The sequence below is a fragment of the Dipteris shenzhenensis genome, chromosome 19 (assembly GCF_047967505.1).
Source record: "Dipteris shenzhenensis isolate YYH24624 ecotype China chromosome 19, Dip_SZ_1.0, whole genome shotgun sequence".
Classification (NCBI taxonomy): domain Eukaryota; kingdom Viridiplantae; phylum Streptophyta; class Polypodiopsida; order Gleicheniales; family Dipteridaceae; genus Dipteris; species Dipteris shenzhenensis.
The window spans coordinates 11,612,240-11,752,235 of NC_141614.1; the positions used below are offsets into that span (position 1 = coordinate 11,612,240).

Below are 139,996 nucleotides of genomic sequence, written 5' to 3' on the forward strand. Positions count from 1 at the left end.
TCTTTGGTGACAACCTTGTCACCCCATTTCACCATGATCATTCTTGTCACTGGGTCAATCCAGTCATAACCTTCTCACCCCATTTTACCATTAACACTCTTGTCACCCACTCCATCCCCTTTCACCCCGTTCACATTCTTCACTCTATTCACCCTGGTTATCACAATGACAACCTTGTCACCCCGTTTCACCATTAACACTCTTGTCACCCACTCTATCCCCTTTCACCCTGTTCACACTCTTCACTCTATTCACTTTGGTTCTCACAATGACAACCTTGTCACCCTGTCACCTCATTTTACCACCATGATCACTCTTGTCACTGGGTCATTCCTCTAACAATCTTGTCACTTGGTCATTCTTGTGCCACCTGTCACCCTGGGTATACCCGTGGTCACCCGTCATGTCTTAGAACAACTCTTGCTATTTTGGGTGACACTTGCTCAATTTGGCAAGCTCTTGCTATGTTTAGCCATCTCTTGCTAATTTGGGATCAATCTAGCTATTTTTATCTAGCCTGCTACCACGTTTAGATCCTCTGTTAATTTTAGCTCTCCCCCTCTATTTTAGCCACCCCTCATGCCTTTTGGGCTCCCTTGCATTAGTGTTGGCAGCCACGTTTCAATCAATGATCCCCCCCTCCTCACCTCCTCTCTTGTGTAATGACTATCCTCCAAAGCCTTCTTGCTAGCTGCCCACTCTGCATCCTTCTCCCCAAGACATTGTTGAAGCTCATCTTGCTGAGCTTTCCACTGAACCTCCCTTGCCTATAGAGTTGTTCCCCACTCTGCTTCTTTTGCTATAATGTTGTATCCCATTCTTTATGCATGTTTGTTACCTTCTTTTCATGTTCCAAGTGGAGGTGTTACTTCTGTGACAAGAGCTTGCAAACTTGACCCGTAGTATTGAAGAGGAAGGCACCCATCTGAACGAAGTTATCATCTATGATGCATTGAGCCATGTAAAGCAATCTTTTAGCCCATGCATACATGTCTTGATAGGTCATGCGGTCAGTCATGTCCATGATTTCATCATATTCCTCCAAACTTTCTTTCATTCCTTCCTCTTTTGGGTCCTCAAGAGCTGCCACTGAAGCAAGTGTGTCAATGTCTAGATAACAACTCAGCTTGGGACACTTTCTTGTTGCAAGTGAGCATCTCTTGCAAGGGAATTGTGAAAATTTGATCCACGTCCTCTTCCTCCATCCAAATAGGAGATCGCTTCAACTTTAGTGCATACAGAAGCCGTTTGTGATCCTGGCTATGTTCCTCTATTTGTGCCTCATGTGAAGAGATCTCCTAAGGAAGATGTGAAGAATACATCTAACATATCATTTTGTGGCAATGGAGGACAATCATCTTGAAATGGTAACTTAACCCCATCAAAAATAACTTCACCAGGTCGAGTATCAAGTGGGTCCTGTTCAATAGCATCCACTGTTTGATCAGGTGTCAGTCACCAAGATACTCGGGGTAGTGTCTTTGCATCATTAGTGGTTCCCAAAGTAATGTCTAAGTTCAGTAGCCTATCGCTCTGATGCCTCTCTACTAGCATGAGATCCCCAGGCAGAGGTCCCTGCTACCATAACTACTAGACTATGCGCATCCTATGCTATGGGGGCGATGCACATAGCTATCTAGCCTCCTAACACTGATGTGATGATTGGGTTCGGTGATGGTCATGACTGTGGGGGAGGTAAGTGGTGATGTCATGACATGGGTGAGACGTGCAAAGGGCAGAGTGACCTAAGGAACATCATCTAGGAAATCTAATTCTACTTTGAAGGAAATGGATGGAAAGGCAACTCCCTCATGAGAAATGGATGAAAAAGTTCTAGAGGCTAGCCCAAGAGGGGATGGCTTGGAAACATGTCCTATAGATGTAGGTGTAGTGAGAGTGGGAGTGGAGATGGGAGACAGAGAGGCGACAGAAAAGGATGCAATAGAGATTGAAGATGTTGGGGTTGAAGTAGCAGCTAGTGAGGCTGATCTCGAGTGGGGAACCACAAGAGCGAAAGGTGGATGGAGAGGAGAAGAAGAAGTATGCGAAGGTGGTGGGAGAAGACTAGGTGTTGCAACCCGCCACAATTGGTGCAAGAGGTAGGTGAGGTGGGGTCCACAAGTATAGGTCTGTGTGCCTCAGTGTGTGAGATTTTGTAGTCACCTGCAATATTGAATAAAATAGGGATAATAATTCATATTGAGTGATAGTAAAGAGAGCATTCAGAGTGAGACGGATAGCTTTTGTGATGTAGTAATGCCCTGGTGTCAAATAGAAGCGAGTAAAGTAGTGAGTGATCACTTCTTCTCTACTTCCACCTTCCAAAACCTTTTTTGCGATCATAGCCCCTTCAATTGGGTTTGCACTGGGAAAGGAATGAAAGAAGCTATGATGAATCATCAGAAGGAGGCTAAATAGGAGAGTTGGGAGCCCCATGTACTGTGAGACTAAAGTGGGTGTGAGAATTTGCCTGGAGCCCATGAACTCAAAAGTGTTGGTGATAGAGTCATAAGATTTTGATGAAGTTTATACATATTTCGACATTGATAGGAGGGAAGATGACCTTGTCAAACTCAGTTAGGCACAGGGTCTAGATCTCCTAGAGATGTTAGCATCGAAGATAGTTTGAGGTTTGGATCCACAAGAGGTTTAATCATAACCCGAATGTGGGAGAGAGGGGAGGTGGTTTTCAAAGGGATCTATATATCTATTGGCCCACTCAACCCCTCTGAATGTGGTCTCTATGCAGAGAGAGTGTAATCTGAGCCCCCATGGTCAAAAGAAGAGGCATTGGAGCTCTAAGAGTGGGGAAGAACCTCTCGATGTCTTGATTGTGGTGGCTCTCCATTCGAGATGATAGTGATCTCTGGGCTAGGATGGGGAGCTCCACCTTTTTTGTGAATCCCTGAGTTGCTAAATGCATCACTGATGAAATCGGCACTGATGATGAAATTGACACTACTGATGCCATTGGCACTGATGATACAGTGGCCACTAATGAAGTTGTCTGCACTACATAGGCTTCCTGGGACATCATGGCGGTATAGAAAGGGGTGAAGAGCTTATCTTTGGGCAACCATGGCTTATACTTGTGCTTGTTCTCGAGCATGAAGAAGGGGCAAGCTATCAAGTAGAAGCGAATGGCGAGGTGGTAGCCCTAGGAGGGAACTGATGACGATGTAGGAAGAGGGGAGCTAATGATGATGCAAGAAGGGGAGCCGATGACGAAGCAAGAAAGAAAACTTACGAGGTGATAGTGAGGGGAGGAGTTGATGGCAAAGACCTAATGGCAAGGTGGTGGCTAGGAGGGGATGTGATAGAGTAGCAAGAGGGGAGCTGAGGGGGAAGCAGTGAGACTTGATGGCGAACCAGTAAAGAGGAGAAGAAATATTGCGCAGAGGAAGGAGGTGAGGTGATGTCAAACAAGAAGGGCTGGCAAGTGATGGTAAGGTGGAGGTGAAGTAGAGGGGGAGCTAATGAGATGAAGTAGCGAGACATGATGGTGAGGTGGTGGCCTTGATGGAGAAGTAGTGAGACCTGATGGTGGCACAGTAAGGAGGAGAAGCAATATTGCGAATAGGATGATCATGAATAGGATGATGATCAAGAGAACGAGAAAAAGCCTAGTACAGGAGGGTGGAGAGTAGATCATAGGGTTGAGGGCAAGGTGGCGTAACGACATCAACTATGCGCTATGGCAAGCCTAGAGGTCTGATTGGTAGAAGAGGGCATATAGAGCTAAGGCAGATGTGTAATGAGAGGATGTGCAAGGTTGAGGCATAGCTATATGGCGAAATGGGCAGCAAAGGGCTGAGGCAGCAAGTAAGGAGGCTAAAGGAGATGCAAGTTGCAAAGGCTGCCTAGGGAAAGATGCGCAACCAGAAGAGGGTGCTGTTGGGAGATGTGCGATCCAAGGAGAGGGCAAGATGGTATGCTACAGGTGCGATCCAAGGAGAGGGGCGAGATGGGCTCAAGGAGAGGTGCGCTGCACAGGTGCAATCCAAGGTAGCCATGGATTCATTGGAGAGGGAGCTACTAAGAGACTTCGTTGATGGAGGGAGCTGCCAGAAGAAGATGATGTGATCAAAGAGAAGGAGGACTAGTTGCTACATATGATTTCATTAGAGGGGGATAGCCAAGAAGAGACACTAAAAGGGACCCAAATGTATTAAGGTAAGCTAAAAATAGCATGAGAGGGCTACAATATGCATCCCAATAGCACATTATGGTGGATGATTTGATCCCAAGTATCTATGCTGAATTTGGGCCAATTGTCAAATATAGCATTGATGGCCAGAGGTGAAAGCAAAAGCAGTGTGGGAAAGGGTCAATATTTGAGAGGATAAGGGAACAAATTTTAAATTTGAATGATTACCACGTGAGAGAGAAAAGGATGACTTGTTCTTGAAGGGGTCCCAGTGGTGGACAAGGATTATACTAGGTGATAAAGGAGTGACAGAGGTGGACAAGGGTGACATAGGGGTGAATAAGGGTGAACCTGGACCAAGGGGTGAATAAGGGTGAACCAAGGATGAACAAGGGGTGACATTGGTAAGAACATGTGTGACAGAGGAGTGAACATGAGTGACAGAGGAGTGAACATGGGTGACAGAGGGGTGAATATGGGTGATAGAGGGGTGACCAAAGGGTGACATAGGTGTGAACAAGGGTGACAGAGAGGTGAACATGGATGACAATGGATGAACATGGAGTGAACATGGGCTAAACATGGAGTGAACATGGGTGAACTAGAAGTGAACATGGGGTGAACATGGGGTGAACAGGGGGTGAACAGGGAGTGAACATGGGTGAACTTACGCAGAACATAGGGTGAACTAGGGGTGACACAGAGGTGAACAGGGGTGACATAGAGGTGAACAGGGGTGACCTAGAGGTGAACATGGGTGAACAGGGGTGAAAATAGGGGTGATCATAGGGGTGAAAATAGGGGTAAGCATAGGGGTGAACATGAGGTGAACATGAGGTGAACAAGGGTGACAGAGGAGTGAACATGGGTGAACAAGGAGTGAACATAGAGGTGAACATGAGGTGAACATAGGGTAAACTAGGGGTGACACAGAGGTGTACAGGGATGACCCAGAGGTGAATATGGGTGAAATGGAGGTGAACATAGGGGTGAGCATAAGAGTGAACATGAGGTGAACATGAGGTGAACAAGGGTGAACTAGGAGTGAACATAGGTGAACTAGGAGTGACATGGAGTGAACAGGGGGTGAACATATGGGTGAGCATAGGGGTGAACATGAGGTGAACAGGGGTGACAAAGGAGTGAACATGGGTGAACTAGGAGTGAACATAGAGGTGAACTAGGAGTGAACATAGAGGTGAACATGAGTGAACATAGGGTGAACTAGGGGTGACACAGAGGTGAACAGGAGTGACCCGAAGGGGTGACAAAGGAGTGAACATGGGTGAACTAGGAGTGAACATAGAGGTGAACTAGGAGTGAACATAGAGGTGAACATGGGTGAACATAGGGTGAACTAGGGGTGACACAGAGGTGAACAGGGGTGACCCAAAGGTGAACATGGTTCAACTGGGGGTGAACATAGGGTGAACTAGGGGTGACCTAGAGGTGAACATGGGTGAACTAGGGTGAACATAGGGTTGAGCATATGGGTGAACAAGGGGTGACAGAAAGGTGAGCATGGGTGACAGAGGGGTGAACATGGGTGAACAAGGGGTGACATCGAGGTGAACATGGGTGCACATAGGGTGAACATAGGGTGAACTAGGGGTGAACAAAGGGTGACAGAGAGGTGAACATGGGTGACAAAGGGGTGAACCGTGGGGTGAACATAGGGTGAACATAGGGTGACAAGTAGGTGAACAAGGGGTGACAGAGGGGTGAGCAAGGGGTGAACATAGAGGTGAACAAGTGGTGAACATAAGGTGAACATAGGGTGACAAGTAACTGAACAAGGGGTGAACATAAGGTGAACATTAGGTGACAAGTAGGTGAACGAGGAGTGACATAGAGGTGAACATTTATGACAGAGGGGGGTGAACATAAAGGTGAATATAGGGTGAACATAGGGTGAAAAGGAGGTGAACAAGGGGTGACAGAGAGGTGGTTAACAAGGGGTGAACATAGAGGTGATCATGGGTGAAAATGAGTGAACATAGGGGTGAACATAGGGTGAAATACAAGTGAACATGGTGAACATAGGGTGAACTAGGGGTGACACAGAGCTGAATAGGGGTGACTTAGAGCTAAACATGGGTGAACTGGGTGAACATAAGGGTGAGCATATGGGTGAACATGAGGTGAACATTAGGTGAACAGGGGTAACAGAGTAGTGAACATGGGTTCAACTAGGAGTGAACATAGGGTGAACATGCAACTAACATGGAGTTAACATGGGGGAACTAGGAGTGAACATGGGGTGAACATGGGATTAACATGGGTGAACTAGGAGTGAACATGGGGGGTGAACATGGAGTGAACATGGGTGAAGTAGGGGTGAACATGGGGTGAATAGGGGGTGACATAGGAGTGAACATGGGTGAACTTATGGTGAATATAGGGTGAACTAGGGGTGACACAAGGGTGACCTTGAGGTGAACTAGGGTGAACTGGGGTGAACATAGGGGTGAGCATAGGGTTAAACAAGGGTGACGGAGAGGTGAACATGGGTTACAAAGGGGTGAACATGGGTGAACAAGGGATGACATAGAGGTAAACATGGGTGAACATAGGGTGAACATAGGGTGAACTAGGGGTGAACAGGGGGTGACAAAGAGGTGAACATGGGTGATAGAGGGGTGACAGAGAGGTGAACATGGGTAACAGAGGGGTGAACAAGGGGTGAACATAGAAGTGAACATAGGGTGAACATAGGGTGACAAGGAGATGAACAAGGGGTGACAGAGAGGTGGTAAACAAGGAGTGAACATAGAGGTGACCATGGGTAAACATGAAGTGAACAAGGGTGATATAGGAGTGAACATGGGTAAACAAGGGGTGAACTATGGGTGAACATGTGTGAACATAGGGGTGGACAAGGGGTGACACATAGGTGAAGAGGGAGTAAGAAGAGAGGTGTTCTAGATCCCCATGTGGAATGAATGGAAGTGGTTACAACATCCACTTATCCACAACCCTTGCTATTTCCATCTAGCCAGAGAAGGAGAAAAAAGCCTTAGAATTTATTGATCTCCCACCAAAAGAGCACAAGTTGGCAAAGAGTACAACCTTGGCAGGGCTAGGAAAAGGGATACTTTTTGTTTTTGAATAAATAAAATTCCAAATAATAGGAATGGCAATCCTTATCCATAGAGAGGGACTCAATGAGAATGATACTTCTTTACTCGTGAGCCATTCTCGAGTGCTGGTAACTTCTTGCCCTCCAAGGTGGCCAAGTAAACCCCTCCACTAGGAATAATCCTTGTGATAAAGAAGGGCCATGTCCTACCAGTGACAAATTTGGGCTTATGCTTCAGGAACTAACTGGAATATAACAACACCAAGTTGTCAACTTGGAATTCCCTCTTTCTGAGATTTCTATCATGCCATGCTTTCTACCTCCTTTGCCATACTTCCTGAGCAAGGATTGCTTCATGACAAAGTTCATCCAAAGCTTTAAAGATCCCATATACTCTCGACTGTGCATACCTCCAAGCTATCATCCATCTTTGTCCCATGACCCTAGTAGTCTTCATGTGGAACGCATAGGGCATAACCACCTCTAAGATGTAAACTAGCTAGAATGGTGAATATCCTGTGCTAGCCTTGTATACTATTCTGTGAGCAAAAAGAGTGACTGGTAGTAGAATATCCCAATCCACCAAGGAATGAAGACATAACCAAGCCACAATATGAGACATGGTCCAATTGGAGATCTCGGCCAAACCATTGGCTCGAGGTTAGTATGAACTAGAGGTCTTGTGAACAATTTGCAGTTGGGTGATGAGGTCAATAATGACATCATTGAGAAAGTAGGTACCTCTATCACTCATCAATTCCACAGGACATCCAAACCTAGAGATGATTTGATGATACAAAAATGAGGCCACAACTTGAGTAGTGCAGGCCTTCATGGCCTTTGCCTCCACCCATTTAGTCCCATAGTCAGTAGCAAATCAGGGCATACTTGTTCCCTCTTCGAGTTGCAGGAGAGATGGGTCCAACAAAATCCAATCCCCATCTATAGACGGTGATATTGGACTAGATGGCCAAAGGAGGAGGTACTCCCATCCAATAGACTTGGGTCTACCTCTTTGACATGAGTCGCAAGAGCACACATGAGTATAGCAGTCTTGGAATAGCTTTGGCCACCACAACCTAGAACACATTGTCTTTCTAGCAGTGGCCTCGGGTGCAGCACATATGACCTCCCCCCATTCCTAAGTGAGCCTCTTGAAGGATGGCTTGTGTTTCATGAGGGAGCATGTACCGCCTTAAAATGTGGTCCTTCCTCGTTTTGTACAACTGACCTGCAATCAGTTTGAAAGGAGCAACCTGAACAATCTGCCTTCGCTTTTGTGCTGGGGTTAGCCCATTGGGGAACTCACCTGTAGACAACAACAAATGTATAATGTTTTCATACGATGGTGGAAAGCAGTCTATAGCATATAGGCAATCATCTTTTGGTATTGTGATGAGAGGCACATCTGGAATGTCATCATCAACTTCTGTGGCTGCTTCACTTGAAGAGATCCTTAACAAGTGATCTACAGGTTTATGCAAATCGTCTTGCCTTCACTAGGATGTCAAAGTCAAACTCTTGAAACAGAAGTATCTAGTTGCTTAGTCTCCTCCTAGGCGTGGGTTTGTTCAGCAAGTATTTGAGAGCTTGATGTGATCAGTAATGATGATAAACTCGCTGCCCAAAAGATAGTGTTGGTACTTTGTCGTGGCATAGACCATGCCCAAGCCTCACGTTCAATGTTACTATATTTTCTTTCTGCTCCATTGGGTTGCCTGCTTGTGAAGTACATAGGTAGGTCAAATCTATGCTCTTCATCTCATTGGGCCAATATCTCACCAATTGCCATCCCACTTGCATCTACATGCACATGGAAAAACAACATCCCATTGAGGTTGTCACAAGATGGTTCCTCTACTCCCACTGCTTGGTGCGTAGGAGTATTATCCAAAGAAAAATCCCCCACTACTTCCATCCAAGACCTCGGAAAGGATGGCTGGGTGTCTTCTTGAAATGGTTGAGATGTGGAGGTAGCACTTGGGCTCATTCTCTTTTTGCCTTTTTGTGCTTGCTTGAGAATTCCTCTATACGGTAGTCCATCCACCTTGTATGTAGTTTCAAGAACCTCCTGTGTCGTTGGAAGGTCAGCTCTTGACATGTATATGTCGAGTACAACAAGGTCTCTTACATCTTCTTCTCCCTATATGTTGTGGGCTTGCCTTGTAGGTCTGAAGCTCCAGACTCCAATGCTAATGTGGAGGGTTCCTTCAAGTTGTCCAATCTCTTGGCCCCTCCTAGGTTGGTCAAGATGCACAATGGATTTAATCACCCTTCCAAGAGTCATTTCCAACACCACCCGCCTTCGAGTGCCATCAGTCAGTAGGTGGTCATCCTCTTCTTCTACCAATCCATGAGTGTCTTCTCTAGTACCATCATTGTGCTCACCCAGTTCATCATCTATGGGGTCATTCTCTTCTTCCACAGATTCATGCGTGTCTTCTTCAATACCACCATTGTGGTCAACCAGTTCATCATCTTCCTGTATAGCATCCTCTTCCTCTATCATGACCCCATGGTCTTTTCCCTAGTATGAGGCATCCATGTCATGTGTCTCCATTGTTGCTTCATGGTCTTGTCTTCGAGTCACCCCGCTAACCTCTCCACCACCTTGTTTGGTACTTGTGGTCATCACCTACCACTGGTACATGTAGGGATTATTACAAAGACCAAAAGGCATTTGTTCATACATTAGGTCAACCGAACCAGGTGCAGATGCTTCCTAGATCACCTCTTGCACCCTCTGTGAAGTACCAAGATGGGCTTCAAGATCCTCTTCTGGGCATAACTCCACCATGTTGATTGCTAAGGATCATAGGGCCCCTATCCAATCCAAGATGACAGTGTTTTCCTCGTCTAGTCCAGCATGTTCCAACAAGTACTTCAAGCTCTCCCCCTTATCTTGTGCTGTTGTTGCATAGGTTTCATCTTGTAAGGATGAGTCCTCCACATAGGCCAACTCTTCTTTCCGTATGGGCCAATCCCCAAGTGCCCATCACTCCTTCACCCCTTCTTCTTCTTCAAAATCCTTTTCCCCAAGTTCGACAAGTTGGTGAGTGACGAGCCCTTCCAATAGCCATGTCTATTTCTAGGGATGTGGATCCCAAAGGCAACCGAACTTCATCATTTGACCAATCTTGAATGGCCCTTGCTAATCATAACCATGGTCTACCGAGAAGTAGAGGATAAGTCTCCTCACCCTCTGTCATATCAAAGGAATGTAACTTCTTCATTCTCCATGTGAACACCTTTGACAGCCCCCATAGGCTTCACCTTGTGTTGATCCACCATGCGCACTTGAAAATGAACATCAGTTGGTCAATTTCAAACCTAGTTGTTGAAGCATACCTCTCAGCATGATGTTCATTGCTGCCCACCATCCAAAAAAACATATTTCAACTCCACCCCGTTGATTTCCACCACGAGCTTGGGACTCTTTTCACACGTGAGGGCAGCATAGGCTGAGTAGTGGACTGGCATCAACCCGTCTTGAACCGGTACTATTTCTCGTGTTGGCCCACCTTGAACAGATCCCCTTTGTTGACTCCTAACATACGATTCAAGAATGCAATAGTCTGATGCTTGATTTGTGGAGACAATAGACACAGTTGTCGTAGGGTGATGTTAGGCTTGAATTCCATCAAATCTTTAATCAAAGAATAGGGCTATCTAGTAGCAGCCTTTTATGCCCTCATCAGTCGAGCTTCTACCCGAGGGTTGAAGCTCACGTGAGGGAGAGGAGGTACCTCTTAATTCCTAATCAATGTCTCCTGTGGTGACTTTTCCATCACCTGTTTTCCCTTTTCTTGGGCACCATTGGTCTTCACTCCCATCTCCTTCTCTTTGTTGAATGGGCTTCCTAGGAGGAAAGTATATGGGCCTAGTTGTGTCTCCTCATGCTTTTATTTTAAAGTCGTCACCTTCGTCGACAAACCTCACTGCTCTGGACTTACGAGAGGGAAACCCACCGCATCGACCACGTCAATAAGGGGATCCATATCCACCCCCTGACATAGGTGGCTGATACTGTGCATAGTAAGGCGAAGGATATAAGGAGGGAGACCCAATATGATTGGGAGTAGGAGCTTGGAGAAAAGGAGGATTAGGAAGTAGTGGAGGTGGAATGGTAGGAGGGGTAGGTGGTTTAGGTGCCTTCATAGGGGCTGAAACTATGGATAGTGGCCCCAAAGTGGTCGGTGCAACTCTACTGATTGTAGCCACCAAAGGTTCCCCAGTTTGATACTCCAGTAGAAGCTTCCTCAACACCTTAAGATACCTACACTCGAAGGCATCATGTCCATGAATTTCACAAAATGTGCAAAAGGAGGTTGGAGTGTGGGTACCTTACGCTTCAATGGACATTCCTAGTAGCCATGGCCAGAACCCTAGCAGTTCGTGCACCAGAGACTTCTTATCTGAGCCTCAAAGGGTGACTATCCATCCCCCCTTGTTCTATCTTTCAGACCCTCTTTGATTTCTTGTAACTCCTTGAGTTGTTGTCAAGCCTGTGAGCACTCTTCTCTCGGAAGTTGGGCGGCCTGAGTGTGTGTTGAGGTAAAACTTAACTGGGATCGTTTCATCTTCACCACTTCCCTCAAGAAGTCTTGTAGTGAGGCATGCTTAGGGAGTTTTTCAACCAGCCTTATAGCAATGGTGGAAGATAAAGCCTTCAAAAATCACCCCTACCCCCCATGCCCCCCCCCACCCCCCATGCACCAACATCTTTGCGGCCAGGACCCTCATCCTGGTGTACATCTCCAAGATACTTTTGCCAGGCTTCATGGTATCAGTAGCTAACTCTTAGACAATCATGTGTTTGAATTTTTACAACTTGAAAGTGCGTAAGACTTCCTTCCTTAGGTCTATCCACGTCTAGAAGTGGTCAGGGGGAAATTGACAGTACCATACATCCGTGGCATCCTCCAATGATGAGGGGAAGATGTGAAGGAACGCATGCTCATTCTCCTTACCTTTGGCTCTACATGCTCTGAGGAATGTCCTCACATGAGCTTCCACATCCTCATGGAGGTGGCCTTTGAACTTTTAAGTCTTCATGTGGACCTTGTTGAGTAGCTTGAGAAGTCTAGCTTTGTCTCAAGACTAAGAACAGCCATCCCCACCCAAAAGGCTGAAGCAGATGCAAGAGTTGGAGGGAGTCCCAATGGATCCGTAATGAGTGTGGGTGCTCCAGAGGCGGAGACCACACCAACAACACCTCCTATGGAGGACCACAATGGAGAAGTCACTACTGATGTAGCCATAAAGGAAGTGTACACAAATGATACTGCATACACGAAGGGCCTCGGCATTGCAGAGGGAAAGGATGAGAACATAGAAGATGTGGAGGTTAAAGAGGATGGGAGAGCATTTGGGAAAGAGAGGGACGGAGTTGAAGTCATGGATGAGTAGGCAATAGGGAAAGAAGGAGGTGGTGGAAAAGGCAACACAGGTGTGAATGGAAAGGGAGATGAGACCTTCATGGCAGGTAAAGGCATGGCCAGAGGAAAAGTACCCCCAAGTGGGGATAGATGTGGAAGAAAGATTTGCTAGGAACTTGGAGCTATGCATAACAAATGAGGTAGCAGCTTGTACAGTATCAGGAGCAGTGGTGGTTGATGAAGACATTGTTGTAAGAGGTGAAGGGTTGCCCTAACCTTGATGAATCCCTGAGGAGCCTTCGTCCTTCGTACTCTCTTCTTTCACATGTTCTCCGCTTTGCACTTCTTCTCCAAAGTCCGGATCTGACCACCAAGGTTCCTGTTGATCCAAGTTAATGAGAGTGTCAATGAAGTTACTTGCTCTGGCTCTATTGCTCCAATGGGCTCACTTTGTGATTACGTTGAGGACTTCGCAAACCATCGCTCATAATGCTTCTTGTACGGAGTTTGGTCTGTCGAAAGTCTTTTCTCCACTCTCCTCAAGTACCTCCTAGTTCTCTCACTAGCTCCTTCATATGTTTCAGAACTACTCAACATAAGACCTCTCTCTAGGACCCTAGAGCACCACTTCACTTGTGCTACTCAACACCAACAATGTCCCTCCGTGATCGCCATAAACTGTCTGAGGGAGGAGGGTCCCTAACACTTCCAAAAGTATTGCCGGAGGCCTAGGGCCACTGGTGCGAGAAGCAAGCAAGACGTGCCATGGGTTTCATAGATGGTGCGTGGGTGAGTGCTAGTCGATGGTATCAACGACGTGTGAGCCATACAAGTGTAGGAGTGATGTGAGCAAGAATAAAGCGAAACAAAATCACAAAAGCCAACCCTCAACATGAACACAACAAAACTCACATGACACAGGGTTCGTTATATCAAGTGAAGGGAGAGGAGGGGAGGAGAACACAATTGGAAGAGATCTTAGAGGTGCGAGCAAAGATAGGAAGAAGCATAGTTCATTAGAAGGAATGAATCATACGCTCATGAGAGTAACATCAGGCGAGCTCTTATCTCTAGCCCATCCCTCTCACTCATGCCCTTGGCCTCCGCTAAAATGCCCCTCTTTCCTAACATTTCCCCCCTCTTCACCTTCTCATCTTCTTCTCCCCTTCCCTAGAAATCCCCTTCCCTCCTTCCTATTGGTTGTCTTCTTGCATCCTTAGCCGTTCCGCCGTTTGTCAACTGCTTCGTCCTTAATGGCTTCTGCAACTCTCTGGCCTGTTTTGAATCAATGAATCAAGTGCTCCACAATACTCCTATCTATTCCATGTGCTCCTCCCACCACTAGTTACTGGCGAGGGTCAGTGCACCACCTATAACTCTTAATTGTTGGACTGCTTCCCATGTGCACCAACATGTGTACCACATGTGCACCTATGCACTCTCTTAAGTGCTACAATCCAGTGCGCTAGTACTTCACTCCGATCAACCTTGACCAAGGTCGATTGAGATTAAGGTTTAGTACTCCTCAATCATGTACTACTCCCCTCATATCCAAGTCATGTGCAGGTCATGTATAAGTCGTATACTACCAAGTCATGTCCAAGTCATGTACTGGTTGCTCCAGAGTGACCAAGATGTGAACACGGTGCAACTAGGTGTGACCAAGGTCTAACCACCTTGGCATACTGCTCATGTGACCATGATGTGACCCAACTATGACTCCCGATTGGAGTTCGTGACCAAGACCCAAAGTACAACAGAGGCCCTGGAGGGCTTTCCAACAGAGGCCCTGGAGGGCCTTCAACCCCTAACACTAAGCTGAAACCTCCTAGATTGTTAGCAACTAGTAGAAGAATGGGAGTCTCTTCTCATAGTTTTCAACATCACTCCACTCCCACTACTAGTATACTTTATGGCGACACCCCCATTAAGCCAAACCCTCCAAAATCCTAGAGGGAAGTCCTCCCAACGGGATCTAAATACCATCCAAAAGTTAAAAAACATTGCTCCACATGCTCGTGAGTTCTAATTGGCTCAAAAGAGGTGTGCACGATCCTCATCCATTGATCTCGACAATTTGTCCCCATAGTGCACATCAAAGACCAAGGCATCCCCATGTATAACTTTTCGAAAACGTATGACTTGAAGCAATATTCGTATTCTCGAAAAAGATGTATCCATCTAATGCAAATGTGTCATCTCTCATCAATAAGAACCCAATCCAAGAATAAATCTGCATCAACTTGCTCAATTTCCTTCCATTTCATTGAGGTGACTAGTCATTTGAAATCTACATTCATTGGGAAGGTCTTTGAAAGCCTTCCAAGATCCCACAAAGAAAGTGGAGCCTCTCCCCCATCTAGACTCCAAGATATAGCTAGAAACACCTAGAAGTTTTTGATGATCACCAATAATCAAATCATTCGACATGATAGGCTACATCTTAATCTCTTTCTATCATGAGAAAGGAATCCTCTAAAGAGACTTCCTGAAGCTACTCCATGCTTTCAAGATGGTAGTCATAAGGGGGAGAAAAGAATTGTTAGGTATGCAGTGTGTAAAGATCCACATAGTTCTGTCCATCCAATCACCATCTAAGGAGGGAGTACAAGCCAATGCATTGAATAAAGAAACTTTTCCAAGACTCTTGTCGTGGCTCAAGTCCCCTAACCGTGAACATGCAAAGCAAAGCCCTACACCCTAATTTGGATCAACGCCTCCTTTTTGCATTGGGAGAATCACAATTTCCCAAGCCACCCTTGCCCTTGGTGTTTGCTAAACCATCAAGCTTCATAATAATACCATGAATCAACCTTTTGAGTTGAGTGATGCAATACCTAGAGTGGCACCAAGTTGTGCCGAATAGTACCTAGAAGCAAGATTAAGTCTAACCAAACTCCAAAAATGAAGTTTCATCCTAACGCTCTCCAACACAAGAGCAAACTATTGCGAGGGAAACATGCCCAGACAAACCTCACAATTGAAATATCTAAGTGAAGTAGTACCTAAAGTGACACCAACAAGAACAAAAGAAGCCAAGTGTCCAACAATACCTAGAAGCAAGGTTAAGTCTAGCCAAACTCCAAAAGGGAAGTCTAGTCTTGATGCTCTCCAACACGAGCAAATCACTGCAAGCCAAAGATGCCCATACAAACCTCATAGCCAAAACGTCTAATGGAGATACCTCCTTTAAATCCATGTAACACCAAAACCAACCCCCCAATCTAGGATGTCCTCATTGATTCAAAAGCCATTGAATTTATTCTGATGGAGATACCTCCTTGGAATCCATATAACACCAAAACCAACACCCCAATCTGAGGTGTCCTCACTGATTCAAAGGCCATTGGATTTATTCAAATTAAAATGTGCACCTATTGTAATATAAAATAAATCAAAGGCTATCGTGAAGAATGTGAGAGTTTGTGGATTTGCATCCAAAAAAATAGGAGTGTCATTTGTAAATTCAATATCCAAGACATCCTCATCTTGGTTATCATCCCAAAAACATTTGCTTGCGATCTTAAAGACATGCTCATGGATTCAACCACCTATAAACGCTCCGATAAGCACTTGTGAGATGATTTGTATAAGAAGAAAACCCCTCTAATCTAAGCATCTCGCGTGTTTCAAAAAAACTCAATCGACTCGATCACAAGAAATCTAAGAGTAGAATGACCAAACCCTAGCTACTATGCATAGCCCACTCCAAAACCTCCTAGAAGAAAAATATTCCGTCACTTAGAAAACTAGTATACATATCATGAATAAGATCTAGGGTAGGGATTGTATCCACAAGTAATTGCCTTTGCCAAGATCTTTTACGCAAAAGTTTCTTGAAAATCATTGTTAATCCTAGAATTGATGAGACTTTTATCTCACTCATAGCATAGCTATGAGAAGCCACAATTTCATCCTTCTAAAGTGAGGTTTTCATGTATTTGATAAGTCATATATGTACGAAATCAAAGGCTGATCACTTTAAAAGAGAAGCTTCCATACAATGGGTCATGCGAAATCTTTGAATGCGAGATTGATCATGGAGTTAATTTCGAAAGTCTTGCTCTAATTTTAAGAGCAAAATCAAGGATTTAGGAAATAGATGAAATTCCTAACACCAAGTTCCATCATATCTTTTATGACGAGTGAACAAAAAGTTTGGATTGATTGTAATCAAATTAAAGTCCACCCCTACTTTGAGAGCCAAAAAATGAATTTCATGGAAGGTCCTAAAATAAGGATCAGGATTCTTTAGTCTTATATTATTTTATGTGAGAATCTTTGAGGCAAATTTTCATATTGTATAAAGTGAAGCCATTTTCTCAATAGCCAATACAAAAATTGTTTGTTCTTGATGGATATGCAAGTAGATTTTTGAGTCTTTATCATTGATTGTGCCTTTACTCATGGAAATCTGTTTTTGTAAAAGGAAGAGAGAAGATGCTCCAATGCAATCTTGTGAATATGTCTTTGGGATAACAATGTAGATCTAAATAAGGATTAGATGCTCATTGCGTTCATGCTTGTATCTTGACTATACCTTAATTGTGAATATCACCCTTTTCATATAGTTACTATTTTTCCTAAGCAACTATCTCATCTTATTGCCAAAGTTTTGTTATAATACAAAGATCATGTTTGTTAAGTTATTTCCTAAAAGGACGTTTTCATGCCCCTACACTTGGATGCGCCATAAGAGACTCCTACTCCCTTTGAAAACCCACAAAATGTGATAGAACATGTATTCTAATTAAGTCAACCTTGGTAAATGACATCCACATTTTATCTTGATGATATATTGGTATACAACTTTAAGATATTAAGATTCCTTTTCTCTTTCAAGAATCAAAGTTGAGATTGCATTAGATACGCATAGTTGAAGTGGACTTTATGCCTCATACTAAAGAAGATTTAAATACTTGATCCATATGATGCTAGGATGAGCATCCTAATCTAAGGCCATGGCAAGTCTAGTACAAGTAATTTTGAATTAGATTAAATAAATTCGAAGTTATATAGTGCTGATAGAGACAACAAGTTGAAATGGAATGCTTATTAAAGTTAACTTATTCTCTAGTGTAGGTTTTCTTTGAGTAGGGTAGAAGTATTTGCATGATACTTGCTGCCGGATAGATTAAGGATGCAAAAAATTTGGTTGAGACCCACTAGTGGTTATGTAATATCTTTTTTCCTATTGAAATCAATAAAGGTGTGTACATGTGGCCTAACGAGAGAGAGAGAGGGGGGGGGGGGGGGGGGAGGGGGGGGGGTGGTTCTAATTGATAAGATATGACTTGCTATACGAAGGGTTTAGGCAATTTCCTGTTGGGTTAGTCAACCATCGCCATGCAGGCTTTTAAATCTCTGAGTTACCCATAGCCAAGTATTCCAAATGGGCAGCCATCAATATACTCACAAACTCATGTGATTGGAGGAGACACCTACAGTCATTCTTCCAAAATGTTAAAGAGTGGGTTGGCATATAATCTTCTTGAATCTCACATTTTGTGATTGTGACCACACTGCCATTTAAAGTAGATGAACCTTTCTAGGTTTCTTCTAGTTTGTCCATCGCTCTACAATTTAAAAAACACAGAAAGAACGATTCAACCTGGCTAACCTGCATGCCATGACCAGCCAAGTGTGACCATCAGACATCAAAGCATTCAACATAGTAAGACATGACCAGCCCACGATGGCTTATCGTATTACATACACTAAAAGAAGCACAAGTTCTAACAAGCTCATCCAGCATATGCACTTGCTAGCATGCCTCCAGCACTGATTAGATAAAATAGTCCATCAACATTGTGCAAAACCTATCATGGATATAATAACAATATAAAAACATTATTTTTACCAAACTTACCCATGTTATTCACTGAAGAGATCTTTCTACTCTATGACACCATCATCTTGGAAGCCTCATCGATGATTATTCCCTGTACCACAGAATCCAAATTGTAACCACTCTTGTGTCTAAACATTGAAAAGTATTTATCCATAAACCTACACTTACAAACTGTCATTTTTCTCCTCCAACTTCAGGAAGCATGGCTACTGACCTCAGGAGGCTCAAACTTTGCACCCAATTCACTAAGCTTTGCATGTGCCTCTGCATAGTCTTGAAAGAAAGCTTCTTCATCCTCGGCATACTTCTCAGCAAACACCTGATGTAACAAACCAAATGTTAACCATGGGTTCTCTCTCTCTCTCTCTCTCTCTCTCTCTCTCTCTCTCTCTATCTCTCTCTCTCATTCTCTCATGGGACCCCAATCCAGATAGGAAATTCTGACAAAAGATAAGAATCCTTGCAGAAAAAGCAAGGATGACTCATCCATAACCATGTGCAACTTTGCAACGACAAAAGTTCGGCTATATCAGAACAGTATCTCAACAGTAAGCATGTGAACAAGGGAGGAGGGACAGATGGGCATGTATGCATGGACTATGAAAAGCAGAAATACAGTATACAGGGAAGAATGGCGGCAATACTAGGCCTTTGAGAACGTTTGCCTACTTGTATGTGACTACGAGACCAATAGAAAAAAGAGAACATGCACAATAAGTGCTCACAGGTAGTAAGGTCACATTCACTAAATGCAGCACATAGAATGGAAGCTGAATAGGAAGGACATCACAGTTCCTGCTATTCTGCTCTCCAATGCAGTTACACGCAGATTGGACTTGGACTCTGCAAGCTCCATGTTCTCACTTGATGGGCCACAAAGTCCTGGATGGAGTTCCTAGCCCCTGATATTTTGGTGTTCTTAATCTCCATGGACCCATGGCAGACTTCTCAATTTTCCAAGACAGCATGACTTCATAGCCACAAAATCATGATCACTTAGTGACCCCCGCTGTGACATCATCTTCATGGCCCTCAATATTGGCTGTCATTATTGCACCCGGTGTCAAACACCTTCATGGCCTCTAATGTCAATGGTTTGAATTGCCTCCAAACCCGCTTCTAGCATCTCCCTTGCTGTTATCATTCATCGGTTCAATGAATATGAAGGCAAAAGGGACGAATGGGTCATTTTATTGGACATCCAAACTTTGAGATGGTTGATCATAAAAGCCATAGCCGGTGATGTAACATATTGAGGCCATGCAAGCTATCACCCATTTCATACCATAGTCTGTGGCCATCAAAATGTATCTTCATCCTTTTTTGTGATAATGGTGAGTCCCACAGAGTCTAGCCCCCAACAAGGGTATGAGGTGCAAGAGCTTCCTTCTTGGTGGGTTCGAGAGGCCATGTTGACATTCATTACCCTTTAGCACAATAATCTTCAAACAGCCTGGGTCACAAAGATCTAGCTCTCATGACTTTACTGGCAGTTGCTTCAAGAGCTACATGTCCCCCTTACCCAACTATCATGTGCTTCATCAACAATGGCTGGGCTTTCATGTGGATGCACACACTTAAACATGAACCCCAATCAAAAGAGTCCTCATCGCTGATCTAAACGCCATTGGACTTGTGCCAATAATCTAGGCTCCTGCTGCAAGGCAAAAGGCTGTGCTGAAACCAGTAAGAGTATAAGGAAATGCATCATTTCATTTACAAGCCCTCTATACAGCAACTCCTTCATCCTATATAAGGGGGAGTCTAGCTCTAGGATGCTAGATTGGGCTTTAAGGAAAATACTTATGGCTTCTACCACAAAAAAGTATAAAAGAGGAGTGAGCAGGCATCCCTTTGGACTGAGATCTATAGAGAGGCTACTCCTCTCATCTAGCAACATACCCTCCAATAAACCCCCGCCTGCTTCAGCAATCTCAAAATCTAAGAGTAGAATAGCAATGTCCTGAACACTATGTCTGGCCGATTCCGAGGCCTCCCAGATCAAGAAGATATTATCAAAAATACTACATATATGCACAAAGCTAGTCTGTGAATCATGGATCAAATTAGGGCTGCAACCGATAGGTTGATTGCCTTCCCTAAAATTTTATAAGCTGTGCTCAAAAGTGTTATTGGCCTCCACTGTGTGCTCAAATTTCTGCACCGCCCTTTAGGGAATGAGACCCTCAACCCATCCAAACCAGAGCATTTACCCTTATGCGGGATGCAGTCCTAAATCCCGTGTCGGTGCATCAATTGAAATCCTTATATGCAAATTCACCAACAAGGGAACACTTTGCCAAAACCTCAACCTGGCGCTAACTCTCTTGGGTGACTCCGCCGTCAAGAAAAATAGTTACTTGATGTTGGCTAACAAAGTGTGTGTGTGTGTGTGTGTTTTGGCTCAGGAGAAGAGCAACAACGGGTCGAGATTTGACAAATGGGTTAACAGAAGAGGTTGCTATTTTAGACAGCTATTACAAAAATGAGGCCAATCATGATAGCCTACAATTTGGAGGCACTCCTCGTGGCTATCACAAGTGTGCACTAGAGACCACTTCTGATTTGAGCCTCAAAGGATGATGTCTCTTCATCCCTAGTTCTTCCTTAATTTCCTCCAATCCCCTCGTAGATGATGCCATTCTAAAGATTCCACCTTAATTGGGGCTTTGAAATGGAAATCCACTGTAGTTTAAAACTGAGCTATGCCCTCTTTACCGCTTCTACAAAAAGACTTGCAAAGTGGTGTGAATACATAGTTTATCAATAATTCTCATCACAATGGAAGAGTATGCCCTCGAAAACCACCACTTGTTACATGATTGAGTACGACAAACATCTTATGAGATAAGATCTTCATCCGGGCACATCAATTTGGGATGATCTCTTTGGGCTTCATCATAATTGTGGACAACTTTTGGACAATCGTACCCTCGAACTTCTCCAACTTGAATAGTATGGTAATCCATTGGGTCTGCCCATGTACAAAAGTGTCCAGTAAGAAATTGGCTATGCCACACAATGACAGGGAATACCACTAGGAGGGTGGCTAGTTGGTGTGATGAGACATGGAATGCCCGATTGATAGCTCTGCAGCAAACATCCGAGGAACAAGGGAAGATGTGCACAAAGTTTTGCTCAGTCTCCATCCCATTTGTTTTGCAAGCCACAAGAAACTCCTCACATCATGCAGCTAACCCTGGGACTTCTATGTCTTTGCATTAACTTTGTGAGTGGCTTACAAAGCCACACATGCTTTGTGGAAGTAAGAGTACCCATCATAAAAATAGTGCCTCTAAGCCACACCACTTGCAACCAAAGCAAGTATCTAGTTGGCGTATAAGTTGTGAAGCAGGAGTCCATACAGAACCATAGTGATGAAGCCTTAGTTGATGCAAAGCCAATTGAAAGGACTACAAAGTAAACATCATAGCGAATGCAAATGCTGATGGAGAGGATGGTGCAGAAGACACAGATGATGCATAAGCAATTGGAGGAGACCTCAATGGTAAAGAATTGACAACTTGTGCAAAAGTTGTTAGGAAGTATATTGCATGAAGGCTACACATAGACATGGCTAGTGCTAAAGCTGAATTCGACAAAAGATAGAAAATTCAAGCAACAAACATAGATAATGTTAATACCAGTAGGTGCAAATGCCATGTCTAATACTGAAGTTGTTACGAAACGAGAGAATGTGGCTGATGGTGAAGGCATTGCCGATACAAATGCAGGAGGAGGTTGTGATTGTGTTCTTGGCCTTTATCAACTTCAAAGCAGGCATCATCCACCTTGCCTTCCTCCTTCACTTGTTCTTTAATTTGCATCTCGTCCTCGGAATCACAGCTTTTGTTCAACCACCACTGCTCTTACTTAAACAAGTTGTCAACAGCTTCACTCAAGTTGGTAGCTCTAGCCATCTCCTCAAATTCATTTTTGTGCATGGCTTTGAAGTCTTCCCAAGCTTTCATCTAGCATATAGCTTCATGTATCTTGTTAGTTTGCTGGAAGCTTCCCTCTTAAACTGCACTTACAGGATGAGGGTGGAGCACAGAAGAAAAATTGCATCCAGAATAAAATCCTGCAGACTGTTGCTGTTGTGTGCATAATTGGAACAAAATAGAAAAACCTTGGGGCACTTATCCGTCAGTCCCCCTTTTAAGTTGCAAAAGAGATTTTGCCAACGATTACTGATGTAGGAAAACTTGTCAAAGCTCAATGGCTTGGTGAAGATGTCTGTCAAATTGCTCATTGGTGGAGCCATAAACCTGTGAGAGTGCAGCGGAAACTGAACAGAAAAGAGAGAACAAATCACACCACACAAACTGAACTGGAAAAGACAGAGAGAGACTCCAAGGGATCTCAGGGGGAAATCCCTCTGATCTGCTGGGCAATAAAAGGCAGTGGCCTATACATAGGCTCTCCACACCCCCAAGCGGCTGGTACAAACAGGCCAATGCCCTGCTCCGAATAGGCCAACCACCTGCCCTACACTGGTTGACCCTCTTGCCTCATAGAGGCCGACCAGGCCGCCTAGGTGGCCGACCAGAAAGCCAGTCCACCTCTTCCTTAAACAGGCTGCTAGGGGCCTGCTAACCTGACCAACAGGTCGGGTCTACTTCCCTACATGTTGGCCTACTCCAATGGGCTGCCAATGCGACAGCAAAAAGACCCTGAACAGTGCCACATTAGACCCGCACCCCTCCTGGAGGCACACGCAGCGAGCGTGACACCAAGGTGGCCTGCCAACATGCCCTGATCTGGCCGGCACAGGTCTGCACTGGACAGCACCTCTCTAGGCACATACACAAGGCCTCCAACCAACCATACGTGCCTTAGAGGTGGCCGGCCCCTGGCAGATACACATGCCCAGGTAGGCTCCCCAACCCTCCTCTTAAGCTAACCTCACAAGGGCGCCCTGCACACCCACAATAGAGGCCCTCACTCTCTACCCTAACCATGGTACATCAAGAGACGCTCAATTCTAACATCCCCTCTCCTCTCCTGGATGTAGCAAGGGGATCAAGCCTAACAACCCCCACCAATATGAAGTTTGCTAACTACAAGACGGACTCCATCATGACTTGCCACACAATATAATTGAGTCCATCCAATTGACAGTCCAAGGGGAAGGTGTGTAATACAGGAATTGTCACCTTGCTCTCCGGCATCTCAGCCAGGGTAGCCATGTCTAAGTGAAGAGACAGTCGAGCCGAGAAGATATGGTATATGGGAAAGAAGGTAGAGAAGGGGATTGACGGAGAAAGAGAGGAGAGGGCTGGAGAAGACAATGAAGAGGCTTGACACCTAAGGTGACTTCACCCTTTCTCTGTTCTGTCCCTCAAAAACGCCTTTCAAATCTGAAAACACCCTTCAAATACTATGCACCTTCCTTGACACAAAAACTGTCCACACCTCCGCATACTCCTCTTCTGACACTTCCAAACAGTAGCCCTAAAGTCCACAAAGTTTGCTGGCCCCAAGCTCCCTCCACGTCTCGCATCTCTGGCCAATCTTTGGCGCTCTAAAACCATGTGAGAGTGCAACAGAAACTGAACAGGAAAGAGAGAGCAAATCACACCACATAAATTGAACTGGAAAAGAACGAGAGAGCCTGCAAGGGATCTCAGGGAAAAGCCCTCTGGGCGACAAGAGAGGCCCCAGTCAACTGGTGCAGACAGGCCGACCCCCTGCTCCGAATATGCCGACTCCTGCCCTTCATGGACCAACCCTCCTGCCTCATAGAGGCTGACCAGCAGGCCGGTCCACCTCTGCTTATAGGCAAGCTGTTGGGGGCCTGGTAACCTAACCAGCAGGTCAGGTCTGCTGCCCCACATGCTGGCCTACAAAGGCACCTCCAATGGGCTTCCAACGCAGCAACAAACAGGCCTCAAAGAGACCCTGAATGGTGCCGCACCATATCCACAACCCTCCTGGAAGCACACGCAGTGAGTGCCACACCAATGTGGCCTGCCGTGCCCTGATCTGGCCTACACAGGTCTGGAATGGACAGCTCCTCTCCAGGCACACACACAAGGCCCTGGCTCAGCCTCCAAAAAGTCAGAAGTGCCTCAGAGGTGGCGGGACACATCACCTGCCCCTGGCAGATACACATGCCCACGTAGGCTCGCCAACCCTCCTGCTAACCTCACAAGGGCGGGCACACCCACAACATAGACCCTCACTCTCTTCCCTAACCATGGTACATCAGGAGATGCTCAATTCTAACAAACCACATTACACAAAAGAATTCTCTCACGTACAGTTTGAGAAGTAGCCCGAGAACAGAGAGAATGGAGACACACAGAGAGGTAGAATCCTCTCTCGTGATGTGACAACTCTCAGAAAAACCTTGCAATCTCAAGCTCCACCCACACACCAATAGAAACACTTCGAACAGAATATGAGAAAAGAAATCTCTGGCAATCACGAAATAACACCCTGGAAGAGAAAGATAGTTCAACAACAAGAGCTTCCAAGAATTCTCAGTGGAATCAACCGAGACCTTGCTACAGCAGGTGAACATATGGTAGTGGGAATTCCTTCTGGTATATCAAGTGGCAGCTGACTTCTGAGAAGAGAGCCGAATCAAGTTTAATGGTACATCTGCTGGCAACAATCTTAGACTCCTCAATTATAGATTCACAAAGTATCCTTCAACAAAATAACACACAATTTCTGCCGATCAAGTAAGATATGAGAGGTCCAATTTGTTGCAGCAATCCACAACAGTATCTCTCTCTCTCTCTCTCTCTCTCTCTCTCTCTCTCTCTCTCTCTCTCTCTCACACACACACAAGGAAGAAGGATATCTCTCTCAAGCTCTGATACCAAGTTAAACATTTAGGAAGAGAGCTAAAGAGAAATGCGGAATGAGAGGTGGAGACAAGATGTCACAAACACAATTGATTGATCACTAAAGAGATACAAGTCACAAAGATGTCTCACATACTCATGTACAAGACCTTACATAGGCAAATGAAAGAGTCCAATTGTCCTTTACTAAGCAGACCACCTTCAAGTGTCTCACGTGCAAGGTGGTACTTACAATTACCTCACATAGCACCCAAATGTGTTACAAGCCAAGCACATGACTAAAACCTTAGACACCCACTCCACTTAGGTATTCATAGCCCCAATGTGGTATTGGATGCTATGATCAACTATTCTCTCCATGAAGAATGTACAATCAACGTCTATAAAAGAATTTTGGAACCCAAGTTGATGTAAGTCGTCATCAATTCTAGCATTCCAATATGTGGGTGCTTGCTTCAAGCCATAAAGAGACTTTTATAGTCTGCATTTGAGGTGTTCTTATCTGGGAACAACAAAACCTTTTGGTAGATCTCCTCATCAAAACACCCTATCAAGGAGGCGTTTTTCACATCCATTTGATAGATGGGTAGATTAAAGTGTGCAACTTTGGCAATCAATGTTCTAACTATTGTCATCTTGGCAATGCATGCAAAAGTTTCATTATAATCAATTCCATTCCCTCGTGAGTATCCCTTGGCAACAAGTCAAGCTTTAAACATGTCAATCTGACCATCTGATTTGAGCTTAACTTTTTAGACCCACTTGCATCGATTTTGAGCTTATGATCGAGCAAGTCTTCAAGAGTTCAAATCTTGTTTTGTCCATGATAGCTTGATATCTTGTGTTCACTGATAAGACTCCTCTTTTATTACATAGCACACCATAGTCATTGTCTACAAGTTGACCCACTAATAACAAATTTTGAGTCACATGCAAAACATCTCTAATGACCTTATTTTGGCCTCAAAGACTCTAAATTAGCACTGAACCTATTGCTTCCACCTTGCATGGATGTCCATTTGCTATGAACACACATTCTTTTGAATCCAGAATCTTTTCCAAAGTTGAAAATCATTCTTTATGTGTCATGTGTGCTGTTGTATCTACAACCATTCTGGTGGTTCGCATTGATCAAGGTTATCCTTTCCTTGGATGGAAAGAAAGGCACAAGATTGACCTCATGTTGTGCGTAATTGCCTGACTATGTAGACCTATGTACAAGAGATTAGCCTCGTTGCTTTTTTATGACATTACGATCAGAAAAAAAAAAAGGCGAGAGCACTAGGTCCGTGAGACCTTTGGGATCCAATTGACAGAAGGAAGGCGGGGGGGACGCATTTATGGCATATACTCTAATACTGTAGAGATATACAATGACATGGTGGTGTAGGATGGACTAGGACTTAGTCTATTTTGTGTGTTATTACCTGGACTATACATACCAAGTACTTGTACTTCATTTGGTTGAACATTTCAGTTGGAGTTCTCTTGTGTTCACAATCCACCTCCATTCTTGTTCCTACATGTGGTATCAGAGCTAGTCCATACAACTCACTTCCTTCCTGCTCTCCCGCGTGCTCCCGTCACACTTCTGTCGCGGAGAAGGAAGTTCCATTGTTGGCTGACTACTCTTCAGCTCACCCACATCTTATGAGAGCTCCCTCAAGCTCATTCAGCTCACCTCAAAGTGGTGTGAGCCATTGTACCAGCTCATTTGCAAATGAGCCCTTGAGCTCATTTGCAAATTTAGGCTGCACAACAGTAGCTCCAACTCGCTACCAGAACCGGCTTGCATTTTCCTGCCATCTCCCATACAACAGTCGTACCAATCTCTACGACTGTACGGACGGTTTCCGTACAGTCCGTACGGTCGCAGCTCGCCATCAACTCCCGGCGGACCTGCAGACAGCAACAGGCCGCCATCTGCCCGTACCAGTCCGTACAATTGTACGGACTGTTTTTTGTACAATCCATACGGGCGCAGCTCGCCATCAGCATTGACTCTATCCATACCAATCCGTACAAGTGTACGGACCAGCCATACACTTCTATCTTACAATTCGCCTACTGAAGCTCCTGCTCTTGCCTTGGTCCTTGCCTCTGCTCATTTCCAGCCTCTTCCAACTTGTACTTGCAGCTACAGTTTGTACTTGCAGCCCGTGCATTTAGTTGGCTTGTACAGGTGTCCTCGGAATACTTTGACTACAGGTGCATTTGGAGAGTTTGAGTGTGTGTATTTGGGACAATTTTGGGGGTGCATATTCAGCTCAAATTATTGCTCATGTGGTGTGCATTTTGAAGCCAAGTGTTGGGTGAAGGTTTATGCACATTTTGGATTCCTATTGAGCAAGAAACTGCTATTGCATTGTGAGCCAGTGTTTGGCTAAGATTCAAGCAGAATTTGGGGCAGAAGTACATTGCAATTTGAGCCAGTGCTTGCCTGTGATTCAGGATGTTTTTGGGTCAGAAATCTATTGCTTAATTGCATTTTGTATCCCAGAAGGGATTGTGTTTTGGGCAGATACTTTTGGGGCAGATTCACTGCTATTTTAGAGCAGCCACTATCAGTGTATGCCATTGCAGTGATTCATAGCAGTTAGTTGCATTTTATTTGCACATTCTTGAGCTTGCAATCATGTCTCTCAATGAGAATTTCGGTAATATGACTCAAGCAAATAAGTTGGATGGACCCAACTATGTGTTGTGGTCATTTATTTTGGTTTGCAAAGGCTTATGGGACACCGTGAATGGTGATGAGACTAGACCTGGTGCACCTAGCACGAGTGTATCTTCCACTACCACTCAAGGTTCTACTGCCACTACCCAGGTTGCTGTCAAGTCGTGCAGGCATGCAAAGAATGCCTAGGACAAGCTGAAAAGTATGTAAAATGTCAAGAATGAAGCAAGAAGCATTGCTTTGAACAATAAGCTCAATGACCTGTCCATGCTGGAAGGTCAACTATTTCAGAGCACATTGCTAAGATTATTGATATTTGAGATGAGCTCATAGCTATTGATGAGTACATAGAAGACAAAAAATTGATCTCTATCACCCTCAACAACCCGGCTTCTTCATATGCCATATTTGTTACCTCCTTGACCGTTATGCTCAGGGCTGCTCCTCTCTCATTTGATGAGTTAGTTGGCTTGCTATTACAGGAAGAAACGAGGACTTCCAATGCTGCCCGTTCCTCTAGTCAGGGTGAACAAGCACTTGCCACCCATGGAAAGGGTAGATTTCAGCCTACAAGAGGTAATTTTCAGAACAAGACCAGCCATGCCCATCAGCCTAGGAAGGAGGGAAATGCAAACACAAATGCAGGGAATGCAAAATAAAGGTACAAAGGTAAAGAAAGGCAAATGCAATTATTGCAAGAAGGTCATTACATTGTAGAGTGCCAGAAACGGATTGCCCGTGAGAAAAAGAGGCAAGGCACAAGCAATAATTATGTTGCACCAGCTCAAAATGCAAATACTTCACCATCTCATGCAAATTTTGCAGCAAAGGGAAAGGATTTTGTATTTACTGCATTTCAGGACAGCCTTGGTGCCAAGGAGATGCATATGATACTTCTTATGCTTCATCTCGTGATTCTTCATTTGCTGCCATGGATACTTGGTATCTAGATAGTGGTGCATCTAAGCACATGACTCACAGGAAAGAGTGGTTTGAAGAAATCAAACCTATTCATGGCCAACAAGTTACTTGTGCTAATGATGCAACTCATGACATCATAGGAGTGGGAGATCCATTCTTCTGGATTCAGGAAAGAAAAAGTATATCCGTGATGTCTGGTAAGTTCCTGACTCGAGGAAAAATCTTGTTTCAGTTCCATCCATGGCTCATGATCAGCACATGCTCATGGAATTTTGTTACGCTCTAGCCGAGGTAGCATGACCTCGGAAGAATCAGTCGGCATTTCCCTTAAGGATCTACATTTGTAATATATTTGTTTGCGCTTCATGTAAATGATCGGGAGGGAATTAATGTCAAGGTCCTAGGTGAGGGCTGATAGCACCAGACTAGGTCGATCTAAGGCTAAGGGCCTAATGCAAGCGATGTGCCTAGGGGCAAAGGAAATTAAAGTATCCCAAGAAAGGGGTGAAAAGATGCATTAGGAAAGGCCCTATGATGATGACATGTGACATCTAGATCCATCTAGGGAGATGGGGCTTGTTGGAGTTAGTGAGAGAAGGAGAATGGACCTTCACGTGAATTTTTGGATTTTGATTTCTCTGAGAGCTCTCACGCTCTAGCGAGGATTTGGCTGGGAGGAAATTTTGTGGTGCTACTCCCGTGATTCTGCTGTAGTAGTAGGAAGCTTGTTTCATTTGGTATCAGAGCTCAAGCTAGGTAAGAGAGGGGATCTGTGTGATCTAACGGAACATGAAGCGTATGGTTGACTACGGGTTCGTGAGTTGTCAAGAAACTACGAACAGACCATTGTTTTGCTGAATTGAAGAGGAGTCCGAATCAGATACGAGCAAGCCAATGTGAGTCGAGCGGTGTGACGATCGACTCCCAAAAGACATCGCAAGACTCCATCTCCTATACTCAAGAAGTCACGTATGAAGGAGGTGTAGAGCGTGAGCAGGACTCGAATAATTCTGACCTAGGATAGATGCAATTGCCAGGCAATGCACAAATGAGGCAATGATGCGAAAAGTTTGCAATCTTTTAACGGTCGACCGAAAAGCGACGGCATTAGAACAAAAGCACAAAACATGATCCAAGCGACACCAGCAACATTGCAAAGCACTTGCGGGAAGCTTGCTACGATGCCTCGAAGCTGAAAATCGCTAGGGATGGTGAAGCGAGGAGCGTACAATGACCATTACAAATCTGCAAACTCCAGAGCAGCGTTATGACTGTATGGAGGCTCGATAGCGAATTAGCCCGTGGATTGACGAAACAGATAGCGAATTAGTCCCCTTGCATGTGCAACAATTAGAAGCCACGTGTTTTTTGGTTCGATCGACGGAAAAAAAAAGCAAAAGGATCGTTTGTGGTCACGTAACTAGCCCGTAGGCTGAGACAGATCCCAAAAAGAGAGTAACGCTTTGGCAGAAGAAGCAAAAGATCGTATCACTTGGTATCCAGGGAGTTACGTGGAGGCTGCAGGCTTCGGGACATCTGCGCTACGTGAAGACTCCAGGGGTTGTAGATTTTGCAAGTGTTGATATCCGGCGTCGTGATCTAGCACAGTATCAAATCGGGTGGCAGGAGCGAACAACCAAGAAGCTTTCTCTGGCATTCGTCAATTCTGTGTTTTTTTTCCCGACCTTAGTCTTTGTTGATGCTCCGCTTGCATGAAGAGGTTCTCGTGAATATTTAGTCTGCATGAAGGTTCGATGCCATAACAGGGTACATAGCAGACTTGGGATTTTTTTGACTTCTTCAAATTCCTGTGGGCAATCTGGGAGACTATGCCTGTGCATATGCCTTTGTGATAAAGTCAGTTTGTTTGCAGGAATTTCCCTAGTATAGGAAAAGGCGGTATTTGGGTTATGCCTGTGTCAAATGCCTAGTCAGTGTGCATGTGGGATTGCAGGTATTCCCTAGAATAGGGAATTGTGCCAGTACACTAAATTTTGTTAGTTTGTAAATACAGTGTTCTAGCGGTGTTTTTTTTTTTTTTTTAAGAGAGACAAAGAAAACCAAAACACCCATTGACCTGAATGGAAGCAGCAGAAGAAGCTTCCAGGATGGACTTTGTAGAGTCAGGAGTCCGGCCGACCCAGCAGGTGTCGCGCCCAGTAGCTCACACCTTATCTAGTAGGATTGCATTACTTGAGAATGCCTTGCAGCAATTATTAGCGCAACAGTTACAAGCAAATGCAGGGCAGTCTGAACTTAGAAGAGTGATACACAGTATGTTTGCCAGACCTTCTTGAGATGAGAAAGGAAAGGCTCCAATGGAACCGGAGTCTAGTATCCATACGGTCGAGCCTAGGAAGGCTAAAGTACCTAATATTGCCAATTATAGGCCGGAAAAGTATTCTGGTCGAATGAATGACCGTAGTTCTGATGTCATTGAGACCTGGTTATACAAATGGGACGAGGCGTTCACCATTTGTGAAATCAGAAATGATATCAAGAAAATCCGCGAGGCCACCCACATGTTTAGTGAGGCAGCGGATCGATGATGGATTAAACAACAGAAAGATGATATAGCATCCACTACCTGGGAGGGGTTTAAAAGAGAATTCAGAAAACACTTCTTACCTCCTGACGAAGCATCCCGAGCTTGGGATCAATATAGAAACCTTCGTCAAAGAAATTTGTCAGTGGCGGAATACACTGATAAGTTTCGAGAGAGCGTAATGAAGGTTGATGAACCCCTACCTCAATCAATCCAAGTGAAAGATTTCATATTTGGATTGAATGATCGGATTAAAATGGAAGTTTGGGCTAAGTATGCGAACACGTTGGATGATGCAATAGCCATAGCCCTGAACTATGAAGATGCCAAGGACATAAGGCCAAGTGAGTTTGCGCAGATTGGAACCCAGTATGGGTACCAGAAGAAATATGGGTTTAAGAAAAAGTGGATTAGTAAAGGGAGTGGTACTCAACCGAGTGGTCAAGCCAAGCACACGAAACCAGTTGAAACTCCTAAGTCAAGTACCACCATTGGAGTGAAGAGGAAAGTAACACCAATGGCAGCCCGGACTTGGTCAAAGTCTCCCTTAAACCCAGAGCAAAGAGAAAAAGCGAGGAGAGAAGGCTTGTGTTTTGGTTGCCTTCAGCCTCATCAGTGGAAGGATTGTCCACGTAATAAGGATCGTCGGATGGCTAAGATGGTAGTCTCAAAATGCGACGTGGAAATGGAGGGAAGTCCCAGAGTGGAACAGATGCAGATTCAGCTAGCAGGATCTTCTCAGAGGTCAGTACCTTGTTTGTTATGTGTGTCTGTTGCTAAGCTAGTAACGAGTGCAGCTCATAACATCCTATCTAAGTCCACAGCAACGGGATATACATCCTTTAATAATACGGAGTTAATTAAGATGAAAGGGCAAGTGGCCAATCATGATGTCATTGTGTTGTTTGACTCGGCGTCAACTCACAATGTAATTAACTCCAAGCTCGTGAAGAGGCTAAAGTTAAAGACTAGCCCATCTGACTATGCATATACAGTCAAAATGGCAGATGGAAGTTCAACTAAATTATGGGACCAAAGGGTTACCCAGTTGGAACTTCGTATTCAGGACTATGCTCAAAAGCTTGATTTTGAAATGACTAAGCTTGCTCGTGCAGATATAGCCCTAGGTATGGCATGGCATTCTAGGAAGAATCCAGCCATTGATTGGAAAAAGCAAGTATATCAATTCAAGATGAATGATGTGCTTTATGTATTACGAGGTGAGAAAGATGTACCTCAGGGACCGTTGGTTTCCGTGATGGAAATCCGAAAAGCTCAAGAGGAGTTTTTATTCCTTTATACAACATCACTAGAGCCGGTTGATGGCTCTTTGGCTAGCATTGATGTTGCGCAAAGTGGTGAGATGGCCAAGCTGGCTAATCTTATAGCAGAGGAGTTCTCTAACTGTTTTAGGGATGAACTACCTTATGGGTTACCTCCAGAGCGGAATGTTCAGCATAAGATTGAATTGATCTCGGGGGCAGAACCTATAAATAGACCTTCCTATAGAATGAGTTTTACTGAAGAGACGGAGGTGCGTAGACAACTGGAAGAATACCTCAAGTTGGGGAAGATTCAACCAAGTTTCTCACCTTTTGCTTCGCCAGTGATATTAAAGAAGAAAAAGGATGATACGTTTCGCCTCTGTATAGATTACAGAGCATTGAATAATATCACTGCTAAGCACAGGTATCCGATGGCTCGGATTGATGATTTGCTAAATGCATTACATGGAACCATGTAAACAGCCTGACTTAAGGGACCGCCAATAGGTGGGCAGAGCTCATGCAGGAGTTTAATTTGACAATTCGGTACCGAAGAGGAAAAGATAATAAGGTTGCTGATGCGTTGTCTCGCATTATGCACAACATGAGTTTTACGGTATTAGAGAGTGCTCTAATGACCGAGATTAGAGAAACTCAAAAGGTGGACGAGTTTGTCCAGAGCTTATGGCCTAAAGCTCATGTGTTTAGACCCGGGGAAGAAAAGGATGACCTTGCATCTAGAAAAGGCCAAACATATGCAAGATATACCATAAGGGATGGTATGATGAAAAGAAATGGCAAGGTAGTAGTACCTAGTCAGAATGATCTCAGGCAGAGAGTCATTCGACAGTGCCATGATAGCCCATGTGCGGGACATCCACGAGTGGAGAAGACATATGATCTCGTGAAACGAGATTTCTTTTGGCCAAAGATGAAAAAGCATATTCATGAATATGTGACACAGCGTTTTTCGTGTCAGGTAAGCAAGGCTGAGCGGGTGAAGCCACCCAGACTTTTACAGTCCTTGGAAATACCACTAGGTAAGTGGGAGAGCATTTCCATGGACTTTATTGAGGGTCTGCCTACGACACAAGGAGGGTATGATTCTATCCTTGTGGTGGTTGATCGTCTAACAAAGATGGCTCATTTCATTCCGACTAGAGAGTCTGTTAGTGCCCCGCAAGTGGCGGATTTGTTTATTAGACATATATTTCATCTGCATGGATTGCCTAGATCCATAGTGTCAGATAGAGATGTCAGATTTACCGGTCATTTTTGGACAACGGTATTTGAGACACTAAGGACTGAGTTGGGAATGAGTAGTGGGGATCATCCTGAAACGGATGGTCAGACGGAGAGAGTCAATCAAATTTTAGAGGATATGCTGACGGCATATGTGTCATTGAGGCAACATACGTGGGACAAGTGGTTGCCATTGTTAGAGTTTGCCTACAATGATAGAAAACATTCCTCTACGGAGTTTAGTCTGTTTGAATTAAATTATGATTATAGACCAGCAAATCCAACTACAGTTGGAGTACCTCAGAAAGTGCCTAATGCCGCAAACTTTGTGTTTCAGATGCGGGAGATGCTAGCACTTGCGAGAGCTAATATCCGCCAGGCTATGGATAGAGCCAAGGCGCATGCGGATGAAAACCAGTCTATAAGAGAATTTAAGGAAGGAGAAAAAGTTGTTCTCAGAGTTTCTTCGCACTCGAAGTCGTTAACTTCAGGAGAGTGTGCTAAGTTATCACCTCGATACTGTGGGCCGTGGTTAATTCTAAAGAGAATAGGCAAGGTAGCCTATAAATTAGAATTGCCCCAGGATCGCAAGGTACACCCGGTTTTTCATGTTTCTCGTTTAAAGAAATTTTTGCATACTGGTGACTCATTAATCGAAGGTGTGGTTTTGTTTCAGAAGAGGATAATGCAAGGCGCAAACCAACAAGAATCTTGGACCGAGGAGCAATGCAAGTGCGAAATCGGAAGATACCCACGGTGTTGGTTGCATGGCATGGTCAGCCTCTATTAGAAGCTACCTGGGAATCCGTATACCAGTTGCAGAGAGTGTTCCCAGACTTTATCATCGAGGACGCTGATGTCTGAAGAGGGAAGGAATGTTACGCTCTAGCCGAGGTAGCATGACCTCAGAAGAATCAGTCGGCATTTCCCTTAAGGATCTACATTTGTAATATATTTATTTGCGCTTCATGTAAATAATCGGGAGGGAATTAATGTTAAGGTCCTAGGTGAGGGCTAATAGCACCAGACTAGGTGGATCTAAGGCTAAGGGCCTAATGCAAGCGATGTGCCTAGGGGCAAAGGAAATTAAAGTATCCCAAGAGAGGGGTGAAAAGATGCATTAGGAAAGGCCCTATGATGATGACATGTGGCATCTAGATCCATCTAGGTAGATGGGGCTTGTTGGAGTTAGTGAGAGAAGGAGAATGGACCTTCACGTGAATTTTTGGATTTTGATTTCTCTGAGAGCTCTCACGCTCTAGCGAGGATTTGGCTGGGAGGAAATTCTGTGGTGCTACTCCCGTGATTCTGTTGTAGTAGTAGGAAGTTTGTTTCAAATTTCAAGATGATCAATGCACGATCAAGGATACAAAGAAAGGATATGAGATTGTGGCTACAAGCTCTTGTCAGACCAGCATGGGTCTTTACAAGCTTGATGCTCAACCCTATAATCAGAATGCTTTGGTTGTCTCGTATGCTACTCCTGGTGATTTTATGGCATGCCAAGTTTGGTCATGTGCATCACAAAGCTTTGGCATACCTACATAATCATTATATGGTTTAAGGTTTGCCAAAATTACAGCAGCCTGCTCAAGAGGCGTGTGAAGGGTGTGCACTTCGAAAGTTCATCGTCTACCTTTCAAAAAGGATGACCCAGAATCAATAAGAGCACACTGGGTTTTGCATATTGTGCATAATGATGTTTGTGGACCAATGAATGTAACTACCCATAGAGGGTATTGGTACTTTGTTACATTCATTGATGACCATTCTAGGTTCGCGTGGCTCTCTCTCATGAAACGCAAATCTGAAGTGTTCAATTTCAATTGATTCAAGTTCATGGTATTGGCTGAGAACCAAACCAATTCTAGAATTGGAACACTCAATTCCGATAATGGGGGAGAGTACACCTCAAATGCCTTCGAAGGGTAATTGAAAGAGAATGGGATAAGGCATCACAAAACAATGCCATACACGCCTCAACACAATCCGATTGCAAAGAGGAAGAATGGAGCTCTCATGGGGATGACACGGTGTATGCTAGAATTTAAGAAAATGTCAAAAGGCATTTTTGGGTGAGGCACTAGTTACAACCACATAAATTCAGAATCGATGCCGTACACAAGCTTTGGTTGACAAGACGCCTTTTGAGGCATTTTATGGCTACAAGCCCAAGGTGAATCATTTCAGGGTATTTGGGTCAATTGCATACGCTTTGGTACCGGCTCAGAATCGATCCAAGCTGGATGATAAGAGTACTAAATGCATCTTTGTGGGGTATAGCACTGAAAGTAGAGGATTCAAGCTTTATGATCCAGCCACGAGGTTTTATTTGCTGAGCATGATAGCAAGTAGCCCATCGGTGAGGATTTGCTTCCATATGATGATACACCTCTAGATATTGTTCAGTTTGACGATGATGCTGATTTCAGTCCCTCAGTTGATTTGGGTTCTCTAGTTGATATTCCTTCTACCTCTCAGACTCCAGCTACGTTGCCACATGTTGAGGGTGCTTCTCCCTCAACTGTTTCAAATTTGCAGCCAGCTCATGGAGAGGAACAGCGCAATATTTGGAAGCACTATCACCGTCGTGCAAAGGATGCAACTCTGGGTGCACTTCCTGTTGCTATTCCCAGTGGTACGGGTGAAAAATCTGTTCCAAGATGGGCTAGGTTGACTCTTGCAGATGCTAGAGATCAGCTCACTTTAGGGAGAACCAGGTCCAGCACCAAAAATGCTCGGAATCAAGTCAATTTGCCTTGATGACTAGAGTGATGGAAGCTGAAACTGAACCTCAGCGTTTTGAGAATGCACATGTACATCCAGCATGGCAAGAAGCCATGAATCAAAAATTAGATCCATTGAGAAGAATGTTGCATGGGATTTGGTTGATCCTCCCATAGACAAGAATGTGGTTGGCACCAAATGGATCTACAAGGTCAAGTAACATGCAAATGGTACTGTTGAAAAACAAAAGGCCCATCTTGTTGCCAAGGCGTATGCTCAGGAAGAAGGAATTTACTATGAGGAGACCTTTGCTCCAGAAGCCAAAATGACTACCATTCGTTGTGTCATTTCCTTAGCTGCAAATTACGGTTGGCTAGTCTTTTAGATGGATGTCAAGACTGCCTTTCTGAATGGGGATCTCAAAGAGGAGTCTATGTGCAGCAACCCCAAGGTTTTGTGGTGGAGGGACAAGAGCACAAGGTATGCAAGCTGGAAAAGGCATTATATGGGCTCAAGCAAGCACCTCGTGCATGGTATCACAAGATACATCAGCTTTTGTTGTCCCAGGGCTTTGTGAATACACATACAGAGCCCAATCTCTATGTTCTGCAAGAAAATGCAGATTTGGTCATTCTTGTGCTATATGTGGATGACATTATACTCACTGGCAGATGGTGACGTATTGCTGAGTGGTTTTTCAAACTCAGATTAGTCAAGGGACATTGATGACCGCAAGTCCACTTCAGGTTATTGCTTCTCATTGGGCTCCGCGTGCATATCATGGCTCAATAAGAAGCAAAACCGTGTCTCTCTTTCCTCCAGTGAAGCTGAATATAAAGCAGCAAACGCAACCACTATGGATGTATGTGTTTAAAAAAGCTACTGCATGATTTGCATCATGCTCAAGATGGTGAGGCATCTCTGATCTTTTGCGATAGGCAGAGTTGCATCGCCATTGGCAACAATCATGTCTTTCATGCTAGCATGAAACACATTGAGAATCACTATCATTATGTGTGGGATTGTATTCAGGATCGCTTCATTGATCTTACATGTTGTTCCACTAAGGACAATGTGGTGGATATCTTCACGAAAAGCCTGTAAGCACGTCTCTTCACACATCATCGACATGGCTTGGGGATCAAAGACATTCAAACAATGTCAAGGGGGGTTGTAAAATGACATTGTTTTTCCTTTGAACTCCCATAGGTTGCTATATCCACATGTGAATAAATTTGCGCAACCATGGTACTTTACGTACTTCTGAGATCATTCCAGAGTACTTCAGCCATATCATTGAGGGGGGATTTGTAGAGATATACAATGATATGGTGATGCAAGATAGACTAGGACTTAGTCTATTTGGTGTGTTAATACTTGGACTATATATACCAAGTACTTGTACTTCATTTGTTTGAACATTTCAGTTGGAGTTCACTTGTGTTCACTTCTTGTTCTCTTGTGTTCACAATCCATCTCCATTGTTCCTACAAACTCCTATTAAGACCTAGTAAATCTTCAAAAAACGAGATCTAGTAAATGCACTATGGCTGGAAACACTCAGCAAGCAACTGTGGCTTGGAAAACTGCAAACTATCCTCAGATATAGAGGGGACAAGAGCTAGACCATGAGCTATGATACCATGTTGAGAGAAGTGAGAGGATTGTGCGAGAGAGGAGGAGGAGACAACCACTACAAGTCTATATCTTTACACAGCATATAGGCAACCCTAACTACCCTAATCTCTAGTCCTCTTTTACACACAACTTATACCTAGGGACATTTTCCTTTATACCATGCTTCTGTACACTATATGCAATTGGCATCCTCAACAGTAACTTCTTTCTCTCGTCAGAAAACAATGGCATACTCACATCCCAAGTAATATTATAATTCAAGATCGAAGGATGAAGATGAAAACACTTTATCTTGTGTCTTGGCACCAAGAGACGAGCAATGCATTGGCAGGATATGAGCAAAGGCATAGTGAGAGGGCTGACGATGCTAGCTGGATGGGCAAATCCATCAGAACATTATAAAGCCCTTTATTAATATCTTATGAGAATGCTCAAAGATATATTCAAAAGCTCACATAGACTAAGAAGTCTGTAACTTCTTGCACAAACTAAGCTATGCATTCTGAAAACATGAACAAATGCACTTTGAACAGAGATTTACATGATTTAGATTTCGTTGAAAATAAAGTCACAATCTCCAAGCTACAAGAACTTAACTGCCAAAGGATACAGTTATCTTTGAAAATATAAATACACACAGAGATGCTATAACTTCTAGAAATCCATCATGTTACATTAATCAAATCCTCTTGAAGAGAGCTTTGCATGGAAACATATTCCATCACTATAGACACAAAGTTACGAGCATAATAGTGTGACAAGTAGCACTCGTACCACTATAAAGAGCCCTTACAAAGTTGGCTGAAAAAAACTCTATATAATGTTATTTGAAATCCACTAATATGGAAAAAAGTATACATCTAGATGAACGTTTGCCACGTTTGCAAGCCCATCCTAATAAAAGAAACAAAAAATGCAGCCTTGACCTGTGAGCCACCCTGAAAGCAGAGCAGGTCCACAAGAAATCACAAACAGAACCAAAATCGCTCCAATTTCTAATTGAAATATACAGAACATAGTGGAGGCAAACCATAAAAAGTACCTTGAAAGCAGGATCTTCAAAGAGCACAGCATCAGTGGGTAGAACCAATAGCTCGGCATCCCTTTTTTCCTTTATCTCCTGTTGCATATTGTTTTAGCTTCTTGTCCCATAAGGTGAAGAATAAATCAAACAAGAAATAAGTTTAAGTATAAATCAAACAAGAAATGAGTTTACGTCAAACCTTGAAGTACGAGTTATCAAACTTCAGCCATTGCACAGTCCATGACTGACCTCCTGGGTTACCTGGGCCATCTTTCTGAAATACACGCATTGAAAGTGAATGCATTCAATGGTGTGAACAAGCAGCTGTCAAGCTGCACATGTTGCTCAAAAAAGTATAATGCATTTATTATAGGAGAATTCAATGTGCATTGTAAACAAAATAAGCAAATGTTTGTCATTTTGTACTCAGATGAATGAAGAACCCACCATGTGTCAATTCCTTGAACTTTTCTAAAGCTTTCAAAATTTTAATACCATTTCTGAGCTTAGGCATTTGTACTTGACTGAGGGGCAAGCATCATTGAGCTACATCTGCTAAGAAAGCTTTCTGATGGTATATAAAATGTTAATGACATGGCAGCTGGCCCTGCCAACTCAGCATAGCAAATGCACATTGATTAGCTTTAATATATGTGCAATCTTGCCTCCTCACGGGCTATGTTCCAGTTCTAAAGTGGGTTCACCTTAGGTAAACAATCACCTCAGTCTGAATTGAGAACTGGACCCCAGGTGGGATAGAAAGTGAAATTTCCACTCATATTAACCAGACGTTGGCAAGGTCTGCAATCACGCATAGACTTGTGGGGTTTCAGGGTGCAGAGGATGCTGAGGTCTGAAATGCTCTCTCTGTCCTTTTAGGGGGGGTCTCTTTAACTCCACCTTCTGACCAGTCAGTAAATGGTTGCTTCTTCCTCGTCCTTACCTGTGTCTCATGTCTAGGATCTCTAAAATCCTGGAAAGTGGGAAGGGACCCAGCTTATGCTTCAGATCTGGACTTACTTTTGCACCAAAACATAACTCAGTGCATAGAGTACACACACACTTTTTTTTTTGTAACACTTAATATTACTGCCTCAAAATGAGGTGAAAACCCACCATGAAGTACAAAAATAAAAATTACAAAAGCAATGCCAGTCTAGAAGAGGCAGGATGTGAAGATAACAAGAACCCAATCGGGAAAAGGATGACGGCAACACAAAGACAATATACTCCGAAGTCTTCGATCGCATGGGAAGGGAGAAAAACCTGCCTCTAGCCTTCTGCGCAACCACCGCGTAAGATGGACAAGCGCTTCTGCCTCTTCTCTTGTGGGTTCCTGAGGTGGTGAGTCCATTTCTATGGATAATCGGAGAGGTCTTGAAGATGCTATGCAGCAAGCACTTTGTCATTGTCCGTCAGCTTTTGTCCGAAAAAAGGAGGTAAAGTAAGTTTTTGTCCATCAAGGGCAGTGAAGTTCTCGTCATTTTTCAGGCCTCTGAAGTGCCAGTTGAAAGGTGTCTCAGGGAGATCCAATGCTCCATACTGAGGACGTAGAGGTAATAGCTGAAAAGGCTCAGCTTCTCAGTAGGGACCTCCATCAACTGGATCGGCACCATGAGGAAAGACGGCCAATAAATCTATAGACTACTTTTTGCGGTGAAGGTACCTACCTGCTCATGATGAATTCCAACAGTTGTGCCTTATTATGGATGTTTCTAGTATGGTGGAAAAGAGTTTGCAGTTGTGGGGAGGAAGGTGTGAAGAGGTTGAGATGCCTGATGCCTATCAGAAAAAGAAAATCCTTGTGGAAAAGAGTTTGCAGTTGTGGGGAGGAAGGTGTGAAGAGGCTGAGATGCCTAATGCCTATCAGAAAAAGAAAATCCTCGAGGATAAACCTCAGGGTAAGAGGCCTTTGTCAGAAACATAGTGTAGTTCCATTATTATGATAGTCACCCACACCGTTGAAAACCATAAACTCAATCACATCATCAGCAGTCAACGCTGAGTGTAGACCATAGTATAAACATATGCTCTCAAACATACAAATCCACACACCCATCTGCCTCTCTTCTGACTCACTGTCCGGTCTGGATTACCCTCAAAGTGTTGCCTCTGCCTCTTCTTCAGCATCTTTCTACTCTTGCAGCTTTTTTAGGGAGGCCTCTACATGTTTCGAGACAAGACTTTTTGCAATCTACTCAAGATGTTCGCCTTTGTATTTTATGGGATATGATGCAACCCGTGCCCTCTACTCTGGATCTTGATTTGGGATTTGCTCATTCGATGCGCATCAGGCTGCATTTTGCCTCTTTTCCTACAGCATGTTATTGGTGCCAGCAACTACTAAGGCTTTACTAGATAAGCCTTCTTTTACTGCTCCAAAGCATTACTAGAGGAAGGTAGAAAAATCACAGGTTAATCTTTCTCTTGCTGAAGAAGTTCAAGATCCAACTCCCGTTGAGCATCATTGGCCTCCTCCTCTAGATATGGATATGCCCCTTGCAGAGGGGATCATACAAGATGCTGCACATGCTCTTTCTCAGATTGATCATCTAAGTGAAGATGAAATGCCGAGTCCTGCTTTATCAGATGCAGCTCTTTCGTCGGAGGATACAGATGTTAATCTAGCTCCTTTGCCTCTGATGCCTGTGCCAAAGTCTTCTTCTGTTCAAGATGCAAAAGTGCATTTTTTACTGGGATCTTTTCATCCCATGTTACAACAACTTTTTGATGCTGTGATTCAGAAATTTCGGGTACCAGCCTATACCAAGAAGAATCACAAGGACAAAAAACAGCTGGTTTTTATTGATGGTGTGGTTTCATCACTGCATCAGTTTTTTCATCCCATGTTACAACAAGTTTTTGATCCTGTGATTCAGAAATTTCGGGTACCAGCCTATATCAAGAAGAATCACAAGGACAAAAAACAGCTGGTTTTTATTGATGGTGTGGTTTCATCACTGCATCAGTTTTTACAAAGCAATAATTTGAAGCTGGAGGATTCTGTGTTTGATCCTCCTCCAACTTGATATGTAACTTTTTACTTGGCTGCCTCATGACTTTTGCTCTGATGCTTTACTTGTATTTTTCTTTTTTGTACTTATTGGTGGGTTTTTATCTCTTTTTGAGGTTTTCCACACAAAAATATAAGATTTCACTATTTAAGAAAAAGTGTGTCCATGTCACCCTCATTAAGGCTGAAAGAAAAACCGGCTTGTTCCAAAGAAACCCAGCTCACTGCCTAGGGGATCTCTAATACTCGGGCTAACAGTCAAGTTGGGGGACTATACAACCAGCGACTCCCTCATGGAGTGAAAATGTAAAAAACTCCTGCGAGCCAAGCCTTGCAGAAACGAGCACGCCTCTCGATAGTCGGTAGACTCAGTGATCCCCCCCATCTAGCTTGCAAAGACAACGCCTTCAAAGTGTGAACTATCTAGCATGACACATATGAGATATGAACAACTAGACACGAGTGCTCTGACTCTAGAATTAGTTGAAATACAAGGAGGATGGAGGAAAGTCTAGGATCTAACCCTAAATGCAGTCCAAACAACAAGCAGCAAAACAAAAGATAATCAGCAGCCGACTCAACTTCTTAGCAACTCCCGATATAGTTACCACTAGGGAACGGCGTTTTGTCTTCTTGGAACATGGGAACGCCGTTCCCAATTGGATGGCTGTGCGGGAATGCCTGGGAACTTTCCCAAAAATGAGAATGCTTGGGAAATGTTCCCAAACGTTTCGAGAATGCGTCCGGAATGCGTTCCAGGTTGGGTCTTTGGCGTTCCGGGTTTAGCGCTGCACGGGAGCACCGTTTTGGCGTTGACGGGGGACTTTAAGCCCTCTTCAACCACTCTCCACCCCCTTCCACTTAGCCACTCAACCTCTCAGGCCCCTCTCTCAAGCACTCAACCCACTCAGCCTTCTCTCTAAGCTCTCAGGCCTCAAGGATCAGCCCTTTCCACTCCCTTCTAAGCTCTCCTCACCCACTCATCCCCTTCCTCTCCTCTCAGCCATTGCGTGTACATAAGGGTAGGCACTTAGGTGTGCACAACTAGCTAGTTTGAGGGCTTTTAAATGTAGAGGGAGCTCTTCTGCAAGTAACCATGAATTTATGTAAATATTTCAAGTTATTAAAGTGTTTTGCAGGGACCCCAATGGGAGATGATGAGATGCAATGTGGGTGCCAGGCATCCAGAGCACATGGTATTCAATGTGCCACGGTGTTGATTGCGGATGACATATGTTTGTCATAGTAGTCCTATGCCAAGTGTTCATATTGTCATGAGTGGTGTTCCGTATTGTGGTGAAGTCATGTGAGCACTCACGTACTCCTTCGGGCTGATTTATGTGTGGTCATGTGTGGGCATGCATGCACTAAATGCCTTGCTTGAAGGTTATGTGCAAAAGGTGGTGCCTAAGGTTGGGATTTGGGATTTTGTCCTCCACGCCCTATGGGAAACCGTAACAGGTTTTGCATTCTTTGGGACACTGATACACCTACCCCTCCTTCTATTGCAGTGGAAGTTGAGGGAGTGCAATTGGGAAAAAAGTATTTTGAATTGAAATGGGGTGTGTTTGCAGGAGCTTGTTTTGCCTGCCACAAGTTTGGGCATCTAGCCTCTGAATGCCCTATGGTTCTACATCAACCCCCTCCTAATGCCTTGCCGCCCCAGACACAGGGAAAGAATGAGAATTTGCAAGCTAAGACAGCAAATAGAAATGGAGCAAAGAATGCCAAACCAATTAATCAGGTGCAATCACTTGCTGGAAAAGGAAAAGATAAAGAAAAAGAGAAGATAAAGAAATCTGCGGGAACTGATCGGGATGGTTTTTAACAGCCTAAGAAGGTGGTTGTATTGAAGCAACGCCTCTTTCAATCTCGTCAATGGCATGCTTCTTCTCCCTCACCAGGACAGGCTTCTACTTCAGCTCCTTTCCTTCAAAATTGGGTGGGGGTTTTGAAGAAGGGCATCCCCATATGTGATTCTGAAGAAGAGGAGAATGTTATTTCTTTTATGAATCATGAGGGAACGCAGCCCATGCAGGCAGAGGCTTTGCCTCTCTGACATCTTGTTCTATACTTATACTTTATTGTATATACCTCTTTCATGCATCAAACACTTAAGTGCTTTACATACAATGTACAGAGCCTCTGCAATGTCTCAAAGTGGAGGCTTTTATGGAATTATGTACATAAAATGCAGTCAGATATTGTTTGTTTGCAAGAGCGCAATCAACACTCTAAGGTTGGTCATCATGATTATTTTGGCGGTTATGACATATACTATGCTGGTACCACTACCTACTCAGGGGTATGCATAATGGTTAGACATGAGCTGGAGCCTCAGTTAGCCTTCAATGACAACAGTGGCAGATGGATGGTCATACAATGTAATGTCAATGGTGATATTCTTGAGTTTGCATCAGTCTATGCCTCCCAGGCCTCTGCCATGAGGGCTTCTTTATGCGATTCTTTAAGCAAATATCCATGGAGATCTAATGCATTCATTTGTCGAGATTTTAATAATTCCCCTCTGCCAAGAGATAACACCACTTCAAGATCTCATATGCTATCATTGGAAAGGCAGAAATGGGATAGCATGCTTCTTTCTATGCAGGCTGAAGATTTATGGCTGCTTCTCCAAGGGTCAATGCCTGGATATACTTTTCATCATAATGCACTTACTACATATTGGACAAGGCTTGACAGATGGTATTTGTTTTACCCACAACAATATGCAAATTTTAGCCCTCATCTCCTCGTAGATTTCTCATTGGGCTTGTCAAATCATGTCCCATTATGGATGAATCTGCACCTTGGTATGCCACTGGATGATTTGCCACCCCTTTCTAGTAGATTATTGCATGTCAATCAGGCTTATTTCCGACATCGCTATTTCCAGCAAATGATCAAACTTGCAATTCATCCCTTGCCTTTGCATGCCCAGGACATGGATTATACTTGGGACAGCTTTGTCTCTCGTATACAGAATGTCATTAGGGAGTATGGAAACTGGCATATGACTAAATGGAGGAATGAGGTTAAATGGGCAAAAAGGGCAACACAACAATTGACTGAGTTTTCACATTTAAGGCCTCTCTCTGAATCAGAAAATGATTCCCTTTCACATGCTCGAATTAAATTGACTGCTAATGATCAGACGAGATTGCACAAATGGCAGATTAGAGCAAGAATGAAGCCCCTCATGGATAAGGGCTGCTCATCAAAAGCCTTTTTCCAAGGCCTGCATGCTACTCGAAAGAAAAACTCATGTCTAAGGGTAAGGAAGCTAGATGGCTCTTGGACGCACTCTTTCTCTGATCTCCAAGATGAATGCCAAAATTATTTTCAGAAATTGTTCTCTGCTCCTGGTTCCCCATCAAATCAAATGACTGATGCGAGGACTGAATTCCTCCAATATGTTTATGAAATAGTGGAAATGGATGATGCTCTTACCTTGGAGAGACCTTTTACTGATACAGAACTTGATAATGCCTTGTTCCACCTCGGCAAATACAAGTCCCCTGGCTGGGATGGCCTTACGGTGGAATTTTATATTTCTTTTTGGGATGATTTGAAAGATGTCCTCTTGCAAATGATCAATGTTGCCTGGCAAGAAGCATGGCATAGTCAAACTTGTGCCCAAAGTACATCTGTGTGACCATATGTCAGATTGGAGGCCTATTACTTTGATGCCTGTAGTTTACAAACTCATTGCCAAAATGATTGTGTATAGGCTTCACGGGATACTGAATGCGAGCCTTCATCCTCATCAGTATGGCTTTGTGCCGCGAAGACAAATCCATGACAATATCTCCAATGCATTGACTGCAATTGAATATGCTAAGTACTCGCATCAAGATGTGCTCATATTGCAAGTAGATATTGCTAAGGCATTTGACATTGTTCAATGGAATTTTATCTCTCAAATCATGACAACGTTGGGCTTTGGTCCAAAGATAGCAAATGCAGTTTATTGGCTTTATTCTGGCTCTACTTCTCAATGCATTCTTGGGGGTCATCTATCTCGGTCATGGACATTGGGTAGATCAGTTAGACAGGGCTGCCCTCTTAGTGCTCTCTTCTATGCCATTGCGACCCATCCCCTCTTAATGTATCTTGATCATCTTACAACTACAAGACAGATGACTGGTCTTAAAATCCCTGGGGCTGCATCGTTTTTGGCACAAGAATATGCTGATGATTCCTTCTTTATGCCACAGAATTCTCCCCGGGAAGTTCACATGCTTATGACCACTCTATCATTGTATGGATTGGCAGCGGGATTGCATGTCAATTTTGACAAATCTAAATTGCTTGAAACAATGTGACTGGCATTCTATTCTTTGGCCAGGTCAACTGGTGCATTCCAAAGATGTAGTCAGACATTTGGGATATCCTATAGGATGGCATATCACCAGGAAGCAGCAGTTAAAATGGATATTCCAAAGACTTCAACATAAACTGCAATACTAGAAAATTTCTACTTGGCCACTTCATGTCAGGCTCAAAATAGTACAGTCCATTGTAATGTCCCATGTCCAGTTCTTTTTGCCTTTGCTGCATTGGTCCTCCAGAGATATTTCAGCCTTTATATCTCAAGCTATGAAGATGTTATGGAAGACAAAAACTGCTGTGAAAGCAATGAGACTGATGAAGATGGAAATGGTGTGCTCCCCTAGGATGCATGGTGGACTTAATATCCTCAATATAAGATATCATGTACTTGCAAGGAAGGCGACTATGCTCCATACTTTTTTCCGCCAACAACAGCCATGGACTTGTATGATAGCATCCATGTGTGTCAACATGAGGACTTCTGCTTATGGTCATTGGACTACAGATCATTGGGAGGTTGTCATTGGGAGATTCGTAGGGAAGATACCTGGCTGTCCTTTCTCTACCGCTCTGATACTTGACTGGAAACAAGTACTTTCTAAGGTCAAATGGGCTCCTGACAATTGCTCGGGGACAAACTCAATGAGGAAAGAAAGTATTCATTGGAGTGTCATCTTTGACATTCCACTCGCTTTACAGAAACCTGTTCGGGCATACAATCTCATGAAATTGGGAATTAGATATATACATGATGTGGTAGATAATCAGGGCTATGTCTTATCCTTTCCTCAAGCCACTGCTTCCTATGCATTGGGAATGCACCATAGGTTGATATGAAAGAAAATTGCTGATTTGTTACATCCTTTTCTACATGTTCCCCCTGTGGCTCACACAGACAGGCTTATGGATTGGCAATTGCAACCCTCTACATGCTCTCATCCTGTTCCTCTGCCTGCCCTGACCTCCATCAAAGCCTACAGGCTTCTTCAGCCTGCTCCATGGATTCAGCAATATGCTAATACTCTGTGGCATATCAAGAAGCCCCTCTCATGGTGGCGGAAGAATCTCTGAATATTATGGAAGTGTAAAATGCCTTTGAAACAAAGACTTTTTCTTTGGAGATGCATGACAGGCACATTGTCAGTGGGAGTCACACTTGCCAAACGTCGCATTGCACCATCCACATGTTTAAGATGTCACGCTCCTTTAGAGACTGTCCCTCATTTGCTTTGGCACTACCCGTGTTCTAGGAACCTCCTAGGGAGAATTTCAAATCATATTTGGCTCCATTTCCCGAGTCACAGATTTGGGAAATGAGGTCTTTGTCTCAATACTCACTATTTCTCTCTTGGGTGAGATATTGGGCTCTTTGGACAATTTGGAGTGAGCATAATTTGGCATACTTTTTTTTTTTCATGAAAAAGACTTCTATTGAGTAAGAACAAAAACCCGCGAGAGCAAGCTCAAAGCGGAATACATCATGAAATCATGAGGATAATAAAAAACCCCTCAGAGTGAGGTGGAAAGAAGCCAAGGCTGGAGGCTGAAAGTGCCATCTCAACCCTATAGTAGATTCAGAGAAGAAAGAAGAATCCTTCCATTCCCTGAAGAAAGAAGCCCTCCTAGCTGAGGCTGCACGGGAGTCCCCCTGCATACCCGTCCATACGGCCATCACAGTGTGTACGATGTCTGTCCAGATACTAGCCAATGTGTGCGAGGGATGAACCTGAGTACCCTCCATAGCCTCTGTGCATCTGGCTCTCCAGATATGCCAGGCTGCTATGCTCGCTATAATCTCCCAAGAAGTATCCACAGAGGCATGTACAGCTGTAAAAGGACGGTATGGAACCACATCCAATGAGCAGAACTCAACCCGATGACGTCGAACCGAAATGGCCCGAGAGGAGTCAAGTCCCTCATAGAAAACCTGAGGTCCTATAAGAGAAAGCCAAGCCACCGGGCCCCAAGTCATAAAAAGTGGGGAATGGGCAAAGTGACTGAAGATCCTGGCTATCCCCATCCAAATCAATCTTGCCTGTCTGCAGTCCCATAAGCAATGCTGAATAGACTCTGAAGCAGAAAGGCAACGAGGGCAAGTAGGGTCGGCTCCGAATCTGGACCTCCAAAGGTTCACTGCAATCCCTCCATGAATAGAAAGCCAAAAGAAGATAGTGATCTTTCTATTCCTGTGGGATTTCCAGAGCTTCCTCCAGAAGTACCTCTGCTGATCCGCAGTAATACCAAAAGTCTCCCAATGAGGAACTCTGGAGGGTCTCCAGCCTCTACTACTGAGCTGAAATCTCCTGGCATTACTGACCGTGTAACAAAAGAAGGGGATGGTCTTCTCTCGATGCCCCGCGTCAATCCACTCCCACTCTCCGCGGTCCCACTGTAAATACCTGATGGGAACTCCTCCATAGAGCCAGAGCCTCCAAGACCCGAAGGAGAGTAACTGGGGGTCAGGGTCTAAGAACCACTCTGAATCTGATCCCTGCATCAAAAGGCCTACAACCCTGATAGGCTGAAAAGCAGACTCAAGCAAGATGTCCTCTGTAGATCTGAGCAATCTGCCACCATCCTGGACACTGAAAACCAAAGCATCCTCCTGTGCATCTCGGAAGGCTAAGACCTGAAGTGGAACCCCGCCTCTCGAGAAAGTACCTGCCCAAGTGGAGGAAGTGAGAGGCATATCATCTGTGTCTATCCAAGCCTCTGGAAGGGCTGTCTCAATCTGCAAGATCCTCCCTGCACTCCCTCTGAGATGTCCTGTCAACCTTGATTTGGTTTCCTCTGGAAGCCTACGGAAAGCTTTCCAAGATCCCAAAGAAGAAGCAGGTCCCCTCTCCCACCTGGCCCACTGCATGTAGAGTGAGGCACCCAGTGGCCTGCCACGATCATCTAAAATACTGTCGTTCCACATGATGGGCTGCCTATCAATCTCTTCCCGGGAGGAAGGAGGAATCCTCCGAAGAGAGCTTCTGAAACTAGCCCAAGCTTTCAGAATGGCAACCATGAGAGGGGATGAAGGTAATCTGAGGTGTGCTGTGGTGAAGATCCATCTAACACTGCTCATCCAGTCTCCTCCTGAGAAAGGTGTGCACCTCTGTATGCTGCTGATAAGAAAGTCCTTCCACGATTCCTGTCCTGGCATAAGTCCTCACACCACTATCTTGCAAAGTAAAGCTCTGCACTGTAAATCTGGATCAATAATATTGAGACCCCCATCCTGTGTAGGAAGGATGAGGGTCTCCCAAGCCACTCTGGCTAAGGCATCTGCTGTGCCATCAAGCCCACTCCAGAGAAAGTTCCTGATCGGTCTTCTGAGCTGAATGATGCAGTCCCTAGAACGGCACCAACATGAACAAATAAACCAGGCAGTGGCCAGGAGGACCTGGTTGACCACCACAACTCTAGAGGCAAGATCCAGCTTGGCTGAGCTCCAAAAGAGAAGCTTCCTTCTGATGCTCTCCAACACGGGAGCAAACTGCTGCGTGGTAGAAATACCCAAGCCGACCTGGCAGCCCAAATACCTGATAGGCACACCCCTCTGAACCCAAGTGAACCCTATGTCAAGCCCCCAAACTGGAGTGTTCTCATCACTGATCCAAAAGCCATTGGATTTATGCCAATTTATCTGCGCCCCTGCCGCCAAGCAAAATAAATCCAATGCTGTCCTGAAAGAAGTCAGCGTCTGTGGAGAGGCATCCAAATAAATCGCTGTGTCATCAGCCAACTCACTGTCAAGCAGCTCCTCTTCTCTTCTGATGGGAAGTCTCAGCCCAAAGATGTCAGCTTGAGATCTAACATAGATGCTCATAGCTTCGGCCACGAATAAAAAAAGGAAAGGAGCAAGGGGGCATCCCTGACGGACTGATCTCGAAATCTGAAATCTCTCACCCCTTACCCCACCAATAAGTACCTGGCTATGGGCTGATCTGTACAAAGAGGAAACACCTCTGATCCAAACATCAGTGAATCCAAAGCGTAGAAGGGTGCCCTCCAAAAAACTCCAATCTACTCTGTCATAAGCTTTTTCAAAATCCAATAGTAGAATGGCAAGATTCTGGCCACTCTGCATGGCCCACTCTAAGGCTTCCCAGAAAGAAAAAATGTTATCAAAAATACTTCTGCCATGCACAAATCCCGTCTGAGTGTCGTGAATAAGATCAGGGAGAAGTGGCTGCAATCGGAGGCTGATAGCCTTGGCCAGAATCTTGTAACAAGTCCCCAGAAGTGTGATAGGCCTCCACTGGGACAATAAATTTCTGCTACCTCCTTTTGGGATAAGGTGGATGAGGCCCTCTATAAGCGACTCAGGCATCTCGCCAGAGTCCCAAATGGCTTGCATGGCTGAAGTAATATAGTCTCCAATCATATCCCAAAATGCAATGAAAAAAGACGGGGTGAGGCCATCTAAACCTGGGCACTTGCCCTTGTGAAGGGCTGAAAGTGCAATCCTGAACTCTGTGTTGGTGAAAGGTGCGTCAAGTAGAACATGCATATCCGGATTCACCAACACTGGGATACTCTGCCAAATAGCCTGTCTAGCATCCTCTATATCGTGTGTCTCAGGATCAGCAGTAAGGAGGGTGGCATAGAAATCTGAAGCTATGCGTAAGACGTCATCTGGCTCTGTCTGTAAAACCCCATGTGAGTCAATAAGCTGAGATACACTCTCTCTACTATGTCTAGGGCCAAGAGTAGAGAAAAAGTGTTTATTGGCTCTACCACCCATCTGAATCCAGAAGGACTCCCGTGCATGAAAGGCATACTCTGCTCTCTAATCAAGCAATAACTGCAGATGAGCCCTCGCTGCAGCAAGGCGCTCCTGAATCCAAGCATCTGAAGGCCGTTTCTGCTCTTCCCTCTGCAAAGCTGCTAACTGCTGGCGAACACCAATCTCACGTCTGAGAATATCTCGTCTCCTGGTAGAAGCAACTGAGCAGTAAAAGTCGCTAATACCAGAGAGGGCAGCGGCTATATGTGATGGATGTGGCTGCCCACCCTGGACATGAGCAAACCATATCCGTAGGGCTGCCTCCGTAAGGTCCTCCTCTGTGTAAAAGGCATCTGGAATCCTGATGCTGGCAGATCGGCCTCTCAAGTGAGGCTCTGAGATAGCCAGAACAACAGGGAAGTGGTCTGAAGTGGAAACCCCCGCAGCAATGCATACCGATCCACCTCTGTCTAGTGCCCAGTCATCTACATAAAATCTGTCAATGCGTGCATGAATAGGCATCTGTTGCCTCCTGTTCGACCAAGAGAACAGGAGGGACTGTGGCTGAATAAGAAAGGCATCATCACACCAAGTATCTCTGCCACAGAAATGGAAAAGGAAGGCATCCCAAGCTGCTCTCTCCAAAGAGTGAAGTCCGCCTTCTCTACCCCCTTTTTTGTCTGAAGGTAACTCGACCATGTTAAAGTCACCTCCAATCACCCAAGAATCCACAATGGGGGCCCAGGAGAGCAAAGTCTTCCACATAAGGACACGTTCCCCTCTAATGTTGGAGGCATATAGGTTGAGGAAGCCAACCTTACGCCCTCCAATCAAAAGAATAATCCACTGAGCTCTAGAGGGGATAATGACTCCGTGCCCAACAACTAAGGGAAGAACCGACTGCGAAACTGAAATAGAAGTGCCTCCCCTAGTGCCCAAGGCAGGCGACCAAAAAGTATGGCCAGAAAGCAACTTGCCTGACTTGGCACAATCTCTATAATCCAGCTTGTGCTCTTGAATAAATAATATATCAATGGAACCCCCAGTAACACCTGGATGAAGCTGATCCCGGATCAGCTGTCTACGGCGGCGATGTGGGACGCCACTTAGGCCCTGTATGTTCCAACTGATAATCCTCATCGACAGGAGGATGTAGAGTGGAACACCTTACCCGACCTAGTGGCGGAAACAAACCCCTCATTAGGGGAAGACCTCCTGCTCGAGGAGGGGGGGAAGAAACCCAGTGGTGAAAAATCAATAGGGGAAAGAATCCTGGCACCTGAAGAAGAAGCCCTGTCAATAGGAAACCCAACCACTGGCTCCCCAAAAGTAGCGGGCACAAACTCCTCCTCTGGGAAATCTAAACTCTCTGCAAAGGCTGAAAACAAGTTCCTGTGGAGCAATCCAGACACCAGAGTACGAAGGATCCCTTGTGAGGGAAGAGGATCAACAGTGTAAGCTATCCCCTTTCCCCTATCCAAGGGAGGGAGTGAGAAATGCTCTCTATCCTGTGTCTGCCCAGCCGCGGAGATCTCTCCGTCCTCAAGAGGAACATCTGGCACTGCTGGATCTAAGGAAGAAGCTGCAACTGGGGAGGAGGTCGAAGCTTCAGCGTCTAGGACTGTGCAAGGTGAGACAGGAGGGACAGCTCGAGGTGAAGCAGAGTCTACTAAGGTAACCTCGTGAACTGAAGGAGAGACCTGCACACGTACTGGAACCCACTGTAAAGCGTCGCGTGTGCCTGAGGGAGGTGGGGGTCGAGGAGCAGGTGAAGGACCTGTACCACCCCCTGTCGAGGCTGAGGAATAGGTACTGGACCTGTACCACCACCTGACTGAGCAGGACCGCCACGTGAAGAACGAGGAGCAGGAGCTGGACCTGTACCACCCCTCTGTCGAGGTCGAGGGGCAAGTGCCGGGTCTAATCCCCCCCCTTGTCCCCCCTGTCGATGCCCTGAGGCGGTAGCTGTACCAGAGGGCTTCTTAGGCCTTTTCTTCTTCCTGGGGCAATCCCTGGCAAAGTGTCCCGAGGTCCTACAAATCCTGCACTGGTCCTGCCTGCCTGAAATCTCCACTCTCTGGCGAAAAAAGGAACCATCCGGGCGCTGGATCATGACGTGGTCCATCTTGAGGTTAGGATCCTTGCAAAGGACCCTAACTCTAGGGACCCCATCAGCCTTGGTTGCCTCTGCTGCAGTCAATGGCAACCCAGGGAGGGGTGGGATCTCAGCAACTGCGCCAAAATGCTCCCCAATAACAGAAAGAAGTCGATGGTAAACCTGGGGAAGCCCGGGGAACCTGATGAAGAGCGAGAAGATTTTCTTATCTGCCTCTACTGGGTCGAAACCAACGTGAAAGGCTTCAAAGAAGATCTTCCTATGTCCCAGGTGTAAAAACTCGGCCTTGAGCACAGTGCTCGCAGCCTCTGGAGTGTCAAAAACAACCTGGAAAAAACCTCGTCCCAGAAGGTGAACATCTAACAATCGAGGAGTGAGGTCTGGGGGGAGAGCCGCAAGCATCCAGTCTCTGGCTTGGGATCTGGAGGGGTGAGAGAAATGTGGTAGAGCATTCAATCTCTACATCCTTCTTGAGCTGCTGCAACTCGTCTTTAGAGAAAGTGATAGTTTTCGCGGCCGGTGGAGGTGGAGTAGGATTGGTTGACGGGGTATCCATCGCCAATCAAGGTGAGGAGGCCGACTCTAACAAAATAAAGGCTCCTTCCGTTCCAAAAAAGCTGCGGGGGGCAGAGGGAGGGGAAAGGAGGCAAGGAGGAAGCAGGGGGGAAGGGGAGGGAAGGAGGAGAGGGGCTGGGGCTGAGAGGGGAGAGGGGCAAGCTGAGAGGGAGGGAGGGGGCGATGGAGGGGAGGGCTAAGAGGGAAAGGAGAGGAGAAGAAGGAGAGGGGAAGGAGAGAAGGGAAGGGCAGGAGAGGGGGGGGGGGGGGAGGGGGCGGAGAAGCAGGGAGGAGGCGGGGGGAGCAGGCTGAGAGGTAAGGAGAGGACTGAGAGGAAGAGAGGGGGCGGGAGAGCAGGCAGGGAGGGGGCAGGACAGCAGGGGGGAGGCGAAGGGCAAGCAAGGGAGGGGGCGGGACAGGGGGAAGGGGCGGAACAGCAGGGGGGAGGGGGCGGAGGCAGGGAGAGGGGGCGGAACAGCAGGGGGGAGGGGGCGGAGGCAGGGAGAGGGGGCGGAACAGCAGGGGGGAGGGGTCGGCAGATTCGTAAGTCATATGAATCTTTCCGAGCCTCATTGCAGCAATCCTTATATGATGCCTGCAGGCCATGAGGGTGATATAGATGCTTCTTGCATAGAGCTTTTCTTTTTATGTTTCTGATCTTTAGGATACTCTCCATTTTGGAGACTTCCCATCTTGTAAATTTATGAGCATATAAATACAGCACTAGATATTACTAAAAAAATATGTGTGTGTGAGAGAGAGAGAGGAGTGACCTTTTTTTTTTTCTTTTTTTTTTCTTTTTTTCAAACGATCTCTGCAGCAATCATTCTACGATTGTGTTCAGACTCATTTGATTGATCAGGATGTGTATACAGCAGCTTATACTGAGATCTTTAGTTGAGTAGTAGTTAGTTCGTTTTTGAAGTAACTATGAATGTAATTATTTTACAACAATAAAAGATTTCTTCTCACAAAAAAAAGTGTGTGTAGTGGTGAGAGAGAGAGGAGTGACCTCTGCTGTTCAGCCTCATCAAGGTTTCCGTACGGCCTACCCCTTCTGTCCATACACCTGTACAGTCCCCGTACAACGTTCGCACACTCTTCGTACGTCCGTACAAAATTAGGTTGCAAATTTCGTATAGGTTAGGTGGACGTACCTCCGTGCAATTCTGCTCGCAGTTCCGTACAGTCTCGTCTGCATCTCCGTACAGATTTCAGAAAGACCACGTCTACAGCTCCGTACACGTTTGTTGTTTATATACTTCTCCATACAGTCCTGTGTTTGTACGCTCTTTTTTTTCCTTCTTGTCTTGTCGTATTTCAATCATGGCTTCAGGTTTGGATGTTTGTACATATGCTCGAAAAGAAAGACCCGCAGATGCTAAACGCCACCTATCAGAGCCTGCATCACAAGATGATGAACTTACTATGAAAGCTCAGTACGTGTTTGACACCCTTAAGGATGACTTTCAGCAGTCACGACAGGAATGGGGCAAACCAGTTCCAGAGGTCACGTACAAATTGAAATTGCCATCCCTCGTGAATCCTCTCAGGAAGTTGTCTCAAACTGCGGTTATAATTTTCTTTCGAGGAAGAATCCCAACGGCCAATGATGTCGCGCAGTGGATTAAGTCCATCCTTGGAGGATGCTTTGTAGAGGGAGTGTATTTTGCTTCCAAAGGCTTTTATGAGGTGCATTTATCAGATGCTTCGCAGGCAGAGGCTTCTTGAGTTCTCTCCCTTGTTTTACGAGAAGCAGATGATACATGCTATGCCCTGGTCCCCAAACAAGGATTATCAAAGTCTTATACAACATCATTGTCCTGTATGGGTTGAGGTTGTTAACTTCCCAGACTATATGCGTGAAGAGTTGCCTGGCCTAGCTGCTTCTTTGGGACAAATCATTTGTCCTCCACGCCCCATTGGAAACCGTAACAGGTTCTACATTCTCTGGGACACTGATACACCTACCCCTCCTTCTATTGCAGTGGAAGTTGAGGGAGTACAATTGGGAAAAAAGTATTTTGAATTGAAGTGGGGCGTGTTTGCAAGAGCTTGTTTTGCCTGCCACAAGTTTGGGCATCTAGCCTCTGAATGCCCAATGGTTCTGCATCAGCCCCCTCCCAATGCCTTGCCACCCCAGACACGGGAAAAGAATGAGAATTTGCAAGCTAAGATAGCAAATAGAAATGGAGCAAAGAATGCCAAACCAATCAATCAGTTGCAGTCACTTGCTGGAAAAGGAAAAGAGAAGATGAAGGAACCTGCGGGGATTGATCAGGATGGTTTTCAACAACCTAAGAAGGTGGTTGTATTGAAGCAACGCCCCTTTCAATCTCGTCAATGGGATGCTTCTTCTCCCTCACCAGGACAGGCTTCTACTTCAGCTCCTGTCCTTCAAAATTGGGTGGGGGTATTCAAGAAGGGCATCCCCATATGTGATTCAGAAGAAGGGGAGAATGCTATGTCTTTCATGGATCGTGAAGGAATGCAGCCCATGCAGGCAGAGGCTTTGCCTCTCTGATGTCTTGTTTTATTCTGATACTATGCTGTATATACCTCTTTCATGCCTCAAACACTTAAGTGCTTTACATACAATGTACAGAGCCTCTGCAATGTCTCAAAGTGGAGGCTTTTATGGAATTATGTACATAAAATGTCATGCTCATCGAGAGAATGGTTGTGTACTTACAAATTTCCCCAGACATTCACGAAAGATGTTGTTCATCATCTACTGGAAAGTCACAGGATCAACGTGAGTCCAAAAGGGAGTACTCAAAACTCATAACGGCCATACACATCCCACAGAGATTTACTCTGGCATGACTGGTCGTATTCATGGAGGCGTCTTGTTCATGGCTGCGCATGGTGCCATGTGCTCTGCGTCGGAAATCATCACAGGTAGTTGCAGTAGATTAACTACATATAGCTGCAAGTCCATGTGGCACACCGCCACTGCACAATAAATGAAGCAATATTGGTGCAGTAAAGAGTCGGTGATGTGATGGCAGCTGGTGAAAATTTAGTCATGGTGAGAAATGGGGCCCTCCCATATGATAATGATCACTCCGTGAAAAATCCGAGGATGCACATGGGCTATTCCATTTCATTGTGAGCTGCCACGGATTTTGTTATCTGGCCCGCCAGTGCACATTGCGAAGCACCCCACAAGTAGTTCAGCAATTGGCTACACCCGATCACTCACTCCCAAGTACAACATACCATCTTGAGACAATCAGTCACTTTGAGAGGGTGAACAAATGGGTGAAGTAGTGCCTAACGCACATCTGTCATGACAATCAAAATCTTGGATGATTTACTTCTTCTTGCAAAAAAAAAAATCAAAATCTTGGATGGATGGCTTGTAGAGTTTTGTTACAATAGCACCGAGCATTTACTATAGGGATAAGCCCATTTGAGGCCATGTGTGGATGTCAAGTCAGAATGCCTTCCTCAATAGAAGATATGGCTATGAAAGAATGAACAAGCTCGGGATGATTTAGACGTTTTGGCAATGAGCCAAAAAGAACATGCAGGATGTCTGGGCTACACAATATGCATAGGAACATAGCAGGTACCTGGAATCTAGAGAAGATGAATTTGTGCACTTATGGCTCACAAGAACAGAGAGGCTTACATCAAAACTGAGCTGGCCCATAGGTACTCTACAAGATTATACATAAAGTTGAGGAAGTAGCATATCAGTTGGAGCTAGCATCCACTTGAAAACCCTTTACATCTTTCATGTTTTGTTACTGAAATCGCACGGGTGTCAAATGTGCAATAGAGCTGCCACCTAGGGGATGAGGAAGGCCATATCCTTTGTATCCCAGAGCAAGATCATGGGCTTCAAAATCAGGTCCTTCAGAAGAGGGTTTACATAGAGTTCCTCATTTGGAAGGGCCTACCAATAGATGAGACAGCCAAAGAGCATCGTGCAAGAGTAGCCCCCCATTGATAAGCAGCATTTGCTGCCTGAGACTCTCCTTGTGGAACGGCCAACATATGCGATTTCGAGTGCAAATTTATCTGGGAAGGAATGGCTGTAATGAAGGCAGAAAAAAGCCAAGCTAGTGGGCTTAGCATTACAGGTCATCTTAGCAAGAAAGGCTAAAAAGGATGGAGAAAAGGACTTTATATGCCACACCCCTGCTAAATACACTCATCATTGGATTCGAACTTATCCCTCCTAATCTCTCTCTCTCTCTCTCTCTCTCTGTGTGTTCGATCCCTGCGGATCGCTTCGGATAAGCCTGTTAAGGCTTCTTGGCATTGTTGCTACGAAGTAAAAAACTCCTCTCTCTCTCGTGTATAAGCCATCCTTCCCCACCAAGTTTTGTAAAACCCGCGTGGGTCTTGGTGGTTGAGGCTCTGGTTCATGTCGTGGTGTGTGTGTGTTCGATCCCTGCGGATCGCTTCGGATAAGCCTGTTAAGGCTTCTTGGCATTGTTGCTACGAAGTAAAAAACTCCTCTCTCTCTCTCTCTCTCTCTCTCTCTCTCTCTCTCAGGCATTTAATCTGCAATTAGGACTAGCTCACATAAGCTAGAAGTAGAGAGACGCAGATAGATGTGGCCCAGGATTCCAAGAGAGAGGAAGATTATGCAAAATCTGTCCTACATGGGAAATAAAGATGAGCAGCATGTGCTCTTGAAATGCAAGCATATGCACACATCAGCAAGAGACATGGATGGAGTAGCAATAATCCGAAGAGTCTATTGCATAAAAGAAATCTTGGACCATTGTGGCAAAGTTCTAGGAATAGCAGACAAAATAGCCCAGCAAAATACTCACAACGTAGAAAAGATTTGTGAGGATTGTCTATCGCTGGATGTAAGTGGACCACTATTAGTGGTTAGTTTAATAGTGGTCACCAGTCCCATAGATCTTCTAGGGTCTCAAGAGGACTTTAATACAATCATTTCATCTCTCTCTCTCTCTCTCTCTCTCTCTCTCTCTCTCCAGCTACTCTACCCTCTTCATGCCCCTACTAGCTCCACTATTTCTTAGACCATGCAAGGGCCGGTGCAGCAGGACAAGTTGCAGCTATCGCATAAGAAATATAATGACATCAGCAGGTGATCAAACATATCCATGCACAGGGCTGTGTGACAGACTGATCAAAATTTGGTTGGTTCGCCTTGATTTGGAGTTGAACCTCTCCTACACACATCAGGACACCCATAGAAGAAAGGGTATGAGCATCTTACTGACCAGCCATGAGCTGTCCTCAAGTGCAGCATTCTATGGATGCGTATGCTTCAGCTTGCATTATTCTGCAATGTACATCAAAGGCACTCATACTAAAGTTAATAGTGGCACTATGATGAATTCTTTCTGCGTTCTGCTTCTGTATTGCTTGCTGAGCAAGCTCGGATTCTAAGTAGGTGGTTAAACAGTCCCGGTTGCCCCTCTTGAAAATGCCTGTGAACTCTGATGATGAAGCATAATACACAGATCAAAGGCACTCATACTAAAGTTAATAGTGGCACTATGATGAATTCTCTCTGCGTTCTGCTTCTGCATTGCTTGCTGAGCAAGCTCGGATTCTAAGTAGGTGGTTAAACAGTCCCGGTTGCCCCTCTTGAAAATGCCTGTGAACTCTGATGATGAAGCATAATACACAGGTATAAAGAGAGACAATAGATTCACAGATTAATGATAGTGTTGATATGCTGTAGACTTCTTTATGTGCTCCATATGTGGGCCTTTCACCCACCGTGTACTTTGTTTCAGGCTTGCCCCAACCACTCCGGTCTGGTCTAGACCTTCCAAGGGTATGTGCACCTGATAAGGCCACAATCTCCTGCATTTAAAACAATTCAGATTAGCTCCTTTCAATGTCAACATACAGCTGGATGACCTGTAGAAAATATGAATGATGTTTCTTGCCTTATCAGTGAGTCCCATTCGGTAGAACACTTCGCGAAGGTGATCTGCTGGTGAAGGGGGGCCTGCCGCTGCAAAAATGATATTAATTGTCTCAGCGCACACCAAAAGTTTCATTCTTCAATGTTCTAGCCACCACCACTTGATCAACTTGTAGCCTTGTGTTACCCGGAAGTTTTCCCTCAGGTGGGCATCCATCTGGTCCTATTGTATCCAGCCTTCCATATTTCATGGATATTTTTGGACCTTTAGCCTCCTGAAATTCAAACAGGCTTCTGTAGAGCTCTTTCTCAAGCATTTGAAAATCAATCAACGGACAAGTAGCTTGCCGTTGTTCATATTTAAAACGAATCAAAGCATCCTCATCTCCCTGTACTTAAAATTGGTCATGAAAAATCTTCACAAGGTCTACCTCGATTGCTGTGGCACTTGCAAGTTGAAACAGATCAGCCCATGTGATACTCGGATACTTATCTTTTATAGGATTGAGCAAGTTTAGTGCATTTTGAAGACCTGCAACACAGAATGACAAATAGAGATGACTGGAAACCTAACCAAACACCTGAGGATTGCCAAAGCATTATGTTACTTAATAGCATAAGTCTACTCAAGATGTCGTAGTCAGCATCAGGCCTAGCGTGTTGATAGTAAGCAGAACCATACCTGCGTTAGCAGCATGTTTCAATTCAATGTCAAATCTCAAGCTGCCATTTGCACCACCCCTTGTGGGCCATTCTTTGATATTTTTATCATATGTGCCGGCATCGTGCCAACCAAGGCGGACCTGCAGAGTTTTCCCGGAGCTCAACAAACTCTGGCCTTCCCCTGATTCTTATAAAGAGCTGCGCCTAGTACTGCGATAAGATACTTACCAAGATTGGACTGCAGTAAGCCTTTTTAATTAGATCTTTGATATCTTCCCTGGCTTTCTTGAGCTGTTCCGGGACCGACGCAAAATTGGTGATCACGGTGCTCTCAATTTTATGGTCCTTAACAACTGAAAAGCTCCTTGTTCGCTCACTCAAAACCTGTACTCATAGTCTCCATTGAATGAGTTTTTCAATTCTCTTACGTGTTTCTATCAAATTAACCATTCGCTGGCGACACTTGCAGATATTAGGTCCTCATGTTTCAGACATATTCAATTTGCGGTGTCATACCAAATAAAATTACCAATCAGTTCGATACACAGATTGTGAGGCAGGCCTCGGCTGTATCGATGTCGCCGACAATGCAGCTCTAAAGGATAGAGCTGTGCAGAACTGTTTCGTAAGAAAGGATTGGCTCAAAGCAACTAGTGCAAGCACTGATGAGACTGACACGCTTTGAACAACGAAACTGTGCGCCAAATTTTGTCGAAACAAAACCGATGGAAGCGGGAATGCGACCTATAGGAATGGAAGTTGGGGTAGCATCGGCAAGTATGGGGAGAAACAAAACGAAGCAAAAAAGGTTGGAAGAGTTATAAAGATGTGCTGTGTTAGATCATCCAGCTGAGAAACAGGAGATAGATGAGAGCTTACCAGGCGCGGGAGGAAGGAAGAGGAGCGGATGAGCGACGTAAAGACGGAGGACATGATCGAGTGGAAAGATGGAAATGGGCAGAAGAGCTCGAAGCTGTGCAAATCGATAGATGGAAAGATGAAAAAATGGAGCTCGAAGAAGATGCAAGTCGATCGATCGATCGAAAGATAAAAATCGGCAGAGCAAATGCAAACTACTCAGCCTCATTTTCAAAACAAAAAAGTTTCAAACTCAAAGTCCACGTAAGCAATTGTACGGTCACCTTGTACGCACCCCTCTCCAAACCCAGCCGATTTTTCTCGACAAACCACAAAACTTGGGGTTTCACATTTTGAAGGTTTTTCTTCAGAATTTGGCCGATTTTTTTCCTACCATGTAACAAAATTGCCTAAAATTTTTTGTTCAAAATTGAAAAAATGTTCTTTACGGGTGAAAATGAAAAATGTTGCAAGTTCATTGTATACCATTTGCAAGTTTTCGGTGAAGAGTGTTCTTGACTTGTAATGCTCGGCCGTCGACAGTGTGACGATTCCCGACCGTCAAAGGCACGGCAAGTAGCCGAACAAGTGGCTCACATTTCGACAGTTTGCATATCGATCTACGAGCACACGAAGTTAGGATCTGCTTTTTCATCCAACAATAGACAATAGATGAGTATCGCCATGCGTGCACTGTTGGATCACCATGCAAATCTAAGGACCGGAGAAGCATGTCTTCAAAGAAATGTTGGAAAAAATCAAAAATATCAATAGACACGTGAAAGCAAGGAATGCCCATGTGTAATTATGGGCTTGGACATACCAAGTTGTGGCCCTTGGCTCTTATTAACTCCAAAATAGAGTTAGACTTGACCATGGTCCATGGCTCATGATTACATTTTGACCTGTAGTCGAGGAGATTCAAGCAGGTTTGGCCTGCCCCCTTAGTCCTTTTCTTGATTTTGAAGTTTCCCTCCTATCCTCCTTCCCTGCAATAGCTTCTGAAAATAGAAAGCTCAACCTCTTGAGTCTTGACTCTCGATCTCTTCCTTTCCTCCTGAGTCCTTGTTCCGATCCCTTCCTCATGAGTCCTCTTCCTCATTGAGCCTCTCTTCTGCTTTTTTTCCACTTCTCCCTCATCTCATTATGGCTTTGTGCACTCAGCTCTATGTGTGATGGGCATTGTGTTCTAACAAATCAACACTCTCTACAATGGTCTACATTCGACGCAATGAACAGGCATTGAACAAAGCTTTGGATGGCTGGGAACGCGAATTATGGCATGTGCGTGTTGGACTCTTTGCCTGACTATTGGATATCCACAAAGTCATGAACAAATCCACTTTTGTTGCCATTGAACTTGCTTGCTTAATCTGGCATCACAATTCACGATCCTATTGCAAATAAAATTGTAACATTTGACGATTCAGCGGTGGACCGTGATTGCTACTCCATGGTTTTTGGTTTGGCATTTCATATGTCGCTTCAGTGCATACTCATAAGATGAACTTTATATTGATTCATTTTCAATTCAGTATAATGCTCTACGATCTTTCTAGTTTCGAGAGCCATCATGTTGCAGTTTTACTAGCCCCAGCAGTGTCTATTTTGGAAGATAAGCCTACAAGTAAGATCCAATGACCTTTCGCCTCTTTTGCATCAAATTAGCTTGCTTGAACGATAATTGGTTCTACCATTTTTCCTGCTTTTGCTTTTACTGTCACCAATTTTTCAATGTTGCTATTGCTTTTATTGTCACGACTTTTTCAATGCTACTATTGCTTTTACTATCATGAATTTTCAACGCCTGGGTCTTTGTCATTATATACCTATTTTCTAAAAATAATTTCAACAGTTTTAGGCTTTAACCACAACAAAATGGCAACTATTGGGCATCCGAAGAAAAGCAAAAGACAGATGATACTTGATTAAATGCTTGGGTTACACACTTTATCTTCGAATGCCATCAATGATGCAAATGAGGCAAGCAATACTTGTGGAAAAATTGGAGCAGTGAATGCACATGAGAGTGCTGAAAATAAGAAGTACAATAGGGTTTTTTTGGAGAGTTGGAAAATAGTACATTTGTGGGTATTTGTGGTCATAAATAAGGAGAGTAATGAATGATTGAAATGTAGATGGTGCACTTATGCGCAAAAGGGAAATCCTCTTGCAAAAGAAGGATCTTCATCCATACAAAGAAATGCATTGATGCTCATGAGAACTCCAAAGAGCACAAAGAGGCAAAGGGAATGTGGAGAGAACACGAGAAAAGGTCAATTGTGCCTATGGAGAAGCATATAGCAACCATGACAGATGATGAAAAAGGATGGATTGTTACAATCATGCAGACTTTATGGTATATTATGAAGAGAAGTTTGCCCTTGGAAGAATTCCATCACCAATGCAACATCCAACGATTTCTAAGGACACCAAATATGCATGTAATCAGTGAGTATTCCTCTTACACAACTACAAATGCAAAAGAATTTGTGAAGGCAATTAAGTTGACATATTGGGATTGATTGAAAAGGCAATCAATAGCAGTCCCTTTTATTCCACTCAACTTGATGAAAGCACAGATATCACCATGCATCAATATATGATTGTTTACATAACTTTCATTGAGAAGGAAGGTAATGGGATGATTACCACAAAGTTTGTGGATCTTCCAACAGTTGAAAAGGCAACTGCGAAGGCTTTGATAATAATACTGCAAGAAATAGGTTTACCTTTGTCAAAAAAGATTGGCATTGCTACAGATGCACCAAATGGGATGGCAGGTTCTAATACGAGTTTGGTTACAATTTTAAAGAACCACATTCCACATCTAGTGAGCTTCCATTGTATTGCACATAGAGAGGCCCTTGCAGTTGGGGTTGCTTTTTAATGCCTTTAAAGAGTTTAAGCGCATCGATAAAATAGCAAGGTTGCTTTTTAATGCCTTTAAAGAGTTTAAGCTCATCAATAAAATAGCAAAGCAGTTGTATGAGTGGGCATCTAGGTTAGCCAAAAGGCATGTGATTCTTGCCAAAGTTGTGGAAGGGTTTGGTCTTGGTAGAAATGGAAAGCTAAGATTATTGAAAATGGATGATGTGATATGTCTATCAAAAGGGCAAGTCATTTGAGAACCATAAATATTATGCTAGCTTTGTTGACAATCATGAAGTCTGAAGATGCAGGTATTTATGATTCACTCACTAATTACAAAGTGCAATTTCTCTTGCACTTTTTTGTAGATGTGCTTGGAGAGCTTAATGTTCTCAATTGTAAATTGAAAGAAGAGCATCCAGACATCTCAATTATTGGAACTCTCAGGAGAGCTTAATGTTCTCAATTGTAAGAGCATCCATACATTTCAATTATTGGAAGTCACTTGGTATCCACGGTTGAAACTCTTCGGCTAGCTTTTCTTGGAAATAGCTTTGGAGTTGATACTAAGCATACGCAGGAGGCTTTTTTAAGGATGGCACATGGACAAATAGGTGTAGTGAGCTATCAAGATACAAGTGGCCTTGTCCACTCGCATTACTTACATTTGGGACCAATGTGTGAAGGAGATGTCCCAAATCCACATGAAACCATCGGGCAGTGCAATAGTGCAGATGGTTTCAATATGTCAAGGCTATATTATAAGTTTAGATCGAGCATTTGGAGATCGATTCAAAGCGGATTTGATCTCTTATGGCATAAAAATTCTTCAATCTGGAGACCGTAGGAAAGGATGGAGACGGCGGAGCTCTACCAAGGCCCTTCCAGCTGTCACATCTGCATCTTGAGTACAAAGCACTAGAGCTCCCTCATGCTCCTTTTGACTGGAACATTAGTGAACTTAACAAGGAAGAGAACTTTGCTTCCCTTGATGGACAAAAGATGACCTTGCCTGCTCTTGTCCGACAAAACTTAACGAAAAATGACAAAGTGTTGTCTCCATAGCACTTTCAAGACTTTTCTTTGTCTAGCCTCAGAAATGGACTCACCACCTCAGGAATTCGAGGGAGGAGAGGAGGAAGGAAGCCCACATCCCTTTTACGTGGCGGCTATGCAGAAGGCTCGAGGCGGGTTTTTCTCCCTTTCCTCAGTCACAATTGTATACTCCTATTCACTTTGCCTATTCACAAGAGGGAGGTTCCAACTCAAAACCTTCATACTCAAGAGCTACCCTAGCAGCAAAGCTTAGAGGGAGAGGATGAAAGTCAAGGTGAAAAAGGAAGTACAGGAAGTGCATGCAGTAGCCGAGATAAAGAAGGAGGGGCTACCTTTGGAGATCAAGAAGGAGATGGAACAATGCCAGAGAAGCTCCCACGTGCAACTCGATGAAGGAACCAAAACAAGAACCAGTTTCTCGTCGACCACACTCACCAAGGAAGAAGACCTGAGATGTCGACTAGAAGAGATAGAAAATTGATGTTGAAGGTCCAGCGAAAAATGGGAATCCACAGGCTGTTATTGTTGGAACAATGTCAACAGTAGCAGAAGAGAATGCAGGAGGAACACAAGGTTCTCCAAAAGAGAGCAACAGCCCTTTTGCAAGTAAACTTGTAACTATGGTTATTGATGATAACCTTCTTTCATACTTTATTGAGGCTAAGTACTCCTGCACTAATTAGTGCACCTGCCTGGAGCTAGACCTCCTTTAGCTATTATTGAGAGCTAGGTAAGAGCAAATTGGGTCAAGAAAGGTCTCATGGTTACCAATGTAAGTGTGGGGGTTAAAGGCCACTATACCTTAACCCCGATTATGTATAATACTCAAACACACACATATATATGGATGACATAGAAGATTAGGGTGTTCTACACCCACCAAAACTTGTGTGACAATCTCTTTTGGCTCTCCCTCTCCCTATCACCTTCTTTCACTATTCCACTTTTGTTGTTGAGATCTCTCAACTAGTAGCACGAGTGTTCTAGTTGAGCCTGGGTGTGAGCCTGGAGCCTGACTCTGCTGCTACAGCTCTGTGGGAGGAAGGAGAAGCTCTGTTGGGTGTCTTTACCTGCATCCCAATGTGCAGAGACCTTGCAAAAACCTTTGGAAAGTTCTATAAGTGGTTTTTTGCAAGCCAGCAAGTGGTTTTGAAGGCAAAAAGACATTCTATTTTAGACCTGAGAGGGTTTTGATAAAGATATCCTTCTCTAGAAGCTGAATCTCGCCTTGATATCTAAAGCAAAGTTATAGAGGACTTTTAGTACTTCATTTTTTGTTTTTACATCTCTGTCATCCAAGTTTTTAGTGAAAAGTTATAGCTTCTGCAAAAAGTGATGATATTCAATATCATGCGTGGATTTCGTGTGTTGGATCTCCATATCCAGGCCACCATTTACAATTCAAACACTCCCATTGGATTCAGAGCAGACCAAAACTTCTATCTATGAAGCTAATTCTGATTCCGTGAAGTTCTGAAGCTGTAGTGAAGCTTTGTCTACTCCAACGTCTTCATTCCATCATTTCCTATGTGAGTGGGAACTCAACATCCGGGCCTCCATCTGCAGAGCTATTGGATCCGGGATTGCCTAAAACATATGTCTACAAAGCTGCTTGCTATTCCGTGAAGAATCGAGGGAGTTGTGATCCTTTGTGTTTTTCCATCATCTCTTTGAAAGAAATTTCTCAAAGTTTCCAAGACCTTCTCATTGATTGCCATGTGGCATTTTGGCTAAGGTTAAGTTTCCTAAGGTTCATTTTTTACAAAGAAATGCAAGGGTTGACTGGCTCTTACTCCATCCTTGGATGAGATTTTGGAGTTGTGGCAGAAGAGAGATATTTCATCTCGTCTTGCTGACTTCGATTATGCAGTGACGCCCATGTTTGGAGACATCCCAGGTTCTATTTTCACTAGCGGTCATTGCTGTGGGGCTATGATTTCTTGGATATACGTTATGCAGATCACTCTAGTTGTAGTCTGAGTCATGTGTGCTCGGTTGTGGTTTGCATTGGGTTGTGGTGGATGCTTTACAGGCCATTTGGATGCATTGTGATCCTTGTTGTATGCGCTGATAAGCCCTTATTGCAATGGATGCACAAGTTGTGCTATGATCTCTTGGATGAGACATTATTGATGCTTATGCCCATGGACGGTGTTTATGCTTGAGGCATTTGACTCTTATTGACATTATATTTGCCATTGTTTTGTCATTGTGGGTTGACATTTTCTTTTGGGCTAGATTTGCTCATATGGATGCATAGTATATGCACATGAGTCAGATGCATTTTGATGCTTTGAGCCTTGAGTTTTGGTGACACTATCCTTCATTAAGGCAGACATCTAGTATTTGGTGTGATTTCTCTCTTGCAGGTACTAGCATTTGGGATTTTGTTTCATTTGCATCATAGCATCCTCTTTCATGTCTGAAAAGGAGTTTTTTAGCATTAAAAAGTTTGATGGGACAAACTTTTCTTCATGGAAAGAACAAATAAGGGATGTGCTTATTCAAAAGAAGCAGATTAAACCCTTGGCAAGGATTGAAGCTAAGCTTGCAGATATGTATGAGGATGATTGGAATGAGTTGGATGCATTAGCAAAGTCTACTATTAGACTTCATCTTGCGGAGTCAGTTTATTTCAAAGTAGTAAATGAGCAGACTACTAAAGATTTGTGAAAGGGGAAAGAAAGAGCTTGAAAAGCTTGATCTCGTGCATTCAGACGTATGTGGTCCCATGCCTACATGGTCATTAGTTGGGGATGAATACTATGTGATATTCATTGATGATGCAACTAGGAAAGTGTGGGCTTATGCTATAACTTGGAAAAGCAATGTGTTCCAGGTATTTCAAAAATGATTGGCTTTGGCTGAAAATCAGTTAGGTGGAACACTTAAATGCCTAAGGACTGATAATGGTGGAGAGTATATCTCTCATGACTTTCAGCATTTTTGTGATACACGTGGGATCAAGAGGGAGCTCATGTCCCCTCATACTCCAAAGCAGCTTCTCCTATCCAAGCCTCATTATCGACTGCTCTTTAGCCTCAGCATCAGCATACAACAGCCCGTATCATCCCGGACCTATGCCTCTCCATTGACGAGCAAACAGGTTGTACAGTCAACCATACAGTCATACGGACTATTGCACTGTACAAACAGGCATGCTGTCTGTACACTTTTGTAGTACTACCTGTACAGCTAGCCTTGAAATGTGCGCCATCTTTTGCAAATAGTCAGTTTGAGATATTATGCCTGCTCTCCTGCTCACGCACCTCCTACTCACGCTACCCATGCTGGTGCTCATGCACCTCCTACTGCCCACGCAGCTTTATTTGCTACTATTGCCCAAGCACTTCACTTAATGCCCATGCATTAAGTGAAGATATCTTTAGGGGGCATTCTTCCCAAAATCCACCCATATATAAGGAAGAATGTGCAGACACATGTGCAACAACTTTGCGGAGGACATCTCTTATACAAAGATATTTTTTTTTTCTACAGCTTGATGTATTTTGGGGTCCTCTGCCCTGGGTAGTCCCCCTAAAATGATATGTATTGAATACTTGGATTTCATCAGTCATCAATAATAAGACTTGGGACTTGGTTTCTTTGCCACATGGAAAGAAAGCATTGCCATGTAAATGGCTCCACAAGATGAAGGTCATAGGTGATCATGTGCCTAAGTATAAGGCCTGTTTGGTTGCTAAAGGGCTAAAGCAAGAGAAGGGTGTGGACTTTGATGACATATTCTCTCCAGTTGTGAAGATGACCACACTTAGATGTGTACTTGGACTTATGGCAACAGAGGATATGGAGCTTATGCAAATGGATGTCAAGACAACTTTCTTGCATGGGGATTTGTGTGAGGAAATTTACACGATACAGCTGAAAAAGAGTCTCTATGGCCTTAAGCAAGCGCCTAGATAATGGTATCACAAGTTTGATGCTTTTATTCGGTCCCAAGGTTTCAGAAAAAGTGAGATTGATCACTACCTCTACACTAAAAGGGCTAAGGATAATAGCCTGATACTTTTGGCACTTTATGTGGATGATATGTTATTGGCTAGCAAGAATACTTATGAGCTTGATGCATTGAAGGCCAAGTTGCATGAGGCCTTTGACATGAAGGATTTAGGCCCTGCAGGTCATATTCTTGGTATGCACATCATGCGTGACCGGAGTAGGAAACTCCTTTGGCTTTCACAAAAGGAGTATGTTACAAAAGTGTTACAATGTTTCAATATGGAGGGGGGGAAGGCAGTAAGTACTTCATTGCCTCCATATGTGAAACTGAGTCAAGCAGATAGTCCCAAATTAGATGAGGAGAGGGCCATGATGGCCAAGGTTCCTTATGCATCAACGGTTGGGAGTCTTATGTATGTTATGATAGCTACTAAACCGGACATTGCATTTGCAGTGGGAGTTGTTAGTTGGTATATGGCTAACCAAGAAAGAGGCATTGGGAGGTAGTTAAGTGCATCATGAGGTACATGAAGGATACCAAGGAGGTGTGTATCTGCTTTGGCAGAGGAGAGATGTGTGTATTTGGGTACATAGATTCAGACTATGTAGGACATGTAGATAGCAAGAGATCCACTTCTGGTTATGTGTTCACCTTTGTAGGTGGTGCAGTGTCGTGGATGTCTCACGCACAAAAGTGCATTGCTTTATCTACCACAAAGGCCGAGTATGTTGCAAAGCCATAGAGGGTTACAAGGAGGCTATATGGCTTGATCGGCTAGTGAGAGATTTTGGGATTCATATAGGTTTACCAACATTGCATAGTGATTCCATGAGTGCTTTTTAGCTAGCACAAAATCCAATCTTTCATGTGAAGGCCAAACACATTGAGGTTAGATACCATTTTATCAGGAAGGTACTGAAGGACAAGCACATAGAGCTTGTCAAGATTCATATAGATGACAACCTTGTAGATATGCTGACAAAGAGTCTACCTAGTTAACAATTTGAGTATTGTCATGTATTGATGGGCATTAGATAGTATGCTCATTGGTTGTTCTCCCTTAAAGGCACATTGGCCTGTAAGTGGCAGGTTGTGGGGGTTAAAGGCCACTGTGCCTTAACCCTGATTATGTACAATACTCAAACACATATATATATGGATGACATAGAAGATTAGGGTATTCTGCACCCACCAAAACTTGTGTGACTCTCTGTTTTGGCTCTCCCTCTCCCTCTCACCTTCTTCCATTCTGCTTCCGTTGTTGAGATCTCTCAGTAAGATTCCTTAGAAAGGGATTTTTTGTTATTCTTTTTGAGAAACTTGGCATGGCTACTAGTGCTTTGCAGTATGGCCTGTGGACTATCAGACATCAAACCTTGTATCTTGAATGGTGGTCCCATGGCTTCTCTCCTGATCTTCCAAGGTCCACTGTTACACCTGTTTGGGTAGAACTACAGGATCTACCTCTCTCTCTATGCAATTGTTTATCTTCTGTGCAATGGACTAGGGGTGTAGATATTGAGAAGGAAATTTTTATCAACCCAAGAGGTAATCTTTAGATATGCATTAGGATGGATGTTACAGAGGAGTTCCTTAGCACTCTTGTAATCCTCAATAGGAATGGGAATGTCTTCAGAGAGCAACATGTGCTGTACAAGATCTTCCAAATTCTTGTTTTCTATGTGGGTTGGCTAGTCATGCTATTAAAAACTGCCCTCATAAGAGGACTAAAGTGAAAGCTAGTGCTCCCCCTACTCCTAAAGAACCAAGAGCCATAGAAAAGTGGATACCCAAGCCTCCTAGCTCTTCAGCTAAGGCTCCTCAAGTGGGAACTTCCTTTAGTCCTAAACCATCTGTTGTTAAGGGTAAGGAGAAGATCCCCCCTCCCTTCCTCTCACAGGGAGACACCTTTTAGAGGCTATAATCAACATTTGGGAGGGCTGTGAGTATGCAAACGAGACCAAACAATATATTTTTTTCCTTAAGGTTGACTCTCTGATAGATTGGAATGGGAATTTGTTATTCAAGCTCTAACAGACATGGGTCTTGGCCAGCACCATGCAATTAGGTACTTGTTGTCAAGATGAGGAACACACTTGACTATCAATTAGACTTTGTTATTCAAGCTCTAATAGACATGGGTCTTGGCCAGCACCATGCAATTAGGTACTTGTTGTCAAGGTGAGGAACACACTTGGCTATCAATCTATTCATTCTTCCCAAGTACGTTCTAAAAGTTTCTATATTTTGCACATTTCTATATTTCCCAATTGGAGGGCAGGATCATCTTATAGCCTCTCAGTTTAGGAACATTCTTTTGAATCATTTGGAAAGTAGTGCCCATGTGGCTCTTTCTTGCACTAGAAGGTCTAGATACCACTTAGAGGTATCATCGGTTAAGACCATGGGAAACCACACTACTTTAGTTTCATCAGATTGGTTGCTAGCACAACATGCCGCATCCAAGAGTTGAATGAATCTTATAAGATTCCCTTGTCCAATTTACTTTAGTATTTCCAATTTACCAAAGTGTCTTCTCCCATTGTTGTTGTTGTTTTTGTTGTTGCACATTATCAACATTTGCATCATCATCTAGTACTTCTTCATCATGCCTTCGGTCCTCCATGTTGCTTGTTGAGGCAGGGAGAGGTTGAATTCTTAGATACCATTGAGGGTAGAAGAAAGTTTTTAAAAGAAAGGTAGGTCCTAGCCTTCTTCTTGATATCAGGTGTATACAAAATGCTTAATTGAGTCCTTCAAGTGGGTGCATATGAATGCAAAGTCCGCAATTGATTTCAACCTATGTAGCTTGAAAATGGCAAAAGATATATGATCGATCGTCAAAATTAGTGCCTATGTGGAGGTCACTATCAGGGCCCAAAATGATGGCAAATCAATTTGAAAAAGTTCTTTTAATGTAGATCTTTGTGTGCACAAAATCTAGGTTTGATCAAGGTGCGATTTGGCCTCTAAATGACCAAGGAATGGAGGAAGGGGCAAAAGTGGAAAGTGGGAAATTTCCAACAAGGCCCTTCTCTTTTCTTTCTTTTTTGGGTCGTGTGGAATGGATCTAACCTAATGTGCCTAATGGTTAGTTAGCAAAATTGACCTAACTATGTTTAGTTATTATTATTGTTCCTATCTCTAACCTACAGTTAGTTCTCTCTCTCTCTCTCTCTCTCTCTCTCTCTCTCTCACACACACACACACACACACGCATGCACGCATGCACACACACATAGAGGTGGTGTGACAGGTTTTATTGGCGGTCGTGTCGGTAAGCGACGGGGGGCAAAAGTTGCATGGGGAGTGCATAGTTAATCGCTCGAGGAGTTGGCAATTGCGGTAGTTGAGGCACATAATGCTTGAGGAATGTGGTCATGTGGTGCACCTGTTGAGGCATGTGCGCCAAGGCAATGGCACTATGAGGCATGGCCATCGAGGCATGCACAAGCACATTGCGTATGCCTATGTGTGCTTGTCAAGGGCCATGGCTACCAAGGCACTTGCACCAACAATGCATGCACCAAGGTGTGTTCATCGAGGATGCTTACTGTGCAGTCCTAGAGGTAGAGAGAGGGGGTGAGAGGGAGGGGAAATGAGAGACGTGTGGGGGTTGAGGGTGGAAGAGAGAGAGGCTAGTGGGGGGACCTCTTAGGTCTCTACACCTTTTGAGAAGACCTCAAAAAGTGTAGGCTTTTAGTATTTCTCTCTCTAGCTTTAGTCTTTTTATCTCTATATCTTGATTTTACAAGTATGATTGGATCTTTTCTAGAGAGGATTTTGGATATCCTCATCTTTTTAGATTTTGGATATGCTCATCTTTTTAGATTCATCATACCATCTTTTAAGCTCAAAATATTACAAGCAAAGCTTTGCCACTACTCTACACACAATAATCTCATCTTCATTGCTCTAAATTGTGCTTTTGGACCTTGTTGCCACCACAAGGTTAACACCCTCCTAGCATACACCATGATCCCCTCAGATATTCAAGCCCACCCACACTCGCTCACCACCCTTAGCATCATCCATTTCCCCCTCACCCAGTGACACTTGGTATACCGGATGAAGCCCGGATGGACAGTAGTCTCTCGACATGCTTGGAGCAAGTTAGAAGGCTTGTGACCTTGGGTGAATGAAGATAAGGTTCAAAGATGGCCACATCTAGCAAACAAAGCCAAAGATATCTATTTTAAATAAAGTTTCATAGCAAATAAAAACAAAAAAAAAATCCAAATCTCTATCAAATTACAAAGAGATTATAGTGCTTTTATAAGTAGGGTGTTACTAAATATTCCATCCTAAAAACTTCAAATCTAATTATCCCCATTATACTTATTAGTGTAGTTTAAGAGGAACCTAATCTTTGAAGTTTAACAAATTAATATGCACCCAGTCCTTGAGTATGTTTGAGAAGCTTGTCTACCTCATTATACTCCACTTTTCTCCTTGAAACTTATGTATAAACAAATGTACTACTACAAAACATTTAAAGATCTATTTTGAAAAGATTTCACAAAAAATAAGAGAAACTAAGGGGGTATTTTGCTCAAAATTTCTGCCAATCTCTATAAAATTGTAAAGTTATTATATTGCTAAGTGTCTTTAAACTTGAGGTTTCACTAAACATAGCACATCATAAGAACTTCAAATCTACTTATTCTCATTTTACTATACCAGTTATAACTCAAGAGGATCTTGAGCTTTGAGGTTCTATAAATACATATATGCACATAGAACTTGAGTATGCTTGAGAAGCTCTTTTGCCTCAATAAAATGCACTCTTCCCCTTGAAATTTATCTATAAACAAATTTATGTATAAAATATTTTTAAAATCTATTTTGAATAAATTCGTATAAAAGAAAATAGAAAGTAAGAAAAGGTATGTTTAAAATGCATCTAAATATTTGTCCACTTCTTTCAAAGTAAAAAGAGATTATAACTTTGTAGAAATAGAAATCAAAATTGACGATTAGTCCAAACCTCATTCTTTAAGAACCAAGCATGTAAATATACAACATCCACCAACAGTGTTTGAACTATAATGAAAATGGATGCTCCTACCAAATTGAAGAAGTGTGAAAGCAATCCACATATTTGTGAAGGCCGAAAGATGGACGAAAGGAAGATAGGGTTTCATGCTATAGTATGTTTGAGCTCTTGAAGGTCAATCCTCTTTTCATATTCTTTCAAAGAATCTCATTCAAGTATCTCCCCCAAGCTAGAGGCATGTTGAATCATTGTCCCCTATAGTCACATTGATTGTGCAACAAACCCATAAGAAGGTCCTCAAGATCTTGTGAATCTTGACTTAAACACTTGGAAATGGAGAGGGAAGAATGGAAAGATTGCTTTTAGAAAGAAAGTGGGTCACATCTTGTTCAAAAGTGTTAAATTTTGGAAAGAATGAAGATGGAGAGGGATGAAACCCATATCATGATAGGAAATTCCACTCAAAGTTGAGTACAAAGAAAGAAGATTCCCACTCAAAAGAAAGAACAAATTCAAAATTAGGAAGAGGTGAAAGGACACCCAAAAATGAGGAGAGGGAAGGGGAAATTCTTGGTGGTGGAAGGAAGGTAGTGATTGTATGGGCTACCTCCCATGGTGATGTGCAAATGTGAAAGGCTTAAGCCACCCATGTAGGGGGGTTAAGCCTCCTTAGAATCCCATTGGGGGTGCTTACATTAGCCCACTAATATTCCCCTAATACATTCATTTTATGAGGACCTTTTGAGACCCCATTTTGCCTCTGATGAGTGATGATGGGCTAGAGTGAATAATATGTAATCAACTAAGCAAGACAGTACAGATAGCAAGAACACTCAATTTCTATAATGCGGTCTCAATGTTCTTCCTTATAGGGTGTCTACTATCTCAAACCATTATCATATCTTGCTAGAGACAAATAAGAGGGTCAAAAGGAAAAAACAAAGCATTTAATACCATTGTGAATTCTTGATGAAATTCAAACCACTCAACTAAATTGCAAACAAGAAGAGTCAAAGCTAATTTCAGGTTAAAAATCCTACACATTAGCCAGAACCAAGGTGAAGGGGTTTTTGGATCTAGCATAGCTATGCGAGGAGTTGCAAAGTCAAAAGAGGACGAGCTACTTCTAGAGGGACTAGGTAATTCTAAGTAGTGCTATGACATGTCCAAACCAATAGTCTCCACGTAGTCATAATCTCCATGCCAGCAAAAATATGCCTAATAAGGCATTCTTATTTGACTCTGGCTTGAGCCACTTTCTTATAAGCATTTTTGTAGTAGAACAAAATGTGCTAAGTGGAATGAAAAACCCCAATTGCTAAATAGTAACAGAAGCCCACACACTTTACTAATATAGTAATTTAAAAAGATATTTATAATTAAGTATGGATAGATATTGAAATGAGACCAGATATTATAGCATTTCATATTTTATGCTTGTGAGAAACAAACACACATCAACATGGATCACAATTATGCAATCCTAATGATCAATGTCTATAGTGTAGACTATTCCATTCTAAAATTAAAAAATTCACATAACCTCTTCAAGCATACTACAACAACATCTTCCCAATAGAACAATAACTAATTCAAGGGTTTTGAGGGAGCTCACTATGTTGATTTAACTTGGATGAGCACATTTTGTGATGCAAACGAACTAAAGGCTTTGAGGATGCTCAACACAATGAGCATTGAATAAGATCCATGAAGGCTAAATGGGATTCAATCCACAAAAACAACACATGGGATCTGGTGCAGTTTCTTATCTATTAGACGATGTGGGCTTATAAGATGAAGTGGAAGTATGATGCTAACTTTGTGATAGGTACAAGGCAAGTCTAAGTGTCAATTTGTATTCTCAATAGAAGTGGAAATATTGTGATGAAACTTGTGCCCCCACTTCTAGGATGACCATAGCTATGTGTGTTATTTCATTGGTTGCTCAATCATGGCTAGAAAATACAATAGTTGGACATTAAAATAGACTTTCTAAATGGGAAATTGCATGACGACGTCTATGTAAGTCAATGTATTGGTTTTAAAATTCCTAGTTAGAAAATAAAGTATGCAATTGTGTAAGGTAGTTTATGGGCTCAAACAAGCTCCTTGTAAAGATAAGTTCATACTTATTTCTAGCTAAGGTATATATAGCAATCTAACGTATTATTACATTTTTTAAAACAACAATCTAATTAAAAGTACCCAGGATGTCAAGAAAGATGGAATTCAAGACCAATATTGAAGCCTCATTTGAAATATTAGCTTGTGGATTCTTGCCTGATTGATTGGGAATTTATTTTATGTATTTAGAATAGGGAATTGTTATGGAATCATCCAAGTATATACATGGGTTGCTACACATTTCAACTCTAACTGAGCTATCAATATATGATAGTAGTGAACCTTTTGATGCCACTTTACATAGGTAGGTATTGGGTGCATCATTTACATATGCAACATACATTCTTACATCCAATTTGGATTGTGAAAGGTGACCAAATATATGCATGTCAGCAAAATGCATTTTTGGATACTTGTAGAGCACCTAGCATCTTATATTGTTTTATGCCAAGGGGGTGACTCTCAATTCCATGCATTCAATTATTTAGACTGGGCTATTGACTATGATGATAGTGAGTCCATCGGTGGAAATTGTTTCTATCTTGGTAGCTCATGCATACCTTGGGTGAGAAAGAACCAGTTACAACGATCAAGTCCATGCACTCAGTTATTTCGACAAGGCTAGTAACTATGATGATATTGAGTCCATCAATGGTAACTGTTTCTTTCCTCGGTAGCTTATGCATGTCATGGCTAAGAAAGAAACCATAATTACAACCTAGTGTGGCCACCTCTTCATGTGAGGCTTAGAATAGGGAAGCCTTTACAACTACAATTGAGTATGTATGACATAAGAGATTGATGGTAGATCTTCATGGGGTTTATATCCACCCACTCCTATTCGCACTAATAGTCCACGTGCTATCACAATAGGACTAGAATCCCAAGTTTTTTCCATCCCCACATGAAACACATTGAGGCACACTATCATTATCCCAAAGAGAGATTGTATGCACGAGAGATCAACTTGATCTATTGTTCTCCACACTAGAATGAGGTATATCTTTTTAGCAAGGCAATACCTAGAAAAAATTTTGCAAAGCCTTACTTCCTTTTGGTGATCGATCCATTCTCTATACATATCCAAGTGCCATATAGGGGAAGTTTTTTAGATTATGAGTAGCATGGTGTGAACCTATACTTGAGCACTTTTCTTATCCAACTAGGATGTTTTTTCCCCGAGGGCTAGTCTTAGGATTAGGGCGCCTATGTAAAGGACATATATCCTCCTTTTTGTATTTTACAAGTGTTACACACACTCTTGCAACACATATCATTTCTCCTTGTATTTACCATTTTGTCCAACAAGTTGTACATTCATGGAAAGATTTAAAGATTCAATTAATGTAAAGGACATATCTAGGATCATCATGCTTGAGAATTACTTAAACAATGAAACCAAACTGCATAGTGAGACAAATCTAGATTACCTCATCAAACTAAAGCACATAATAGATAAATTAACACATATTGGTCAAGATATCAAGATTGAAATGTTAGTTTAGATTAGACTCAATGGTCTAGGTGAATACTCTGATCTGTTTGTGATAGCAATGGTTGCCAAAGGTTTAGCACCATCCTTTACGATTGTATTAGACATGCTTTTGCACGAATAGTTAAGCAAAGGTGCAAAGATTGATAATAAAATTTATGATTAAGAATTATTTTCTAGATAAAGAGAACTTCACAGAGGAAATGCAAGAAATCCAAGCAAATTCAACAATCAATCTAGAGGGAACATTCACACAACCCTAAACCCTAATGAACATTCTAATATTATCAATCTTTGTTAGGTCATTATCACATTAACATTAAGGGTCACCAAAGATGGAACCCCATGTGTTAAGATTATGTCAAATGCAAAAGGAGAAATCTAAGCAAATTCAACAATGAAGGAAAAAGAAATATTTAGACAAAATTGAACCTAGCCCTCTAATAAGTATTAATTTTCAACAACTCATCATCAACTAGTATAAAAGATGTTCCACATAGAGGGGAACATGATATGCTAAAGTCAAAGCAACTATATAAGAGGCACTAATCAAAACAATGCTCTTAGAGAGAGGCAATTTTCATTGGTATGGGATCTAATGCCTTTGGTAACCTAAATATAGAAAGAAAAATAGGCAATGATTTCCAACATCACGATCTAAGAGATTAAATGTTCTCCTCTTCATCATTAGCTCTTTCATATGGGTTTATGCTTTTAATTTTTCTCAATAGGTGGAGCATTATAACTAACGACTATTCGAAAAATACCTAGACGCATATCTCTAACGCAGATGTGCACATTTTCTGAGCAAAAACCTACGAGCCAAAAAGTCCGAGCGATAATGTTTGACACCAACAATGCTACTATATTTCTCAAAGGAATATACAATTCTTTCTTAATTTGTCATTTATGGAACCATATACTTATTTATTTATTATTATAACCCTCATTTTATAGAACATCATCTATATAGTAACAAATAGGAAGAACATTAGAAACTCCTATAAATCCCTCCCTACTATACTCTCTTTTGAGGATTATGGTAATTCAATTGAATTAAAAGAGTTCCCCTTAGCTTTAGCAATCCCATAGTTGAAGTATTGAGAAGCTCTCATGTAACAATGTATACCATATTCCTTGGATGAGTAGGAAAAGGATATTGAAAATCTCATAATTAAATCTGTTATTATCGATCATAAATTAATCCCTAATACATTATCAAATATGGGAAGGCAAGGGAGGTATTTTCAAAATATTCCCAATTCTCCAAACCTAAGTACTTTTAAGGAAATGTGGTCCCTACTGAACTCCTTCCTACCATAATATGAATTAGGAAAAAGTTATAACTCTCATATACATCTTGAAATTTCCAATTTATCTCTTCTATACCTGCATAAATTATGATTTTAAGCCTACCATTGCATAGATCATGAAATTTTGAATATTTTTCCTTTTTACAGCTCCTCAGTCTGAGCTAAGGAGCAAAAGTTATGACCCATTCTTTGTAGGCTCTCCAAGGGTATTCCGCCGGTGCAATAGTGTTGGGGCAAGCTCTTCAAACCAAATTACTCTAGCAGAATACACTCAGAAGGTCTATTAAAAAGAAATTATATATTTTTCTTAGCTCATCCTGAGGAGTTGTAAAGATGATATTTGCTCAGATTTTCATGATCCAACCAATGGTGAAAGGAAAAGAAAGGATATTTGAAAGTCATAAAATAAGTCGCCACTTGGACACTATATATGTATATTATCTAAAGGTATATTTATAGTCTATCTCTGTTCATTAATATTTCATATTTACTTATATATTCCTTGAAATAATTTAGAATTTTGTGCTCCCCAAAAATGACTTGAGCCTATATATTTTGACCCCTCCCACCTTTTGTCCGCTCATCGCTCGAGGGTTTTCGCTCGAAAAATAGAAAGCCCCTCTCCAACCAAAAATCAAACGCTCTTAATACATTCAATGATTTCAAAGGATTAATGGAAAAAAAACTAGAAAATTCATCAAGATTCTTCAACGTGATAATGGAGGTGGATACAAGTTAGCTAAGTATAATGTTTTTTAAAGACACTTCAAAATAAAAAGACAATTTACTTGTAGATACATTCCATATTTGAATGGAATAGCAAAGGAGAAGTATAGTCATTATAGAAACAACACTATGTATGTTTGATGAAAAGAAAACTCCAAGGCCATCTTGGGAAAAAACTTGTGAAAGAGCTATGTATTTAATGAAAAAAGCTCTTATTGCTATATTGCAAAACATGATACTATAAGAGGCATTTACAAGAATTATGCCCATAGTTAATCATCTAAGGTTGCTTGGCTCTCTACTTATCCGTATATTCTAGATGAACTCAATTATAACAAACTTGATGTATAAACCATCAAAGGGTCTTCATAACATATTTAGAAGAATTCAAAGCATGTAGATGGTATTATTTAGTTAAAAGAAGATTGATTATATAGAAATGTCATTATTGAGGAAACTACATCATACTTAGGTCATCCTATAGCGGTTTCAGTTCTTACTCCACCATGAACTTAATAATGCAAAGAATCACCTTAAAAACATAATAAAATAGTGCTTCCACTACATATGTCAAAAGATCTTCCCTTGAAAGTAAAGAACCACAAAGGTGGACTTTAAAGAAATATTTTTTCTTTCATGGAAGAAAATTAATGAACTTGCATGTTTCAAAGAAGCATTTCAAGTACTTGAATGACAAGATGCCATAGTTGAAGAGAACAATTCTCTCATTAAAAAATGTAGACTTTTAAGTGGGATTACAAAGTAAAATTGAATAAAGATGGTAGCATAGATAAGAAAAATCAACTTGTTACTAAAAGTGGAGAATATGGTATAGAGAATGACAAAAACATTTGCACTTGTTTTAAAAATGACAATTGTCAGAATAGTTACATAGCACCACACTTTGGTTGGCCTATACATTAAATGGATGTGAAGGATGCCTTTTTATTGATTTTCCAGACAAGGAAATCTATAAGCAACAGCCAAAATGTGATGTTGTCAATTCAAAGGTCAATAAAAAAATCATTTTACATTGCTTAGATTCTCGAAGCAAGCACCAACAACATGGAATGCAATGGTCCATAATCATTAGATCAGCATATGTATTTTGAACCATTAGATTTGAATCACTAGACATTGTTCTAGTTGTCTTAAGGTGGATGATTTAATAATCACAAGATCCATTAGAAATCATATTTTAGGAGTCAAAAGTCATTTCACATAAAAATTTGACATGGACATGGGAGACCTCCATTATTTTCTTAGCATAGAAATATGGAGATTTACAAATGGCATTATGTTGACACAAGAAGGCAAGTACAATCTAAAAGTTTTAAAGTACTTTTGCATGCAATATTTGCAAACCCTTGCCTGATCCCGTGGAATCAAGCACGAATCTTTCAACTTATGATAGGTCACTAGACACAATTCCTTAGCAATACAAAGAACTCATCAAAAGTTTGATTTTGTTTTCTTTTATGAGACCTACATTTCATATTCAAAATTCCAAAGGGCTCATCTAGACATAGCTAAAAGAGTTGTCATATATCTTCATGGTACAAGGGATTATGGCCTCAAATATGAAAATTCCATAGATTTAGAAAATTATGTTTTACTGATGTAGAATGGAATAGGAGTGTGATGTTAGAAGGTGTACAAGTTGTTTCTCCTTCAATCTTGGCTTAGTGGCCTTATCATGGCAAAGTAGGAAGAATCCAACAATAGTTTTGTCATCAACTAAAGTAGATTACAGTGGACATACAACTGCTAACTATGAGATAATTTGGTTTGGAAGGTCGCACTATATATTCTACTAAAGTTCGTTTAGATAGTTACTTTATATCTTCTACTAAAGTGGAATATAGAGGCTCTACCAATGCTATCTATGAAGCAATGTAGTTTAGAAGGTTACTCTCTTAACGTGATATTTTATCACATAATCCTAGTATATTTTATTATAGCTTTAGAGGGGGAGTAATGGTTAAGTTGTTGCAATGTGTACACTCGTGTCATTAGTTCTTTTACATAGTATATTAGCTTTTTGCATAGTTTGTTATTCTTTCCATACAACTTTAAGGTATGTTCTCGAATGAAGTGCTCTTCATTTTTAGGACACGTCTGGTGGATATCGTTTTTCAATATTGTGTTTGTGAAACTCAATATTATTAAAAATTCTCAATTTTGTTGGAAATTTTTGCAAATTCTAATTGTTGCATTTTTCAACTTACATGTCTCAAACATTTTTTTCTTATATGGTCCTCTTTTTTTACATTTTATCCAACTGATGGAATTAATTATATGGCTCAATTGAGGCTCAATTATTGATGGGACATTTTAATCTAAATGCACACTTTGATCTCCCAACTAGCCTTTGGTAAGGATAGTGCCATACACTTAATTCACATCCATTGGATAATTCTTTAGCATGTATAATCCCCAGTCATTTTGTGACCCTTCTTATTTTTTACTAACTTTAATATCTATTTTGCAGAAGTGGTTTATGCATTTACTATTGACATCATTTTTTCCTTTTGACACTTATAATACAAATCCAATTTTTTTCACTTATTATCAGTAGGTGGGGAGTAAGTTCCACATGGTGGGCTTACCCTCTAAGTTGGGGGTGGGACACACACACACCCACCCCTTCCCCCTTTTACTTTCACTTTACCCTAATTACTCCCCCCCCTACCCCCCTCTTTGCTTTCCTTTTTCCTAACCCCTTCCCCTGATTCCCTTTCTTCCTAAGTAATCCAACTTATTTCTACTTTTTTCTTTTTTATATTTTTTCCTAACATTTTTTCTAATTATCCCCCTCCCCTCCAAACCCCCTCTTCCTACCTTTTCTATCCCCCTCCCCCCTTATTTCCAAAATTTTCCCCTCTATTATTTTAAAAAACTTTTCCTAGGTTTTTTCCCTTATTTCCCTATTTTGTCACTAATAACCTTTGTTTTCTTTCTTCTTATTACAATCTCTCCAATTTATTCTGCCTTCTTTCAAAAACTTCGCTCTACAATTGTTCCCTATTTTTCCTAATTCTAAGTACTTTATCATCTCCATAATTCCCCCCTTTCGTTCCTAATTTTTCCCTATTTACCTAAATCTCCCCTATTTTTTATATTTTTCATAATTCCTCCCTATCTTTCCTAAATTTTTGCCTCCCTCCAATTTCCCCCTTTTCTCTAATACCTTACAAGGCTCTCTAAAGCCCTCAAAATCTCCTACGCTATGCCTACCTACAACCCTCACCTACAGCGCTACTAAAGGCAACCCCCTACATGCACAACCTTAAAAACCCCCCACCCGTGCCTCACTTGCAATAGTTGCAGTACAACTAAAACCCACACCTCTCCTCATCCCTTGAGCCCCCCTATAGTCTACCTCTTTATCTTCCATTGACTGCCCACCTTCCCAAAATTTAAATCCCCCACTTTCCCCACACTCCCTTCCCTGACTACCTTGCCCTCTTTCCTTATAAAAAGCCCACCTCTAAACTATCATTCCCTACCCACTTACTGCTCTTGACCATCCACTACCCAGTGCCCCTGCTGCCCCGCAGTCTACAGCTTCTCCACTCCTCTGTACCCTCTGCCTTCTCACCCTCTAGAGTCTACACTACTCTGTGCCTCGCACTCCGAATCCTCGTTGCTAGTTTACAATCTGCGGCTCACTCAGCGCAGCTGTCTGCCTAGCTTGTTGTGTGCCCAAGCTCCGATACCTACAGTCTCTAGTGCTCTCCCCACCACAGTACTTCTTGGCTCCCTAGTCAGTGCCTTCACATTCTGCCACCTTACTAAATACTCACTATGGACTCTCAGGTGCATGACAACGATGTGACGCCAATAGCAAATGTATAAGTGCAGACGCCGAGTCTGCATGGAGTTGATGCATGTAGAGGTAAAGTCAAATCCCCTGAAAATCACGTTGCAACGTGAAACCCTCAAGTAGAGTTTGGTTCAAATCCTAATTTGCAATGAGGATCATGGAGGGAGTGCCATATGATTTGAGGGAAACAAGGGGAGATATTTCCTTTACTCTGTCTTCATTGGGGCCTTTTGCTTAATAGAGCCAGTTGACACTTGGCCTCGCTTTTGTTGTGTGGCATGCCAATATGCAGTGGCCAATTTTAAGTAGAGGAGGATGGTCCTTGGGCTCCTATGCCTTCCTTGGAATCATCTAGGCTATGTCACCTTGGAAGCTTCAAGGGGTGCTCATCGGGGACTTAGAGGACTTGCACCAAGTCCCAGATCTAGCTGAGGTCCTTGCTAATTCACCTCCCTTTGATTGATCGTACTATTTGAGCTCCACCTTGAGAGTGTCATGTGAAGTAGAGTAAGTGACCCAACCTCCTCTTGCCCTCGTCCATCTACCTCATTTTGTTGTATTGTACTTTGCATTTCGTGCTTAGACATGCCATCTCTCCTTTGAGTTATGTATGTTGTTACTCGGTCTTTTGTCTTTCTTCCTTTATTGTTGCCTGTGCCCTTGCCTTCATGTTCTACACGCAGTACATTGTATCCCTCTTGAAGTTGGTGTTCATGGGCTAACTCTGTGATCCGCTCTCGAAAGATGGGTACTTTGGAATCACCCTAAGGCTGCCCAAGTTTTTGTTGATGCTAGTTGTATAGGTGGCATGCTGCTTGGTGGTTGCCTTTGCTCCATGCTCGATTCTAATTAGATTTGTTCCTATCAAGCCGTGGTTGATAGGCCTTAGTGTGGCTAATGGGATGAGATTTTTAGCCATTGTATAATCATGTCATCAACGTGTGTGTGAGCATGCATAGGTGTGCTCCTAGCTTCTAGTGGGCTTGCTCGTGTAGGTATGCTCGAAGCTAAAATGGGAAATTGTTGTAGAACGGCATGCCCCAATCCACTTGTCGAAGGTCCTAGTATGTGGCAATGGTTTTTGCTCAAGAATGCCTTGGGACATTTTTGGTACCCTTGTTTGGCTTGATGTATTTAAACAAAAGCTTCAAAAATGGCCTCACTGAGGCACCTTCCATCTTTCGACTCATGAGTTACCCTTGGGAAGAGCTATGCAAGGATCAGATGTGTCAATTGATTACAACAATCTTTCAATAGATAATGATCAACAAATTTCCATCATCTTCAGCAACAATGAACTATTCTCCACATAGAAGTTGCACGAGTTCCACAAGTGTTTTTCCTTGAGGAGCTACTAGCTCTTTGGCATCCAATCTATTTCGTGTGGTGGCACTACTTATGATGCTGGTTGGTGTGGTATCTTCTTGCAAGACATTGGGTTGGGTACGGATTTAGAACACAACATGGTGAGGGGCATAGGGAGTGTTTGTGGGAAAGGCAATGATGCTACGTAGTTGCAAGCTGGGGAGGGAGATCGCACAAGAGTTTGAGTTTTTTTAGCATTGTGTGCAAAGTAGATTACAATAGATGAAAGTGTGACTTTGCATGAAAATTTCCTTTTTGTTAGAACTATAGCCACAACTTTGAGCTTTGCATGCAATGCCTATCAATTTGAATAGTGGCATCGATTTTGCATAAATTTGCAATGTGGTAGCTTTGTTGTCTAGTCCTTGCACGTGTGATTGTGCTCCCTCATGAGAGTGCCATAAAGGCGAACTTTGAAAAGAAACTACATGATATGGTTTTACCTTACTCCCATTGACCAACTTGAGAATCAACTTCCCTTGTGAGTTGGCCAGCTGTTGAACACTTAACCTAAATGGAAGGTTCCACCCAAGCTTGAGGTTTGGTTCGAGAGGGCTGAGTTTTGTAGAGTAATACCAGCATGTCCTTCAAATTCTTGTTTACAATTTGTCGATCATGCATGCCTTCCCCCATTGTTGGATAACTTGTGCCCACAATTCTAAGACTCTGAGCTCATCTAGTGTAGCTAGCTATTGTAGTCTTTTAGTGATAGATTAATGTTCTTCTAGTTGATGATTAACATATACTTAGAGGCTTACAACCAAGAATTCTAAAGGTGCAGCTTCTTCGAACCCATAAGCCATCGAAAAGGGTGTCAATTGGCTATCAATTTGTAGGATGTGCTATAGGTGTGCACTAACAATATTTGTTAGGATTGCCTTGACAACATGTTTGTGGATTCTCGTTGGTTATTGCACTGCAAATAGTACATTGTTGCCACTACTTTGCCTTCCTATTTTTCACAATTAGTCTATTTCTCATTATGTTGAAATCACTTGTGTTTACTATATTGGGTCTCCTATGATGATAAAACTAACATTATTTATTGTTTCTATTCTCTATCCTCATGCTAAATATGTTGCAAACAAAACTTGTGGTTTCAAAATATCGCATACCACATTCATGCTTCTATGGGGGAAGCACTCTCTCTCTCTCTCTCTCACGATGATGAAGTGTAAACTAACTGTCACTGAATTTGGCCTAGGGTACTAGGCTAGGGGCCTTAGTTAATTCCCAACACGTACCTATGATTTTATGTGCAATAAGTGCAACTCCTGGTGCTCTTAGAGTGGTTTCATTTTCTAAGGTCATTGGTTTGGTTCAGTGGGGTCATCCTTTAAAAACTGACCCCCTAGAGATCCTACAAAATAAGGTCATTGGTCATCTAACCCCCTAGGGGCATTAAAAATCCCACGACTCATTTTGCTCATATGTCTGTGGGTGGCCTATCTGCTTGCCTTGTGTCACCCCTGGAAGCCCTTAGAGCCCTTCCTTGGCTTTCCTTGCTGATTTGAGACTTCACCCCTACCAAGGGTAGCTTCATTCCTAGATGGCGAATTTCTGCAACTCTCCCTTTGCTTGCTGAAGTGGAATTTCGCGCTTTCTTTGCGACAGTTCTCCTCCCCTTGGTGCCCTCTGTTGCTAGCATGCATCCGAGACCGTGACGTCTTCATTTTGGGCCACTTTTGAAGCTGTTTTCGACTTTCTTTGCGACAGAAGTTCTTTTCTGCATCTGCAGGCGCCTCTCTTCCGACTCTTGCCTGGTGCAAGATGCACTAAAAATGGAGCTGTTTGTGGGCTATAAACTCTATTCTGGTAGATGCATTCTTGCCTGATCTGCTATAGCTTGCTGGGCGCACTTTTCTCTAATCTTTTCTGGTGCGCTAGAAGACACTCCTAGGTAGCTCCCTCCTACTAGAGTTTGCTATCGGCTTCTCATCCTACTTCTAGAGTTGTTTCGGGCTGAAACAGGCTCTTTTGTTGGCTATATTCTCATCTTCCCTTTCTACTCTCTGCTACAGCTATTTTCACCGAGTTCTTGCTAGGTTGGATGCCCTACCATTGGCCCGGGAGAGGATTGGGGCATTAGTTGTGAGACTCTCTTCCTAAGGGTGTAGTGGTTAGCCTTGGGCTCGGTAATGGGTTGGAAATGGGTAATGCATTGCTTAGCATGCTGTCAGACTAGTCTACTTGTCAATATGCTTGTCTACTAAAAGGAACCAGCCACAGGTTGGCATTATACTGGGTTGCAAACACAGATGGCTTCTATGTTGCAAGTTTTGACTCAGCTCACTCGGAGCTTTGCTGAGATTGTGCATAATCTAGCTTTGATGCTAAGGGCAAAGGCATAACCCATTCAGGGTCCACAAATGCATGTGGGACAGCCAATACCAAAGCCACCGACACCAGTGGTACAGCCACTATCAGAGCCACCTACACCAGTGGTGCAGCCACTTGCAGTGCCACAGAGGCAAGGACCAAATGGGAATGAGCATGGTAGCAATGCTCAAAGTGTGCAGCAAGGGCAACAAGCCCTGCCACAGTATGTGGTTCATCCTACACACTTTGGAGGAGGATCCATATTTTGGGCCATGACCTCACAGCCAGCCCCAAATTCTTTGTATGCTAATGTGGGGATACAGCTTGGATTGCAGGGAGGCAACCTTATGATGTCACACACTCAGCTAGTATCACCTGTGACTGCAAACCCAGCTGTGGGGGGTGTTCTTAAATCTCCCGAAGGACCCCAAGGACAGCAGCCACTTTATTTGCAGCCTCCTGGGTATGATCAATTGGAGCCCACGCTCAAGATGAAGGATTACAAGGGGGGGCAACAATGAAGTTTGAGACCTTCAATGGTCGTGCACATAGAATGAAGGCTCTTACTTTCTTGCAGCAATTTGATTTGGCTTTTGCTGGAGGGTACTTCAGAGTCTTCGAAAATCAAGAAGGCAGCCATATTCCTTAAGGGAAACGCCATGCAGTGGTGGTCTAACCTTCTCCTTCAGGGTCAAACACCTACTACATGGGTTGAATTCAAAAAGGCATTCTCAACCGCATGGCTCACCACTACTTTTGAAGTGGATGTCATAACTCAATGGCATAACTTGAATGCTAGGGAATGCAGGAATCTTTAGGAGTACAACATTCCTCGCAGTTCTCTAGCTAACCGACCATCATACGGGGTGAGTGTGGCACAGCAGGAGGAGATCACGTGTCAAGTGAATGAATTGTTACAGAAGGGGCTGATTCAGCCAAGCTCTTCTCCATATTGTTCTCCCGTCCTACTTGTGCAGAAGAAGGATGGATCTTGGAGAATGTGTATTAACTACAAGGCTTTGAATAAGATCTCTACCAAGAATCGATTTCCTATCCCACCTATTGATGATATCTTGGATTGATTATAGGGATCAGCCATCTTCAGTCACATTGACTTGAAGAGTGGTTACCATCATATATGAATCAGGCTCGAAGATGTACATTAGACTGCCTTCACGACCACTTTTGGGCTTTATGAGTTTCTTGTTATGCCATTTGGTTTGATCAATGCTCCTACTACCTTCAATAATATGACGGATCGCATTTTCAGGAAGTTTGTGGGTTTATTCTTTGATGACATTATTGTGCACTCCAAAGATGAAGAGGAGCATAGGCTACACTTAGCAGTAGTATTTGCAGAACTCAAGAAACACAGTTTACTGGTCAACACCAATAAGAGAGTTCTTCATGCTAGAGATACATTTCTTGGGACACATCATCTCACGAGATGGAGTGAGGATGGACCGTGCCAAGATAGAGACAATCAAGAACTGGCCTCCATTGAAGAACGTACATGAAGTTCATAGTTTTCTTGGCTTGTGTTCCTACTACACGCGCTTCCTTCACTATTTTGCTGAGATAGCTTCAAGGAAGGCAGTGCCTTTCCATTGGGGGAAGAAGAAATTGCAGCATTTAATGAACTGAAAGAAAAGCATGTCCATGGAAAGAGAGACGGTGCCTTAACTGTGGGAGGGTGCACTGTATTGTTGTATGCATACTTAATCAATGGCAGGTACTCTTTCCACTTTGTTTTGTGCTCAGACACATAGCATCGGAGCAAATCCAAAGCTGTAGAATTTGCCTCTTTTGATTGACCATCAAACTGTGGATGATAAGAAGATGAAAAAAACAGTGAGGTTCCCATGTCTTCAAACAAACCTCTCCAGAACATGTCATGGACATCCCTCAAACAAACCTCACACTGTTTCTGCCATGAGACTTCTATGATGAGTGATCATGACACTCCAGTTGGTTGATACACTCCCATATGGATGGATCTGCAGTGCTGTTGTATGTACATTGTATTTTTGGTTCATGTGATGTACTACTATTGCCTCTTCTGATTGACCATCAGACTATGGATGATAAGAAGATGAAAAAAACAGTGAGGTTCCCATGTCTTCAAACAAACCTCTCCAAAACATGTCATGGACATCCTTCAAACAAACCCCACAGTGTTTATGCCATGAGACTTCTATGATGAGTAATCATGACACTCCAGTTGGTTGATATGTACATTGTATTTTTGGTACTTCATGTGATGTACTACTATTGATTATGGGCTGTTTTATGCCTATTGTGACACCCTTTTCTATTTGCTGTAATTTTGGGACAGCAAAGAAGATAGTTTGTTGTTTCAAGAGGGGGTTATGTCACGGGGACGTCGTGGTGATGGTGAAGTGTCTAAACTAATTGTCACTGAATTTGGCCTAGGGTACCAGGCTAGGGGCCTTTGTTAATGCCCAAAAGGTACCTATGATTTTATTTGCAATTAGTGCAACTCCTGGTGCTATTAGAGTGGTTTCATTTTCTAAGGTCATTCCTTAAAAAACTGACCCCCTAGAGATCCTACAAAATAGGGTCATTGGTTCCTTTGCACTAGGGTCATGGTGATCTGACCCCCTAGGGGCATTAAAAATCCCACGCCTCATTTTGCTTATGTGTCTGCTGGTGGCCTATTTGCTTGCCTTGTGTCACCCCTAGAAGCCCCTGGAGCCCTTCCTTGGCTTTCCTTGCTGATTTGAGACTTCACCCCTACCAGGGCCAGCTTCATTCCTAGATGGTGGATTTCTGCAGCTCTTCCCTTGCTGGCTGAAGTGGAATTTCGTGCTTTCTTCGCTACAGTTCTCCTCCCTTTGGTGCCCTCTGTTGCTGGCATGCTTCTGGGACCTGGACGCCTTCATTCTGAGCCACTTTTGAAGCTTTCTTCGCTTTTCTGCATCTGAAATCATATTCATGGGATCCTCTCTTCTTGCTCCTGCCTGGAGCAAGACGCACTGAAAACGGAGCTGTTTGTGGGCTGTAAACTCTGTTCTGGTGGATGCATTCTTGGCTGATCTGCTACAGCTTGCTGGACGCACTTTTCTCTAATCTTTTCTGGTGCTCTAAGACACTCCTAGGCAGCTCCCTCCTACCAAAGTTTGCTGTCCGCTTCTCATCCTACTTCTGGAGCTGTTTCGGGCTGAAACAGGCTCTTTTGTTGGCTGAATTCTCATCTTCCCTTTCTAATCTCTGCTACAGCTATTCTCACTGATTCTTGCTAGGTTGGATGCCCTGCCGTTGGCCCGGGAGAGGATTGGGGCACTGGTAGGGGCATTCTAGCCTTCCTTGTCTTGAATGGTTCCATGATGTTGTGCAGTGAAGTTCTATGCTCTGAGTTTTGTTTGTGAACAAAGGCAATCAATTAAGTTGGCTGTATTTTCATCTTTGTGACATAGTAGAGACAGATACACTACCCTTAATGTTCTGGCTGTTTCGGGCTGAAACAGGCTCTTTTGTTGGCTGAATTCTCATCTTCCCTTTCTAATCTCTGCTACAGCTATTCTCACTGATTCTTGCTAGGTTGGATGCCCTGCCGTTGGCCTGGGAGAGGATTGGGGCACTGGTAGGGGCATTCTAGCCTCCCTTGTCTTGAATGGTTCCATGATGTTGTGCAGTGAAGTTCTATGCTCTGAGTTTTGTTTGTGAACAAAGGCAATCAATTAAGTTGGCTGTATTTTCATCTTTGTGACATAGTAGAGACAGATACACTACCCTTAGTGTTCTAAGGTGGGTTACTCTCTCTCTCTCTCTCTCTCTCGCTCTCTCTCTCTCTCTCTCTCTCACACACACACACACACACACACACACACACACACACAAAATTCAACCCATAACTTCTGCCACACTCTTCTCATATCCCTCATCCCCTCACAATTCAGCCCATACCCCTCATCCCCTAAATTCACCCCATATCCCTCATCCCCTACACCCCTTATTCCCTAGCTTCAACCCATACTCCTCATCAATGGTATGATCTTCTGGCCTCTCAGGAGGTAACTCCTCTGGGAGTTCATTTGAAAAACAATCTTGAAACTGAAATAAAAACTCAGTTTGCTGTTTTTCCAGCTTGGAAAAATCAGAGTTATCCTCATTTGGTTCTTTTTCTTCGACAAAAATCAAATACGCAGAAAGATGCTTTTTCATTGTAAAGGAAATCGCCAAAGTGGATACAACTGGGACTGATTCTCCCTTCGAGTTTACATCTATGACTTGGGTTTTACCCCTATAAGTCAAGGTAAGCTTCTTATCATGTGTATCTATGATATCATGCACACGGTACATCCAAGGCATCCCCAACAAAACATCACACTCAGGTAAAGGCATGTCGCGAAGAAAGCACAAAATTCCACTTCAGCCAGCAAGGGAAGAGCTGCAGAAATACGCCATCTAGGAATGAAGCTGCCCCTGGTAGGGGTGAAGTCTCAAATCAGCAAGGAAAGCCAAGGAAGGGCTCCAGGCCTTCCAAGGACTTCCAGAGGTGACACAAGGCAAGTAGATAGGCCACCAGCAAACACATAAGCAAAATGAGGCGTGGGATTTTTAATGCCCCTAGGGGGTCAGATGACACACCATGACCCTAATGCAAAGGAACCAATGACCCTAGTTTGTAGGATCTCTAGGGGGTTAGTTTTTAAAGGATGACCCCATTGAACCAAACCAATGACCTTAAAAATTGAAACCACTCTAATAGCACCAGGAGTTGCCCTTATTGCACATGAAATCATAGGTACCTTTTGGGCATTAACTAAGGCCCCTAGCTTGGTACCCTAGGCTAAATTCAATGACAATTAGTTTAGACATTTCACCATCACCACCACGTCCCCGTGACATTAACACACAACCACAAGCTTATAGTTCTTCTTCCAAAGCATTACTGTTTGAAAGGTTACCTCCCTATATATACACAAATGAAGAGAGCGAGGGAAAGAGAGACGTCATAATAAGGCATTTCACCACCCAGCAATCCAGCAACTTGGGGCGCAGCAGGAGCAGCTACTCACACACCCTCAGGCCTACTTCCACGAGGCAAAGAAGTCCAGAGAGTAGCTGCAGACTGAGCTTTACTAGGGCTGGTATCTTGGCCATCTCCTAGGGCAGCAAGAAGCTGAGGTCAAAGGACGGAGAGTCTACATAAGCTTGAGGTGGAGCACACAATCTCAAAGTCTAGAGATATCCCACATATAGTAGGAATACGTGGTGGTAAGATCAAAGGACCACGCTATGGTGAGACTTCGGATCTATCTCTTTTATATTGTGTCTATAGCTTTGGGGCAGAAATATACTCTTTTGGTAGCTTCTATATCTAGCTGAATCATTGTCTATTTAAAAGTCTGCACATCTATTTGAAGCACATAAGTTAAGAAGTTTGTGAATCCACTCCCCACACACACTGTGTGAGCTCCTGGGCTATTCTATCAATTTCTGCTGTGCATACCCCGTACAAGCTCTACAACTCTTGAAATTTTACAAAGCTACAACCTTGGCTAAACCATGTAGCCAATTCCTAAGTCAAATATATCTTTGATCTTATCCAGATAAAAGTTCCTTCGATTGATTGATGGGAATGAGGTGATACCATTTGATATAAATTCAAAAGAACTCATCTACTCTTCGTATAGATTGATTCCTCCGGGTGGAGACCCACCTTATAAAAGAGAGAGGCCAGCTCCTTCACATGCAAATCAAAAAACTTAGCAAGAATAAAAGACAAGACCATAGGTGGGCTAAAAGTTTAGAAGACCACTCTGAAATTCTAAATTCCAAGAGATACACAGGATCACGGAGCCAGAGCGGTAGCTAAGTCGAAACAGCAGCGACAAAGGAAAAACTCCCCTGATCTGAGTTACCAAAATACAAGCATTTCGGATGGCTACTGTGCTTTTTAATTTTATCCGACGTTATCTTTAGGCCTGCATCGAAATTTCCAAACAACTTTGTCCTCCAAACGCCTTAAATCGGTAAAAATACTTTGCCACGCGAAATCATAATAATACTCCAGGATAAGGGGAACATTCTCTTTACTCAAATAGCCAAACATGGAAAAACAGAAATGAAACAGGCTGAACAGGAAAACCATATGATAGCCCTCCTCACATAATCGAGAAGTGTTCAATCAAGTTTCGACGAGCAATTCTATAATTCTGCAATTCTATAACTCTTAAAGATACAGGTTACACATTGAGAGCAAAACGTTACAATAAGCAAGACATCAGATAACAATAAGTAAGATTATACACTTCCATGTCTTGTACTTTGAAAGCTTAGTTATAATAAATTCAGCGCCCATGTGTGTCCCCGTCCGCAGTTGGCGGGCTTAGTTATAATAGAGCTCCAGCCCCATACCGTCGTGGATCTCGTAGTCCTGGAGTGTGATGTGGTCCTTGTAGATGGTGTACCATTTCTGGATGCGAATTTTCTCAGGGCGGGTGCCGGTTTGGGCGGCGACGAGCTTCTTGAGGTCACCGATGGTGTCATCCTCGTTGCATTTGACGCGGACCTTCTTGCCGAGACGATCGTTGAGCACTACTTCGATCATGGCTGGTGCTGATCACACAACTCAGAAAACAGACTCAGAGAAAACAGAACGAAAACAGAAAGGGCTAGGGTTTGAAATGTCGAACGTAACAGGTTATTTATACAAAAGCTGCCTTGCTGCCCACGTGTACACTCCTGGACTCACATATGTGCTCCCTTTCCCGGGGGGTTCTAGCCACCTCCCCTGCTTCGCACTTGTGCGCTCCGATGGCCATACCAATCCGGCGGCAGCGGCAGCGCATCGAGTTCAGCTTCTTACCGATCCATTTGACCACTTGGGTGTGCTTGGTCTCAACGCCCGGTGGCGCTTGGGCCACCTTGTACGTAGCAATGTCCAAAAGGCTCTTGCACCTGTACCCAACGTGGGAAAGGGCCTTGATAGGTTGGGCACATAATAGAAATCCGACAAGCAAGCACTTGGATATCGGACCTCAAAAGGCGAGAAATCGTTTTGCGAGACATCAACAACATGGCAGCCTTGAATTGGCTACCTATAAATCGCTTGCCTACTTGTGCACATGGGTGTGGCACCGACAACCATCCACTTCATTTATGTTGCCTCTTTTGGTGGGCCATATGTAACATGTCAACAGTTTTTGGTCAGATTTTAGTTGGTTCCTCCTCATGTGCCCACGAACGATATTAGCAGCTTGTGAGCACTACCTCATGTTGATTGGGTTCATTGGCTTTGTTTAGCTTAGGATATTGGTTTCTTGATCTCTTTTAGTCAACAAAGTCAACAGTCAGAGCCAAGGTGAATTATTTGAGATTTGGTTTATGAAATTATGTGAGCTTTGGGAAAAAGGGGGCGAGGGGGGGGGGGGACCAGAGAGAGAGAGAGAGAGAGATTCTTGGCTTTAAAGTGACATTTTAAAAGTAATATTTCAAGCTAACAAAAAATTTAAGTAGGAAAAGTTTGGTGAGTTTGGGTGCATGAGTATCGAAAAAATGGAAAAAATGGTTTTCAACATGGTGCTAAGGTGGAGATTAGAACCATCATAAAATAGGAGGAAATATGCCATAGTTGAACCATGGAAATAGTAACAAATCCTCATGTCATACCTCCTCATTGTTTTGCATGTGATTGGATTTTGAAAGACCCATTGTCTCAAATATTCTTGTTGGATACTTATGGCGGCACCCTTACAACTGTGCACATGCACAATAATATCTAATCATGTAGACAATCAAAACAATTTTGAGATTCTCTGTCGCATCTAAGGTGCTCAATGATGTTTACAAATCATGAACTTTCCCCCCATAAAATTGATTATAAAATATGAAAAACAAAGAATTATCTATCATACAAAATATAGTTTCATAAAGACAAAAAACACTAAACATCAAAATAATTGTTGATACAAAATAAGCGCCAAAATAACTAATGTAAATTGCATTACTATAAAAAGGACTATAGGGACATAGGGACAATCCCTAAGGGGTAAAGATGTATGTGTTGATCATCATGTTCATGTAGAGGAGTGTGGGATAGAAGAGATGCATCATGGCACAAAGAGTGAGAGCACAAGTGAGGCAAAATCCATTGTATTAGAATAAAGCAATGACCTCCATTTTATAGAAAGAGAGGATGGTGTAGGTGTTGAGATATCGAGCTCCACTCGTGATATGCCAGGGTGACCGTTGTGTATTTATGTCACCGACTTGTTAGCTACAGATGTGGTTGGTACACCGCCCACGAATAATAGCTGGATGACAGCTATCCTTATCTACTCTAGTTTGTGGCTCAGTTAGTATGCCATCTTAGTTAGTTGAATTTGGTTTGAGACCCACATATAGGGTTCTTCTATTTCTTTGTACTAGAGTTCTTTTGGCTTTCACAACTAAGAAGAGGAAAACTGTTTTCAGCCTCCACCTGCATGTGTATTACCCCATTGTGTATGTGAGAAAGCCACAAGTGAGACTCCTTCCCTCTCTCCCACTATCTTCACATGGTATCAGAGCCTTGTTCGTGGTAAGGAGCTAAAGAAAGCAAACCAAGTTCGCGGTGTCCTGGTAAGAGGACCAGTGTTGCTTTCCTTTTTCGAGTTTGGGAGCAAATCTCTGCAGGTAGCACAGCCAGAAGTGCAAGAGTGCACTGTCTCAGATTGAGACGCCCTTCGTGGTGTGGCGAGAGGGCATTATATTTTTCTGATTCGAGGCCATTTCAGGGCCCAATTTAAAGGCGGAAGTTCTTTGCAGGCACTCAGAAAAAGGCCCTATTTTTGTTGTGCAACCACTGCTCTGCTGGTCGATGAAAAGTTGCCACAGAAATTGCATCATGTGCCTATGTGCAGAGATATTGGGAGTTGTAGAATCATGCTTGTTGCCTGTTGATGCAAAATCGTCACTAGGAAGTGACTGTGTGGTCAAATACCACTTTCGTAAGTTTTGCAGATCTGCCCGTGTGAGGCAAAAGCTGTGTTTTTTTGGAGTGACAAAATATTTTACAGTGTTTTGTAATGGCGTCTGATTCTCTTTCACAGATTGTCACTGAAAAGCTTGACAAGAACAACTTCCAGGCATGGAAGTTTAGAATGACGATTTTCCTTATGGGAAAAGGCTATTGGGAGTTCATTACAAGAAATGAAGAAGAACCAGTTCTTTCTAATGTTCCCAATCAACAGGAAATGCAGGCATTTAAAGGATGGCATGAGAGAGCCAAAAAAGTTATGTACTGGCTGTCTATCAGTATTTCGGATTCTATGATTGTGCATATTCAAGATGCAAGTACACCAAAGGAGGCATGGGATACTTTGGCAAAAATGTATAGCACAAATACGCAAGCCAGGAAAATGCAGCTCAAACAGGAGTTGCACAATGTGCAGAGAGAAAATATGAGCATCAATGACTACCACATGAAGGTGAAGAAAATTGCAGATGCACTTGCTTCCATTGGGTCGCCAGTGGAAGATGATGATCTAGTTTCTGTGACCTTGAATGGTCTAGGAAAGGATTATGCACAGTTCTGGACATCCATTGCTGTCCGTGAAAAATTTCCTGATTTTGAAGAGTTGTTTGCTCTTCTAATTTCTGAAGAGCAGAGAAATGGGGGTGCATCTTCTTCAGGAGGAACTTCAAAAGAAACTGTCTTCTACTCAAATGCTGGAAGAGGTAGAGGCAGAGGTAGAGGAGGCCGATCTGCAGGTCGTGGTAGAAATTAGAATATGCAGCAAACTCAAGAAAACCAGTCCTATGGAGGAGGACGTGGTAACTCTAGAGGCAGGGGGAGCCAAGGAGGCCATGGTGGATGGCAGAGAGGCCAAAATGCAAACAACAATGTTGAATGCTACTACTGTGGTAAAATGGGTCATATGGCTAAGGACTACTACAAAAAGCAGAATGACATTATGAATGGAAAATTGCAGCAAGGCAATTATGCATCTTCTAGTTGACAGGGTGATGACAGAAATGAGCATCTATTTATGGTGCAGCACATGACCAATTCTGTGACAAGTGGAGAAGAACGAAATGATGTGTGGTATGTTGACTCAGGTGCGTCAAACCACATGACAGGTCATGTAGAATGGCTGCAGGATGCAAGGAAAATGGAAAAACTAGGATTTGTGGAGACTGGTGATGATACTGCACATCCTATTGTGTAGATTGGTAAAATTCCTTTGTCTATGCAGGATGGGAAAAAGAAATACCTGTCTGATGTATTTCATGTCCCGAACATCACCAAGAACCTGGTTTCTGTTGGTCAAATGGTTGAGCAGGGCTTGTAGGTCAGATTTAATCCTCATGGATGCTTTGTTGAGGATATGAAAAATAACGGTCGCTTGATAGCAAAAGGAAAGAAGAAGGGCACGATGTTTACGTTGGATGCGGACATGCCTGAATTGAGTGCAGCAATGTTTGCACATGGGACCGGTGTGGTTGCAGATATTGATATCTGGCATAAACGCATTGGTCATGTTAATATACAGCGACTTAAATCAATGCAAGCCCAAAATATTGTTGCAGGATTGCCTAAATTCAAGGTTGCAGAAATGCATAAGGTTTGTGAAGCCTGTCAATTTGGAAAACAGGCAAGGAAACCATTTCCTAGGCATGTTCAAGAGAGTAAAAAGCCATTGGAATTAATCCACTCTGATGTGTGGACTACTAAAGCTGCATCTATTGGAGGCTGTCACTATTTTGTCACTTTTATTGATGACTTCAGCAGAAAAGTTTGGGTGTATCTTGAAAAGTGAAGTGTTTGGGCACTTCAAACCTTTTAAAGCTAGATACAGCTGCATGGATACACTGATGGTGATTGGGCTGGTAGTACTTCTGATAGACGATCTACCAGTGGATATGTGTTCTCTTTTGGGAGCACTGCAGTCACTTGGAGCAGCAAGAAACAGCATACAGTTGCCTTGTCGAGCATAGAGGCTGAGTACAGGAGTGCAGCAATGGCTGCATGTGAGGTAGCTTGGTTGCATTAGCTACTTTTTGATATGCATCAGTCTACAGATGGGCCAGTTGTCATTTATTGTGACAACATGAGCAGTATACACTTGGCAAATAACCCAGTCTATCATGCTAGAACAAAGCACATTGAGGTGCATTATCACTATGTGCAGGAGAAGGTTTTACTAGGTCTTATTGATCTAGTTTATGTCAGCACAGAGGATCAGGTCACTGACATATTCATGAAGGCATTGGGTGCAAAGAAGCTGCGCAAGTTCAGAGACCTACTTGGTGTGCAAGAATTGGGATTGAGCTCGAGGGGGAGTGTTGAGATATCGAGCTCCACTCGTGATATGCCAGGGTGACCATTGTGTATTTATGTCACCGACTTGTTAGCTGCAGATGCGGTTGGTACACCGCCCACGAATAATAGCTGGATGACAGCTATCCTTATCTACTCTAGTTTGTGGCTCAGTTAGTATGCCACCTTAGTTAGTTGAATTTGGTTTGAGACCCACATATAGGGTTCTTCTATTTCTTTGTACTAGAGTTCTTTTGGCTTTCACAACTAAGAAGAGGAAAACTGTTTTCAGCCTCCACCTGTGTGTGTATTCCCCCATTGTGTATGTGAGAAAGCCGCAAGTGAGACTCCTTCCCTCTCTCCCACTATCTTCACAGTAGGCACCTCCCCTATATCAGTGGCAATCAGCCCCTACATAAGTGGAACTGGCCTAAATCAAAGGAACCTCCCATGTGGGGGCCTTTGGCTTACATCATCACTTAGGTCACACACTAGACACATCATAGCACTAGATGTGCCTCTACAAAACACACACACACACACACACACACACACACATGTGACCCCCCTAGATGCACACATGCACCATAGAGCAAGCCCTTGACCATAGTTATCCCAATAGTTCAATACAACATAGTGTAGAGTTAGTCATCTCTTTTGCAAGCCGCACTCTCACCCCCAATCCTCTAAGCACCTAAACATCAAAGTAATTATTGATACAAAATAAGCGCCAAACTAATTAGTTAAGGATATTGTAAATTGTATTATTACAAAGTCATCTCTTCTGCAATCCACACTCTCCCCCCCAATCCTCTAACCCAATATCAAAGCCAATCATGCTCCATCCTTTATGAAAAAGTGCAAGCCATTGCTTTCATTAAAGTACAAGACCTCCTTGGTGAGGCATCTTCATCTTTCAAGAGCTCAACTTGTAGAGCTTCTTCCCCTCATTGATTTGGTTTAGAATGTGCTTGATTTTAGTCTACGGATTTCTAGTTATCATCTTTTGAGTGAAGCCTAGGCCTCCAAGACTTCTAAGAGCCTCTTTGCATTTTTTTGGCCATCCTGCCTTGTTTACCTTCCATTTCTAGGGCTTATAGCATCCTCAAGAGTGTTTCATAACATTACAATAGACTACTACAAGCTTGGAATAGTCAAACAAATGTATTGTTCATCAATAGGTCATCAATGATCAAACAAAGAAAGGCATAATACAATGGCTAAAGCAAGTGATGTAAAAATAGCTATGGCTCTACTGTAAGAGATTCAACTGCTACACTACATTCTACAATGACTCGACTACAACTATATATAGCAAAGGAAAAAAGAAAAAAAGCACTCATGGATGACAACTACAAGCTTCTTACACACCAAATGCGAGAAACATTGACACACAATACTAGCAAACAAGCCAAGAACTAACTCAGACTAGCACAAGGCACAGTTAATGGCACAACATCAAGCAAAGAAAAAAAGAGTGGATGAATTCAATAATTATACAATGCTTACAAAGGCTTAGGCTTAATAGCCTCAATTGTGTCTCACAAAGATAGCCACATGTCTACATGACTCCAACTAGCATTCAAGCACATTAGAAGTGACTCAACATATGACACAAACAACATTTAGACTACCATGATGCAATGAATACCACGTAGCTAGGAAGAACCTAATGTAAGCAACTAGAAGTTTGACTATAGTAGCAATAAAAGGTAGAAACAAGAAAGCATGCAATGCCACATAGTAAAGTCAAAAGTAGGCACAAGCATTAGCAACAATGACAACTCCATAGCAAATCTAGAAACAACACAATTGAGAATAGACTCATAGCAAAGAAAGTATCTACAATGCATCTCAAGCACAGCCAATGACAACTGACACAACAATAAAGAAGATAATATTTGCTAGTGAAACATAGAAGCATAGTACCGTATGGCCATGCCGCCCAACTACAATAAAGCTATGCCACTACTACTAGTGCAACATGCAAGATGAAGCAACCACGTACTTGTTCTTCTTCTTCAAAACAACAACCGCCACCCTACAAGATTTATCCTCAATTACTTTTTCTCTGCTATAGTTGACTGCATCAAGCCACAGAGCTTAATTCTTCTCCCACATAGGCTTCATCTGCTTCTCCTTCACAAGCTTCATTTGCTTCTCCATAGAGTTCCTTAGCTACAAGGTCACATGGTATTGCCTCATGGCAGATAGGGTTCAAAGCTTCACATCATTATGTTTGCCACATGTCATCCATGTGAGCTGGCCATGCCATCATAAACACCTTAGCTACCGCATTAGTAGCCACATGGCATACTACCACAACATCATATGCCATCATGAACGCCTCAGGTATTGCATCAATAGCCACATGGCATACTGCCACATTATCATGTGCCATCCAATCATAGTGTCACAAAGACACATATTTGCATGCAACATATGTGTCTTTGGAAAATTTTTAAATGGCCATAGATTTTGATCCAAGAGAAGCTTTGCAAATGTGTAAAGTACAAAAATGCTCAACAAATCATGCTTTATGTACATTTAAGCTTATAAATCACTTTAGAATTACACATAGCTCAAAATCATTCATTCCTCATCATCAAAACCATCTCTTGATCCATTGTAGCCACTTCAACCCAACACATTAAATGAGCAATAATAAAGTATTTTCCTACATTTTCATGTTTTAACATGTTCTATAGTTTGTAAACTAGCGTAGCCTTAGAGGAGATCCAACTCCATCAATCCAAGTGAGCCATTTCCTTAAATACACAATTATTTACATGCTGTCAATTCCCTTGGACCTATCATCTATGTTCACATTCATACATTTGGCATACTTCAATACTTTGGTAGTGTAGTTCATCACATCAGTTATACACTGGGTAGTGTGATCTCTTTCTTTTATTTAGGAAAATTTCACAACACATGAAACCCTTATAAAGTCACGACACTACACATGGCACATTGATCTCTCAAGACAATTGCCCATATTTGCACTAGACATGCCACCCTTGTAAAGTCACATTGTTAACTAATTTTTGGCATTAGTTCTTATATGTACATTAGCCTTGTATAGCCTCTTGGATATTATTTGTTGTCACTATCATATTGCAGGTTTGATCTTTGCCACATAATTGTGACTTGGATCACACCTTTGCTACTACTCTTCTCACATCTACATTGATTGGATTATGCTTTAGAAAGCATTTGTTTGGGGAGGCAGTACTACACACTCATTAGGTTGGGGGCATAAGCCCCATAGCATAGTACCTCAGAACATAAACTCCATAGTGACACCTTATAGTGTTTTTTATGGTGGGTAGATAGTCTTGATGGCATATGATTAAGCCTTTAGCATAGAGGACCAAACATTGGAGCCGTTCACATCATAGCGATAATATTCTAGTCATGACTCTAAATGATTTTCATGAATGGAAAGAGGACGTACTTTGCACTTTTGTTGCCAAAGGATATGCACCAATTTACAATGATGGTTCGTACCTCATAATTATTGAGAAAATGGAAACATATGTACACAATACCACATGCTTGCATGGATCAACCTCCACATTTTGATCATGCACGGCATGGAAGTTTAGAATGACGAATGTCCTTATGGGAAAAGGCTATTGGGAGTTCATTACAGGAAATGAAGAAGAACCTGTTCTTCCTAATGTTCCCAATCAACAGGAAATGCAGGCATTTAAAGGATGGCATGAGAGAGCCAGGAAAGTTATGTACTAGCTGTCTATCAGTATTTCGGACTCCATGATTGTGCATATTTAGGATGCAAGTACGCCAAAGGAGGCATGGGATACTTTGGCAAAAATGTACGGCACAAATACACAAGCCAGGAAAATGCAGCTCAAACAGGAGTTGCACAATGTGCAGAGAAAAAATTTGAGCATAAATGACTACCACATGAAGGTGAAGAAAATTGCAGATGCACTTGCTTCCATTGGGTCGCCAGTGGATGATGACGATTTAGTTTCTGTGACCTTGAATGGCCTAGGAAAGGATTATGCACAGTTCCGGACATCCATTGCCGTCCGTGAAAAATTTCCTGATTTTGAAGAGTTGTTTGCTCTTCTAATTTCTGAAGAGCAGAGAAATGGGGGTGCATCTTCCTCAGAAGGAACTTCAAAAGAAACTGTCTTCTACTCAAATGCTGGAAGAGGTAGAGGCAGAGGTAGAGGAGGCTGATCTGCAGGCCGTGGTAGAAATCAGATTATGCAGCAAAGTCAAGAAAACCAGTCCTATGGAGGAGGATGTGGTAACTCTAGAGGCAGGGGGAGCCAAAGAGGCCGTGGTGGATGGCAGAGAGGCCAAAATGCAAACAGCAATGTTGAATGCTATACTGTGGTAAAATGGGGCATATGGCTAAAGACTGCTACAAAAAGCAGAATGACATTATGAATGGACAATTGCAGCAAGGCAATTATGCATCCTCTAGTAGACAGGGTGATGACAGAAATGAGCATTTGTTTATGGTACAGCATATGACAAATTCTGTGACAAGTGTGGAAGAAAGCAATGATGTGTGGTATGTTGACTCAAGTGCGTCAAACCACATGACAGGTCATGCTGAATGGATGCAAGATGCAAGGAAAATGGAAAAACCAGGATTTGTGGATACTGGTGATGATACTGCACATCCTATTGTGTAGATTGGCAAAATTCCTTTGTCTATGCAGGATGGGAAAAAGAAATACTTGTCTGATGTATTTCATGTCCCGAACATCACCAAGAACCTGGTTTCTGTTGGTGAAATGGTTGAGCAGGGCTTGTAGGTCAGATTCAATCCTCATGGATGTTTTGTTGAGGATATGAAAAATAATGGTCGCTTGATAGCAAAAGGAAAGAAGAAAGGCAGGATGTTTACGCTGGATGCGGACATGCCTGAATTGAGTGTAGCAATGTTTGCACATGGGACCGGTGTAGTTGCAGATATTAGTGGACCTGGAGTGTCCTCTAGCAGTGGTTCACATACTTCGCCATGGACAGGCAGATTGAGATCAAGAGAATCTCCTCAAAGCAATGCAGAGAGTGGTATGCAGTTATCACGAAAAGGAAAAGAGAAGGTAGATCAGCCCATGTTTGATGTGAATGCTGGTCACTCTTGTGTCGATGGTGAATCTAGTGGCTCAGAACAGAGCATTGATGATGAGTTGGGTATTCCTTCTGTTGTTACACCTGGAGTAAGGAAGACCAGGGATGTTTTGAGAGCACCTGGAAGTGAGCCTATTTTGCGCAGGTCTACCAGGGTTAGGTATCCTGTGGATAGGCTGAAATATGATGGATTTATAGCCATTCACTATGCCTATATGGTCAAAGTGATACAGGAACCAGAACCCACTTCTTTTGAGCAAGCCATGGGAAATGAAAAATGGGAGAAAGCCATGGATGAAGAAATGGATGCCTTGGAAGCAAATACTACATGGGAATTGGTGCCTTTGCCTAAAGACAAGAATGCAATTGGCTGTAAGTGGGTTTATAAGATCAACCACAATGCAGATGGTTCTGTGAATACATACAAGGCAAGATTAGTTGTCAAGGGGTATGCACAAACATATGGCATTGATTAAGAAGAAACTTTCAGCCCAGTTGCAAGGATGGCAACCGTAAGAGCAGCCATTGCTATGGCTGCATCAAAGGGATGGTCTTTACATCAGATGGATGTAAAGAATGCCTTCTTGCATGGTGATTTGCAAGAAGAGGTCTTTATGGAGCAGCCAACGGGTTATGTTCATGCTATTCATCCTGAGTTTGTTTGCAGGTTAAAGAAAGCCTTGTATGGCTTGAAGCAAGCACCTAGAGCATGGTCTGACAAGATAGGACAGTATCTTGTCACTATTGGCTTTCAGATTTCCAAGGCAGATTTCTCACTCTATGTGAGAAAAACAGAGAAAGGGATTATGCTGCTTGTCATTTATGTTGATGATTTGATCATCACAGGTGATAGTGATGAAGATATCCTTCATGTGAATATGCTATTGAGGCAGAAGTTTGAGATGAAGGATTTGGGAGAGCTGCGTTATTTCTTGGGCATTGAAGTGATTAGATCACCAAGTGGGATACAGCTCTTGCAGAGGCAGTATGGAATGGACATGCTATCCAAATATGGGATGATAGGCTGTAAGCCTATTTCAGTTCCTTTAGAGCAGAATGTGAAGCTAAGCGCAGATGCAGGTGAGCTTCTGGAAGACCCTACTATGTACAGACGCATAGTAGGAAGTTTGATTTACATGACTATTACCAGGCCAGATTTGAGCTATGCTGTTGGGTTGGTAAGTCAGTTTATGCAGGCTCCAAGGAAACCGCATTTGGATGCGGCTAGATGCATACTCAGGTATGTGAAGTTCACATTGTAGTATGGACTATTTTATGAGGCTGGGGTTCAGATACAGTTGCATGGATACACTGATGCTGATTGGGCTGGTAGTATTTCTGATAGACGATCTACCAGTGGATATGTGTTCTCTTTTGGGAGTGCTGCAGTCACTTGGAGCAGCAAGAAACAGCCTACAGTTGCCTTGTCGAGCACAGAGGCTGAGTACAGGGGTGCAGCAATGGCTGCATGTGAGGTAGCTTGGTTGCATAAGCTACTCTATGATATGCATCAGTCTACAGATGGGCCAGTTGTCATTTATTGTGACAACATGAGCAGCATACACTTGGCAAAGAACCCAGTCTTTCATGCTAGAACAAAGCACATTGAGGTGCATTATCACTATGTGTGGGAGAAGGTTTTACTAGGTCTTATTGATCTAGTTTATGTCAGCACAGAGGATCAGGTAGCTGACATATTCATGAAAGCATTGGGTGCAGAGAAGCTGCGCAAGTTCAGAGACCTGCTTGGTGTGCAGAAATTGGGATTGAGCTCGAGGGGGAGTGTTGAGATATCGAGCTCCACTTGCGATATGCCAGGGTGACCGTTGTGTATTTATGTCACCGACTTGTGGAGATGCAGTTGGTACACCGCCCACGAATAATAGCTGGATGAGAGCTATCCTTATCTACTCTAGTTTGTGGCTCAGTTAGTATGCCACCTTAGTTAGTTGAGTTTGGTTTGAGACCCACATATAGGGTTCTTCTATTTTCTTTGTACTTGAGTTCTTTTGGCTTTCACAACTAAGAAGAGGAAAACTGTTTTTAGCCTCCACTTTTGTGTGTATTCCCCCATTGTGCATGTGAGAAAGCTATAAGTGAGACTCCTTCCCTCTCTCCCACTATCTTCACAACCATGTCCTTGTACTCAATTTCTACCAGTTGTAATTAGTAGATCAATCATGAGTGCATTCTAGCATCAACTTAGTTATGCCATAGTGCACCACATGGATTCCATTATCACCACCAATACAGATCAGAAAATCGTTTCTTAGCATGAGGACTTTAACATATCATCGCAATCTTGCTCCAGTGTAGTGGACATTATCAAGTTTGGCCATAGAAATGTAGGGAAACTTAGTGTCCTAAAATGCACTTAGGACCATAGTGAGGCCACAGAGTATAATCCATACTTGATGTAGATTAGTGGCTAGAATTAGGACTTTGAAAATCTGGCATGATAGTAGCATTTGATAGGTCACATGCCTTGGGGATAACATACACTTTTAAGCTTATATTTAAGGCCTTTAGGCTTGCTTACTGTTAGCTCCTTTATTAGCCTATGATAGATGCTTCACTTAATGCTAACGGATGCTCAACTATGTACACAGTAGATCATCTTCATCTCATGAAACTTGAGCCATAGGTTTGACAAGCTGTTGACATGCCTTATTACTTATTTGGGCCACTTTAGTAGAGCATAGTCCCAAACTTGCTTCTATGTTCGCTATTTTTATGCATCTATTTTTGGGATCCTACTTATATATATCCTTAGATCGCTTTATCCCAAAAATTGTGCATTCTTCTATGACCCCACATTCTATGACATATATTACAGTTCTGTGGCAATACATTAAAATGTATGTCATGTTAATTAGAGTGAAAGTTCACTCCAAGGGTGTCAATGCATGAAATAGGTATTTATCCTCCTCATGCAAATTGTCATCTTGAGTAACCCTTACCAAGCCATCTAAATCATTACCCTATCAAAATTTTATCGTCTAGTGTGCAATATATCATGAATACTACAGTTTTCTGAATGGTTAAACACATTCCAACGGTGAAGTCTCCATTAGTTTTTGATGGACTATGAAAAGGAACTAAAGTATTATTTGTTTTTTTAATTGTATTATGAATAAAATAGGAGATCTATAAGAGAAAAAAGAGAGAAATAGAGAAGAAGAAAATGAATAGGATAGGGAAAAGAGGAAGAAGAAGGAAGAAATGAGGAAATGAGAGAGAAAGAGAAGAATAGATACAAGAGAGAAAAAGAGAATAGATCCTCTACCATAGAGTATGAGAAGTCTAAGAGCATGCGGTCTTAGCCTCATGCTACACTTGAGGCACCACAACAATCAGCCATACTAGGAGCCATCACACCACTGCACTATCACCTCTTGGTTTCATCGCTTGAATGCTAGCTAGCAATCTTATGATGATGATAATTTTCCATGTGATTATGATGGCCCTATTTACTATTCCATTTATGGTGATGAAGGCCTCATTATGTATGCAAATCAGAATGCCATGCTACTGCAAATGTAGCAACTGTGTCATATAGAATTTGAAGAAGACACAATGGGCTTTAGGTTACAGATAAAGGACAAGAAGAATAATAAATATCCTATAATCATTGTATGACAAGTTCTAATGACTAAGTACGTCACCTTTGACTCAAGATATATATTAAATAGAATGGTATACTCCTTGAAACATTGAAAAATAGTTTTTTGAAAGGCCCACATCCACTTAAGCATTTTCATTGCCATAAGAATGGCTAGAAGAAGTCCAAAATGAAATGAAGAAAACCCTTGATAAGCACCATAAACAATCCACACTTGAAAAATCTTGCATAGAAAAATGGGATGATCCCACTTTGGGTTGAGTAGCAAAGCTAGGCCTAAATGGCCTATTTTGTAAATGTTTCTTTTCTTATTTTTCGTATATATCTTTCTCTACTTTTTTTTTCCTTATCTATCTCGTGTGTCTTATCATCTAATATTTCATGTGCATAAAAGCAAGTGATATTTTAAGTCTACACCCTTGGGAAATATAAATATGCTATGACAATGATACCATTTCTCTCCTCCAAAGGTTGGATCATAGAGGTGAAGATTTCAAAAATGTATTCTACAATGTAAGAAATTCATGAGCCCACAACTCAAAATTTACTTTATTTAACAATTTAAATTATAGGAGAGCTTCTAAATACCTACCTTTTGTGCCTTTGATGTGTAGATAACTAAGGCTGAACTTCACATATGCAAACAATGGATGGATGACATGGAGAGTAGCAGTACAAGGGGCATTAGTGATGATGAGCATCAATTGGAGGAGGATCCTTCCTATGTTTACCTTGATGACCAAGGACGATGGTTGCAAGAAGAATTAAAGGAAAGGGGGGATGTAATGGCTCCAATGATGAGTAGCAAGGATGACATGCTACTTGATGGAGCTTTTTTGGGGTTGGGTAGCATGTAGCTACTATAGTAGGCCAATTTGTCCTGGAATGGCACTTTGGAATGATTTTTTTATCAACGTGCCTTCAAGTGATCCTTCTACATGTGCATTCATGTGCATGTGTGTGCGTGTGCATGTGCATGTGCGTGTGTGTGTGTGTGCACATGCCCGGAGTAAGAAAGTTGTTGGTGTTGATGCTCTTTACCAAAAGAAAATTATTGGTAAAGACTTCAATTGTCCTCATTCCACATCATCAAAAGTCCTCTACTCTCTAGTTATTAGAGGTAGTGTTTGGGGACAAGGCTTTTTTGTGCATGTTATGCCATGGGATCCCCAATTTGACCTAACCAAGGAATATATGTCATCTTTCTTGATATGGGTTAGTTTGTAGTATCTTTGGTTCATTATTTCCACATATTCAAACTCATGCTGATTTTCTTGGGTGTGTTCTTCATGTTCCCCAACAAAAAAATTACAGGCAAAGGTGTTTGTGTGTGCATTCTCTAGGATATGTAGGTGCCTATCCCTTCTTGTCTGGATATTGGCTTGGATATGTTTCCTCCATATCATATCTCCCTAAATTTTTCATATTTTTCCATTGCATGCTATAAATGTAAAACACTTGTTCACTTTGCTTGACAATGTTCACTATAAGGAAATTGAGATCCTCCTCATCCTTGGTAGCCAACTCAAGTACCTCCCCTTGTGCTAATGAAGAAGTTGCCTTCCTTAGTTACTAAGAAACAATGAAGAAAGCCTCTGATCTCTACTCAACTATTGAGTATTGAGTTGAGTAGTACTCAACTTTAATCCTTTTCAAGTATTGAGTTGAAAGTTGTTAGTACTACACTTCCTTCTCCTAAATATCTAACTTGGTATCGCAAGAGCCTTCCAGAGATTAAAATTATGGGTGGATACCATGGGCTCAGAATAAGCTACTCCACATGTTGTTTCTCCATCAAATGCTATTGTTCCTACTAGTTTTAATGTTGTAGATATGCCAAGTAATGTTCATGCAGCTATGCCAATAGCTGCAATTGAGGATATGGCCACAAAGTTTGTTTAGTAGCAGTAAGATATGCATTTACACACTAAGGATTTGAGTTTCAATGCCCATGAGTCTGTCGTGGCAAAGCATTTACAACCTATATTAGTGCAAGAAGAAACTTTTAATAATTCCTTTGATTTTAGAGCCCTTTAAACCCCTTATAAATTTGGTGTTGAACCATTGCTTCAAAATTTCTTGCAAAAGAAAAAAGGAAACCCAAAGGTTGACGTTAGATGATTTAATCCACCTACCTCCCTTTGGTTCCTCTTGAGGTTTGAGTTCATTATGGCCTCCTGACATTTTTGCGAGGAGCTCTAGGTTGTGTTTTTAAGCTTTTGTACTTCATGCTCAATTTTCACCTCTTTTGAGGTTTCCCACACAGTAATATAAAATATTACCCAAAAAAAAGTGTGTGTGTGTGTGTGTGTGTTTAGATTTAATAATCCCATCAATACATGAACCATATAATTAATTCAATCATTTGGATAATTATAAAAAGCACTAGTTGGAAAATAAATAAATAACTAAAACTAAATTGAAGTAACCTTTGACAATATTACAATCCAAAAATTTTTGTAAAAGGAAAATGGGAGGATTGGCAAAATAATTTTTCTTTATATTGAGTTTGTAAACTTTAAGCAGAGAATTAGTACAAAAATGTCGAATCCGTCAGGTAGTCCAGGTTCCAAGGTCAGGGTCTACTTACTTGCCACCATTTAAACCAACCAGTTTGTTAGAATAATGAAGTTGAATTTGGGTAGACAGGTAATGCCTCTATCCCCTGGCTTGTTATTGCTTTACCAAAGAACAAGAACACACCTTTTGGAATTCTAAGAAAGAAAGGAGCTTTGTAAGAAAATGGTAGGGCTTTACATTTTAAAAAATGAGAGAGTTAAAAAAATCCTAAGGGAGGTACTCCTCGACCCTAAGTGGTAATTAAGGTCCAAATAATTAAATGGTTTAAAGCTGACCAAGGTGAAAACATTAGTGAAAAAATTGTCTTAAAGCTAACACAATCATTAGTTAAAACCACAATTATTAATTAAAGCATACCAAGAGAATCTAGCTCTTTATGTGAAAAAATTCCAAGGGGGTAGTCCTCACCCTTGTGGGAAAGAAAACTACAACTAACAAGGTTGAATGTGGGTAGATAATAAAATGTACATCAGTTGCTTGAATGGGAATTTTTAATTTAGCAAAAAATTAAACAAAGAAACAATTAAAGGGGCCAATCCACACTCTTAAACATATATATTATCAAAAGTAAAAGCAATGCATTGCATGAATAAATGTTAATAATTATAAGCAAATGAATTAATGCCTTTTAAAATAAATCAATGCACCTCTACAAAAATTTAATAGAATTAATGGAGACAAAAATAAATTTAATCAAACACAAGTATTAATCTAAAGCAAAATAATATACACTCTAATAAAGCATCTAAATGAGTCATTAAGTACATCTTAAAGAAAGCAAAAAAATAGCCTACCATTATAGTGGATGCAAGCATAAATATCTTCTTGACAATAATTACTAGGAAAGGCATAAGCCACAAAAGAAGAATTGAAAATTTTATAATCAATAAACTAAATGAAAAACTACATAGATACAAAGTGTTAAGAAAATAAATTAATAAAAGTTAAAAATAACTTCAAAAGTTAGAAAAATGTTGCATAAAGCATGTTAAAAATAAGTAATGACAAATGAGTATATAAATGTAAACAAATTTTACTATATATAGATAGATAGATAGAGAGAGAGAGAGAGAGAGAGAGAGAGAGAGAGAGAGAGAGAGAGAGAGAGAGTCAAACACACAAATAAAAGAGAGACAAATAAAGCAAATAAAGAAATGGGGCGGTTGAAAGTATATATGTAAAATAAAGAATACGTCCTTGTCACAAAGCACACGCCTCTAGGCTAAGGAGATGAAGGCAAGAACAAGAGCAAAGAACACATTGGGAACCCATTGGGAAACAGCCAAGGAGGTAAACAACAAAGAGGAGAGTAAGTGATCAAAAGGGACTGCGGGGCGACCTAGCATCGAAGAATGAAGAAACCTACGTAAATGGTACGTAAGCTCATTAAGGGGAACTAGGAACAAGGAAAAAGGTAAACAAAAGGCAAAAGGACTCTACGCTATGTCCAGTTGTGAAGAAGCACAATGAAGTTTTCTCTAGACACGAAACTGCAAAGGAGAAAGGGAAACTGTAAAGTCAAATTGCTAATGTCAAGTAAGCCACAGAAATCTCCCACGACCTAAGAGTTTTGTAAATGCTAGGTAGAACCCGAAGGTGATGGCGATTAAGCTAACATCAACTAGAGCATTGAGATCCAAAGCCATAACTCCGAGATAAACACGTAGATACATTAACGAGGTGCCATGAGGAGTTGTAAAGGTGAGGCACACCATAAGGAAGCCGTGCCAGAGTCGTGCAAGCCAAGTCGAAGAGGTTAAGGAACAAGGAAATGCCTGTAAGGAGGTCATACATAAATAGGAAGGCTTGAAGAACGAGGGGCACAAAGGCGCAGTCTCTTAAAGATGGACACAAAAGAGGTAATATTGGCAAGAATGAAATAGGTAAAGAGATATACAATAAGCTTACTATAAGATTGCAAATATAGAAAAGGGTTGATGGTGGTGGGAGTTTCAAGGAATCTTGTTGTGTGCGGTAGTATGAAAGGGTCAGGAAGGTAGGTTAAGTAAGCAGCTTTTGCATGAACGTTATAATGCCATGTAGCTATGTGAAAGAGAAGGGGTAGTCGTTGCAGGTTTTAAGTGTAAGATAGGTTATGTAAAGATCCAAGGTAGGGTTGCACAAGTTAGTGGTAAGAAAGGTTATCCAAGGAAAAAGAGAAGCTAGTTGATCACAAAAGTGAGTAAAAGGGGGGTTTATTTAGAGGGACATTAAGGTTTAGGAGGGTAGTAAAAGAGAAAAGTGAGGGTTAGAGGGTTGTGGATGTTATCCACTTCAAAGCTTGTGCTCCAAGAAGGGGGGCAATATACTTAAGGGATTAAATTTTAAGTAAGACTGAGTGTGGGGGTATAATTTGTAATAAATAATAAAAAAGCTAAAAAAAACAAGGAGGTAGGGGGGGAAATAATTCAATTTAAATAAAATAAATATTCTAAATAAAAGAAGAGGAGTAGGGTTAAATAAATTTAAAAATTGTCAAGAAAGTTTTACTGGAAAGTTGCATTACTAAGAAGCTTTCAACTAGGGGGTTTATTTTGTCTAAATCAAATGTGGGGAATGAGGGTGTGGGTGTGGGGAAAAATAATATAAGGGTATAGATTATGACCAAGAAAGGGAGTTTGTGTGTGTGGGTGTGTGTATGTGTGTGTCTGCATGTGTGGGTAGAAGACATTTTCAACACCCCTTTCCATAGTGAAGAGAAGACAATTTAGAGTAGGAATGAGAAATGTTTAATAGATAAACTTAAAAATAAACATCCCACAAAGAATGAAGTAGCATCACTAAAGGGTGAACAATTTTTTCTATTAAGAAAGAGGAAATGTGAGTAGTAGAGCTTTGATAAGTCGTTGCTAGCATCACTTTTATTGAAGAGGGGAGTCTGCCTACCTGCCACCATCCAACAAGCAAAACAGTAAGAACTAGTTTTAACTTTAGTTGGGAAGACAGGTGTCATAAACACCCCTGCCTTGTTATCGGAGTCACAATAAAAATTAACAGTTTGCCATACACTTATTAAGCTTAATGTAAGACAAGATTGTTTTAGGAAGGAATTTAGAGGTTATAGGGAGACGACTACTGAACCTTTGTAGAAGGTGGGGGGTGGGTGAGAAGAGTGTGGAAGGGAAAGGGGGGGTTGGAATAAGTGTGGCTGAGGAATAATGGTGCTAGAAGGTATAGTTATTAAACATCCATACAACTTTAGAGGGAAGTTTAAAACAAGAGAGTAGAAAGAAAATGGGGGAAAGTGAAAGAAATAATCTAACTAAAGGTAAGGTAAAAAGGGAATTTGGAAGTGGATGTCAATCCTTCAGACAAGAGATAAGGGGGAGGTGTAGGTTTTTTTGAGAAGTGTGAAGGGTTTAATGAGATTTAAAGGACCATAGATCAAAGGGGAAGAACAAAGCTAGAAGTTTATAAAGGACATTAGATTAAATAAAGAAAGGTTAAGAAATTAAAAAGTTAAAGGATGATAGATTAAAGAAAGCTAGAGAAGAATAAAGAAAGGAGTTAATAAATCTAACTATGAGGGGAAAGTAGTAAAAAATAGAGAAGGGGGAAAAAATGGGAGAAGGAAAAATTAGGGAAAAAAGGGGGGTTAGGGGGTAAGGTTTTGGGTTTAGATTAATGAGAAAAAAGGGGAATTCAATAAAAATCATGTTTAGAGAGGGGGAAGATAAGAAAAAAGGGAAGAGGGGTTGGAGGGTAAGGTTTTGGGTTTAGATTAATGAGAAAAAAGGGGGATTCAATGAAAATCATGTTTAGAGAGGGGGAAAATAAGAAAAAAGGGAAGAGGGGTTAGAATTAAGAGGGGTGGGTTGATTAAACTAGGAAGGGAGGAGAATGGAAGAGAATGAGAGGATTCGAGGCACCAGAGAGTCCATAGTGAGTATTTAGTAAGGTGGCGAAACGTGAAGGCCCTGACAGTGGAGCCAAGAAGTGCTATGGCGGGACGTGATGGCACTAACTAGAGAAGAAGGGAGCAGAGCTATCACACGGACAGCATCGAATGGTGACCAGAGGAGTGGAGAGCACTGGAGACTGTAGGTACGAAGCTTGGGCACATGACAGGCTAGGGCAGATAGCCGCAGTGAGTGAGCCACAGATTGTAAATTGGCAGCAGGGATTTGGAGTAAAAGGCACAAAGTAGTGTAGACTCTAGAGGGTGAGAAGGCAGAGGATGCAGAGCAGTCGAGAAGCTGTAGACTATGGGTTAGTGAGGGCATTGGATAGTGGATGGTCAAGAGCAATAAGTGGGTAGGGAATGATAGTTTAGAGGTGGGCTTTTTATAAGGAAAGAGGGCAGGGTAGTCGGTAAAGTGGGGGGTTTAAATTTTGGGAAGGTGGACAGTCAAGGGAAGATAAGAGGTAGACCATAGGGGGCACAAGGGATGAGGAGAGGCATGGGTTTTAGCTATACTATAGCTATTGCAAGTGAGCACACGGGTGGGGGGATTTTAAGGCTGCGTGCGTAGGGGGCTTTCTTTAGTAGCAGTGTAGGTGAGGGTCATAGGTAAGCATAGCATAGGAGATTTTGGGGGCTTTAGAGAGCCTTGTAAGGTATTAGAAAAAAGGGGGAACCTTGTAAGGAAATTGGATGGAGGCAAAAAATTAGGAAAGATAGGGGGGAATTAGGAAAAATATAAAAATAAGGGGAGATTTAGGTAAATAGGGAAAATTAGGAATGAAAGGGGGGAATTATGGAGATAACAAAAAAGGAGAGAGAGAAACCATGAACTTGGGAGAAAATAAAAAAGAAAGTAGTAGGGAAATAAGACACTCATTAGGGAGAAAATAATAGTAATAATAGTTAGGAATTAGTCCAATCATTATGAATAAATTAGACGTAAGTTTAAAAAATAAAAAGAAACTAGAATAAGCTGAAAAAATAAATAAAGAAGATAAAAAATAAGGGGACAAAGAGGAAATTTAGAAAGAAGGGTAAAGAAGAAAGTTGGATACATTAAGGGGGGTTAGAAGAAAAGAGGTTTGGGGAAAATTGGAATAAAATAGAAATATAAAATTAGAAAGGAAAAATATATGTACATAGAGGGTGAGAAGAAGGGGGGGGAATATGTATATATTAAATAGATAAATAAAGGGGGAAAATATGTAGGTATATATATGGCCCAGGGGGATCATACATATAGGGAGAAAGTAGAAAAGATGCCAGGAGGGGGGAAGAGACGAATGAGTTTTGTGGCAGTGCATTTCCTAAGCCTATGTAGTGTAGGATGATGGCGGGAAGGAATGAAGAGATGTGACTAGAGAAGGGGAAGGGGGATAAGCAACTAGAGAAGAGAGAGGGGAGAAAAATTTGGGAAGAGAGTAATATGTTGAGAGAGGGAGTGATAGAGAAAAAGAGACTGGGGGGGGGGGGGAGAGAGAGAGAGGTGTTGAGAGATCTCTTCTGAAGAGCAAGCTTTAGGCATAATCTCTTGTGCTAGACTTTCCATTCCAATAAGATCTTTCCTTTTAGGCCAAAAGCCAATGGGAGAGATTTTTTTAAAAAAGGTGGTAAAGACCCCATGTGTAAAGATGAGAAAAGATTAAAGTGAAAAGACCTGTGAGTCCATTTGAGATGACACGTAGTATGGGAGCCGAATCTACACGTGGTGACAGGTTGGAAGTCATTGCAGTCTAGAGAAGGGAAAAGATGCCGTCATCTAGAGTGAATGCGCAAAGAGAGGAGAGGTACACGATGTTAGAAATGAGGAGGGAATGAATCACTCAATCCTCCACCCAAGATCTCTCCAACTCTTACACACTCAACTTAGATAGATGATCATAGATGCGGCAAAAACACACTCAAAAATAACAACAAATATAGACGGAGAAAGAGAGTAAATTCATCCACCAGATGGTGGGCAGAAAATGGCTCCAAGGGAGCAATACAAACCATAGCAGGGTGCTGGAGAAAACTAATGAACTCTCTCTCACAAAACTGTCCCAGATCTGAGTGCTGAACACGGCCTTGGAGAAGGGCTTTCTGTATTACACTAGATGATGGGCTGAATGCAGAAGTGGGCCTTTTATAGGCTCTGCCCAGGCCCCTTCAAATGACCAACTAGCAGGGTTGGTTACCTTGTCTAGTGGCCGACCATAGGGGCCCCATAAACCGACCAGGGTTGGCCCTGGTTGGGCCGACTTGGCCAACCACAGGCCCCTATATAAGGGTGTCCTGGGTGGCAGCGAGTCTATGCTGCTGCTGGTGCCTCCATGTGAGGCCTAGAGCCCCCTCATACCTACTATTGCAGGCTGCGACCAGTCTGTGTGCAAGTCGCCTATATTTACCATGCGATCCTCGCTCTGATGCCGGCTTGGGTCTCTCCCCAACCCTCCTACCTCTCACTGCCCCTTGTCCCCTCAAATCGAGGGCTCACAGGTGGGCACAGTGAGATTCTAACACACAAATTGCGAAGCCCGAGTCTTTAATACTACAACAGCAGTAGAAAGGGATAGTGTAGCATTGACTAAGAGGATGCAAGCCAGTCGACAGGGGTTGTAATAATTAGAGGTAGGAGCTTTGTGGTGAGTAAAAGTGGAGTGCAGTTCTGTTTAAATAGGGGGGTCGGGGAAATAGAGATATGGGGAGGCGTGCAATTAAAGTGAAATGGCGGGATAGGGAGGCATACAGTCTGGGAGTCAGGGGAGCTATAGACATAAGGAAAAATGGAGAGATAAGGGGTGGGGAAGCCTATAGTCAGGGGGGTGTAATTGGCGGGGCCGTGTTAAACATGGGGAGGGTGGTTTAAATACTAGGAATTAAAAAAGGCTGTTTAGAGAAGGTACTAAAAAATCGTGAAGTGGGGGGTTTACTTAAATATAATTAAAAGAAGGGGGCTATAAAAGATAATAAAGGAAGAAAAAATAAAAGTAGGGGAAAAAAAGTGTAGCAAGTTTGGGAAAGGAGAATTAAGGAAAGGAAAAAAAAAAAACCAAGAAGGCAAGAGAATAAGAATAATTTAAAAGGATGCTTCTTGGTAAGAGAATAAGAATAATTTAAAAGGATGCAAAGATAAGTAAGGGTTCTTTTCTTTAAAAATTAAGGAAAGTAGGAAAAAATAGGTAAATAAAATTATAAGAAAAAATAAAGGAAATTTTAGGAAAGAAAATTGAGTTTTATAAAAAGGAAGAAACAGTAAGGAAATTTGGAAAAAATACCAAAGAATTAAAAGAGGAAAAAAGGGAATAAAATAGGAGATAAAGAAGAGACTTTTTAATTTAAAAAAATAATAAAATTAGAAGATAGAAAAACAAGAAAAATAGAAGGAAAAAAATTAAAAACTTAAGAAGAAGGGAAATTGGGAAGAGTAAAAAAGGAACAAAGTAAAATAATAAGGGAGAACAAAGGAGATAAAGGGGAAATCGGAGAAAAGGAGAAAATTAGTAAAGGAAAGTAAATTTAAGAAAATAATAAATAAATTAAGAAAATTAGAAAAGGTTAAGGGAAAAAAAGAAAAAATAAGAAGTTAAAAATCGAACAAGAAAATTAAGGGAAAAGTAAAAAAGGGGGGGTTTCGTAAGGTGGGAAGACAAAGGAGCCAAGGTTTAAACAAAGGGAGGAAGGGGTAGGAAGTGTGTGTGTGTGTGTGTGCATTTAGATTTAATAATCCCATCATAATTGAACCATTTAGTTAATTTAATCATTTGGATAACATCCACAAAATACTAGCAAATCTTTTTTGAGAATTTGAATATTTGAGTATTTGAGAATTAGCATAGAAGTAGCTAATCCCAAGCCATAGACATCCTGACAATGGTACTTGAACTGGTAAAAATCAAAACCAAATCGACATATATATAGTAAGAGAATGATTGTCCATCATATGCAAAGAGTAGATACAAAGTCCAAGTGTCGAATCTTTCAGGAGGTCTAAATTCCAAGGTCGGGGTGAACTGGCCTACCACCATCCAAGAGAAACTAAGTGTTAGAACATCATAACTTTGATTGGGTAGACATGTAATGCCTACTTACCTCTACTTGTTATCACTTTTACCAATGAACCAAACCACCTTTCAGATTTAAAAGTTGAAGGGGAAATGTGTATGAAGTAATAGGTGTGTTTTAGTAGACATCACTCTATTTGTGAAAGCGTATCCATGGGAGGGTAATCTAGCCCCTTACTACCATAGAAATGAAAAGTAAGGACAAGGTTTATTCTAGTCAAAATGAAAAGGTACCTCGTTATTGAAAATTCTAGAGAGTGCTCCATATTTCTAATTGAAATTATTTCCTGTCGGAGTTATTTTTCAAATAAAGGAGAACCTTCAATTTAATAAACTACCATAGAAATTAATCTATCTTACATTTTGTATATTATAACAATGAAAAAATAAACCATACTATTTTAAGGGTTATATTTAAAAGTAATAAAGCACATCAAAAATATTCGTGCCCCAGCTCGATACATCAATCTAGGTCTAAGACAAGATTAGAGTAATAAATTATAAAGCTAAATTGCTTGGGGACATTACAAAAAGTAAAGGAAATGTTTATTTTGGAACACACACACACATATATGCATATATACATATGTGTGTGTGTGTGCGCGTGCATGCACACATTTATTTATGTGTGTGTGTGTGTATAATATATATGTATATATTATATATAACCACTTTAAAGGGAAGAATTAAGTGTAGAATAGAAATGATTAGTGGGCATAAACCGATTAAGGAATAAAATAAAAACGTAGAAGGGCCTATAAGAAATGGTTAAGAGTGCACACTACTTGGGTGAGTTTGGAATGTAGCTACAGACTTGGGCATATGAAGCAAAGAAAAAGCATGGAGCACGGTAAGCAAAGGGAGGTGGAAGGCATGTGAAGATGCAATAGGTAGCAAGGTTAGCCATAGCCAATCAACTAGTATTACAGGAAGGTTTTATGTGTATTGCGAAGCTCAACGTATCTTAAAAAACAAAAACGAATTGGTTGCTTAGATGAGTGAAAGATGACAACAAGAGCGGCATGTGAAGAGGATACTATTGCTATAGGTGGTTGTAGTACATTATAACTTTCCAACAAGGAAAGGAGGGGCTCTGCCAAGGTCATGAGAGGCATGAGAAATGCTAGAAGGCAACCCGTGCTGATGCAATGCACACTATAAGGTTAGCCGGGTACCATAAACAAACCAAGAACAATACATGGCTTATTCACAAGTAGAGGTCAGACGAAGTGTGCACCAAAATCAAACCTTGAAAGCCAAATTAGCTTTTACGAGACTACTGCCAAATAGATGTTGTATGGCAAGCTAACATAGTAGTGTTACATGATGCTTTTCCTTATTTTGTAGATGTATAAACCATATCAGCACCAAACTGAGCATATAATACGTTGGACATGAACGATTGCATGAGTAATAAGTGACATAACGATTTTGCCACTACACAACACAAACGAGCTATTGGAACAATGCTATGCAATCAACATTACGTGTACTTCTTGTAATGTTATGTGATGATTATCACTATTGCAAACCACAAAACTACGACTAGAAAAAAGTTACAAATAATAAAAGCTATGACCAAGACAACAAAGTAATCTACTAGCTCATTTAACATTATCATGAGCTAGGCATTTAGCATTCATGTAATCATAGGCATCCTTCTCAACTTGACTGGCATTTTGTGCTAGAGTAGGTAGTTTCCCATCAACAAGTGCTCATACATCCTTGAAGAGTGTTTTAAAGATATTGCAATAGTTGAGTTTCCATCAAACCACACTCATCTCATGCCATTACCCAAATCACACAACAATGAGCAAACACATAAAGAAACAATCCACACCAACAATCAAAAGTAGATGTCAATGAGCTAACACATAAAGGAACAATCCACACCAATCAAAAGCAGATGAAAATAAAATCTCCTTGCATCTATCATATTGATAGTACGTATGTCAATGACCTAAAACATAAAGGAACAATCCACACCAATCAAAATGATCTCTCCTTGCATCTATCATATTAATAATACTCCATCTTTCGGTCTGCTCTCCCAGTAGATCATTCATCAATCAAAGTGATGGTACCCTACATTAAATATAACATCGACCCAACGATGTAAATGTGAGCCCTAGTGACCAATTAGTATATAGCTAAATAAGTGTGACCCAAAAAGGTAAGTGTGAGCACTAGTGACCAATTATATAGCTAAATAAGGGAATGTGGGTTCTATAAGCATCAATTGGTAGAGTGCAATATATGTGTGTGTGTGTGTGTGTGTTTAGATTAAAAAGTCCCATCAATAATTGAGCCATACAATTAATTCCATCGATTGGATAAAAAGAAAAAAAAAAGGAGAAACATATAAGAAAAAAATCTTCGAGACATTTAAGTTAAAAAATGCAACAGCTGGAATTTGCAAAAATTTCCACCAAAATTAAGAAATTTTAATAATATTGAGTTTGATAAACACAATATTGAAAAACGATGTCGAATCCTTAGGCAGTCCAGGTTTCGAGGTCAGGGTCCACTTACCTGCCACCATACAAATAAACTAGGTGTTAGAACAACATAGTTACATTTGGGTAGACAGGTAATTCCTGTTTTCCTTGGCTTGTTATCATATTTCCTAGGAATACAAACAACCATACGGATTCTTACATAATTTAAAAAACGTTTAACTCACAAGTGAAGTAAGGTGCGAATGAGAGCATGGGTTGAGAAGGGATTAGTGGAGGTATGGGAGGATTCATGTGCTTGGTGTGTGGGGTGGTTAAAAAAAGAGTGTAAAGGGGAGATTTCATGGGGTGTACATAAAAGAATAATTCATCATTGGGGAAGTATACATGTGTATGTGTGTGTGTGTGTAAATCAATAAGGGTATGTTTGTGTGAGATACATTTACTAGTCAAAATTATTATGTATGTGTGTGGCCCACCCCTAACCCAGAGGATAAGACCACATGGTGGGGAGTAAGCCCACCATGTGGAACTTACTCCCCACCTAATGATACCAAGTGAATAAAACTGGGTCTATATGATAAGTGTCGAAATGAAAAAATGATACCAATAATAAATGCGTAAACCAATTTTGCAAATAGATACAAAAATTAGTAAAAAATAAGGCGGATCACAAAATGATGAGGAATTATCCATGCTAAAGAATTATCCAATGAATGTGAATTAATTGTATGGCACTAGCCTAACCAAAGGCTAGTTGGGAAATCAAAGTGTGTGTTTAGATTAAAAAGCCCCATCAATAATTAAGCCATACAATTAATTCCATCAATTGGATAAAAAGTAAAAAAAAGGAGAAACATATAAAGAAAAAATCTTTGAGACATTTAAGTTGAAAAGTGCAACAACTAGAGTTTGCAAAAATTTCCATCAAAATTAAGAATTTTTAATAATATTGAGTTTAAAAAACACAATATTGAAAAACGATGTCGAATCCTTAGGGAATCCAAGTTCTAACTAGGTTAGAATAACATAGTTGTGTTTGGGTAGATAGATAATGCATGTTTTCCTCGGCTTGTTATCGCTTTACCAAGGAATATAGACAACCATATGGATTCTTACATAATTTGAAAAGAGTTTAAGTCACAAGTGGAGTAAGGAGCAAATGAGATCATGGGTTGAGAAGGGTTTAGTGGAGGTATGGGAGGATTAGTGTGCTTGGTGGTTAAAAAAAGAGTGTAAAGGGGAGATTTCATGGGATATACATAAAAGAATAATTCATAGTTGGGGAAGTATACCTCTGTGTGTGTGTGTGTGTGTGTGTGTGTGCGTAAAGAAATAAGGGTATGTGTGTGTGAGATACATTTACTAATCAAAATTATTGTGTGTGTGTGGTGCCCACCACCACCAACCCAATGGTTAACACCACATGGTGAGGGTTAAGCTTACCATGTGGAACTTATCCCTCACCAAACTTATCCCTCACCAAAGAGAACAATAAGATTCTGCATATCAATTGTAAACCAGGAAAAGTATTATTATTTAAGAAATAAAGGATATTTTTGGTAATAAAGGTTAACACCACATGGTGAGGTTTAAGCTTACCATGTGGAACTTATCCCTCAGCAAAGAGAACAATAAGATTCTGCATATCAATTGTAAACCAGGAAAAGTATTATTATTTAAGAAATAAAGGATATTTTTGGTAATCAAGCGAGGATTAAAACCAAATTTTTAGAAAAGACCGCTACTTGAATGAACGAGACATTAATACAAGGAAGCTTGTCTTTTTCCAAAAAGTATGAGTTTCATAGCCACTAATAGAAGGTCTTATAAGTGATATCAAAGCATCCAAATAAGTGGCAGAGTAAGTGTCATAAGTGGGTTTGATGGCAATAATATCAAATGGGTGAATACTCATTGGATCTGCTTAATCAATAGGTCTATTGTAGGAAAGACAATCCAAAATAAACTTATTATTAACAAATACTAAATCACCATAAATCGTGCAGAAAGGCAAAAATATCTAAGTTTCTCAATGTCTTAAGTCTTAAGTCTTGACAATTTGAGAAAATATTGTATTTCAAACTAGGCCAGGTATAAGTTACATCAAAGTGGAGAACTTGAGTACCCCATAGGGATGACTTTGTTTTGCATATAAACCTCCTCACCAAGTTTAGTGAAGCAGTTGTCTAAGATAAAGAGGTTTGAATTAATAAAATCTTTGAAGTTGATTGTACACTCTTTGTTTTTCAAGTTCAAAGTGTTTCCTGGCTGTTTTGAAGTTGAGATAGCTAGCATTGCTAAGGGTCCTGATAAAATTTTGCAGAGACTTAATGAAATAGCACATGCAAAGAACATGCTCGATGTGGAATTTAATATTAAGTAGCTTGGTGATCTATGCTATTTTTTGGAAATTGAAGTGATTCGTACTACTCACGAGATATGGATGCTACAATGAAAGTATATATTGGATATGCTACAAAAGTTGGGATAATAGCATGCAAGCCGACTGCCACACCAATGGAAGTTGAAGTTATGCCCTGATGTTGGAGAGGAATTGGAGAATCCAACCATGTAGAGGAAGTTGGTTGGAAGTTTCTTGTATGCTATAATGACTAAGCCAGATATGTGTAATGCTATAGGAGTCCTGAGTCAGCTTACACAGCAACCAAGAAAGCACATTTGGATGCAACACAAAGGATGTTACAATATGTAAAAGCTACACTAAATTATGGGCTGTTTTATGCATATGTTACAACCATAGAGGTGTTTGGATACACTAATGCATATTGGGGACAGGTAGCTCTTATGATATAAGATTCGACCAGTGGCTATGGTAGTGGCAGGGTGACCTAGAGTAGTAAGAAGCAACCAACAGTTGCATTATCTAGTACTGAGGCTAAGTACAAAGGTGCAACAATGGCAGCATGTAAGATAGCTTGGTTGAGGAAGCTACTACATGACTTGGGAGAAGATGTTGCCAAAGCAGTCACATTGTATTGTGACAATATGAGTAGCATTCAATTGGCTAACAACTCGGTGTATCATGCAACGATGAAGCACATAGACATGCATTATCATTATCTGAAGATAAGGCTCTTGCTAGAGATATTGATTTGATGTATGTTTAGACATATGAGTTCAAGGTGGCTGACATATTCACAAAGTCATAGGGTTCAGAGAAGCACCAAAAGTTTCCCTACAGCCATCAGCGTGATAGGTAGGTGGGTTGCAATGTGATTGTTGATAGACCTGATAGCCAGCCGCTTACTTAGTTAGTTTACCATTGTTGGTATTGTCATGGGGGAACTATTATTTTGTTAAGTTGAGATAGTGTATTGTTGTGGAGCTATCTCGGAGCAATTGCGTGTGTAGAAGAGCCATTGTTGAGTAGCTGTAGTGTGGTTAAAAGGCTATGTATGCCACCACCTCTCTTGTGAATGAGGAAATCCTCTCTTGTGTGTATATTTGTGTGACTATAGAGCTCAAGATCCTCCCCTCTTTTGCTACGTCATTGTTGTTGTCTTGTTTTGTTTTATGGTTTTAGAGCTCCACACATCTTTTCATATTTTTATTGGGAGAAATATTTTAGTTGAGGGGATTTTTAAATATCCCTTGAAAGCATGTGATACAAAGGTTTCTTAGTAGTGCACCCCTAGAAAACAATCATTTCTAGCAAAGTTAGAAGGATTTCCACACACAAATCTAGTCAATCGCTATGCGGAAAAAAGTTTTAAAGAGAATTCAGAATGAGACTATTAACTTGCATGAAAGAATCAATCATGCAAGTAAAGAACAATCTGTTGAGTCATGTCAATTGTTTGATGGTTTGCTACTTTTTTTCTTGAGAAAGGGAAACATGTAGATTGTTATAATATCACCATTAGGATCGTGATGTCTAGATTTGTTTATTTTTCTCACTTCTCCATGTGCATCATTTGTGAGGATTTATTTTTCAAGTGGTTGATGTGCTTAATCATGAAGGGACTAGATGACTAGATTTGTTTGCTTTTCTCACTTCTCCATGTGCGTGGATTGTGAGGACAAATTTTTTAAGTGGTTGAAGTGCTTGGCCATGAAAGGGACCAATTTATTAATGTCCCATGTGAGAGTCATATTTCTTTGTTTCTTTAAGGGAGCAAGATAAAGAATTTGTCATAAATTTGTATTGACCATGTACTTAAATATAGAGATTAGCAATAAGAGAAGGGCCAATATTTTGAGGGATTGTGAATCATGATGGACAGATTGTGGTCTTTTTTAATTCCACAATTAGCTCACAAATTGATATGTTTGTGGTTCGAGCTGGAAAGTACACATTTCACCAAAAGTTATGACACCCACAAGGATGGTGGAGCATATAATAATAGAGAGATAGGAGTGATAACAAAGAAAGCCAAGCTAGTTATAGAAGGGTCTTGTTATCTTACTATATCTAGAATCTCGTGACAATTTTGTGGTGATGTAATGCTGTGTAAGGAAGAACCCCCACCTTTTCATTGAATAAATGTTTAAAAGTTTATCTAACCAACAAGATGCAAAGATGAAATATTTTTACCATAAGGTAAATATAGAGGCTTCTCCAAATAACATTTTAAGCTTTGAATTGACTAATTTTCCCAAAAATTAACACAACTTTCGTGTAAGCTCTTGTTTTAGCCCTCCAATACTTCTGTAACGTCATCTATAAGGTCAGATTTTTGAAACTCTAGCTTGAAAAAACCTAATTTAACTATACTTAAGGCCTTATGACATTGTGGTAGTTTTGTGGGAAATTGAAAATTTAAAGCCAAGGTGGCATGTGTTCCCCATTTTTTCCCACAAATCCAATGACCTCTTAAGGTCAAGGCAAAAATCTGTAAAGCATTTGAGGGTACATGCCCATTGTTTTCCCACAAAACCAATGACCTCTTGGAAAAAATATGTAAAGCATTTGAGGGTTGAAAGTGACATAGGATCCACATTTTCAACCATTGTATGATATTCAACATGGAGAATTAGTTCTCCTAATAAAAACTCTTTTCCCACCATGTTGGTTTGATATTTGTAGTTCTAAGGGTGTTTACCCATCGGTTGCCCAAAGTTGGGCGATAGGGGCATGGAAGGATGTAGACACCACATTGCAAAATATCATTGGGTGTGCAAAAGCAAGGTGGACAATATCTGGGGTGGCCAAACTCTACCGTCCACACCCCACCCCCCACCCAAGTCTAGAATCATGGACTCCATGAGCAAAAGACGAGAGTTTAACCAAGAGGCTATAGCAACCGATGCAAGACCCATGTGTCTATCCCGTAGCATGTAAAAGGTTAAGAGTGGGGGAGGTGTGTATGGAGCCTAAATTCCACCCCCGATCTTATCTATACCTTTTGGGCCTACCATGGGTAGGCCTTAGTGAAGGTTGTGGTTTTGAGATGCGAGAAACAGAATTATTGTTATTATTTATGCTCTGTGACGTGTTAATTTGTGGTTGGTGCACTTGTTGGGTGGATTCATTATTATATTGGGTGTTCTAAATTCCCATTGACTGCTCTTAACGTTGGCAGAGAGAGTGTTGATGATTTGGGGTCCCCTCTGTGACTCTTGGGCCAGGAGCATTTACTCCTCTTAGTCTCCTTCTTCCTTTTATTCCAGGGGGCATGCTCTTTTTGGGCATTTCACTGAATAGTGTTAACTATTATCTTAGATCTTTAAGAGAAGAGGTGAGCTAGTTTGTTTGCTAAGGAGGTGAGAGAGCAAGATGGGAGGCAAGGAGGAGGAGGAAGTGATGCTACTGAGTCTGTGGGCGAGCCCTTTTGCCATGAGCTGCGCCATAGCTCTCAAGGAGAAGGGCGTCTCCTTCACCACCCAAGAGAACATCCCTCACAAATCCCACCTCTTGCTCCACTCTAACCCCATCTACCGCCAGGTTCCCGTCCTCATCCACAATGGCCGACCTGTCTCGCAGTCTCTCGTCATCCTCGAGTATATCGAAGACGCTTGGCCAGAAGATGCCCATGGTCGTCCCTCCTTTCTCCCCTCCGACCCTTACCTCAAGGCAGTCGCTCGCTTCTGGTCACAGTTCGGCAACCTGCAGGTGACAAACGGATAATGCTTCCCATTGCTCGTTTCCTTTCATGGGTCGAACTTTCTTTCTCGGAGAGCTGTAGATTCCTTGATTTATGTGGGATTCACTCTCATGTTGTGTGCCCAGTTTATTGAAACCGGTCTCAAGCTAATGAAGAAGCTTGGCGGGGAATATGAGGAGGCTAGGAAGCAGATCATTGAATACTTCCGACTGTTCGAGAAAGCGCTGTGTGATTTCTCCTCCGATGGCCCTTTTTTCTTCGGGAAGAGCTTCACTCTCCCAGATATCGTTATGGCTTCTCTTGTGTGCTGGATCTACACCTATGAAAGCTTGGGTGATTTGAAGTTTCCAGATGCGGAGGAGTGCCCAAGAATGCACGCATGGCTTGCTGCAGTAAAGGAGCTTCCGAGCGTTCAATCCACAGTTCCTGATAACACGAAGCTGTTAAAGCATTGCACAAATTTCAGACAGAATGTTATCAATTTAGCGACAGCCTGAGATAAAAATGCTTCAGGGTTAATTGTGTTGAATGGCTTTCAAGGTGATTGTCTTTTCCATAACTCTTGCATAAATCTACACAAATTTCAGACAGAATGTTTTGGCAGCAGCCTGAGATAAGGATGCTTCAGGGTTCTTATGTGTTGAATGGCTCTCAAGATGATTGTTACAAAGCTGGAGAAAGTCAGCATTGAACTATAATCTCCATAATCATTGTGTCCTTTCATCTTCTTCTATGTGGTATTACTATTATTGGCCTGTCCTTTGGGATTCGAGGCGAGTTCATTGATTGAAGATTATGGCCATGGAATTATCACTGACGACTCTGCAAATTTGCTTGAAGGAGAGAAAGGCTTCCAAGCCTTCCTTCCCCTTCTCGCTAACCTCCAGCAGCCGCAATCTTCTTCGCACCTTGCCCTCCTTGACCTTCTCTTTGCCTTTCTCTTACTTCCCACTTTTCTCGACAGGCCCTCGCTTAGGCCTCCAGTATCTAGGTTCAAGGCCTTTCCCCTACCTCCGGTGGAATGCATAATTCTCTCATCCTGCTTCCCCTATTTGATGTTTCGGTTGAGGTCCTAGCCTCTCGTGGCCCGTATTTGCACTGCGTAGCCTGTTTGCCTGCTTGCCTCGTTTGTTTCTCAGAACTTGAAACGACTTGGCCTACGGTCTCGTCAATATGAGGTGTAGCAATGATTTACTTACAGCCTCTTTACCGGAAGGTCCTGAGTTGGTAGGTGCTGATAGGGCATTGGAGCAACGATGAAGATTATATTTGCATCCATGAGCTTTGCCGAGAAATGGCATATAGGAAGGCTTGTCTAGAAACTGACAAGAGATGTGTGGAGCAAGTTCCAACGTGCAAGTTTCGAAGAATGCATTGGTTTCATGAAAGGAAAGTTTAGAAGCTTGCAATTGTCCCCAAGGTTCCATAATTTGAGAGTGTTGAGGTTGGATAGCTGGCTGAGTATCTCACTCTCCCGAGTGTTGAGAAAATGAATATACCATCCTTTGATAGTATAAAATTTGTGAGTCTCTCAAAGTGCGAATGCTCGAGAAGGTTAATTTGAGAGGGTCGGTCTGTCTGGCATCCATGGACCTATAGAGGGGCTTACGGTTTATCGAAGCTCATCCCTTCTGCCTACATATGACTTTTGTGCCCCAAATTGATGTGTCTTCATTCTCGAACATAGGTTCGTACTTTGAATGCATTTTGCATCGCTCTTTGTCTATCATGGCTTTTAGAACATCAGCTTTTCATTTTGTGGAGCTCCCCTTCATGGCATTTAGAACATGAGTTTTTGGTGTGGCATCACACAACCCACTGGGAGCTCTCAGCTAAGGAATCTTTTGTAGATGCTCAATTGCAATGTAAGAGCATTCCTAGTCTCGCTGGATTCCTCTACAATAAACTACACTTCTTATTCCCTTTAGGCAGGCCATGTGAATATCATTCACCTTGTTATTAATTTTTGCCTCTTTGTCTTGTCCTTTTTTGTATGTTTAATGCTCCATGTATTGCATCAATTCACCTTTGTGAGTCTCATGCGTATTCTATCTTCTTTTTAAGTCATTATATCCATCTTATTTAGTAGCCATGGCATCTTATTACTCTAAGAATTTATGCCACGAAGAAGTCCTGATAGTGTCTTGTGCACTTTCTTATTCTCTCTTGATGACTCATCCGTCCTTCATTGATTAACTCATCCTTCCTTCCCTTCATTCCTTCTACAACTCTCCAGGTAACAAATCTTTCACATCCATTCATCTTATGCAGTGTTCCCAAGGCTCAAAATTACTTTTAAAAAAGCATAAGGCGAAAGTTACACATCATTACTAATCATCAAACATATCCATGGTCATAAATTTCAAATAACCTTTCACATAATCTCTTTGAGCGATCGAGATAGCCAAATAAATTAAGGTTTATTTAAAAATATTTGTAGATATTACTTTTTTGAACCCATCCGCTCGTCTTTTGAGTTTGATGCATTGGATTCCTCAACTACATGTGCATGCAAGTCATCTAATAGCCTTGACACATGGAGTAATAGCCACAAGTCGTTCTTGGGCTCTCTTTCTATATCATCTAACACCCTTCCATTCACATAGTTATACATATGTATCTTGGTTATGATAGCTGTTAATGAGTTGCTCATGATGTTGTGCACAAACTTGTAGTTGTTTACATTGTCCCACTCAAGAGACTAAGACAAGCCATGACTACATGTGCATACAAGTCATCTAACAGCCTTGACGTGTTGAGTAATAGCCACAAGTCATTCTTGGTCTCTCCTTCTATATCATCTAACACCTTCCATTTGCATAGTTATACATATGTGTCTTGGTTATGATAGCTATTAATGAATTGCTCATGATGTTGTGCACAAACTTGTAGTTGTTTAAATTGTCTCACTCAAGAGACTAAGACAAGAATTTGATGGAAAGAGTATAGAAGTGAGGTGATGATTCTTCACACTCCTCCCACCATCATGAAGCCAAATAATGTTTTGTTCACCTCTTCATTGTTATGGCTTTCAAACATACCCTCTTTGTTTGAGAAGCTCAATAAAATCTTTGAATTATCCTTGCAAATTTCCTCACTCTCTTCACTTGTTTATTTTTAGCCAATAGTCCACTGTGCACAATTTCCAAGGTGTGCTTTGCATAATACAAAGCATTATCAACTTCATGTGACTACTTTTGCATATATGTTTTAACATAAATCATTCATTCAATGTACGCATGGTGACCGTCTTTCTAGATATTCGATGTTTTATAATTGAACCTACTTGGGAATGACAACCTAATGTTTTATATTAGCTTGCCATGTATGCACTTCAAATAGATAGTCCTTTAATATCTAGCTTGGTAATGGCAAAGTATATTGGAAACATTACCAAGTGGGTTCGAACCATTACCATCACTGCATCATTGAACACTCTCATCTAGAATATTATATTTTGTACAAATGTCTTGCAATTAAAGGGTTCCTTTTTTCTATGTCTTCTACTTTTATAACATCTATAGAATATAATAAATAACTAATTATAGCTTGTATGAATGCTCCTTAATGTAGTGTGTTTCGCACAAGGATTCATAAGCCAAACTATTTACCTATAAATTGTTGGCTTTTGAGGATGTAAAAAAGGCATTCATGCAGCATAAAATGTAAGTTATGACTTCTCTCAATTCATTAATTATACTTTGGGTGGAAATTTTATTGGACCACCCATCAAGGCATTAGCACAAGCATAGGAAGCCTAATCAAGTACTAATCCTTGACTATCCTTGCATATTTTTTATAATTACTTGCATTATTCAGGATAATCTAACCACATTGTTGGATCCAAGTCATCAGTGATCTTACTACTTACTAATGTTTTCCATTTCCATTGGTATTAATAAATTTTCAGAGTGTCACACTTTTTATTGACCATTATATTGATTATTTGATTTATGCATCAGGGTCCATGTAAGACTAAATGTTGTATGTGGAGCTTGATCCTTTTTCAGAGATTGTTTTTTGTCATGCTTTGGACCCAGGCGTGCTTATCCACATTACATGAAGGGGGGATAGGGGAGGCAACACATCCCCTAGGACATTGCCGGGGGGTTCCAAGGGAGGCCAATGACATGCATTAGGTCCCCCTTATGGTGAGGGTTCGGGGGTAGCGGCCCCGAACCCTAAAATACATGAAAATTGGTGCATGAGTTACTTATGAGTTGTGTGGTCAAAATTGTAAGATAAGGAGTAGAAAAGCAGTGGATATACTGCTTGTATCTTGCATCTTCTCACTTATTGTGGATAAGAAAGATGCAAGACTGGCTGTTTCTCTGTGGACATCGCTCACACTGGGTGAACCACGTATATGGGCGTCTCTTTGTCTCTTATATTCTGTGCGCTTATTGTATTGTGTATTTTTGTTGTCTCTGTGCTAACATGGACTTAGGTAGTACAGAATGTGTGTGTAGAGTAGCGGCAAAGCTCCGCTTGTACAAGACTAGGAATAATCTCTCTTAGGAATCCTCAACATTATACAAGTAAGTTCTACTTGCGATTTCTACATGCAACTCCTACATGCAACTCCTACATGCGATTCCTACATGCGAGTTCTACATGCAACTCCTACATGCATGTTCTACTTGTGCAACTTCTACTTGCAAAAGTCCTACATGCGATTCCTACATGCATGTTCTACAAGCGAGTTCTACATGCAACTCCTACATGCAACATGCAACATGCGAGTTCTACATGCAACTCCTACATGCAACATGCAACTCCTACATGCAACTTGCAACTCCTACATGCAACTTCTATATGCAAGTTCTATATGTAGAGAGAGAAAGAGATAAAGTTTGAGATCTTTGAAGGATTTTATATTTATGCACGGATTCTAGGACGCAGGCTCGACACTTCACACAGTGGGAGCCTTCAGCAACATACTTCGCAAACTGTGGGTTCTTATAGTATTGAAGGCCTTCCCACAGTTCCTTATGCAATATGACCGTCTAGTGAATGACACTCTTGGGAACTCTATGTTCCTCCTCCAAGCAATCAATCTCATCTACAACAATCGGGGGTTGTCGAGGGACCCCTTGTGAAATAGCTTCATCAAGCTCAGGACAAGATGCATGACTATGGCTTTCCATCTCTGTTCCTCTGCTGTTCATGTTCCTCCTCTAAGCAATCAATCTCATCTATGACAATTGGGGGTTGTCGAGAGACCCCTTGTGAAATGGCTTCATCAAGCTCAGGACAAAGATGCATGACTATGGCTTTCCATCTCTGTTTGTCCGGCTGTTCCTTCACTCGAGACCTATTGGGTTTTTTAACTAGTTTGCTCTCCTGCTATCCAAGACGTAATTGTTCACATATTCTAATCTATCAAATCAAGCCGTTTTGACATGCTCAACGATGTAATCTAGTGAGATCTTTGCCATCTTTGAAGACCCGTGTACTGATAGATTCCCCACACATTACATTGATGAATATGACAGGTTAGTTGTATGATAGTTAAGGCTAGAGGAGGTAGGCACTGGCAATGAAATGCATTTTTGTTGGTTTAGGATTAACTGCAACCCCCACAAAATATAATCTTTAGTAAATCCCAAACAATCACTGCGCTTGTTTTAATAAATCCCAATCAATAAATCCCAAACAAGGGAAAATATAATTGTAAACCCTTCAATCCCAATGAAAGCGAAAACCTTCATTACCTTAACCATGATGATGTACGTTCCTTTCACACATGCATACACTATGTTTGCTTACCCCACTTAAGCCTACGTCTGTCATCGGAATATGACTTGAGGTCCTAAGCTACAGATATACTACAAACAACAACCCCGATATATCTGTAGGTGACAAAAAGCATCGGAACCCTGCATTCTGAGAATACCCTACTCTTCATGCAAAAGCCATGGGAAAGAACTAACATTTGGCGTCGTTGCCGGGAGACTAGCGTCTCAAGTAACGAGTAAATATATGCAGGTATGTGTAAAAAACAAACTACTTTAAACTTTCACGAACATAACACTCAAGGGCAAGGAGAGTAAAATTTTTTCCAACTCTAGCCAAACATATCAACCCCAAGCATCAACCTTGGATTACTACCTTAAGAAATTTTCTTTATTTCTTAAAAAGAAGCCACTTGATATACAGTCAGGCTAGGTAGTAGTCACGAATGTGTAGAGCTTGCAATTTCGATAATTTAATCTTTTTATAGAAGAGCGATCCGAGCTAACCATGAAAAGTGACAACTCAGGAAGAGTTTAGGGTTTAATCGTAAACCTACACCCATTTCCTATAAAAACCCACTCCACCCCCTCATTCTTCTTCTTTCACATATTGCCTCCATCCTCTTCCCCATTTTGAGCCTTATGCAAGACACTCCTCCCTCTCCATCGACCACCATCCTACTGCGATCCTCACACAGTGAATTATTTTGAGCCCATCTCATAGCGATAACGTAGCACCCACCATCGATTCGCCATCAACAATCTCGTTACATCGAGAAAGACTTGGAGAGCGTTTAGGTAACCATCTCTTCCTCCCTTTGGATTTTCGTCAAAGTTTTCCGTCCGTCAAGTTTTTTTTTTTCCCCCCTCCCCCTCCACCACCATCCCCCCCTCCATCCCCCCCGCCCCCCTCCTCCATCTCCACCACCCCCCTTCTCCACCACCACCACCCCCTCCACCACCACCACCCCCCCTTCCCCCCCCCTCCTCCTCCACCCCCACCCCCCCCCCCCCCCCTCTCCACTTCCACCCCCCCCCCCTGCATCCCCTCCACCCCCGCTGCCCCTCCACCTCCACCCCCCCTTCCATCCCCTCCACCGCCACCCCTCCACCCTCCCCCTCCCTCCATCCCCTCCACCTCCACCCCTCCACCCCCCCCTCTCTCTCTCTCTCTCTCTCTCTCTCTCTCTCTCTCTCTTTTCTCTCTTTCTCTCTCTAACCCCTCTCTCTCTCTCTCTTCCCCCCCCCTCTCTCTCTCTCTCTCTCTCTCTCTCTCTCCGGCCACTCCACTCCCTACCCTACGGGCCTAAAGCCCCTACCTAATAACTAAGGGCTTGTAAAGCCTTGCCATTAGGCAAGGCAGCCCCACACAGCGCCTGCCCACGACAGTGCGCATAGAGCCGCCAGCCCCGCTTCCTATCGACGCTTTCGCCTTGCCAGCACCTGCCCTTGCGCCACCCCTCCGCCTCATAGCACCGACACCCTCCTTCTGTCGCTCCATTTCGCCCTCCCACCACCGCTCCATCGCCTCCTACCTCTACCCTACCCGTCTCCCTCCTTCAACTAGAGTAGGCCTTTAGGGCCTAAAGCTCCCCCTCCCCTCTGCCGTTCGAAACACTCCCCCCCCCCGGCTGTCGCGCGACGCCCCTCTCCCCCCAATTTTTTTTAAATTATAAATTTAAATTTATTAATTTAAAATTTAAAAAACCCTAACCTAACCCCGACTTATGACTAATCCTAGTTAGGTTACTTTAAACCTAGGTCAGGTTAGATTTAACCTAGGCTAGTTAGTTTAACTCTCGGTTAGTTAGTTGCAGTTAGGTTAGTCTAACTTCTAGTTAGTTAGACTAACTGAACAATTAAGTTAACTGACCTTCAGTTAGTAGACTAACTCTAGTTAATGGAAGTAGTTAGGTTAGTTAACATAACTAGATAGTTAGGGTAGTTAGTTTAGTTAGAGTAATCAGATCAGTTAGGTCAACTGAATTGGGTCAATTACTACCCCTCAGTTAGATTTGAAACCCATTCACACGAAACCTTAAGACCAAGGCCCCCCCCCCCACAAAAGAGGTCAATTTTCCCCCTTCTTTAACCCCTTGTAACTCATTCGTTTGAGACCCAAACTGGACACGGTTTGAACCAAGATTTAACACACGAAAACATCATGCTACGAGGGATTTTTGCAGCCCATTGCACACCATTTCAACATCCCTAGCACTTGCTCATTCGCGCCCCCGTGTGGGCCTCGGTTCGCACTAATTCACTCATATCTTTACGTCGTGACCTCCAATTGACAATCCATCTGCACCGACACATTTCCCTACACACGTGGGACAATCTTAAGCACATTATTAACATGACGGTACCTACAACACTAACACCACTCTAACCCTCCAAACAAAACTACATCAACACCCGTACTTACGACGGTAGAGAGACCCTTTGCAACTCTCGCCCAATCTGCATGCAGCTACACTCCGGCCAATGCCTCTGACTCCAACGCTCGCCAAATCTGCATACGATGTCACTGCAACCACCGCCTCCGACAATCCTCTACCGTAGGTGCCTAATAGCGTCATCATAGCAAAAAGTGTGTATGCTAAAAAGTGAAACTGCAACGAGCATATAACAAATATTAGCCACCCCCAATTGTCATAAAATGCAAATGAAAATAAATTAGCATAATAGCAATAAACAACCAACATATTGGCTACAACCATTGCTATTTCTCCCCTCGCCAACAAGCAACTCCCTCCCTCCCTCCCTCCCTCCCTCCCTCTCTCTCTCTCTCTCTCTCTCTCTCTCTCTCTCTCTCTCTCTCTTGCAAGCCTCCCCAACAAACAAATATTGGGCCTCCATCATCGCCCTTAACTTCACAAAAAATGGTTACACTTAACTAGAACCATCATGGTGGTTGAACTACCGAGCTTGGAAAAGAATATTGTATCTCTCTCTCCCTCTCTCACTAAAATTTCATAAGATGCAAATGAAAATGTAGCAACATAATTATTTTGCAAGGAAGAAAGATAGCTAAAGACAACATTGGAAGTCCGACTGACCTATCTTGTGTCAATCGTGTGTATGATGAGCTCTTCTTTTTTCTTGCGTCCAATCCACAGCCTACAAATGTCCTTGTTTGGTTTGTGCCATAACAATGCCACGACATCAATGATTCCCACACTTAGGTGGTCTCGCCTTTTCTGTCGATTAGTTGATGCCCATAAGCTTCTCAGATGGGGCTGCATCACTTTCACTCAATGGCCAATCGTTGGAATCATGTTGGTCCTTCTAATGGACAACATCCCCGACGTTGCGTCCAACCTATTTTTGTGTTTGTTTCAAATGAAATTAACATAGCTAATGCTGTGCCCTTTGCAACTAGTTGTTCTAAGCTATGCATCCCTTTCACTCTATTAAGGCCATTCTTAAGTAGAGAGCTCTTGGGCATGCAACTCCCATGTGTTGGAAGAGTGGACACTTGATCCTCAGGTGCAGGGTAGAGCTTTTAAGGACACGATCTTGGTAGTCCCCCAAATGGCCTGATGTTAATGTCTTAAATGCTCCCACCAGTTTTAAAACCAGAGCTCATGTTCTTTGTTATGATGGCACTACTCAAATGGGTGGGTAATGGGTGCATTTGCTACCTTCAAGGCTAGCTGTTAGTAAGGAGGTATTTTTCTTGGTGTTGTCTCTCCCTCCGCATTCGTTGCAAATGTGTCTTCCATTGCCATATGAATATTGTATCATTAGTTTCCATGGCCTTCAAGCTCCTCCTTGTACCTTGACCGGGTATATCAACTTTCCTATCTCACAACCTCTGTCTAGTTCTCTTGCAACTCGTGACAAAGTGCATTGCACCATGTGGTTCCTTATTTTAAATATATAAAGAAAACGAAGAAATGAGAAACGATTTTTGTTATTAGATGAGGAAGCTTGTAAAGAGAAATAAGGCTTGAAAGCTTCATGACATGAATCAAAACTTGTGCGTGTTCCAACTTCCAAGAAAGCCGGAGGAGCATGGAGAGCCACGGGGGCAAATGCCTCCAAGGAATAGGGAAGCGAGGCAAATAATATTAAAAAAGAAGTAGGAAGGGGAAGAAGCCGAGGTCACAAATTCTAGGAGAATGTTCTGGTGACAAGGTGATAGAGTAGGACATAGGTGATATACTACAATATGTACTTTATGTAGGACTTACCTTTGTAGGGGAAGCAAATTTTGAGTGCAATAGTGGGAGTTGTTGAATTTCAAGAAAAACCAATGGCCATGTTTTTCCGCTTCTATTTGCACGCATCACCAACTTGTTCCTCCTAAATGAGTGCAAAGAAGCCCAAAATGGTTGAAAAGTGCAAAAGGAAAAATCGCTCACTAGTGCGTTTGATGCTGTGGATTAAGAAATGGGTTTGCCTTTTTACCAAATGAGAAAGAGTTATTGAGCTTGCCCTCAAAAGTATGCACACAATTGCAGCACACTATTGGAGACCCCATAAACCATAGCAAAGGTTTTCAATTGGTTGCCTCCTTTGGTTTGTGGGAAGCTTAAGTAGTGCACTTTTAAATAAATGACACCTTCCATATATGTTTAGAACAATTATTTGATGTTTTAAAAAAAAATGGATATCCTATACAATCTAAAGCTGCATGGCTCATAGGCATTATAACATTTCCAATAGTGTAATTATCTCATTCAAAATGCCAATTGTGTAATTTTTTGATCTAGATGAAGTTTAGAATGTGTAGATTAGTTTAGATACAAATTTTGTCAAATTCCATTGAGAAAAGCATAATTTACGAATTGAGCAATTTAGCCATATGCAATATATTCCTCGAAGTTCACAAAAAATGGCTACACCTAATCATGCAATGGCAACTGTGAATAGTGATGGGCTTCAAGAACTTCACCTTTGTTATATCACAATTCAACCCTCCCAACCAAAATTTCAATTTAGAAAAAAGGAATTGCTAGCCTTCATCTTAGAGTTCTTATTGACAAATCTCCTTGCAAGCTTACCCTCTTTGCTCATTATCATCTACTCAATCCAATGTACACACCCTTCTAATAACACCCACTTTATTTTTGGCTTAGCATAGGGGTGAAAAGTCTTGGACATTCATGTTCCTCTTGTTGTTTGGGAGGGCTATAACACTAATACAAATTTAAATAAGAAATATTTTTCCAAAATATTGTGGGCTAGAGATGTGCCAATGATAAGCATAAGGATTTTAGGGGTGTGAGGTTAGTATGAAGGAGACATTGTACCATTGTTATTTGTTTGGTCAAAGAATTACTTCAAAACTTCATTGGATACTTTACGGATGTGGAAAAAATATAGTAGATTACTTCTTACTTGATGTTTCTAGTGCCCATTTTTCTAGTCAAATTGTCCATCGAACTCAGTTTTGTTTTGCTCAAGGGTCCACCCATTGGAGTATCTTTCATGTATTGAATTTTCCTTTGTAACTTTGAAATCTCTTCATTTCAAGATGCATTTTAGCACTGAGGTTGAAGAGTTTCTTCAGTACTCTTGCCATGTGAGTAGTTAATGTTTCATCTTAGCACTCCTACCATATGAACATTTAGTGTTTCAAGGTTTCCTTTTTGAAGACTAGCATTTCCTCTTTCTTTCTCGATCATCGTGACATTTACATAATGTATAGAGCAAGCCTCTAGCATTGTAATCCTTGCATCTCTTTCAAAAACCAAAGGTTGATAGTGGGTATAGAGAACATTATGTCCACGAGCTTGTAACCTTTGACAATATCCTAGCAAGCCATTTTCACCTTTACATAAAAACTTCACAAAATTGGCGCATGGAGTTGTGGAGCTTGTGAATAGAAGTCTAGATATGATAGATCTATTGCATGAAGATTTATAGATTTGGAAAAAATATGAACAAACACCAAACACCAAACTTGTTTATATATTAGCAAAAAATGACAAAAACTTAGATACAAAATATACTTAACAGACAACAACAAATACAATGCAACTAATTATATATCAATGCCATTAAAATTCCCTGTCCAAAGCAATAGAATTATGCCAAAATGAAACATATCACCAAATTCTTAAAGGAGGAGCTGTACAAGGTGAATATGTGATCCAAAATCCTAGGAATTGACATTCTTGTATGCAATCTTACTCAAATACATAACATATCCATCTCACATTAACCATATATCTCTTTCTTGTCTAAAGAATAGCCTAAGGTTTGAGGCTCAGTAAAGAAATACATACTTAATCTTAAGTATGTTTTAGAAGCTTGCCTTCCTCAATATACTCCCTTCTTCTCCATGAAACTTGCCTAAAAATAATTTATGCTACAAAACATTTCAAAATATATTTTTTGAATAAATTCACATATCAAATAAGAGAAAGTAAGGGTACATATGTACATCCAAATCTCTATCAATCTGAGGAGAGATTAATGTTTATATAAAAGTGACTTTAAAATGAGCTTCCACTAACAATTGTATTCTAAGAACTCCAAATCTCCTCATTCTCACTATACTTTACTAGTTGTATAGCAAGAGGAGCCTATACTTGAGGTTTAACAAATAAATACATACCCAAACCTTAAGTATATTTGTCCTTGAAATTTGCCTACAAACATTTTAGAATATACTTTACTAAGTGGAAAGACTGTAGTACCACCTTCTCCATGAAGAAAGATTGTAGATAGGCCAAATCCACTAAATCGTGTTTAAAATGTTATCAAAATTCACCAAAACGTGTTCGATATGTAATGAAATTTGAATGCTTATTGAAGATAGGAAGCATGAAAGCAAGGTCAAAGATGGATGAAAGGAAGAAAGATTTTTTGCTCGAGTAAGTGTAATGCTTGAAGATAAAACCCCTTTCCATCTTCTTTTAATTAAAGAATATCATTCAAGTGTCTCCTCCAAGCTAGGGGTATGTTGAATCATTATTCTTTGTACACACATTGATAGTGCGACAAATTCAGAGGAGGTTCCTCAAAGAACTTGTGAATCTTAATGCAAACACTTTGAAATAGAGAAGGAGACATCGATGAAGGAAGAAATAGCGAGATTTTGAAGAAGATACACTGAAAAGAACACGGGTTATAGATTGCTCAAATATTTTCAAATTTTTTGAAAGAATGAAGATGGAGAGGGAGGAAACTCGTAGCAAGATGAAGATTTGGTTTAGTTTTGGTTTCGTTTGCAAGTTTTGCAGTTCAAAAATGTGATAAGGGATGTGAGGGCGCATTGCAATAGCATTTGAATTTGAAAATGGGAGACATCCTAGCCTCCATAGGCCATATCTTTATTTAGATTTATTCACCTTATCGTAACACATCTCCACACATGCAAAGATCTCGATCCATCACCGTCTCCACACATGCAAAGATCTCGATCCATCACCGACATTTGTATTTCCTAAGACTATGCACCTTAAAAGAGACTGGGTGAATTCTCCAAGTCATGAGGAAGTTTGCTCTCCAATCAAAGTGACTTACCATAGGCGTTTAGGCCAGGAAATCATGTTTGACCTGGAAACTTGAAAACTTCCAAGAATCTTCCTTTAGTTACTTTACATGAGGTAAAGGCCGTGACTCGTGGTCTCTCTATGGGCCGTCAAAGTCGATGGGGAGAGGAGGTAAGTTTTGTTCCAATTTACCATGAGTGGTAGGCACTTGCAGAGTTTTCAACATATGAGTAGACCACTTGAGTTTTTTTAACCTTGATGTGATGGGCGCC

At 41.9% G+C, this 139,996-nt stretch overlaps 3 protein-coding genes and 1 pseudogene across 4 annotated transcripts; 2 read left to right on the top strand and 2 right to left on the bottom strand.

The window, feature by feature from the left end:
* Nucleotides 1-17,863: 17,863 nt before the first annotated feature.
* On the bottom strand, nt 17,864-61,632 carry LOC147890074 (putative L-ascorbate peroxidase 6, chloroplastic/mitochondrial). 2 transcript variants are annotated; one of them, XM_087390165.1, is made up of 12 exons: nt 61,454-61,632; nt 60,803-60,958; nt 60,594-60,714; nt 60,343-60,443; nt 60,099-60,186; nt 59,934-60,001; nt 59,761-59,847; nt 39,509-39,583; nt 39,328-39,405; nt 18,670-18,774; nt 18,474-18,546; nt 17,864-18,224 (listed from the first exon to the last, which is right to left on the bottom strand). In XM_087390165.1, the coding sequence occupies exons 1-11, from the start codon at nt 61,505-61,507 to the stop codon at nt 18,505-18,507; spliced, it is 975 nt and encodes a 324-aa protein (XP_087246291.1). In that variant the 5' UTR covers nt 61,508-61,632; the 3' UTR covers nt 17,864-18,224; nt 18,474-18,504. The 2 variants fall into 2 exon arrangements, with proteins under 2 accessions (XP_087246291.1, XP_087246293.1); XM_087390167.1 differs by lacking the exon at nt 17,864-18,224 and adding an exon at nt 18,246-18,385.
* A 2,145-nt stretch (nt 61,633-63,777) lies between these two features.
* LOC147890075 (uncharacterized) lies at nt 63,778-65,211 on the top strand (annotated as a pseudogene).
* A 28,503-nt stretch (nt 65,212-93,714) lies between these two features.
* Nucleotides 93,715-94,144, bottom strand: LOC147890076 (ubiquitin-like protein 5). The gene has a single exon (XM_087390769.1). The coding sequence runs from the start codon at nt 94,056-94,058 to the stop codon at nt 93,837-93,839; it is 222 nt and encodes a 73-aa protein (XP_087246895.1). The 5' UTR covers nt 94,059-94,144; the 3' UTR covers nt 93,715-93,836.
* Nucleotides 94,145-126,173: 32,029 nt separating this feature from the next.
* LOC147890077 (putative glutathione S-transferase parC) lies at nt 126,174-127,214 on the top strand. The gene is made up of 2 exons (XM_087390920.1): nt 126,174-126,549; nt 126,667-127,214. Exons 1-2 carry the CDS (start codon nt 126,214-126,216, stop codon nt 127,036-127,038), a joined length of 708 nt encoding a protein of 235 aa, XP_087247046.1. The 5' UTR covers nt 126,174-126,213; the 3' UTR covers nt 127,039-127,214.
* The last annotated feature ends 12,782 nt before the right edge of the window (nt 127,215-139,996 follow it).

Bases quoted from the DNA above. Each gene is read 5' to 3' on its own strand.
- LOC147890074 (XM_087390165.1), bottom strand. From the start codon at position 61,507: ATGTCCTCCGTCTTTACGTCGCTCATCCGCTCCTCTTCCTTCCTCCCG. The intron at 60,715-60,802 runs GTAAGTATCTTA...AAAACTCTGCAG, and splicing joins CTTACTGCAGTCCAATCTTG to GTCCGCCTTGGTTGGCACGA. The intron at 39,406-39,508 runs GTTTGACGTAAA...AATATGCAACAG, and splicing joins TTGATAACTCGTACTTCAAG to GAGATAAAGGAAAAAAGGGA.
- LOC147890076 (XM_087390769.1), bottom strand. From the start codon at position 94,058: ATGATCGAAGTAGTGCTCAACGATCGTCTCGGCAAGAAGGTCCGCGTC.
- LOC147890077 (XM_087390920.1), top strand. From the start codon at position 126,214: ATGGGAGGCAAGGAGGAGGAGGAAGTGATGCTACTGAGTCTGTGGGCG. The intron at 126,550-126,666 runs GTGACAAACGGA...TTGTGTGCCCAG, and splicing joins CACAGTTCGGCAACCTGCAG to TTTATTGAAACCGGTCTCAA.